Here is a 144,179-nt window from a genome sequence, read left to right as displayed (position 1 = left end):
TCCCTTGCTCAAGACCATTTGATCATCTTACCTAAGTAAAACTAGTCATTACTCTGCTCATAGTACACTGTGGGGCTTATTTTACTTTTTAGTAAAGAAAGTCATCATCTAATGCAAATTTGCAAGCTGTATGTCTTTCAATTCTAAAACAAGATGTAATTTTCTTTGCAGCATTTTTGTTTTGAAAATATGTAGTATTATTCAAAGTAGTAGACTTTGCTTTTTCATGGAATTTAAAGGATTAGTTCACTCCAGACTTAAAAATTTCCTGATAATTTACTCACCTCCATGTCATCCAAGATGCTCATGTCTTTCTTTCTTCAGTTGAAAAGAAATGAAGGTTTTTGATGAAAACATTCCAGGATTTTTCTCCATTTAGTGGACTTAAACGGCTACCAACGGGTTGAAGGTCAAAATTACAGTTTCAGTGCAGCTTCAAAGGGTTCTACATGATCCCAGATGAGGAATAAGGGTCTTATCTAGAGAATTGATTGGCCATTTTCTAAAAAAAATAAATAAATAAAAATGTATATACTTGCACTAACTCTGCGACGTGCCACGCATTATGTAATCACGTTGGAAAAGTCACATGTGACGTAGGTGGAAGCACTAATCCAGTGTTTACAAAGCAAACGTGCAAAGAAAAAAATCAAACTCCCTTTACAAAAAAAAGGTAAAAATCATAACAAAAAAAACAATATTGGACAAATTTGAAGTTTGAGGAGAAAATGAGATGAAGTTTTTCTGGTACTTCTGCTTATGTCATTGTGTAGAGCCTTTTGAAGCTCCATTGAAACTGCAATTTGGACCTTCAACCTGTTGTACCCCACTGTGGAGAAAAATCCTGGAATGTTTTCCTCAAAAATCTTAATTTCTTTTCAACTGAAGAAAGAAAGACAAACATCTTGGATGACATGGGGGTGAGTAAATAATTAACTAATCCTTTAAGTAACCAGTTACAAATAGAATTATTAATTTCACTAAGAAATATAATTAGAAAAATATTTTGAACGGATAAGCACAGTTTGTTTTTAGGTCTCAGCAGAATTACGTATTCAGGTTTTACAACATTAAAGCATGAAATGAACATTCACTGTCTATTTTCCAAATGCATGTTATTGATCTTTTTGTGAATGACTCAATACATTTATTTTTGTTTTTCTAATAATTCTTGTACAGCTCACATTCAGATATTGAAATGTGAAAGAAGCAAGTCCTCACGCTGTGCTTGCTTGCTTTCTTTTTCAATAATCCATTTCACTAGGATACATGTCATAGTACGGAAGAATAAATCCCCATGACTTTTTAATTGTGACTTTAATAAACTGGATGTTGGTATTTAAATGTAAAAAAATGGCTATATCAGTACAAAGTGAAACTCAAAACATTGACATGTGCATGAATTAGGCTGTCTTCATTTATGGCCATTGGAGAGCTTGACAATGAAATTTGTATGTGACTTATTCATGCTCTTATTGGTTATATACTGCTAAAAGCATTAATGTAAGGCTGAAATTAATCATTACATTGTACAGATTATAGACTAGCCTACAAGATTCACTGGTCGATAAAAAGGTGGCATGTTTCTGTTATTCCTGCAGATTACAGTAAATTTTTGAATGCACCTACTTGGACAGAGTACAGCGTACTGACAGGAGTCGGTCCTGCTTTAAAAACCCAGTACGAGTCCTTTGGAAGTTAATGATTCAGACCACATCAGGGGATAATTAGAGAATCCATAGGCAATTACTTAAGCAAACATGAACAATTTGAATAATGCTGTTTTTGGGGGGGGGGGCAGAGAGGATGTGTGCAGATAGTTAAGTATAATTGGGATGATGGTGATGATTACAGTGATGGATCTGCTGTAGATGGCATAGATGTAAATTAAAGAGCTAATTACTGTGATTTGCTTCCTTCAGAGAGCCCAGCGAGGAGTGCAATGGAATTAGCGGTGCTCTCCCTGTGGAGCCCGCGCCTGGCTCGAGACTGAACGAGTGGTGTCCTGCTCCACCCCCTCCCGTCCCTCTGCCCGCGCTCCACCCCGCCATTATGGGAGACGGCCTGGACGCAGTGCAGATGTCGGGGAGCAGCAGCAGTCAGGGGCAGCCCTCGTCCCAGGCCCCTTCCCTCTTCAACCCCGCCCCCCCAGAAATCGTCAACCCTACCCGGCCCAAGCGCCAGACCAACCAGCTGCAGTACCTGCTGAAGGTGGTGGTGAAGTCTCTTTGGAAGCATCAGTTCGCTTGGCCTTTCCACTCTCCTGTTGATGCCGTTAAGCTAAATCTGCCTGTGAGTGATCTACGTCCATTTACTGTTCTGTCAGACAGCATAGTTGCACTGTTTATTGCAATTCTTTTGCCACTGAAATCAGACCCTCCAGGATTTTCGCAATACTACGATCACTGAAATTATCGCAAAATCAAGCAAACTCAGCAATATTTGGAGGAGCTTGCATTTTTTCTTAATTGCTGGAGATTTTGGGCTTAGACACATCCCGTGACGTCATCGCAACAAGCATTTAGTCAACTCGCAGCTCGGACCAATAATGGACAACGCGACAGGAGTTCAGAGCAGCGGTCCAATCTCGATCACATGAGACCATTATTATACAGTGCTAGATCGCACAACCCTGTTTAACCACAGAAATCAGATAAAACAGTGCCGTCGTGGAAACTGTTTGATCTGATATCTGTGGTTTAACAGAGAATTCTGTTACAAATTTTATGCTTCTCACAAGATTTCACAGCGATGCTATTAATTCTGCTGTGAATTCAAGCATTTTCTTCTGTGTAATCTGGAAACCATGAGAAACATTGTGCAATAAACACAAAGTGTAGACTAAGTGTAACATGGCATACAACCCTAAGTGCTTCACAAACTTTTCCAAGCACTTTAAAGCTTTAAATATTGCCCAATTTGAATGTTATTTTTAATGTCATGTCCAAAACATTATTTGTTCATCCTTCATAGTTTGTCCCAATTTGTAAAACTAAAAGTTTCACGATGTAGGAAAGCAAGCACTTATTTAGAAATGAAAAAAGACACTAAATTACCACTGTAGTAGATGCTGCACAGGAGCACTTATTAGCCATTTCCATACCCTAGTATATATTTTTAATATTTATTTATTTTATTATTATTTTTTTTAAAGTTCTATTTATGGGCTTTTTGTGCCTTTTTATTTGGAGAAGATTGTAGAGAGCAGACAGGAAAGCATTGGGCAGAGAGAGAGGGGCAGGATCGGAAAAGGACCTCGAGACTGGAATCAAACTTGGGTTGCCGTGAACGCATTCTTGCCATATGTCAGTGCACTAACCACTAGGCTATCGGCGCCGACATATTTTTAATATTTATTAAATATAATAATAATAAAATAAAAGTTAATAATATCTGCATCTCACCTCAAGCTCAGTGCCTTTATGTCAGCCCTCACAGCGCTGACAAATCAGGGGCTGGTGCCACATTAGAACTTAATGGCACCGGTGCTACTGCCCTCAAATGTTAGTCTGGAGCCCTGCAATGGTTCTCGAGGTCAGAAAAGTAATAACAATGTTAAAAGAATATTGTCTGTGGTATATTTTCACTGCAAAACAACAAGAAATGCCACAAATATTGCTGCAAATTGAGAAAAGCTGCCGCAAAAATCAGAAAAATGTTTGCATTAGTCCATTTGAAATCAAATTTTTAAATGATGTGTAAATGTACTTGCGGTCGAAAATGTTCTCCATTGAAGGTCTCAAAGCTGCTTGCTGTTATTAAAACATAAGGTCATTATGATGATGAAAGTTATGGATTGTGATGTGTCATGCTGACTTTTTGTAACCTCCTCTCCCTAGGACTATTACAAGATAATCAAAAATCCTATGGACATGGGAACAATCAAGAAACGCCTAGAGAACAGTTACTACGTCAATGCCCAAGAATGTATTCAAGACTTCAACACCATGTTTACTAACTGCTACATTTACAATAAGGTACTTCACATTTCTGCTGCCATCAATCACAATGGATTGAAGTGATGTGATTGGGCATGTGGTTAATGGTATGTGTCGCCCCCTGCAGCCTGGGGATGACATAGTCTTAATGGCAGAAGCGCTGGAGAAGGTGTTCCTCACCAAGATTTCAGAGATGCCCCCGCAGGAGATCGAGATGTCGACCTCATCCGGCAAGGGTCGTGGCCGGGGCAGGAGGGATCCAGGTATAAATCTCATATTCGCTCTTACTCTTACCACTCACACTGCTGCTCTTTTACATGTCCTACTCGACTGCTATATCCAGCTGTATTGGCCAGAAGATCATATGGGCTTCACTGTCTTAAACTATGTTCAGACTGTCAGTCCAAATCCGTTTTTCGTGCATATCCAATTGAATTCTGATCAGATTTAGCAAATGTGAACGGCAAAAATAATTTCTACAAACCCATTTCCAGCTACATTCATATGTGCTTTGAAATCAAAGTGCAAACTGCTCTGATAAGATTTAGCATTTTTGTGACTTCATCAAGCCACGTAAAACATAAACGTCATAAGTTATAGGAAACATGCTGAAAGTCACTGCAGAAACAAGATTGTGTTGTTGCAAAGTGTCGGATGAGCAGAATGACAATATAACGGAGCCATGTTTTGAAACTGGCAGAGACGACAGCGTGGTTTAAACCCAAGCATACCAACCTTCTACTTTTCTGCTGCTGCCTCATAAGACGCAGTTGTCCAGCGTAGCGGCTACACGTTGTGTTTTAAATAAGACAACATCTGTATTGCAAACACTTCCATGCTACGGTTTCTGTGATGGTTGTTGTTTTGGCACATGCCTACCAGCGCAATGTCATTGCCATAGAAACCAATGCAGATATTCCGGGAAAAAGAAAGAGCGGCATGGACACACAAATCGTATCTGAACAGTTGAGATACATAGTGTGGACGTAAATAATTTTAGATCACATTCCAATTGGACTTTCACTTTCAGAATGTTTTTTCCCCCAGCTGATCAAAAATAAAAACATTGACAGACAATCAGAAACCATTCTGCTTTAAGAGTGCGAGTATTTAAAGGGGCAGATGACAAAACTGCAGCGTGCACTTAGAATAAAGAATGTTGCTGTCTGCTGGTGTGGACACTAATATAGTTACCATTTTTTTGTGTGAATGGGCCTTAATTCTTTTGTATTCTCTCTCTCTCTCTCTGTATTATTAGACATGAACATGAAGATTGGGCCTGGCCTTGAGTCTTCACCCACAATCCCTCAAACACGTGGCCTTTCCAGTCTTGCCCCTGGGCCACAAACAAGAGGACCACCACAGGGTCCGCCTACTTTACCTCCCCAATCTGCCATGCAAGCCTTGCCCCCTAGAGTGCCCCCTTCACTCCCTTCGCTCCCTTCACTTCCTCCCCTCGCGCCTCAATTAGGGCCACCTTTTTCTTTGGGCCCCACTGACTGCAACCCACCGGCCCCCATCATGACGGCTGTGCCTCCCCCCACCCAAACTGCCCTGCCACCCGTGCACATGCAGCAGAGCACTGCTTCTATTCTACAAAGCCCCATCCAAATACCTCCCAAAGTAAGTCGGCTCATAACATTCAACCAATCTTTGTTTTTGAAGTTGCGTCTTTCTCTCCTCACTCGCTTGTTAAATTTTTCATCATCAGCAGAGAAAAAGTCAGAAAAGGAAAGCAGACACCACAACACCTACGGCAAATGACCAGCTGAGCGAGTCCTCGCCCGCCGAGTCAAAGTCAGGGAAGACTCTGCCACGCCGCAGTGATAGTACACGACCAAGCAAGCTACCCAAAAAGGAGGCACCAGACTCTCAGCACCATGGGACAGTTGCCCCTGGGACCCACAGCCCTAAGCAACAAGAGCAGTTACGCTACTGCTTAGGCATCGTAAAGGACATGTACGCTAAGAAGCATGCAGCATACGCTTGGCCCTTCTACAAGCCAGTGGATGTGGCTGCTTTAGGGCTGCACGATTACCATGACATCATCAAACATCCCATGGACCTCAGCACTATTAAGGTGAAAATACAGTTGCTGGATCTCAATCGAAGGATGAGCCTTGTTTGCTCTCCATGCTTACTCGTTCAGTGTTCTCTTTGGTTGTGCAGGACAAGTTGGAAACCAGACAGTACAGAGATGCTCAGGAGTTCGCAGCAGATGTGCGGTTAATGTTCTCCAACTGCTACAAGTACAACCCTCCTGACCATGAAGTGGTGGCTATGGCACGCAAACTGCAGGTATGTGGACACCTGCAAAAGATTGTGTTCTTTAGGACTTGCATGACAGGTTTTTATATATATGTCAGACGTCTAGTCGGCTAGACAATGTTTGCTTTATGTAAGTGACTCGCAATAGACCATGCCGCATCAACAAACAATCATCAGTAAACCTCAACAAAAGTCTTTTTCACTTATATAAACTTTATTTATATAACCTGTTTAATGCTGCTCAAAGGTAGCATAATGTAAATAATCTACATATATAATTATAAAACTAATAAACAAGAACACATTAAAGGGCTACAATATTAAGACAAATATCAGTGTCAGTTATTGCTCTTGATATTTTAATAATCAATTTAATAGAATTTAATACTTTTTTTTTGTTTGTTTGTTTGAAAGGCGCGTCATATACTGGCTACACATAAAAGAACAATCTAAGAACCTTTTTATAAATTATTTTTTTTACACATTAGAAAATCAAGACTTCACATTGGTTATTTTAGCAGCATGACAAACAAAATGATTATTCAAACTCAAAATAAACTATATTACAGAAAGCGAGTCAGTGTTCACCATCACTGAAGCAGTCCAGTCTACCGCGGGTAATGCTTAACGCTGTAAAAAATGCATAAAAACAAATGCAACGTGAGCAGATCTTAATGTAATGATGCAATCAACACTTTTCACTCACTATCACATTTCACTTTAATCGGAACAGTCATAATACATTTTGTTTAATCGTGTAGATGTAAGGCAATTTGGAGGGCATTTTTTGTTTATTTTAGTGGCATTTTTGCCACAAGCCCCTCTTAATTTCCAACTTAAGTCTGGAAGTGTTTGAGAAATGTTCCACCTTCTTAATTCAGGTGTTCAGTATAGAAACCATATGTTGTTAGTATGTAACCTCAAGAGAACATTTCTGAATTATGAAAAGAGTCTTATACTAGATCCTCAAAAGGTTCTCTGTTGTTGTAGGATGTGTTTGAGATGCGTTTTGCTAAAATGCCTGACGAGCCAGAGGAAATGCTGGCACCCGCTCCTGCGCCAGTGCTCCACCCGGCTCCTGTAAAGACACAGCCGCCCATGGGCCCAGCCTCGTCCTCAGACAGCTCCAGTGATTCCTCATCTGAATCCGACTCCTCCACGGATGACTCTGAAGAGGAGAGAGCCCAGAGGCTAGCAGAGCTTCAGGAGCAGGTGAGTGAGGAAGAGCTGGCCAAGAGATCGGTCACTATAGATGCTGTAAGTGTAAAAAAAATATATATATACGCTTTACGAAGATGTGATTACTGTCTACTGAGAGACTATAATCTCCCTATTTTGTTTCTTCTCCTTTGTTGCTCAGCTGAAAGCGGTTCATGAGCAGCTGGCTGCCTTGTCCCAGCCTCCGGCCAGCAAACCAAAGAAGAAAGAGAAGGAAAAGAAGGAGAAGAAGAAAGACAAGCACAAAAGGAAAGCAGCAGTCATGCCTGCACTGGAGGAGATCCTGGAGCCGCCTCCTGCCCTCAAGGTTCAAGGAAAGCCTAAGAACAAGGATCCTCTTCCTAAGAAGCCCAAGAAGCTGAGGTGGGCTATGACATTTGATTATGCAAACCCATTCTAGACAAAGGATCCAAAATTACATGGTTTAATTGCTTTTATCAATTTGATGAGCTTTAGAATTTTGCTGTCTACCCTTTAACTGTGTAGTGTCATGGAAAATGAGATGTCCATGTCGTCTTATGCTCTATAGCAAGAAGGAGGGAGGTGGTAAGGGCAATCGCTCCATGGCTCCTCCAGGCGCCGCCCCACCAACCCTGCAGCCTGTGCCTGGCCTGGACTCTGAGGAGGATCTGGGTCTGACTGGAGGAGCCGCTATGCCAAGCATGGCTGCTGGAGAGAAGTGTAAGCCCATGTCCTATGAAGAAAAGAGACAACTGAGTCTAGACATTAACAAGCTCCCTGGAGACAAGCTGGGTCGTGTGGTCCACATCATCCAGTCCCGTGAGCCCTCGCTTAAGAACTCCAACCCGGACGAGATTGAGATCGACTTTGAGACGTTGAAGCCTTCTACGCTGCGGGAGTTGGAGAGATACGTGTCATCTTGTCTTCGCAAGAAGAAGAAGCCTGCCGGTGAGTGATCAAGAGCATCACTTTACAAAACTTCTTGAACACTGAGGCCTTTTTTACACTTATTAACTTCGGTCTCTCATGGTCCAACTACAAGTACTCAGTTGGATCAGATTATTTGCTGTACCTACCTAGAAAAAAAAACTTTGTTTCGACAAATTATTACATTTTGCATTAGTAGATGGTCCTAGAATAGGGATTTTCAATCCTGCTCTTGAGTTGAGCTCCAACAGATGTGCTATGTAGGGATGTAGGGATGATCAATGATCACTGGGAACTATTCGATTATTATTCAAAAATCGCACACCTCCCCTGCATGCCCGCACGTGTATAGGCTATACACACATAGAGAGAGGGAGATGGACCATTCACGCTTTCAATCTGTATGATGATAAATTGTTTAACTCAAGCCTTATACTGACTGTAACATGCTGAAATATATGAATATAATAAGCATAACAAAATGAGGGGGGAGGGCGTTTGAAAGCGAAAGTAAAATGCCGGTGCCGCGGTGGCCAAGTGACGATAGCGGTGTTGCGGCTGAACACCGGCAACACCAACTATCAAGCCATAATGATATTAGGTTGCCTAAACAAGTTATAACATATTGTGAACAGCCTGAATGACGACACTTATGTGAACTTTAATTTGAACTTCTCTGTTGTATGCCACGCATATGTCTACAGCATGCGTGTGGGACAGTGTGTTCTTCTGTTGTCTGAGAGTTGATTAACAGCTTTTAGGTGCGTTATTGGCAGCACGCGCCACCCTCTGGCTACATGAACATGTCAACACTGCTTCAGCACCGAGTACCACTTGAAAACATGAGGAATTTTTTTGATATACTATAATTAAATCAACTAATCAAATATTTGAAAATCGTGACACATCCCTACTTGGAAGTTTCTAGTGATATTGATGAGCTGCTTCAGGTGTGTTTTTAATTAGGGCTGGAGGTAAATTCTGCTGGAAGATGGCCCTCCAGGAGCAGGATTAGACACCCCTGTCCCAGAATGTAGTCTGGGACACATTAGCACTGACCTTTCAAATGTGTCATATTAGTTCCTGACCACCACAGAAGATAATTTGAAGCAGTTGCAACACACAAGCTTGATCTGAATGAAATTTCAGTTGGATTGGAAGGGCTGGTGTAGACCCGAAATAATCTGAACATTGGATAGAAATTAAGCATGTAAATGCTCGAATCTGAATCAGATTCACAAATAGCCTGTGCAGTGCCATAATGCGGATGTTTGCAGATGTTTTACGTCTTACGAACGTGATTGTTTATTTACATCTCATCTGTTTGTATGAACCCTGATTTACATATTCGTTTACATGTGCATTATATGCATGCACAGTTCAGAAGCCGAGGAAGCTACTGTGATAATTGTTTTTGTCTTGACAGCATAAGAAAGCTTACATATTTGTCAATAGAGCTTTTTAAACAAATATTTAGTCTCCTCCACTGACCAGCTTATAAGATATGTGATGTAAATGTACATATGCATGTTCGTAAGATGTAAAACACGTGCACCTGTGCAGTGCCATAATGCGGATGTTTGCATAAGTTATTTTTGAAACCGATTCGGATTCAGGCGTTTACACGGTTAATTTCTTCCCACTGTTCAGATTATTTCAGGTCTACACCAGCCCTTCCAATTGGATCTGAATCTGAAATCTAATATGAAAATTAGTGCACGTAAACATAGTGTGTTTCACACTCTTAACAACACATTTGATTTGTATTTAATGCTGTCCATGTTGCATCAGCTGAGATGGACATTAATACTTTTAAGAGTCTACACATTCATATGGGTTGTTGTTCATTGTTTAACATCCTTCAGTTCCAGAGAAGTCTATGGAGGCAATGACTGCTGTGAAGACAAAAGGCTCATCATCCGAGTCGGGCAGCAGCAGTGAGTCCAGTTCCTCAGAAAGTGAAGACTCTGAGACAGGTGAGTCCTGCAGCTTGATAAAGTCCGACCAGCTGAATTTCTAATGCATTTGCTATGTTAACTGATCCAAGAAGCTGCATTTAATAACGAATCTCCTCTTCACCAACGCAGGCATGGCTTCTAAGCCGAAGAAGAGAGGAAGGGGTGAAGGAAAGAAGGCTCATCACCAGGCGGTGGCTCCAGGCATGCCTCAGCCGCAGGTTCCGCATCAACCCCAGAACCCTGCGCTGCAGTCCAGCGCTCAGCTGAAACCGCAGCAGCATCCCTCTCCCGCCACTTACATGCCTCCTCCCGTCACGGCTCTGGAGCCCTCGCAGCTCCTGGAAAACCCCTTTGACCCTCTGGCCCACTTTGGCCAGCCCCTCATGCACCTTCCCCACCACGCAAATGACTCATCCTCCCCTGCGCCGCCTCACCTCAACGCTCACCCTCCAGGAGGCCCAGTGTCGCCTGAGACGCACCCGTTCCTGAACCAGCACCCCATACTCCCATCCCCAGGTGAGTGGAAACTTCCTGTTTATTACACCAAGGTACTGTCCTAACCTGGTTTGATGTAGTGTGTTTTTCCAAATATACTGGGTCAAAGTTGCGTTGTTTTGAGAAAAGAAAGCGGATAAGTAACATTGGTGAGTCGCATTTTAAATCATGTAAAATACCGTTAAATAAAACAAAACTTTTACAAACATTATAAACACTATAAACATGCATTTTAGTTCCCCTTCACAAAAAAAATCATTTAAATTAAGGGGAAGAAAAATAAGTATAAAACGAACATGTTATAGTGCCATCTATTATAAACAGCAAGCCTAAACAAATTTTAAAACGAAACTGAAACTACTGGCATGTGGTAAATGTGTTTTATACAAATAAACTCATGTTCCGCTCTCAGCACAAATCCAAATGTGTGTGCTTTGTGCATATTTTGCATGCTTGACGTTAATTGTTTAACATGCAGGCTGCATGTTAAACACTTTTGAATACCTTTTGAAAACACTTTTGAAGCCGCAGCATATCTCAGGGGCCCGTTGCATCAAATGCAACAAAAATGTAGATTGATCCAATTTGTGGCAAAAAGGCTGTGTGGCAGCATTGGTTTTCAGCGTGAATGCCTTGAAAAACACACAAAACAAATGGGAAAGAGCTTTGTGATTGACTGTACAAATAGATTTAAAAATAGAGGTATATTTTTACAGACTCCCAAAAGCTCAAGAAAAAAGAAAAACTAATGGATTGCTGCAATTCAAATAAACAAGACATTTAATAACTACAAATGTGGATTTTACAATTTTGGGGTAAAATCATACCCTATATATTGTATTGTTATATATTGTATTAACAACTCATCAATTAAATATTTATCTTATATTCTGCATAATTGGGTGTTTTAAAATAAACACTGACAAAAACTACAAGTTTTAGGGTGACGAGAAATATATATAAACATTTACGTAAGTGATCTCCCAAATTTAGACCTATCTATATTGTTTATATTAAAGCATTCACAGGCAAATTTACTTTATGTATTTCCTCTGTGTCAAAATCAGGCACATATAATGTCAGGAAACATGATTCCTGGCTGCATGTCAATATCCATGGATGACTGGATCTTTAGTAAGTTGTAACAGGAATACTTTCAAGTCCAACATTTAGTTTAATCGTTTCTTTGACTCATGTTTTACTCGCATTTTCGCAGCTCCCCTTTTTAATCCAGTTATGCAGCAGGCTCTTTTGCCACTCAGTCCAGCTCAGAGGGTGTGTTCCTACCGTTTCGACGGGGGAGACATGTCAATGCATACCCTCTATACCCCTTGACTAAATGCTAGTTGGTCAGACAGGTTTTAGTCTTAACATAGCGACTGTTCATGCAACTGGCCCCAGATGATAAAAAAGCAACCTGTATTCTAGAAAATACAGTAAAAAAAAAAAACTCCATCTTCTCTATGGCAATCGGTTTAAGCAATTGTACTACTGGTTAGACTACTATAGCCAAACTGCCATGTCACATTGTCAAACTCTAAACATCTCCTTGGTTCCAAATGGTGCTCTGCGGACTGCATGTAAAATGTTAGATATGTTCTGATTGGTTATACTCTTCACTTTTGGCAGCATTTTGCTTTTGTTTAAAAATTATTTGTAAATATTGTTAAAAACCTTGCAGGTGATCTATATTGACGCCTCCCTCACTCATGTTTTTGTGGTCTTCCTCTTTCTATATGTCATTGGTTTACAGCCCTGCACAACGCAATGCCCCAGCAGCCTTCAAGGCCCAGTAATAGGGCAGCCCCACTACCTCCAAAACCTCCGCAGCAAAGCACGCCCCAGCAACAGCAGCAACCCCAGCAGACCCTGCCGCAGCAGCTCCAACCCCAGCAACCCCCTCCGCCCCAGCACCACCTCCCTCCTCACCTCCTGCATCCTCCACAGCAAATCCGCCAGCGGCCGCTCTCCCCTCCCACACTCACTCCCCAGGGCCTGCTCTCCTCCCAGCCCCCACAGATGCTGCTAGAGGACGACGAGGAGCCCGTTCCCTCCATGCCCCTGCCCATGTACCTGCAGCACCTGCAGACAGCCCGTCTGCAGCAGCCGCCGCCGACGTCACTAATGCAGTCTCTGCAGAGCAGGCCTCAGCAGCCGGGCCAAACGTCTCTGCTGCAGTCAGTGCAGGTTCAGTCTCAACTGGGCCCGCAGACCTCCCTGCCCCCACCGCAGCTCCCCGTTCAGACTCAAGCCCAGCCGCCAGCATCGCATCAGCCCTCCCCGCAGCTCTCACAGCATCAGGCCAGGCACATGCAGCACTCGCAGCAGCTGAGTTTCTCTCAGGGCCCGGTGCAGACCACGCAAACGCAGCCTAGTCAACACAAAGTCTCCATGCCCTCCACAAAAGCACAGCAGATCATTCAGCAACAGGCACCGCAGCATCACTCTCCACGTCAACATAAGTCTGACCCCTATAACTCAGGTAACACAACAGCCTTACAAAAAATAGCTATTTATAAAAAAAATCGCTAAAACACAATCTCAATCTTTATTTATTTCTGTAGTGAAACAAATAATTTAACTGATGTTTATCAGTTTGTGATGGGCTTTTTAAAGTTGAATTTGCTGATAATTTAATAAATAAATAAAAAGCTGCACAGTATAAACATTATTTAACATAAAAAAAAAAGCTTCCCCAACACTTATGCACATTCACAGCACAAGTTCAAACAGGTCTTTTTTTGTATTATACAGGTTTGCAAGTACTTCTGTTTTAATTGTGTCTATATTTTGACAGCACACATGCGAGATAACCCCTCTCCGCTCATGATGCATTCCCCTCAAATCTCTCAGTATGCTTTAGTCCACCAGTCCCCTCCTCAGGCCAAAAAGGTCAGTACCATTTCCATTTTCCTGCTTTTTACACAGATTCTTCCCAGTGTCCATGTGGATTTATATGACGTGATGCATAGCTTGTGGTTGTCTAGATGTGTGTTTGGTGTGGTGTAACTGAAGCTTTGGTTTGCTACAGGAACCACAGCGAGGTCCTTCAGCTTTGGGTGGCATTAAAGAAGAGAAACTGCCCCCGTCACCTGTGATGCGCGGTGAGCCCTTCAGTCCAGCCATGAGACAAGAGTCTCATAAACACCCTGAGAGCAAACCCACAATGCAAGGTCACAGCCAACAGAGTGAGTGAAACCATTGAGTTTCAAAGCATGCAATTGTATGAATTCATTTTAAGCACACTTTGTGCTGTTATGCGGATATTCAAAATTGCATCACTCTTGCTTGAGTTATATCACTTTTATTTTATAAACAATAAATGAATATCGAGTAACTTGCCTTTCAGACCACATTTTATCAGTGTAGGGTTTTTTTACATTAGTAAAGTTGTTTAGAAATATTGCAGGCCGAAAGCTGGTCTAGAACAGAGTATGTAAATGAGTTCCCTGCTCTACAGCCCATGCAAAATCACACATATTTGCTTCCACTACACACCGCTCACATACTCTGGCCACAAACAAATTGAAACAAACAGTGAATGGTCCCAGTGTGGTTATACTAAATATTGACAATCTTGGTTCTGCTCTGCCAAACAAATAAAGAGGACTGGAACTAACTGTTTATCAACTGGTTTTAGGAGCAGATATGAAACCACTTGAAAGTTCCCGTCCTGTCATTCGCTCCTCTGAGCAGAGCGGTCCACCTCCTTCCATGCAGGACAAAGAGAAATTCAAACAGGAGCCCAAGACACCTGTGGCACCTAAAAAGGTACAGGTGGGTGGAAGGGACAACTTTGTTTTATTTTTCAATTAATACAACTGTTACATTTCTAGAATGTTATGCTGTTTTCACGCCTTGTAACGTGTCGTTTTGTGCCCAGGATGTGAAATTAAAGAACATGGGTTCCTGGGCGAGCTTGGCGCAGAAATCCACCTCCACTCCCTCGTCTGCTCTGAAGTCCTCCAGCGACAGCTTTGAACAGTTTCGACGTGCGGCCCGAGAGAAGGAAGAACGAGAGAAAGCCCTGAAAGCCCAAGCCGAGCAAGCTGAGAAAGACCGTCTGCGCAGAGAACAAGAGAAGCTTCGGTAAGAGAGCTGACCATCTTATTGTAACCTGTCGATTTGAATCAAATGTCAATTTTAGCATTTTCAAGACATTTTCTTTGTCTTGCTCTCTAAAGGGGACGAGATGAGGAGGACTCCATTGAGACATCTCGAAGGCCCCAAGAGGAGCCCCGCAGGAGGCCGGAGCAACAGCAGGTTCAGCCGCCGCCGCCGCAGCACCAAACTCAGCCCCAAGCCCAGAACCCGGCCCAGGCGCCCTCGGCCACGCAACCTTCCCAAGCCCCGCCCCACTCCCCCGCCGCCTCTCAGAGTGCACTTGACCAGCAGAGGGAGCTTTTACGTCGCCGGGAACAGGAGAGGAGGAGGAGAGAGGCGGTAAGTTACAACTGCAGCCACCTCACTTGTAACCTTTCAAAAGTTTAGGGTCTGTAAGATGTTTTAAAAGAAGTCTCTTATAGTCTCTCACCAAGGCTGAAAACTAATATTGTGGCACATTATTGTAATTTTAAATAACTTTTTTATTTGAATATATTTTGAAATGTCATTTATTCCTGTAATGGCTCCAGACTAACCTTTTTTACTAGGAGCACTGTAGCCCCTTACTGAATTTTAGGAGCAATAGCAGAAAATTTAGGTGCACACCTTAAATCGATCTGCAACGAAACACATTTAGAGCTTTGAAGTGCTGGTAAAAAGTTGCACGAAGCACTTAAAAAGCCCTTGAATTCCACTCTCAAACCCTGAAATTAATCAAATAAACACATTTGACTCTTTCTGCCACAATACCATGGTTACAGTTAGCATTACTACAATAAATCCATGGTGAATGTTGGTGATTTGTGGACTGAAAAGCATTCTATAACTTGTTCTTTCATGGCACAATGTTTGGCATTGCTGTTTGATCAGATACGGTTTATGTTATAAACGGCTTTCGCACTGGATCTCCCAGCACTGTGCAGTAACGGTGTCTCGAGATTGGCCCGCGAGTAAACCTGTTCTGAACTCGCATTGTCTATTATTAGTCCTAGTAAAGGTTGTGACGATGAGGAAATGTTCCCATTGGGTAATCGACATGTGACCACACTGGTAATATCGGTATCCAGGGTAGGGGTTCCCTCTTTTGCACCTTGCTTTTAAATTGCCAATTCGAAAGCGAAAGTAAAATGTGCACGCCAACAGGACATTCACAACAGCGCAGAGCAGAGCGAGCGTTTCCAATTAATGAACTGAAAACGCTCCGCGCCAGTGGACACGCACCATTATGAATGCCCATGCGGGTATGTGCATTTTACTTTCAAATTAGCACCAATTTGGGGGCGGTAAGTTGAATGGTGGGTTCGTTATTAAAAAAAAAAAAAGTTTAAATCCAAAGTATTGCCAAATTGGCACTTTACAGTAGCTCTTTTCCATTAAAATACAGATATAATCTTGAGATTTCATTGCCGACCCAAAAGGTTGAGAGTACTGTGAATTTGTAACGCGTGCTAATGTTTAATTTTGGTTTTCTCCACCTCTACAGATGGAAGCTACTATTGACATGAATTTCCAAAGCGATTTGATGGCTATCTTTGAGGAGAACTTGTTCTGAAGTGCGAGAGGAAGAGATAAACTGCGAAACAAAAGCTCATGGATTCCTTTACACGGACAGAATGAACTCAAACAAGCAGTAAGGGAAAAAGACCCCATCTGACCACAAGAAACACTGAAGAGGCTGAACTAGCGATGGATAAGCTGAGGCCCTGAGAGAGAGGGAGGCTGTAGCTCTCCTTTTGCCTTTGCAGAAAGAGGGACCCTCACACTGGGACGGCACCGCCTCTACGGCATTCTTCCTGGATTTGCCATTGTGACCATGGCGGGGAAAGAGAGGACTTGTGTGTGACTCTTAATTAAGAATATGGGAGCAATGGACAATGTGATCGCCGGAGGAATATCTGAACGACGACAATAAAATGTACTGATTCTCTAGTTACGGCATCCATCGACTGCCAGATGTCTGTGGGGGAATAGAAAAAGTCTTTGTTTCCCGTTTGATTTGATTTCCCTCCCATCGTTTCGTTTTCGCTATATCCCCCCCCCCCTTTTTTTGCGAAAACACGCAGGCAAATGGCAGGATGGGATCGGGGGCACTTAGATGATCTTCCTCAGGAGAGGAAGTACAGCTCGCCTTACACCTCTGACTCGTAAACATGACAACACAAACAATATTCACCAGGGGCTGTGACAAATGACTAAACATGGTGTGTTACACACTGTTATCATGTGCAGATTTTTCATTATGTAGGATCTACTGTAAAAAGGTATTTTCTTAATTACTGTTTTGGTTGATTGGTTGGTTGTATTTTTGTTTCTCTTCTTTTTTTTCTTTTTTTTTTCTTTTTTGTTGTTGTTGTTTTTCTTTTTTAAAATATTTTTAACTCTCTTACCAACACCTTACCCTCTGATGTCTATGCCAAACACCCATATCCTTTTATGCTGATAGCCGAGACCCGAAACGCTTCACTTAACATGTCTTTCTAAATATATAAATATATTTTCTTGTTCTCCCCACTCGTCATTAAAAGTTTAGGTAGCCTTGTAGAAGATAAACCCTAATATATGCATTATTCTGACAAGTGTTAATCGAGGACAGAATCATGGAAGATATACTTTCATTGCTCATGGTTTTCATGTTCGCCACGGGCCGGAGCGGTGACCCATGTGAGTATCGTTTAGTTTGAATATAATTTAAAGAATACGATAACTATTTTAAGTGTATTATACATACGGAAGGAAAACATGCAACTCTGTGCAACTGGTAGACGTTCATGCTGTCGCGTCGGAGAGCGTCACGTGAACACCAGGCCACAACGCGACGGAGCTCTCAGCTGGTTACTGCATGACTCCTCTTTTCTTTTCACAGATCATTTTATTACAACTGCACAGAGAGAACTCTGTATGCTGTGCTAGATATAATTGCAAAAATTTTGAAAGAAAAAAGCTACAAAAAAAATTTCAAACCGTTCTGATTTATCATTGTTCTTGTTCGATTATAGTGGATATGTGTTCTAATTCTGTTATTTGACTCAGCAAGGGGGGCGGGGGGCACAATTCGAGACCTTGGCAGGTCCTCTGAGTTTTCTCTTATAGTGTTTTCTCCAGTGCCTGTATTGTATTGCGATTCTAGTTGGCATATATTACGTTCTGGGAGGGCGAGGGAGGGGGCACGGTTGGACGGGGGGAGGGGAAAATTGGGGATTTAGGTGCGAAAGCTTGTGTTTAAAAGACAAAAAAGGAACGTAAACATTTTATATTTTACCCATTTACAATATTCAGGTTTAAATCTAGTTTTAGCTGGACTTCTTAAGTATACACCGAACAACTAGTTTTTCATTTTCTCGAAACTGCTAAGAGGACATGTCCGATCATCATCTTCATCGTGTGCGTGCGTGCGCGTGTGTGTGTGTGTGTGTGTGTCTGGATGTTTGGATGTGTACGTCATGTGGCTGGGGAGGGGGCTCTTACCCGGAGGTTTAAATCGCAAGAACACTTCATTTAAACGATATTGCTTTGCAAACTTGTTTTTTTTCCTTCTCCTTATGAAGTCCACTTATATAAATATCTATTTTTTCTTTGGTTAATTTGGTCTGTATAAGTTAAAAGAAGAGCAACACTTCATTCCTTCAAGCCTTTACATGTATTTTCTTTTCCATGGTAACAGTTGGACATTATGTGCCATAGATTCGGATTCTCCGGAGAATGTGCTGACCTGCAGCTCAGCAGAGAGTTTGCTTTATTCAGGTATTTTGTTATTTTCTTTTTTTTTTTTTTTTTTTTCTTTTGGGTTTGTTCAACATTTTCCTCGATTACTGTTTGGTATGTGCGTGGGCTATCGAGGTCAATGGTTCAATCTGTTATGATCATGAAATAAACTCATCTCTTTTATAGAAAATTAAAATGAAACAAAAATGAGCCTGTCTCTTTTTTTTTTTTATAATTCATCACAGTTCAGCTCTACACATTACATCTGTAATGTTTTCCTTTGTGTTGCTATCAATTCTTACTCTTCACTTTGAGCGGCTGATTCAATGAAAATGGTGCAAAGAAACTTGTGACTTCACACGCAACATTTGTTGTATTGTTCAACATCTTATTAAAGCTCAAAAACATTTGGGTCATATTTCACCCCAAAATTAAGATAAATTTTGTGTGGAGAAAACAAAGGCTTCAGATTCAATGTATTTTCACTCTTTTGATTTGGTGAAAAATGACCAATGGCAGTTGCTGTGAGATTTACCATTAACACGAAAATGACAATTCTGTAATTTACTCACCTGTCCCTAGTTAAAATAAAATATATACACTGATCAGGCATAACATTATGACCACCTTCCTAATATTGTGTTGGTCCCTCTTTTGCTGCCAAAACAGCCCTGACCCATCAAGGCATGGCCTCTACTAGACCCCTGAAGGTGTGCTGTGGTATCTGCACCAAGATGTTAGCAGCAGATCCTTTAAGTCCTGTAAGTTGAGGTGGGGCCTCCATGGATCGGACATGTTTCTTCAGCACATCCCACAGATGCTTGATTGGATGGAGATCTGGGGAATTAAAATTAAAAGCCAAATCAACTATATATATAAATTATATAATTATATTTAAAAATATATATAATTATATTTAAAAATATATATATATATAATATTAGTGCTCAGCGTAAATGAGTACACCCCCTTTGAAAAGTAACATTTTAAACAATATCTCAATGAACACAAAAACATTTTCCAAAATGTTGACAAGACTAAGTTTAATATAACATCTGTTTAACTTATAACATGAAAGTAAGGTTAATAAAATAACTTAGAGAACAAAATTTTCAGTTTTACTTAAATTAGGGTGATGCAAAAATGAGTACACCCCACTGGAAGTCTCTGGAGCAAATTACATTTTAAATTTTAGACTACAAATGTCTAATTTAACAAGATTTAAACCTCAGGTGAGTCTAATTATTCATGACACAGGTGTCCAGCAGACAGTTGACTATAAAAGGGTGTTAAAACCCCTTCCCATTTCATGCTGTCAGCAATGGCACCACATGGAAGAGAAATATCATAAGACCTGAGAAAGAAATTAATTTATTTACACCAGAAAGGTGACACTTTCCCATGATACAATACGACATATGTTGCAGAAGAATGGCATGCATGGGTGCCGTCCATGAAAGAAGCCTCTCCTAAAAACCAGGCACAAAAAAGCCCGTCTAGAGTTTGCCAGGGAAACAAAGATGAAGACTACTGGGACTCAAAACTCTGGAGTGCTGAGACCAAGATAAATGGTTTTTGGAACTGATGGCTTCAAAACTGTATGGCGTCTCAAAGGTGAGGAATACAAAGAAAATGCATGGTGCCTACAGTGAAACATGGTGGTGTCAGTGTCCTTATGTGGGGCTGCATGACTGCTGCTGGTGTCGGGGAGCTGCATTTCATTGAGGGCATCATGAATTCACAAATGTACTGCTCTATACTGAAAGAGAAGATGCACCATCACTCCGTGCCCTTGGTCGTCGTGCACTTTTCCAACATGACAATGATCCTAAACTCACATCTAAGGCCACTGTTGGATTTCTGAACCTGATCTGAACCCAATCAAACACTCTCCATCCAGCATCCAGTCTCTAAAAGAGCTCATTCTTGAAGAATGGAAAAAGACAGATGTTGCAAAATGTCACCAACTTGTTCATTTCATGCCTAGAAGACTCTAGGTCATTAAAAATCATGGAGGCCATACAAAGTACTCGATGTAGTAGTTATTGTTGTGGGGTGTACTCATTTTTGCATCTCCCTAATTTGAGTAAAACTGAAAATGTTGTTCTTTAAGTTATATTATTAACCTTACTTTCATGTTACAAGTTAAACAGATGTTATAATAAACTTAGTCTTGTCAACATTTTGGAAATTGTTTTTGTGTTCATTGAGATATTGTTTAAAATGTTACTTTTCAAAGGGGGTGGACTCATTTACGCTGAGCACTTATATATATATAACCATATATAATATATATGGTTTTTATGTTATAAAAATTGTATACTCATTATGTTATACTCATTTACGCTGAGCACTATATATATATATAAAATATAGTGCTCAGCGTAAATGAGTATAACATATAAAAACCATACCAAAATCTATTTAAAATACATATTTCATTCATACTGGGTATAGTTCAAATCCATTAACATATTTATTGACATCTGGTGGATCCAAAATGGTCAATATTCATGTATTTTATTCGTATTTTATGTGAATCATTTATGGCTTATGTTGTAGTAAATATTACATTTGATTTCATATTTTCATGTACTCCATATATTTATTCTCATCATATTTTCATACAAGTATTTACTCTTTATTGTTCCCTTTATGGTTATTCTTATTTTATATTTAAGAGTATGTATGCTTGATGTATTCAGCTGTTCTTCAAAGTGTTCCAGTGTGATCGGTCATGTTGACATGTCTGAGGTTAGACATTGGGCGCCTGCCAAGTACCGCAGAAGCGATGTTTTCAGAATTAGTTGCTCATTTGAACTCAATGTACTTTTGTATCAAAATATGTTCATTTCTATTTCTGCTGACATGTGATAATGTAAGATCTGAAAAATTCCCTTAAGGGTGTCAAAACAACCCCTATTTTTATTTTCATCTATTTTTTGACATTTGACCAGTCTATGACATAATGGATAAATCCATTTGACCTTTTCTTATTAGACCAAAACATAAGTTTGAGTGGGATGTACGTTTCCCTATGCTTATGGTATAAAATGGACTGAGTCTTTGATAGTTTAGCTTTCCTTTGCTTTTTCTTTGCTCTTTCTGCTTCTCGCATCTCTTATGTATTTTCTGCTTCTTCTCTTCTACCTCTCATTTCATTCTCCAAATGTCTTAATGTTGTTCCTTCTTTCTGTATATTCTTCATCTATTAGATACAATACTCTGGATTTTATTACTTAGTTTGTTTGTCTCTATAATTTTTAATTATTAAATTTGTTATTCCTTATTCAAATTTGATCTCTGACATAATCATTGCTGGACTGCCTAGATCTCATTTTCTCAACTTTTTGCATCAGACTTGCTGATATGAAATTATATTTAAACTTTGTTTAGAGTATTTCTTTATTTCGCAATACACAATTCTTAATATTATGCCTAAAAAGTGTTTTAATGTCACTATTAATAAGGATTGTATGATCTCTGAATAATATCAGTCGTTAGATGCAAGATATTTAAAGTGTACCTAAACTACACTTGGAATAGTACAATTGCAGAGTATTTTTATTCAGCACATAAATATGTAAATGTATCTGTAGTATACTTAGCACAAAATAAATGTATTTCAAATGCATTTAGTGTTTTTTTTTTTCCACAAGAAGTGTCATTTATAAAAATGAGAATACTGCGGAATATTAGAGACTCGGTCATCATTCACTTTCATTGCACTTAGATGACGACTAATAATAATAAATATTATTATTAAAATAATTTGTATAGTCAAACAGCTCTGGAAAAAAATTGTGGTTGAATAAATGATTACATCATTTCCATTTTTTTTTTTTTTTTTATGAACTAACCAATACATTTCCTTCAAATATCATTAGATGTGGTTAAGCAAAGACGAATGTTGTTTTTACAGTTTGATAGATGAACTATCGTACAGTGATTCTAAAGTTACAGCATGCTTACATCATTTTGTTGATGTACCTGCATCCGGTCAACGATTGCACGCGCTTTCATAAGCCTGCAGCTGGATTACGTGAGAGGAACGTAAGAGAGTCTGCTGGAAGAACATTTGAAGCCAAAAAAAAGTTTGATTTAAACATTTCGATGTTTATAATAAATTCACATACATGAACCATTAAAAATTCACGCCTCTCCAGATAATTATTTTCATTGTGCATAATAACGTAGATGTGAATGCGCGTGTTTAGCGCGGACCTTTATTTTGACATCTTGAAAACAGGAAGTGCCTGGATGCGTGACTGTCAAGCTGTAGGACATGGGGGTTAAAATAGAGGTTTTTAGGGTGAGTTTGATTACGTTTAGACTTGTAAGCAGCTCGGGCTGTCTAAATAAACTATATATAAACAAACTGAAGCAACGTTTGAGAGAGAAATCATTTTATAAAACGCGCAAAAGCTTTAAATGTCCCACTTTGCTAAACACTATTGCTCTTCACTCTGCATATGTAGGTTAAATAACTGATAAAACAAGTGAATATCAGTAGATTTGTAATGTTTCTTTTTTTACACAGATGATGGTGTATCTGTCGTTTCCGGTGGCGATGTTTTGGATATCAAACCAAGCAGAGTATTTTGAGGAATACATCGTGAAGCGAAAGGTTTATTATTGCCCTAATAATCTAAATAAATTATTATACAATTATTCATATCATAAGTAAATATCAACATTAATATTTGTTTAGAGTTATGACAATCATATTCTAGCTTCACTAGGAGGTTTCTCTTGTATGTATTATTTAGCAGTTGCTGTTGTGTGATCACATTATATCATCACATTTTTCAGAGGGAGATTTTCCCACCTGATGAGAAAATGCATGTAAGTATTTCCGCTTTAATTTGATTTAATTTTCACACTTCAACTGTAATCAAACTGCTTTCACTTTGGTGGTTCCAAGGGTCCCATTAGAATTTTGAAGCCATATTTATATCCATCTATGTGTGTGTGTGTATGTATATATATATATATATATATATATATATATATATATATATATATATATATGATAAGTCATGTGCCATTTCTCATTCTGGAACAGAGGCAAGAACTGGAGGATTTCAAAGAGCGCATGAGAAACCGGAAAGAGCAGAAGATGCTGAAACAGATGGCCATGGAGTCTGAGGAATGACTATAAAACAACAAAACTATTGCTCATAATATAAGTTTGGGAACAAGCCTTCATGTGTGACACGGGAACACTGTAATGCTTCTCCCAAAAACTTTAATGTGAATATTGTTTCTGGACATAGTTTAATAAATGGGTGGGGAAAATGTATATTTTTTGTAAATATATAAGTCTTTAAACAGTTACAATTGGTTGGTTTGACTTTATTGTGTGTTCTTAATGAATTAATAAGAACACTGCTTTTTGTTTTTGCTGTTGATTTATTTTTTTCCAATTTGAAAATAAATAAAAAGGAATTTCTTTTTTAATCTTGTTGTCATATTTTTGTTCAATTTTAATATGTATGTATTATACATTTGGTCATAATTGGTATTTACATGTTGTAAAAGGCAGTTATTTGAAGTATACTATTGGATATTTAAAAACAAAAATGAAACAAGAATTAATGCAAATAAATTGATAAATATATTAATGTTAAAACATGTATTTGTGCTGTAAAACTGTTTAAAGCACAATTGTTTTGTGTGTTTTTGGCATGAATGCATTGTAAAATTGGATATTGCACAGGAAATATTAGCAAGAGATTATTGTTTGCACTAAAATCATAAGTCTACTTTATATCTTGTAGGTTTATTAGTATTGAAAAATTAAAATTGGGTATCGCTCTAAAAAATGCTGGGTTGCTTCTACCCAAATTTGAGTCAAATATGAAAAACCCAACAGCTTGGTTTGTTCATATTTGACCCAAATTTGGGTTGAAACAACCCAGAATTTTTTTAGTGTATTATCTATTGAGTATTTTAATGTTTTGGGCCCATTCACTTCCATTGTAAGCGTCTCAATGTAGTTTGCATTATGCCAGAAACATAATGTACCTGGAATACATGTTTAAGTAATCAGCCCATTAATGAAATCAAGATTCAAGAGTAAATATATGAGGGGAAACAGTCTGTTACACCTTACAATGAATTTCTTAATGTGCAAATCAGTACTTGGGGAACAGACCCCAACTTCATTTGTTTTAAATCTTGAATACTTTTGAGCACAGACTTGAAGGATTAGTTCACTTTCAAATGAAAATTAGCCCAAGCTTTACTCACCCTCAAGCCATCCTTGGTGTATATGACTTTCTTCTTTCTGATGAACACAATCAGAGAAATATTAATAAATATCCTGACGCATCCAAGCTTTATAATAGCAGTGGGATCAACGAGTATGAACTGAAGAAAGTGCTTCCATCCATCATAAACATACTCCACACGGCTCCTGGGGGTTAATAAAGGCCTTCTGAAGCGAAGTGATGCGTTTGTGTAAAAAAGATCCATTTTTAACAAGTTATGAAGTAAAATATCTAGCTTCCAACAGACCGCCTTCCGTATTCAACTTACGCTTACACTTACTTAACTAAGTGTAAAATGGCTTCACGTAAATTAAGCCTTTTCCGTAAGTTGAATAGGGAAGGTGTAGGATGTAGCGTAAGCTCTTTGAACTGCAAGAGTTTTACACTTTCTTCGTATGTTGAATATGGAAGGCGGTCTGGCGGAAACTAGATATGCATCAAGATATTTATTAATATATCTCTGATTGTGCTCATCAGAAAGAAGAAAGTCATATGGGATGGCTTGAGGGTGAGTAAAGCTTGGGCTAATTTTCATTTGAAAGTGAACTAATCCTTTAAGTTTGGTCTCCGTATGAAGGGGACACTTGGAAGATTATTTTAGAAGTAAAAGAAAAAAATAGTTATTGAAGTTTTAGTTTAGGAAAATATAAAATGTAAAAATATGATTTCTTCTAATTTATATATATATATATATATATATATATATATATATATAAATATATATATATATATATATTTTTTTTTTTTTTATTTATTTTATTTTTTTTTTACAAAACTCTTTTACTCTAAAACCACAAAAAAAAAAAAATCTTTCAGTAAGATATACATATACATATGAAAGCAGCACAGCTGACTCTATTCAGCAGATTCTACATCAGTAGAACGCATTAACTATGACGAGTGCTGTGCAGCAGGTACATACGAACGTTCTATCTAGAATTCTGTTGGGTGTTTTGGCGTTTGTTGCGGTTGGTGTGTTTGGAGCAGTTAGCGATCTACGGATAATTTCTTCGGTTATTGATTTTCGGTTTTGACTCTCTTTCGGACTTGGATTCACGGCTTTGGAACTTCCTCACATTTTGACTCTCGGTTTTTGACTACCTTCTGTTTTTGGCGCGCGATTTTGACTCGGTTTTGGACTCCCGGCTTTGACCCTTTTCTGGTTTTGACTCTCGGCTTCGAGACTGCGTCGACTGAAAAAACGCCGGTCCTTTCATGGAAATGGCTGCTATCGGTGTTTTGTCAGTCTGTGTAAGTATGCAGAAATACTGAATATCTAAAATAAAAAGTGAAATCTTCATAAATCAGCATGGTCAATTATTGTAATTAACGAACAACAGCCTGTAGTAAATATGTTAGTCAGAGTTCATTGAGAACACTTTAGGCCTCGGTAAACTCACTCTCTCATGCTGTACTGTACAATTCCCAGTAAGCCTTCCTGAAATATAGTTGTTTTTCCTGAACTTTCGTCTTGTGTAGGTGGAAACACAGAGAGCCGTGTTCGGCGTGCCCCTGATCAGCCTGAGGAAGAGCGGACAGATGAGGCAGGGTCTTCCTCTAGTGCTCACGCACATAGTGGAGTTTGTGGAGAAGCATGGTGAGTGTGTTTGACAGTGTTTGTCACTTGTTTGCTGAGATTGTGTGTTTGTAAAATGTGTGTGTGTGTAGGTCTGTTCAGTTCTGGCTTGTTCAGGGTCAGCGGGTCAGTGAAACGCTGCCAGGAACTGAGGAAAAGTTTCGATCAAGGAGACTTTCTGGAGTTTGACAGTGGGGATATTCCTACTCTGGCCTCCTTGTTAAAACTTTTCCTCAGAAAATTGCCTGGTGGACTGATTCCAGAGCCACACATGACAAACCTGTTGAAGGTGTTCAGGGGTAAGTGAAGTTGGGGTGGAGATGAGATAAGAGAACAATTTGGGTACTTGCTGCACAACAAAACAGAAACTTTTATTTTTATCTTGCAGAGTCTAAACAGGAAGAACTGAATCAGGCTGTGAGGATGATCCTCAACAGTCTTCCTGAGGAACATTCTAACGTCCTCTGTTACTTGATGTTCTTCCTGTCTCGAGTGGCTGCTGCTGCTAAAAACTTGGCAACAGTGTTTGGACCCACCATCTTCCAGTGAGTGTTTGTATGTGTGTATTTTATAGTCTGTTCTTCACAGTACATTACACCGTAACAGACTGAGGTTTATAGAATTTCTTGCACAAGATTTTAGGGATTATAAGACACAGAGACCAGTCTAATGGAGCTGTCAGTCATAAAAGGAAGATAGATGTTTGGTGTATTTAGAAAGGTGACATATCTGTGTGTGCAGCGTTCCTCTCGGCCCCACCATGTTTGAGGAACAGGGTCTGTGTAACACCTTGACAGAGCACCTGCTGAACAACCTGAAACATCTGCTGCCAAACATGTACCCTCATCCATCCACCAGCAACACAGCAGTGAGTTTATACTGTGTTATAAGTTTGTGTTTCTAATGGTGGCATCTGTGTATGCCTGGTTTTGTGAATTGAATGTTGTTAACCTATTACTATTAGTAATTGCTAATATGTAAGAGCGAAAACGATAATAGATCATTGTTTAGTTTTATGCTTAGAAATGCTTAGAAATGTGTGTGTGTGTGTGTGTGTGTGTGTGTGTGTTTGGAGGAAGGGGACTGGACTAATGAAGAGTGTGTCCAACAGCTTCTACTTCCAGAAATCAGGTACATATGTACACCCATGTGCGCGCACACACACACTCATACTTGTATATGTGGACTCTCCATAGACGTAATGGTTTTTATACTGTACAAACTGTATCTATCTTCCTACACTACCCTTACCCCTAAACCTACCCATCAAATTTCAAAATTTCAAAATGTAAAAAAAACACAGTTTAGCATGTTTTTTAAGCCATTTGGTTTACGAGGACACGGGAAGTGTCCTCATAAACCATGTTTACGTTGTAATACCTATGTCATTATACACATTTGTGTCCTCATAAACCATGTATACAAAAACACACGGGCAGACCTGTTGTTAAGCATGCACAGATCATTTATTAGTTCATTTATTATAGAGTGCTTGTCAGTTCTTCTTCATACTTTTACGGTGTATGTATTTTCCATATCAAAGCTGCCTAAAATTGGACTACTTGGGTGGCTGAGAAAAAGATCAAGAGATTTTTGGAGAAAGTTTTGCTCATGCACTGGCAGGTACACAGTGCGATCTTCTTAAAACACATTTATGTTTGTTGGAGAAAAAGAGACTGATTTGGTCATTGTCCTGTGCATCTGCTAAAATAAAGTTTAGAAAGGAAGGTTTGCTATGAATAAGATCAGTCAAGTGAGTTCAGAGTAAGGTAAGAGGGTTAAAGTTATACAGATCATGAATGTCTTTCTTTTTTATATCCTTCTCACATAGCAATGACACAGAGAGTTGAGAGGCCTCTGCAGGAATAGAGATCCAGACCTAAGAGTGTAGAAGAATAGAAGGTGCGGGTCACAGTGAGGCTCACTGGAAAACAGTGGAGCCAGTAAGGGTCACCAGAAGATGTCAGGGTTGGTGAGGGTCACAGGAAAACATTGGGGCCAGTGAGGGTCACAGGAAGATACTGGAGCCGGTAAGGGTCACCTGAGGACACTTGGGTTGGTGAGGATCGCCTGAGAACACTGGGATTGGTGAGGGTCACCAAAAGAGATTGGGGTTGGTGAAGGTGATCAGAAGAAACTGGGGCCAGTGAAGGTCAATGGAACACGCTGGGGCCAGTGAGGATCACCGAAAGAGATTGGGGTTGGTGAAGTTCATCAGAAGAAACTGGGGCCAGTGAAGGTCAATGGAACACGCTGGGGCCAGTGAGGATCACCGAAAGAGATTGGGGTTGGTGAAGGTGATCAGAAGAAACTGGGGCCAGTGAAGGTCAATGGAACACGCTGGGGCCAGTGAGGATCACCGAAAGAGATTGGGGTTGGTGAAGTTCATCAGAAGAAACTGGGGCCAGTGAAGGTCAATGGAACACGCTGGGGCCAGTGAGGATCACCGAAAGAGATTGGGGTTGGTGAAGGTGATCAGAAGAAACTGGGGCCAGTGAAGGTCAATGGAACACGCTGGGGCCAGTGAGGATCACCGAAAGAGATTGAGGTTGGTGAAGTTCATCAGAAGAAACTGGGGCCAGTGAAGGTCAATGGAACACGCTGGGGCCAGTGAGGATCACCGAAAGAGATTGGGGTTGGTGAAGTTCATCAGAAGAAACTGGGGCCAGTGAAGGTCAATGGAACACGCTGGGGCCAGTGAGGATCACCGAAAGAGATTGGGGTTGGTGAAGGTGATCAGAAGAAACTGGGGCCAGTGAAGGTCAATGGAAAACACTGGGGCCAGTGAGGATCACCGAAAGCACTTGGGCCGGTGAGGCAAGTGAAGGTTATTTGAAAACAGTAGAGTCAGTGAGGACCACCAGAAGATGTTAGGATTGGTGAGGGTCCAGGAAGACATTTGGGCCAGTGAGAGTCACTGAAAGACACTGGGGCCATTGAGGGTCAATGGAAGACATTGGGGTCAATGAGGGTCAAAGGAAAACACTGGAGTTGGTGAGGGTCACCAGAAGACACTGGAGCCGGTGAAGGATGGCCTGTTCAGTTTTTGAAGACAGATAATAGTCAAGGGGCTTTGATTCAGTTGACTCAATTAAAACTTGCTGTCTTCAATTAGTGACTCCTTTCTTTCTTAAATAAGTCTATACCTTTTCTCTATTTTTTTCTTTGTCCTTCCATTTCATGGTCTGATCTTCTGTAACAAATCGTTTGACATGACAATGGTTTAGTACCAATGAACAGCCTTTAATGAAAAACCTCAAATCAAAAAGAGAAAACATTTTCTCCTGCAAAAATAATGTTTTCACATCATGTTAAGTGAAAAGGTTCCATTGCAGTTTAACCATTACATTATCATTGTATAATTTCTGCTACAGTAACTATGAGCCCTGACAAATCTGTTTTCATTTAACTGTAGTTAGTGCTCTGCTCAGGTGTCGCTGTTCTCTTATGAAGATGGAGATCTGGACCTCAGCTCTATGTATGAACTGATGTATCAGAGAAACCACACAAGCTCTTTCTTATTTACCGCAAATCCACAGTGTTAAATTAATTCTGCTCTGTGTTTATATGGGAACCACCAGCAAAGTTTTAAAATAAACACTGAAGCAGTGTTAGATTTAATTAGATACTTAAGTGATTAACTGAGTGATGATTGAGCATTATTGAAACCACCTGATGATAACAAGCAGAATAACAGAGAAAAACAACTACAACTGACTTACAGCCACAGCTGTAGATCTCAGTGAAGGATGATTAAACAACTCCACAAGCATCATTACCTGCTTTACTTATTACTAAACATTTAAGAATTAGTGAGAATTAGTGAAGTTCCTAAACGTAATTTAGGGAGGAGCGAGCCCATCTAATCTTCCAATCAACAGCCAGAGTATATAAGCAGCTGCTTACCTCTCTTCAGTCTCAGCTGTTTCAGCATCCCTCCACCTCCCCAAACTCCACCTTCATTTCAGGTACCTTGTCCTATGTAATCACATCCTATATTTATTCACTGGGGGGTGTATCAGAGCTCGAGTTGAAGATGCTTCATCGAGCCCCTCCTCAGTGGACAGCAAGCCAAATTAGCTAACCTAATACCCTAAAGATTATATGGGCAAACGAACTCGTTAAACAGAGGTTTAGATGCTGATGTTTTATTGAAAATTAAATTTTGGTTTAAAGTTGCCATTATTGTGACCGGTGTTTGCTTTAGCTGGGCACTTGACTTAACATTAGTTTTTCTTTGGCTGCTGTACTTGTGTTTGTTATGGCAAGAATAGACATAGTGATAAGATGATGATGGCTACTTATTAGTGAAGTTCCTAAACGTAATTTAGGGAGGAGCGAGCCCATCTAATCTTCCAATCAACAGCCAGAGTATATAAGCAGCTGCTTATCTCTCTTCAGTCTCAGCTGTCCCAGTCTCCCTCCCAAAAATATACCAAAACTCCACCTTCATCTGAGGTACCTTGCCCTATGTAATCATATCCTATATTTATTCACTGGGGGGGCGGTATATCAGAGCTTGAGTTGAAGCTGCTTCATCGAGCCCCTCCTCAGTGGACAGCAAGCCAAACTGGGCAAACAAACCCATTAAATGCTAATTATGGAATCATCAGTCTAATCTGGTTTTATAGGTGATCTTATGAATATGACTTCATTGAGTATCCCTGCGACATCTGTTTACATAGTAAACAGTGTTGTGTGTCACGTAACAGAAGGAGGCAAGACAGGTAAGAAGTGAAACTGGTATTTTAATTGTATTGCAGATGACACTGGTGAATGAAGGAGGAGTGGAACCTGGACCACTGAAGAGAGAGACGATTGGAGAAGGACGACAGAAGACAGGATGGTAAATGCAGGTCTGTAGATCAGGTATGTAGAGCAAGTAGGTAGTCAGGCTTGTGTTGTGTAGCAATGACGAGACCAGACAACTGTGGTGTGGATGGTGACTGCAGATATAGAGAGTGCTGATGAGTGGATGCAGGTGCAGTGAATCAGTACTTGGGTGATTGAGACCGAATGGGTGGAGCTGGGTGATATGGTACTGATTGTGTGGCAGATCCTGTGACAGTTGTGATAATCTGAATAATATTAAATTAAACTGAATGAAAAAAGTTAAAAAAAATTTTTTAAGATTTAGACACACACAGCCAGCAATAATCTGCATTTGAATCTCAACAATGGTGACATGCTTCATGCTGCAATGCAAGCTGGGGGCCATGAGTTTTAAACTATGTCACCATTTAAAGATTCATTTGGTGATTACTGATGTCTCTGTGTGTCCAAATTAATCAGAGAAAAAAAAAAGAAGTGAACTTTTTAATATTCTTCAGGTTATCACAACACTGTTTAATATCAAGATGTTCAGTCACAAGGCTACTATCAGCAGTGAGATGATATTCATGTGGCCTTATGGTTAGAGAGTCAGAAGGTTGTGGGTTTGACTCTCAGTACCGAAATGTAGGTGTATAGGTGCTCTACTCACATTACCCACAACTTAGGTGCCCTTGAGCAAGGCACCCATTCACTTCCCAAGTGCCACAGCAAAAATGGCTGCCCACTGCTCACGGTGTGTGTGTGTGTGTGTGTGTGTGTGTGTGTGATTGAATACTTACTGATGTGTGTGTGCACTTGGATGGGTGAAATTGCAGAGCACAAATTCTGTGTATGGGACACCATACTTGGCCACATGTCACTTTCACTTTCAACATCACCTATAAAATCAGAAATTAGACTCTAAATGAAATCAGTAAGAGACTATTACATGATGAGTCAACATTGTCTTATCATATTTTCCCTGGCAAACACAATTACAAGAGCCAGAGAAAACTAATGTTAAAATATAAAGAGTCAAACTGCCCAACAAAAGCAGACACTGATCACCCTAATGGTGACTTCAAACCAAACTATTATTTTCAATAAAACATCAACATTATAAACCTCTGTAAATTCTCAATAATTCTTATCTGGTTAGTAATAATAAGTGAAGCTGGTAATTGTATTTGGGGAGTTGTTTATTCATCCTCTGCTGAGATCTGGAGAGATTTAATGTCTTCTTTTATCTTCAGTTGATTTCATTCAAGGGTACGTTTACAGGACAACGATGTACTAAAAACGGAAATCAACATTGTCAAAAAGACCCCCGTTCACACAGATCCACAAAAACAACTAAAAAAGCTGTATTATGCATCTCAGGCCAGTAGTTAGCAATATCAGAAGGTCTACTCGCCTGCGCACATATGCAGGTACAAAAGTGAAAAGGTACATCTTTTACATCTGGTGCATATTAATACTTTAAAGGCACATTTTAGTACTTTAAAAGTACATATTAGTTCCTAGGATATCTAAGTCCACTAGTGGAGGGAGAGCGTTCACTCCAGTTATATCAGATCAAAGCACATGATTATCTATTTCTTGAAATGTTATAAACGGCTACGCAAAATATTTTCTATTTGCTTTTCTGTTTCTATCTCAGGATGCCATCCTGAGTATGCCAGCTCTGGTTTGGATCCAGCCTCTTACGAATATTTCAGATGACCCTGAAGGGTAGAACTGCACATTCTGACATTACTTTGACACAGTATGTTATATTAACATTTTCTGTAAAGTTGCTTTGAAACAATATTGTGAAAGGCGCTATTCAAATAAATGTACATTTTAACAAATTAAAATTGACAAAGCTGCAGTCTAAAGGTGAATACACTACATGACCAGATATTTGCCTTAATTTCCAGTCTGGAGAAGATCATCATCTAGAGATTGTCATTCATAAATGTGCTCTTCGCTCAGCAGGAGAGTGACTCTCCGGGACCAGGAATGAGGAAGCTGCTTTACAGACACGCCTGTTTCCCACACGTCACTCAAACACAGAAGCAGGAAACTATTTCAGCTGCTCAGTTCAGAGAAACAGAAACTGAAGTATTGTTGAGCTGTTGTGTGTTCGTGTCTCTCTGTATTCATGCAGTAAAATGGCAGAAGCCAGGATTTCAGTGGATCAGAATGCGTTCACGTGTCCAGTGTGTCTGGATCTCCTGAAGGATCCAGTGGCCATTCCCTGCGGACACAGTTACTGTAAGAGCTGTATTACAGGCTGTTGGGATCAGGAGGATGAGAAGAGAGTCTACAGCTGTCCTCAGTGCAGACAGACCTTCAGTCCAAGACCTGCTTTAGGTAAAAACACCATTCTGGCTGAAGTGGTGGAGAAACTGAAGAAGACTAAACTTCCTGCTGACTGTTACGCTGGAGCTGGAGACGTGCAGTGTGACGTCTGTACTGGAAGAAAATACAAAGCCGTCAAGTCCTGTCTGGTGTGTCAGGAGTCTTTCTGTCTAACTCATTTTGACCGTCATGAGGAATATCACTCTCGTAAACCACACAAAGTGATCGATGCCACTGGACGACTGCAGGACATGATCTGCCGTAAACATGATAAAGAGCTAGAAATGTACTGTTTCACTGATCAACAATGCATCTGTGTGTGGTGTAAGGAGTATGAACATAAAAACCACAACACTGTATCAACTGCAGCACAGAGGACAGAGAAACAGGTATGAACTGAGAGAGATTGTACAAGAAACTATTAATCTGTGGTTTGAACTTGCCATGCTTGATCCCTTTAACCCTTGACCAGTTCAGGATTCATGTAACTTTAATGTGTGTTTGATAATAGTTTTCTGTGTCATTTATTGGTTCATCCTCCAGAAACAGCTGAAGGAGACGCAGATGAAGATCCGTCAGAGAATCCAGCAGAGACAGAAAGATGTTCAGCAGCTGAGAGAGGCTGTGGAGTCTCATAAGGTGATTCTGGAGAAGAAGAGAAGTTTGAGACGTCTCAGTTTGGACTCTGTCAGTCCCGCTGAAGCCACTGTGTGATTGTGATGTGTGTCCTAACAGCGCTCTGCACAGACAGCAGTGGAGGACAGTGAGAAGATCTTTACTGAGCTCATCCGCTCCATTGAGAGAAGCCGCTCTGAGGTCACACAGCTGATCAGAGATCAGGAAGAGGCTGCAGTGAGTCGAGCTGAAGTACGACTGGAACGACTGGAGCAGGAGATCAATGATCTGAGGAGGAGAGACGCTGAGCTGGAGCAGCTTTCACACACACATGATCACATCCATTTCCTGCAGGTAACAGAGATCTAGAAGAACAGAATCATAGTGGACTTGAGCAAGAGAAACATTTAATGAGAGCAGAATGAGCCGCTGACTGAGATGTTGTCAGGAGTTTAGTCAGATTCAGTCAGTGTTTGTTATCATATAATCATCAGTCAGACTCTCATATGATCATCTTCTGCTGAAAGAGACACACTTACAAAGACCTGGAAAAACATTTTTCTGAGCTCTTTTTTTCTGTAATAAATTGTTAGGTGATAAACCTGACCTTGAAATCGAGCCTTAAGAGTCCTTGTGAAGTTTCAGTGCTGCTAAACAGTCAAAAGTTACAAATAATGGTCAATCTACTCTTGAACTGCTTTTCCTCAGCAAATCTTCTCAATTCTACAATGTGACTCCACTGATGCGCTCGACCTGTTACATGAACATTTATGATCTTAGCAGATGTTTTATCATCCAAACCATTGCTTAGTTGTACTGAATGTGCACTTGTAGTGAACTTCAAATCTTAAAAGTATATTTAAAAACAACTGGACTTGCAGATAATACAATATTCATGAAATAAAAGGCCACTTAAGTACTCTTTAAGAGAAACACTTTCATGACTGTTTCTTATCACACTTAAGTACACTTTTAAAAAAATGTAAAATTAAAAGTTTTACTTTAAATTATTTTGTTGTGTTGACAAATATACTAAAGCACATGTAAAGTACTTTATTGTCGTTTTGACTCTTGTTTGTTATATACATATAAATTATAATTATATAATTATATATTTTAATCAGTGCTGATATCCTTCGGACGATCCGAGTGCGAGTCCGGCTCGCAGACTTTTCCCTCTCTCCCACTTCACTTCCTTTATATAATAAAAGGCAAAAATAAATCATAAAAAAAAGTTAACATATTTTAAATGTACCAAATTGCAACTTATATTTTACTAACATTACTAATATATTTAATAATAATATTAGTAATATACAAACCCGATTCCAAAAAAGTTGGGAAACTGTACAAATTGTGAATAAAAAAGGAATGCAATAATTTACAAATGTCATAAACTTATATTTTATTCACAATAGAATATAGATAACATATCAAACGTTGAAAGTGAGACGATTTTGAAATGTCATGCCAAATATTGGCTCATTTTGGATTTCATGAGAGCTACACATTCCAAAAAAGTTAAATGTACATATAAGGAACAGCTGTAGGACCAATTTGTAACTTATTAGGTCAATTGGCAACATGATTGGGTATAAAAAGAGCCTCTCAGAGTGGCAGTGTCTCTCAGAAGTCAAGATGGGCAGAATAGGGCCAATTCCCCCAATGCTGAGGTGAAAAATAGTGGAGCAATATCAGAAAGGAGTTTCTCAGAGAAAAATTGCAAAGAGTTTGAAGTTATCATCATCTACAGTACATAATATCATCCAAAGATTCAGAGAATCTGGAACAATCTGTGTGCCTAAGGTTCAAGGCCGGAAAACCATACTGGATGCCTGTGATCTTCGGGCCCTTAGACGGCACCGCATCACATACAGGAATGCTACTGTAATGGAAATCACAACATGGGCTCAGGAATACTTCCAGAAAACATTGTCGGTGAACACAATCCACTGTGCCATTCGCCGTTGCCGGCTAAAACGAAGCCAAAAAAAGAAGCCATCTCTAAACATGATCCAGAAGCGCAGGCATTTTCTCTGGGCCAAGGCTCATTTAAAATGGACTATGGCAAAGTGGAAAACTGTTCAGTGATCAGACGAATCAAAATTTGAAGTTCTTTTTGGAAAACTGGGACTCCATGTCATCCGCACTAAAGAGGACAAGGACAACCCAAGTTGTTATCAGCGCTCAGTTCAGAAGCCTGCTTCTCTGATGGTATGGGGTTGCATGAGTGCGTGTGGCATGGGCAGCTTACACACCTGGAAAGGCACCATCAATGCTGAAAGGTATATCCAAGTTCTAGAACAACATGTGCTCCCATCCAGACGTCGTCTCTTTCAGGGAGGACCTTGCATTTTCCAACATGGCAATGCCAGACCACATACTGCATCAATTACAACATCATGGCTGCGTAGAAGGAGGATCCGGGTACTGAAATGGCCAGCCTGCAGTCCAGATCTTTCACCCATAGAAAACATTTGGTGCATCATGAAGAGGAAGATGCGACAAAGAAGACCTAAGACAGTTGAGCAACCAGAAGCCTGTATTAGACAAGAATGGGACAACATTCCTATTCCTAAACTTGTCACCTCAGTCCCCAGACTGTTATAAAAAAAAGAGGGGATGCCACACAGTGGTAAACATGGCCTTGTCCCAACTTTTTTGAGATGTGTTGATGCCATGAAATTTAAAATCAACTTATTTTTCCCTTAAAATTATACATTTTCTCAGTTTAAACATTTGATATGTCATCTATGTTGTATTCTGAATAAAATATTGAAATTTGAAACTTCCACATCATTGCATTCTGTTTTTATTCACAATTTGTACAGTGTCCCAACTTTTTTGGAATCGGGTTTGTATTTAAATACATCACAAACAAGTTTCAGTAGAAATGACATTAAAGTATTTTTTTAGATTTCCATAAATTTTTGTCAGTTCATTCAGCAGTAGCTTTAATCATATTTCAAAGACAATAGAGGATAAGTACTCTTGAAGTGCACTTCTTTTTCACCAGGAGTGTAAGTGTCAAATACTGGAGTTTGTAGCGTTAAAGCATGAACGTCTGATTGTGTGAAAGTGCTAGATTGATGCGAGTTACTGAAGATCAAGAACAAGAACAAGAGCCGCACAGATCTGATATAGAGCAGTTTATTGGCTGAAGTTTTGATTTGTGTTTTCTGTAGAGTTTCCAGTCTCTCTCAGCACCTCCTGAATCTACAGATGAACCCGACGATCCCTTCAGTTCTCTCTCCTCTTTTGATGGCATGAGAGAATCTGTCCGTCAGCTGAGAGACAAACTGGAGGATTTCTGCAAAGAGGAGATCAGGAAGATCTCTGACAGAGGTAAAGTCCTGCGCCTCCATTATACAGACGTGTGTAGAAAGATCTGAAATGTGTACATACAACAGTTTCTGAAATGTTTCTGTGATTTATAAAACAAAAAAGTTCTTAAATGCATCCCACTTTATAAATCACAGTTCATCTTAAATTCAAGTGAAATGTGAACAAGAGCATCAAATCCACCTACAGAACGAACACAAATATCCCTTTATGGTTCAGAAGTTCGGCACTCATCATCATGAGCAAGTGTTTATATATACATTATACATATATACATGGAATTTAGGATCAAATCCGATATGTGTGTTTAATAAACGAGGCTCCTGGAGATTCGTCTGCTCTCAGAAAAGAGTCCATCATCATTGAATATCATACTGTACAACATCATATTAGAAAAGTCTTAGAAAACAATGTATTGTATCTTGTCATTTCTCTTCACACTGTTCATGTCTGTTTGTTTCCACAGTCACATTCACCGACATGAATCCCAAGACCAGGAACGACTTTCTACAGTGTAAGTAAGAAATCAAGCAGAAAAACTCGATGAATGTGTTCATGTGTCTCAGTTTGGTCAGGCAAAAACAAGAAGTGGATCTAATTGCAGCACTTTTAATTTTTTAAATTGGTCAATTAACAATGACAAGGAACACAGAAACAGAACAAAACCAAAACACAATGAAACTAAACCTAAACATCATGTTGAAGGTGAAAGAAATCATGATAGAAGAGTTTAATAACTGATCATGTAAATGATGATTCAGGATATCTGGTCAGCTGTACTGAGACACTGATGATACACTGAACATTGAGTCATGAAGAGTTCAGATACATTAAAAGATCAGATTCATAATTCCTGATTCTGATGTGTTTCTCTCCATCAGATTCCCAACAGCTCACTCTGGATCTGAACACAGTGAATAAATTCCTCTGTCTCTCTGAGAGGAACAGAGTGATTACTTACACTGACACAGTCCAGCCGTATCCTGATCATCCAGACAGATTTAATGAGAGGTGTCAGGTGTTGTGTAGAGAGAGTGTGTGTGGACGCTGTTACTGGGAGATTGAGAGGTGTGGGCGTGAAGTGTGTATATCAGTGTCATATAAGAGCATCAGCAGGAAAGGATGGGGTCGTGAGTGTTTGTTTGTATATAATGATCAGTCCTGGATGTTGAGCTGCTCTTCCTCCAGATACTCATTCTGGCACAATAACATAGGCACTGCTCTCCCTGTAAAGTCCATCAGCTCTAGAATAGGAGTGTTTGTGGATCACAGTGCAGGAACTCTGTCCTTCTACAGCGTCTCTGACACAATGAGCCTCATCCACACAGTCCAGACCACATTCACTCAGCCGCTCTATCCTGGGTTTACTGTTTGGTCCTCTGGATCATCAGTGAAACTGTGTTGATGTTTCAGAACAGATTGTAGAGAGATTTTACCCATAATACTTTGAGCTGCATGATAAATCAGTAACAGTGAGATGATACAGAGTCTCTTATTTTCTCTTCATGACATTAATATAGATGAACTTCTGTCACTGAAATAACAGAATAAATGTGTATTAAATCCTCATAGAGACAGCAAAATCTCTCTCTCTCTCTCTCTGTGTGTGTGTGTTATGGTGAGTGGTGATGTGTACCTGCTTTTCTGAAACTCTAAGGCCCGGTTTCACAGACAGGGCTTAGCCTAAGCCAGAATTAGGCTTTAGTTCAATTAGGGCATTTAAGTATATTTTATAAACCTACCCTAGAAAAAAAACATCATCTTGAGACACAACAATGGCACTGACATATTTTAAGATATGCTTTCAGTTCAAACAGCTCAAACATGCATTTTAGTCTAGACTAGCTTAAGCCTGGTCTGTGAAACCAGGGGTAATAGTTTTGATGGAAATCACGTTCATTGGTGTTTTTATTGGAGTGACACATAAATGCATAAATCGTTTTTATTCAAAAGTAAATTTCTTAAATCGTTCAAAAGTAAATTTCAGTTGAAATGACCAAACAAAGGGTTCATTACAAAATGAACAGATTGAGGATAGTGTAGTTTTGAGAAATTAAATAACAGAAACAGTAATGTAAGAAGTAAAGATGTGGAAAATGACAGTAGTGGAGAAAATAGAGAAATGAAAGTTCAAAATGACGAGGGAAAATTGTGATGCAGAAGATGAGGGATGAAGAAGATGATGAGATTTCAGATATTGGCTCACAAGTGATGGAAAACATGAACTCTTTAGAAGAAGACACTGGTGGACATTCAGCTTCTCTGCGTCTTTTTTAAATGAGACAGTTAATGTGTCACACTTCACAGGATAGGTCTTTTTTTCTGATTGTTTGAGTGTAGCTTTAATTTTCCATTTAAAACATAACATAATTCAGACTGCTGCACAATAGCGTGTTTTTCCTTTCCATAGTGAGAAATCATACACAAAGGTGAAATGGTCATTTTCATCACCAGTATCCTTATAACCTTACAATGAATGAATAAACCTGTTTCAGGAAGTCTTCGTTCATTCACAGGTTCTGGAAACACTGTGCAACACTGCCTCCTGGAGGAATATACTTACAATGACAACTTATTAGACAACTAATTTCTCAAGCTCACTTACTGTTCATTCAACTACTTCTGTTAAACCAGGTCTTGATGTGGTTTAACCAGGCTATAGATTTTATAGATTATGATTTAAACTTGCTGACCATATCAGAGAAGTTACAAACACTTATAGTCACTAAATGACCAGAGGTGTTTCCTCCGAGGAGGCAAGGGTGCATCTTCAAAAAATTGGTTGATAAAATAATCCATATTACAAAAATAAAAAAATATATATATTACAAAATGTGACATTAAAAATCACTTGTATAAATCACTTGTTTTTCTAAAGTAACACTTTCCAACAGCAACACCCACGGCGGGTAAACATTGGGAGGCTCGAATGAGCCTACTGAGTTTTAACCAAAGACTTTGGACATAACAGGCCCTCTAAAGCATGGAGAAGGTCCTGACTGCAGCCTTCAGAACGGGGCATCAACTGATAAATAGTTTGAATAGTTTATAACATATTTGAAATTGCTTCCAAATTAATTTTCACAAAGGCACAGATGTCACACTTGTACAATTACGGTCCCCTGTTAAGCAGTAGTTACATGTACTGATGAAACCAACTGCTTCTGGCTGATGTTTTCTTGAATTTAAATAATGTTTTTAGATTATCTTTAACCATTAGACCATTCCACACAGATCAGCAGATCAACAAAATCTGAAGCATTTATCATGGAGACATGCAAATTATCCTCAAATAGTTATCTGGAAAACAAAATTTGATTAATAAAGCAATAACTTCCTCACTGGCAATGCGCTTTGGCTCTAAACTCGGAGTTGCTTCAATTCTGAAGAAACTATCAAGATTGAATATTTAGGGATTAAAGGGTTAGTTCACCCAAAAATGAAACTTCTGTAATTTATTACTCATCCTCATGTCGTTCTACACCTGTAAGACCTTTGCTCATCTTCAAAACACAAATGAAGATATTTTTGATGAAATCCGATGGCTAAGTGAGGCCTCCATTATAAGATAATCCATACTTTCAAATGCCCAGAAAGCTACTAAAGACATATTTAAAACAGTTCATGTGACTACAGTGGTTCAACTTTAATATTATAAAGTGATGAGAATAGTTTTTGTGCACCAAAAAAACTAAATAACGACTTTATTCAACAATATCTAGCAATGCACGATTTCAAAACACTGCTTCATGAAGCTTCAAAGCTTTACGAATCTTTTGTTTCGAATCAGTGGTTCAGAACGTGTATCAAACGGCCAAAGTCACATGAACTATTGAAATTTCAAAACACTTATGACATAACAAAGCCTTGTTTGCTGAAATCACATGACTTTGGCGCTGCAAACCACTGATTCGAAACAAAAGATTCGTAAAGTGGCGAAGCTTCATGAAGCAGTGTTTTGAAATCGGCCGTTATATTGTTGAATAAAGTTATTATTTAGTTTTTTTTGTCGCACAAAAAGTATTCTCGTAACTTCATAACATCAAAGTTGAACCACTGTAGTGACATGAACTGTTTTAAATATATAATCTGCTAAATGATCATCTACTGTCTGTATGCCATTTTAAGCCATATAAGGAACGCCAGGCAGACAGAAAGGCCAGATCTAAACTCTGTCAAAAGAAAGTCTTTATTTTCAGACATGCCATGCAACTATTCTCAGCATTTGGACGGGCCACCACTCACCAGCGCAACGGTGATCATTAAGAATAGACATCATTTGTTTTACTCCTCGCTTGATGGTGCTGAGCTATTTCTGTAATGAATAGCAAAATTGTTGGAAACCCAAATGCAAAGTGGCAAATGCCACTTCCTTTTACAGAAGAACATGATACAGACGAACAAGAGCAGACTGACCACAATAAGAGCACAATGAAAAAAACCTACCAATAATGCTGGAAAAACAGTAAAGAAAGATGTATATAACTTACTTTAATACAGTACGTAAAACATTGCATATTGTGCAAACAATCTTTTCATGTGTGCAACAACTTTTCTTTCTAATTTTATTAATTAGCATAAGTCTTATAAATGTTTTAAAAAATCCAATTGCTCAGCATTTTTTAAATGAAGTTTATGACACAAGTTCGGGGGGAGCTTGTTCATCTAATCCAGTCAATCTTGTTCCAAGGGGTATATAAGCAGAGTATATAACTCTTCTCTACCTTAGGCCCGTAACCTAATAAATGTATACATTATGTGTTTCTCAAGGGGAAAATTTTTACCCAATGATTATGTGAAGTTTTACAGGCTAAACAGCTCAGATTTGGGACTGTTCTTAAATGTAAAGACATTCAGCAGGTTCAGAGCGAGAGGAACCAGCATAGTTTAGTGCAGGTAAGTTCACACTGAGATGCTCTGAAACACCCTGTAATCTACCGTACTCTACTGCACGGAATAAGAGAGGGAGACAGAATAACAGTGGGTTTGGTTATTCAGATGTGGGAAAAAGCTTCCTTTAAAGTCATTATTAAGTTTCACTATAGGTGCAGACTGGGTCACTCAAGACGTACTCATGGGTTTTTATTAATAGGTGAAGTTCCTCCTTTATGTCTCTCGTGTCAAGTTCCTTTGACTGTTAAACATATTCTGTTGAATTGTAATTTTTATGATGCTGCTAGAAAACGCTTTTATTCAGGAACATGCTTGCATGAAATATTTCAAAATGTATCACCTGAATGTATTTTAGATTTTCTATCTTATGTTAAATTGAAAGGTTTTTTATAATAATAATAATGTAAATTGTATGGATTATGTTATTGTCCTTTGTGTTTGCCATGTAAATAGCCATGATGCTAACATATAAAAATTAAAAAAAAACAAACAAACACTTTAAAACTCTTAGATACAAGTCCACAAGCAGTCATTCTGTGATTTAGTTTCATAATGATGTACAGCTGAACATTGCACAAAAGTCCTTTAAGTGCAGCAATTAATTTGATATCAATATTCAAATAAAACACATGGTACCAAAAATGCAATTTTATTAACACTTTTTTTTTTTTAATATAGATATATGAACATAGAAACATATAAAATTCAGTTGTTTTACCTAATAGTCCACAATAAAGCAGTAAGCAGCAAAACCTGTGTATTACAGTGATTTATCAAAAGTAAGTGGTGATCTTGACGCAAAACAGATATCTCTGTTTTGGTTTCTGTGGTGAAATAACTGTAATGCAGGACAGCATGCATTTTGCTTTTACATCACTACAAAAAAGACATCAATTTTCAATAATCAGTTCACATAAACAACAAACAGAAACAACATGGTTGTTGTTAACAGATAAACAAGCCCAGCCTCGGTATGAAAAAGTAACGCAAAAGTAACGTAACACATTACTTTTCATAAAAAGTAACTAAATAACTCAATTCATTACTTTTTATGGAGACTTTTTAGACACTTTTAAAATTAGGCTACCTTAACGTTGCAGTTAGTTGTTCCACGGCCTTGGTTTGATTAAAAAAACGTGGTTTCAATAAAAGATTGTTCAAGATATCGTAACAAAAAGCCATCCACCGTCTCGGTTGCTGTGTAATTTATTGCATCGAGGACTTTTATTTTGAATGGTATCTTCCGGGTGTCTTGTCCATCAGGGTGTGGAAGAGTTCCCGTCGTTTCTGCCTTCACAGTCCTGCTGGAACCTGTCAACAGGGAAGTGTCAAGATGGCCCCGGGTGGACTAAAAGCGCTCGCAAACGAGAGTAAGTTTGATTTAATCGCACAATACGGCCTTTAAAACGTCTACTGACATATACGCAATAATTCAGAGCTTAAATATTGATATATTGGCCTGTCATAATATGTAATCATAGCAACAGGTGTACAGTGAGTGCTCAATACGTCATGATAAAGGACCAAACTTCCGTATGAAGTTGCTCAAGTTTATCAGAAACTTCAGTACATCTTCAACAAAGTTTAACGACTTTACCCAACACGTTTACTCCTCAGAAATGTAATTTCTGTAAATGGAGGAGATAACAGACTTGTTTGTACTGCACGATTTAAAATGTGTCAGTTGTGGTCTTGTGATCAACATCACGCCGCACATCATAAAAACACACAGGAAATGTCACCTTTTTCATTAAACCCTTGCGAAAATGCACACGACCCTACACCGTTTATTGCTATTACATTTCACCAGAGTCATATTTTATTCACATTTATCATACGCGTCTAGATGTCATGCACTTCTGCTTCCTTCTAAATAAATTTGACAAAAATAAACACATTTTCGAATTTATTTCTATATTTACTTACACAAAATTAAAGTATTAACCAGACAGGTAATTTAAGAACCAAATCTTAAGGACAATAAGATATTTGTTTCTTATTTTTGGTAGTCCTTGTTATGAGGCAAACTAAAGCTTATCATCTTAAGGCTCATTATCATATTAAATTACACAAATGTCCTGATTTTCCATATCTGTCCTGTATTAAACACTAAACATGATGATCTCTAACCGAACTACATTGTATTTGTCTGTAGAAATCCTCAGTGGTGTCATCAAGAGTGTGAAGAAAGATGGGGAATGGAAGGTAATATTAGTACAGTGGACTGAAGTTGTGTAGTTAATCGATTTACAAATGACTCTCTCTCTCTCTCTGTATCTTGGTTGTGTTTATTTAGGTTCTCATCGTCGATCACATCAGTATGCGGATTCTGTCCTCTTGCTGTAAAATGTCTGACATCATGGCGGAGGGTGTTACGAGTGAGTATATATCAGTTTTTGTTCAAATCAGTTCACCGTTTCACTATGAAACACTTTCCATTTTAAAGTTGCCAATGTCAGATACTGACTGGTGTTGCAAATACATTGCACAGGGTTCATACAAGGTCCTTGAATTTGACTTTTTGACCTTTAAGTCCTGGAAAACCCTTAAAAACAGCAATATTTATGAAAAGGTACTTGAAAAGTATTTTGAAAGACAGTATGTGTAAAATTAGAGTTTTTGTGTAATCTTGTCACACAAAATCAATGCTGCAGCTCATCTGATACAGAAATAGAGACATTTTGCATGGTGATATTGCAGTGTGATATTGCTCATATAAATATCCAAGTATATGATACAGCTTTCATTCTTCAAATCAATCATATATTTTCATGGGAGAAAAAATCAGTTTGAATAAGGAAAGCGATATCTTTGTCATAGTATCCTTTCAATGGTTTTCATTACCACAGTCATTGCATGTGCTGCACTTTATTTGTACCATCTTGTTCTAGTAGTTTATTTTTATTTATCTATTTACCTTTTTAAATTTTGAAAGAAAATGGTAATTTGATAAGTGAGATCTCTGATTATAGTCCTTGAAAACCAAAAAAGTAGTGCTTGAAAAGTCCTTGAATTTCATTTTACAGTATCTGTCCGAACCCTGATTGCAAAATGTGTCTGTTACACTTCACCGGTTATCCTGTGAACCACTAGGAACAATCTTGACTTAAAGGATTAGTTCACTTTCAAATGAAATTTTCCTGATAATTTTCTCACCCCCATGTCATCCAAGATGTTCATGTCTTTCTTTCTTCAGTCGAAAAGAAATGAAGGTTTTTGATGAAAACATTCCAGGATTATTCTCCTTATAGTGGACTTCAATGGAGCCCAAACGTTTGAAGGTCAAAATGACAGTTTCATTGCAGCTTCAAAGGGCTTTAAACGATACCAGTCGAGGAATAAGGGTCTTATCTAGAGAAACAATCAGTCATTTTCAAAAAAAAATATATATGTATATGCTTTATATAAACAAATGATTGCCATCTAAGTGCTTCCGCCAAAACTGCACTTCTGTATTCTTCAAAAGGTTTACGCTGTATGTCCTTCACCTACCCTATTCTACTTACGGAACGAACACAGCAGCAGTTACATTTTTTCCCTAAGTTGAATAGAGAAGGTGTAGGACATACAGCGTAAGCTTTTTGAAGAATATGAAAGTGCGGTTTTGGTGGAACCACTGTAATTTTGACCTTCAACCGTTTGGGGTCCATTAAAGTCCACTATAAGGAGAAAAATCCTGGAATGTTTTCATCAAAAACCTTAATTTCTTTTCGACTGAAGAAAGAAAGACATGAACATCTTGGATGACATGGGGGTGAGTAAATTATCAGGAAAAGTGTATTTGAAAGTGGACTAATCCTTTAAGAACACAAGATGTGAGCTGTCCTGTTTTTCTTCACAGTTGTAGAGGACATTAACAAGCGAAGGGAGCCGATCCCTAGTTTGGAGGCCATTTACCTCATCTCCCCTGTGCCAAAGGTGAGCGATCTTTATTAATCACAAAGTGGAAATATGTTAATATGTTGCCTAGTGTAGTGTTTTTAAATTCTTATTGATCATTTTTGTTAACACTCACGGTCTTCAGTATGTTGACATGATCTCATATTTGTTCTTCCAGTCAGTTCATTCTCTAATCGGTGATTTTCAAAGAGACAGCCTTACATACAAAGCAGCACACATCTTCTTTACAGACAGTAAGACAGTTCATTTCACTATTAGCTTTGATGAATTATTTTTGCTTCAGCTTGAATACTGTGTATTAATTAAATTGTCATTATTTGTGGTTCACCATGCTTTCAGCTTGTTCCGATGGGCTTTTTGCTGAGATCGGGAGGTCGAGGGTTGCCAAGGTCATCAAAACCCTGAAGGAAATCAATGTGGCTTTCATACCATACGAGTCTCAGGTGCGTGGCAGCGTAGCAAGCACATACACTACCATTCAAATAATATTCAAATAATATTTCTAATATTATATATTTATAATATTTTAAATAATAATTCTAATACGATAATTTGTATTTTAACTACATTAGCTAACATGAACTAATAATGAACTGCACTTATACATGATACAGCATTTATTAATCTTTGTAAATGTTAGCGAACCGAAACAATGTTCTTCTGCAAAATGCGTGCAGTTTTGTTTTTTAACTGCTAGAGGGCTAAAATTTACATAGTGTGCCTTTTATGCATCCTTGCTAAATAAAAGTATGAATTTCTTTTAAAAATATATATTTAAAAAGGAAATAAAATTCTCACTGATCCCAAACTTTTGAATGTTTATGTTGCAGGTGTTTTCTCTGGACAATCCTAGTTCCTTCCACACTTTCTACAGCCCAGCTGTACAGACTAATCTAGATGACAGGACCAGGATGATGGAGGCCATGGCCGAGCAGATCGCCACACTCTGTGACACACTGAAGGAATACCCAGCCATCCGCTACCGCCAGTACTTGTCAATACTTTGTTTTTTTTTCCTGGTGTAACATGATTTGTTTGAAGTGTAAATGTAAACCAACTGTGTTTCTCTAAGGGGCCCAAAGGAGAATTTCACCCTGGCTGAGATGGTGATGGACCGTCTGAATGCACACAAAGCAGACAATCCCAGTATGGGAGAGGTGAGATATTGGCATATTTATGATGCACTAATAGGTTTTTTTTTTTTTTTTTTTTTCCTTCTCTAAAATCTTGTAGTTGCACATATACTTCACACTTTCTTCAGTTTCTTCAATACAAAGTGACACTTCTTGAATTTTGTATAATTTCATATTCTGTTTTCTGGACTATTTTCTCTTCTCTCTGTTTTTTTCCTGTTCTCATCTGTCAGCTGATATTTTCCTGAGGGTCAGGTGGGTGGCAATGCAAATCTTGCTTTTCTTATTTCCTTGTGCTTTGTTACATCTGTGTTCCTGTCACAATTTTCTTTTTTACTTCAAACCCCTTATCTGATTTCTCCCTGATCCTACATTTCATTTGATGAAATTTCAAATAATGTTAAATGTTACCGAACAGACTTTTTTTTTTTTTTTTTTAGGTATTTGCAACATAATATGGTTTAAATAGAGACTTCTTTCAAAAATGTAAAAAATTTAAATTTAGAAATATTGTCTTTATATATTAAGTGACAGACAAGCAAGGATTAAATCTGACATAATATAATATTCTGATACATAACCCTGGCTTGCTTGTTCTTAAAAAATGCTTACTGTAAAGAACTGTAATTGCAGTTTAACAGCCTTTGTGATGTTTGACTGACAGGGCACAGATAAAGCTCGCTCCCAGCTTCTCATAGTGGACCGTGGATATGATCCCATCTCTCCAATCCTGCATGAGCTGACCTTTCAGGCTATGGCTTACGATCTGCTGGACATTGAGCAAGACATCTACAAGTGTGTGACAGTTCCCATTATAATCAAACAGAAGGGTCCATGTTTATGACACTTCAATCTGACCAGTGATGTATGAAATCATAACCATTAGTCTACCAACTGTGGTATATCGCTGGCAGGTATCAGACGGCAGGGATCGGCGAGGCTCGAGAGAAGGAAGTGCTGCTGGACGAGGACGACGAGTTGTGGGTGCAGCTGCGGCACATGCACATAGCAGACGTCACCAAGTAAGAGCAGATCAACAATTATGTTTCCTGCCTGTCTTCTGGGCTTTTGTGCTCACACCTTCTGTTCTGTTTCAGGAAGGTGACGGAGTTGCTGCGCACCTTCTGTGAGAGCAAGAGGATGACCACAGACAAGGTACACACACAATCTTTGTCCACTAGTGATGACGTCACACTGCACTTGATTAAACGTCTAGAAGTTCAGATGTTGTGTTGAAAATTAAAACTAAGCTTCTTATGATGGTTTAAAAAATGGCAACACTTCACACAGCAAGGTTCCAACCCATTATCAGCTGTTTGATAAAGAGTCAAGCCAAAGGCTAATTGTATCAATTACTGTTATGTGTCTGACGTTGTAGAGAGCAATACATAAAATTCTGATACATTGACTTGTAGACGAGCCTGTATAATTCACTCTTCTTCTGAATCAGTTTCTGGTTCAAACGGAGATGGCTGAATTAAACCGGTATTTCCACTTGTGCAGCGTTTACTACAGTAAAGTTGACCAAGTGGATCCGGTAGTCTGAGCTGGTGCGATTGGGTGGAGACTGGGCTAATTTGCATATTTATGGTTCTGCGCAAACAAAATTAAGCAAGGGTGTAGAGTTACATTCATTCTATTTTAACAGGAAAAAACATTTAAATATGCCATTTCAATTATCAAAGATGAGTTTTAATGGATAAAATTACTGACTGCAGGGGACTTTAAGCAGGGGCGTGTTTAGGTTATTGGTTATAAGCAAATCTCCGGGAGGGGGCCCTGCGATCGTGTAGTGAGGTATACTGTGATTTTTCCCTCCCAAGCTCATACTCACCCATCCCAGAGCAACACCCCTTAAGTACCACCATACTCATTAATGCATTTAGTATGCATCTGATTTAGGCTACATGTTATTGAGAGCATTCTGAAACAATGCTTATATGTGTGTTCTACATATAGCCTTAGATGTTATATGAATATGGTCCCTGGAGCATAGGTTTATGAGCTGGCACAATTAAGAGTGCAAGTTGCAACTATTATTAACAATGGAAAGATGAGGCTTATCAGTATGTCACAATGTCACCATGTTTGGACTGTTTTCTGTTTTGCAAAATTTCCTGCCAGTCTGTCATCATAGTTATCCATTTCAATTCATAAGCTTGCAACTTGATTCGATATTGGTTATTTTGGATATACTGTATATCAGGTGCAGTACATGGCAAATTTTCTCAAGGAAAAAAAATCTCAACTAATGCTATGAGATATACATGAGAATCAGTTGGTACTACATTAATATTGAACTTAAATACAAACTTATAATAATAAAGTTATAATAGGCCTACCAACTTGAAAATTATTTCTTCTTCAATAATTTTTTTTTAAATATAAACATTTAAATGATGGCTGTCAACTTGACGGATTTATTCTAACATGCATTGTAGGCTATTAAAAACATTACAATTTTAATTAATTTGTAATATGGTGCATATATTTAGCTAAATGCTCCTCTCTAGAGTTAATTTTTCTAGTTGACTATTGAGTTTATGGTCACTGAATATGTTTGTTCTGAGGTAAATGTGACGTTACGTTTGTTTGTTTACAAGCTGTTATTAATGTCTTTCCGTGGTTCAAACACTGATTACATGAGAAATTATACGGATTTTGGTAAGTTGTACTGTATCTTTTAACATACCTTCAGATGTTCATTCATGTTTATTTCGCGCTGTAACATTAACTGATCCTCTTCTCCACTTCAGTACCAGTGCGCTTCATGCTGCTGCTTTTCTTGAACTGAGGTTACAGCGCCACATTAAAGAGCGGCAAATCCGTATCCTCACGCTTTTTTAAGTGGGTATACGGAAATCCTTGGTCTTTCCTAGTGGGTATACGGCACATACCTGCGTATCACGTAGACCTCACCACTGGGGGGTCCGCGGGGCCCCACACAATTGCGTGGTGGTTAAACACGCTTTTGACTTTAAGATTTGAAGTACACTACAAGTGCTTATTCAATACAGTTAATCACTTTTTTTTCACAAGGGTGGTTAACAATCAACATTTTCTAAATGGCGAAATTTTTTTGAAACCTTGATGAAAAGAACAATGAAATTGACTTTTTACAAACACGCTCTTTTGTACCCAGTCCATACTAAAGTGTCATTGACATATCTCCCCTCAGGCCAACATCAAAGATCTGTCTCAGATGCTGAAGAAGATGCCACAGTACCAGAAAGAACTAAGCCTGGTACGACTTCTCTCATAACACAGCTTCCTTGTTTCATTGACGCTTGCATATCACGACGACTTTAACTTCTTCTTGTTGTTTGTGATGTCGACAGTACTCCACTCATCTGAACCTCGCTGATGCCTGCATGAAGAAGTTCAAGAACACGTTAGACAAGCTCTGTGCGGTTGAGCAGGTCAGTGCTGTCTGCTTTTGATCTCAGACCAGATTCCATCACTGTATTAAGCAGAATTATTTCAGTTTAATATCGAATGTTAGTGATATGTTTTGTATAATATCATTCAGCCATATGTTCCAATGATGGACATCTTAAAAGCTCAATTTACAATGTTTATGTTTTCAGAGGGTCTCTTACTATCTCATTCCTTAATATTTCTAAGCTTCTTATTGTCAATTTATGCAACAGCTTGTGCGCTGAACTTTGACCTTTTGCAGTAAAATAATGTACAGGAAGCTATTACGTAATCTTTGAAAGTACAGGCAACATCGCTGGACATTGTACAGCCATATCCCTATTTTTATGTAAAGCAGATGGACGATTTATACTAAGTGCATGATTCTGTGTGTGGAGGTATTATAACCAGCTGGTTAATGACTGGACATGACTGCAGCTGATGCGGTTCTTTATGTGCCGTGTTTATAACACTTGGTGGTCTGCTGATGGATAATCTCAACTACTTCCTATTTTGATGCACTCACATGTTTACAACTTACATTATTTTATGTAATTGTTATGTAAATGTATAACTCAACATCTGGCTGTGAAGTTCCGGATATATGAACTAAATTTTGTTAAAGGTGCCATAGAATGCTTTTTCACAAGATGTAATATAAGTCTAAGGTGTCCCCTGAATGAGTTTCAGCTCAAAATACCCCATAGATTTTTTTTTATAAATTTTTTTAACTGCCTATTTTGGGGCATCATTATAAATGCGCCGGGTCTCATCTTCCTGTTTTTGGTTCGTTTACATGTCTTTGGTCCTTTTTGTGTTCACATATTATTCGAAGTTCGTTTAGAAGCGGACCGAGACCCCTTTTTTTCAGTGGTCTCGGTCCGCTTGTTTGGTGTGCACCAGGGTTCGGATGGCAGCGTTCACATATGTTCAAATGAACCGCACTAACAGAGCAGTCGCACCAGGGTTAATTTTAATCAAACCAAACATGTCAAGTGTAAACCCACCCTAACACTTTAAGATACCCAGAAAGCTACTAAAGACATATTTAACCCTTAAATGCATGACTGTTTCGCCAATCATTCTTACATATTCGGGTCTTTATCGACCCGTATATCTAACACGGAAGGATCGCTACCTGTCGTGATAATATAAAACTCCTCTGATATTAGAGGAACGATTACAGAAGAATAAAATAAATAGTATTTTGTTACCTTTTGGAGCTTGAAAGGGCTCATTCTGAGCAGATGTTTTATGCCATCATCACTGTCCTCATCAGAGCTCATTTCCCAGTAAATTCAGCGAATAATGGGCTAGTTTTATGTTTCTGGTCACGAATATGAGCCCATTCGCGATCTCAAACATATTCTCAAAACTATATAATTTTCAACATCTTCAAAATCAATATTTCGATCGCTAACAGCTTCATCAGATTCATCCAGTAACAGTTACAGTCATATTTGATTGCGTTCAGCACTTGCTCTGCAGTAAATCGCTGAGCCATTTCATGTTTTTCTTATTTCGTTTTTCTGTCTGAGTGAGTCGTCACTTCAGCATTGTGTTTCAGACATTGCCACCTTGTGGAATAAAGGTGAATCGCACTTATTCCGTCATTCAATTATTGTTGTGCAGAAAAATACGTACACTCATTCACACCTCGGGTCGTTTGCGACCCTATACAATTTTTACAAAAAATTAATACAAAAATAGGCATTCTTTTATAATTTTATGATTTTTTTTTTGTTATATTCTTTATAATGAATTGATTGAGGAATACCAAGAAGGTTGATGTCTAACTTTAAAAAATGAACGAGGAGGAGGGTAGTGAATGACGTCCTGGGTCACTAAAGACCCGAGGTATGCATTTAAGGGTTAAAAGAGTTTATGTGACTACAGTGGTTTAACCTTAATGTTATGAAGTGACTAGAATACTTTTTGTGCACCAAAGAAAACTAAAAAACGAATTTATTCAACATCATCTAATCAATCTAAACAAAAGTGACAGCAAAGACATTTATTATAAAATATTTAAAAAAAATGCTGTTCTTTTGAACTTTCTATTCATCCACAATAATATTAAGCAGCACAACTGTTTTCAACACTGATAATAATCAGAAATGTTCCTTGTGCAATTGTTTAAACAGTCATTAAATGAAATGCCGCACTGTTCTCAGAAGTGGTTTTGTAATTTCCTCCACAGGACTTGGCCATGGGTTCAGATGCTGAGGGCGAACCGCTCAAAGATGCCATGAAGAATATCGTCCCTGTTCTGCTCAACACCGAGATCGAACCCTATGACAAAATCCGCATCATACTGCTTTACATTTTCCATAAGAAGAAGGGTATGAAACACTCGCGTTTGCGTATAACTTTATTGAAGGCTGACAGCTCTGAATGAATTAAGCAGAAGTAACTCTTCCTTTCCCACAGGCATTGGTGAAGAGAACCTCACAAAACTCATCCAGCATGCAAACGTGCAAAAGGACAGTAACATCATCACCAATCTGCAGCACCTGGGCTGCCCCATCATCGCTGGGGTAAAACGAGATGCTCTAATGTCTGAAAACAAGCCTATGTGCAATATGCACTTTTTTCTCTTCTTTTTTTAATGGATTTTCCATAGTTAAATGGATTTTACTATGATGAAATTGTTTTAAACAGAGTCAGAGTCAGCATGTGCATTAACTGGACCAGCCTAAAAAAAGATTTAGGATACCATTGTTGTAATATTTGTATGCTGTTTTAACATTGCTTTTTTGAAAGATGTTATTGTAGCTTCATAGGAAACAGCTGTGTGGACTATGGACCTGAAGAACAGTATGATAACAAACTGTTCTCTGTCATGTCTTTTAGGGCGCTAATTCTGGTAAGGTTCTGCCTGACAGGAAAGAACGCACAGAATCCACATATCAGCTGTCCCGGTGGACGCCCATCCTGAAAGATGTGATGGAGGTCAGGAAACACTGTCTGTATGATTTTTATCAATCATATATAAGAATGTAATGATTCTTATTTAAATTCATCTTGCTCTGCAGAACATCATTGATGACAAGTGTGACAGGAAGCAGTGGCCGTTCCTGTCTGATCCGGCCCCCATCACCACCACCACATCAACTACAGTCAGGTACCAACTCTTCTCACAGACACAATCGAATAGATTAGTTACACTTAATAATTTATCTTTTGTATATTTCAAATATTGTGGTGTCAAAAAGGTTGAGATCCACTGTTCTAGACTGTACAATCATCTTACCAAATCAAAAACGGAATAACCAAATTAATCTAACCCTAATCCTATAATAAGTACATGTAGTAGTTAATTAATATTACTCAGTACTTAAAAAAGAAACTGAAAATTTTTATATATATATATATATATATATATATATATATATATATATATATATATATATATATATATATATATAATATAATTTTTTTTTGTATCATTTCTATTAGAATTTTTAGAGCTGAACTTAAAAAAACAGCAATATTTAAGCATATTTTCAAAATTAATTAATAAAAAATATAGATAAAATAATACATGTAATTAAACCATCATTTGTCTTTCTTGAGAAAGTTAAACACAATTTTTAAAGCAGGTTTTGCTGAATGCTATGAGGTTAAAGGTAGGTGACCAAAAAAATTATATTAGGTATAATTAGAATTTTGGGGATATGCAAATTCACTGATATCATTATTAATGTTTTATTTTAGAATTTATTTTGCATTACTCATTGAACAGAATCCATTCTATCAAGTAATGTGACTAATTTCTTTATCCTTTTAATTCTATTAGTGTTAAGTCATGGATGCACACAGAACACAAATTAAGAATGAACCATATACAGAATCTTTTGTTGCCAAGTCATGGTTTGCACAGAACTGCTGAGGTTTGGAAGCTACAAATGACTATGGGTGTGACGATACACTTCGCTCACGAGATGAGACGATACGCAATATTGACAAAATATGTAAAATGTAACATAATATAATATGGGCCAACATGGCTTGGCAAACGATACGGATTACGTCGTCCTCTGGCATTCAAAAGAAATTTGTACGAGTGGAAAATATTTTCTCCCTTCTACCACGCGCTCTCTGTTCTCTGTGGTGTCTCCTCCTAGCAGCAACAATTGCAGAAATGGGTTAAGACTTGCTTTTTTGGGCTTTAAAATAATGGCGCAAATGCAAATTTTGCACCGCGTGTCTAAGTAAATCCCCACAGTACTTTTTTAACACCAAAAGTGGGTTTGCGCTGGCGCAAGCTGTTAGTAAATCTGGCCCTTAATGTAACATACTATAAACAATAATCAACTTCTGTACATTATGTATTATAACAAATGCCTGCAGAGGGCACCAACAGCCGGTTGATTGTTGTTGTTACACTTTACAGCAGATCAAATCCTTGTTTAACACTGGCCGAACAATATTTAATTCAAATGTCTGCTTAATCTTTAATATTTGGTTACTTCTTTACGGTAGAAATGCTACTGTAATTTCTTGAACAAGAACAGGAGGACATCAAAACATGCAAACTCAGAGTGAGGGTTTAAACTTTTATTTTGAAATTGCAATAAACAATAAATCGCTCCGAAACCTGCAACGCATATATTGAATTGCAGCCTTGGGGATTTCACAATAACACTATAAAATGGTTTTTAATATATCGTGCAGCTGGTGTTTTGCCAGTTAAACGACATGTTGTCTTGTTTTAATATTGCGAGATCTCATCATGAATGACACACACTAGTTGACCTTTGGTCTGACATTACTCTTGAATCCTATTCCAGCAGTGCACGGTTTGGACACTGGCACAAGAACAAGTCTGCCACAGAGTACCGCAGTGGCCCTCGCCTCATCATCTTTGTGATTGGCGGCGTGACCCATTCTGAGATGCGCAGTGCTTATGAAGTGACCCGGGCCACCGAGGGCAAGTGGGAGGTTCTGATCGGTGAGAGGAGATGTCTTATGCTATGATTAGGGTCGTCAACCCTCCTCCTGGAGACCCACTGGCCTGCAAAGTTTATATCCAACCTGAATTTCACACCAATGTGAATGTCACGTGATCCGGAAGAGTCTGATTAGCTGGTTCAGGTGTGTTTGGTTAGGGTTGGAGCTGAACTCTCCAGGACAGTGGGGAGGAGCAGGGCTGAAGACAGCATTTATTGTCTTCAGTGTTGTTAAAAATGTCAAATATGGTTTTCTTCTGCAGGATCGTCTCACATTCTCACTCCAACCAGCTTTCTGAATGACCTGAAGGATTTGGACAAGCCTGTACCCGTTTAGCAGTACATCTCTGAGGAGATTCATCCCACTGAACTCATGTGAAATCTGATATCTCTGAAGTTATGATTCTCTCAAATGACCGGTGAAAAGACCTTGAGATCTAGCTTACTGATTATTTGCTTTTATAGTCATTTTAATTACCCAAGTTAAACTGGTGGTATATGTATGTATATATATTCATGCTGTTGATGACTGATGCTTAATTTAAAAGAAAAATGATATATATATATGAGAGTATGTGGATTAAATCTTGCCTTACACCATTTGAATATCAGTCCTATCAAGTTCTGATGTGATTTGAAGACTTCTTTGGACTGGATTCTGAGACATGCTGTACCAACTATGGAGGTTTTGTCTTTCTGCTACTGTAAAGCTGCACAATGTGGAAACAAATGGAATTTGCAAGACAAATCAGCTTATAGTACAGTTGTCTATTTCAAGTTTTGTTATATTTTCTGCCCCCATGTTGGTGAAGGCATGAAATGTTTCATCTCAGTATAGATGTCTTTTTGTTTTTCATGCTCTGAACTTGTGCACTTTTTCTTTTACTGTTACGTTATCACATATAGGTGGATTTGGTTCACTGGCTCTTTTTGTCTGTTGTCTATTTGTTAACAATTCTAAATAAATTTTCCTTATACCTCATTCCAGAGAGAGATGCTTGAGAAGTGTTGGTGGTTATGCATTACAAGTAATGTAAGTTACACAATTAGATTACTTTTTAAAAGTAACAAGTGACACATTTTAAGTTACTTTTTCAAATAAGTAATGCAAGTTACTTTGTTTTCCCATTTATTGATAACACCTCTCCAGACCCCATGATGAGAGTAATTGGGAGTAAGCACAGAGGTGTTGTGTGTAAACATGATGATTATTCACTCTTAGCCCGGATTTTATATTTACTTAAAAATATAATTACAATATACTTGAAATATTTAAGTTTGGTTGCATTACTTATAAAATATAAGTATATTCTACTAATTTGTGGGTGTATTTGAATGTGTTAATAAATGTAAGTTAAATGTACTTAAATTATGAAGTTTTTCTCCTGACCACGCCTCCTACACACTGGTTTGTGGCAGGTAATGACTCCATTTTGTCGTGGTGTGTATGAATTCAAGGAGCTGTTGATGAGCAGTTGGAACATTTGTTTTGGCTGTTCTACAGACATTTTTCCAAACATTTACCTTTTATAGTTTTTCACCAAAGGAGAAAATCACAATTTTTAAGTTACCATCATCGAGGTCAGGGTTTGTTTTAGTTGAGCTTTTTAATATTAGATTTTGTTTGGGCAGTTTTAACTGCATTAAAACCAACCAGACAAGCAAAGTTAAAAGATGATCAGGTGGTGTTGATTATGTTTTCACATAATCATTATTTGATCTGAATCACTGAACCCATTTAAAGCCCAATCTCTGAGTTAGATTTACATTATTGATTACAGCAGAACTGTGACTCTACAGCAGAAGATCAACTTTTACAATACAAATTTTTTTTTTAAAAAGTTGTCCTTATCACAGAAAAATATATGTATTTTAGGCACACACAGACATCAAGAATCAGTGTATGAATCTCAACAACGGTGACAAGCAACATATTCTGATAAACAGATCAACTCTGAACATTAGAAAACAAGCAACTAAAAAGTCAGAAAAACATCAAAATTTAAATAGTGAGAATAAAGAAAATTACTAAGACAATTCAGCTCATAATTTATTCATGCAGCAATGCATGATGGGAGGCATGGATGAATTTTGATTGGTGGCAAGTTAACTTGCGTAGTACACTGAACTTAAATATACTATGTGTAATAACTACAAAGTAATGAATATTACAAAACATTTTAAGTTAAATGAACTCGAATTATTAAGTTCACATTACTTAATCATTACTTAATTTTTTTAGGGCAACCAGTTTCCTCAAATTTTTTAAGTAAATTCAACTTATCCGGGCTAACAGTGTTGAAGTTCTAGATTAAATGTGAGCATGATTTACTCATTTCATTTGCACAAAAACAGTCTCAGTAGTCCTCAAAATGAGTAAAAAATGAAATTCAAACTCCGAGTATTCTGCAAACCAGTAATAGTTAAATATGTGAAATAACAAATATACTTTATGCATTTAATGTCATTTTATTAACCAATGTCTTTGTTGCTGACATTTGCATGTTCTTCAGCCTGAGGCTTTTTCATTTCAAGGGCCTTTACATTTGCCAAAAATAGATATTTACATTTGCCTTTTTTAATTAAAAAACAAACAAGCAAAGTATACGCAAAAGTACGCAATTAGTTACATTTTAGGTAGTAATGCAATATTGCGACACATTACTTTTAAAAGTAACTTTCTCCAACAGTGCTTGAGTATAACAAGTTTTATTTTGCTGTCTGTTTAAAGATAGTTTTTTTTTTTTTTTCATGGATTTTTATGAAGAAATTCATACTTTTATTCAGCAAGGATGCATTAAATAAAGTTCAAAAGTCATAGTGCAAACATAAATTCTGTTTTTTAAACTTTCTATTCACCAAAGAATGCTGAAAAAGTGTATCATAGTTTCCACAAAAACGTTGATAGTAAAAAAATGTTTCTTCATATTAGAATGATTTCTGAAGGAGCATGTGACACTGAAGACTGGAGTAATGCTTTACCATCACAGGAATAAATTACATTTTAAAATACATTTCAATAGACAAACAGCTATTTTAAATTGTAATAACATTTCACAATAGTTCCATTTTACTTTATTTTACACAGCAATTAAATGCAGTCATGGTTGGCATAAGAGACTTCTTTCAAAAACAAAATCTTACCAACCACATTTGAATTGTTTGACCATGTTGCTTGCAACTTTACCCATTCTAGCTTTTTTATTAGTTTTATGTTTTTTTAAAAGTCAATTTGTTTATTTAATCTTTACTATAACGTAAAATCACACAAATAAGAGTTTTAAACTGAATTTAGACATGTCCCAATGTTAACATGGTTGAAAAAAAAAATACAAACAGCTAATACTGTAGTTCGACTTGAGGCTGACCATTAGTATTTTCACTGAACGTTAAGTACTTCATTTCATTTGTTAAATAATAATTAATTTCACATCCTATTTTGTACAGCTGCACTTTGAATTTCCTCTATAGAGATCCACTCTCCCTGTATGTCCATTCATGTGTTTGTCTTTGACCCTGAACAGAATCATTCTATGTTTGTTTAAGCCTATTGTCTGCAGGTTTTCAGAAATCCATTAATCGGTTCCATAGTTATCAACCTAAACTCTGTCAGGAGGTCTCTGTTGAGAGATACTGATGTCATCGCTCAAATAATTGTCGTCTCTCATGATGAAAGATCATCGCTGCATGATAGAGAGGATTAACTGTTTTTATCTGGGATTAAAGACTGCCCCCGTCTAGGTTTCCTAATGGGTGTGGGTTTATATTCAAAGCTTAAGACCTTCTAAAAGCACTCCATCCATCTATCCATCCTCGGAGAGCTTCACTTCAGTCTGGAGAGAGAAGCTGGCTCGCAAGTTTGCACACAAGTACTACTTTGCACTATGACTGAAATTTTAATACTTGTTTTAAGGAAGCATGCATTGATATTTCTATCTTAATAAGAAGAATATCCAGATGAAGATTTTAGGAGATGACATCTGCGGTGGACAATATGGAGGTATTTCATATTTTACATTTCTAAACTTTTCACACCTCTGCTAGTTTATTATTACTTCACTGATATGAATCATTATAACGTATGAGTAACACTTTACAAAGGTCTCATTTGTTAACATTCGTTAATGTATTAACTAACATGAACTAACAATGAGCAATACATTTGTTACAGTATTAGTCTTTGTTAGTTAATAAAATGCAGCAGTTCATGTTCGTTCATTGACTAAGGTTAACAAATACAATATTTGATTTTAATGTATTGTTGAAATTAACATTAACTAAGATTAATAAATGCTGTAGAAGAGCAGTTCATTATTAGTTCATGTCAATTAAAACTAATGGTATCTAATGAAACCTTACTGTAAAGTGTTACCAATGTATGTTTAGTACAACCTGTTACGAATGTTAAAATTGATTCAAATGTTTTGTCTTCACAGCAAATTTCAGCCGAACAAGATCAGCTGTTTTCTCTCATTAGTAGCGCTCAGCGTGGAAGAATAGAGGAACAGCGCTGCACATTGGGTCCAACAACACCTAAACAAGCTCATGCCAACAGCCCAGGTCAGATGTCTTTGTAAATTTGGTAATGGTAATTAAAAAACAAAAAGTCATTTAAAAAAATGAATAAACATCACAATATTTACACAGTTGATTAATCATTAACAAATGCTTTTCAAGTTTTCTGAAATGTTGACATTTTAGAATAAATATGAACTACTTCACATATATTTCCAGATCATATATATAAACGTTGGATAAAGCCAGATACAAATTTCTTGTTTCGTTTTGTTGACAGATTAGATTCAATGGTTTTTACAGAGGGGATTTTGATCTCTCTTATTTTTATGGAGCTTCTTACAGAGCCCTTAAATGTGGAGCTAGAAATATGACAAAATTATCTGAATTTGAATTGTGTAAATTTAAATTATTGACAAGTGTCATTTAACAGAAGTGAATTTTAAGTGCCTTTTTATATACACTCTAAAAAATGCTGGTTTAAAAACAACCCAAGTTGGGTTGAAAATGGACAAACCCAGCAATTGGGTTGTTTTAACCCAGCGGTAGGGTTAAATGTTTGCCCAACCTGCTGGGTAGTTTTATTTAACTCAACTATTGTTTAAAAATTACTGTATTGCTTAATTAAAATTAACCCAAAGTATGTTGGAAATTAACATTTATTAATGTTCAATGAATAATTATTAAACAATAAACATTTATTAAATTGCTTATTAATAAATTTATATTAATAAACTATTAAACTTATATTAATAAAATATTAAAGCTTATTAATAAACATTCACCTTTAGTCTATTATTGTTGCCTCTAATTGCATCTTGTTTTTAATTTCCCAAATATTTTGGGTTGATTTTAAGCTAGCCATATAGCAATTTTTAAACAATAGTTGGTTTAAATAAAACTACCCAGCAGGTTGGGCAAACATTTAACCCAACCGCTCGGTTTGTCCATTTTCAACCCAACTTGGGTTGTTTTTAACCCAGCATTTTTTAGTGTAGATTTGAATTTGAATTTTTTAAACTTGAATCCTGGACATTTGAAATTGAAAACTGACGTTCTTGAGCTGAAAACGCCAATGATTGAAATAGCCTAACTTCGATAACAGAATATATCAGAAATATAGTAATTATAGAGTTATGTGTGACTGTTACGCATACTAATCACTTCCATGCTAAATATACTTTTTACTAAAACAAAGAGGCGTAGCAGAGACCCCCAGAGATAAATATCTGGCATGCTGAGAATTATTGCTGCTCTGTAATTGGCTTTGTAAAATGCAACGTTCGACTTTTCCGAGATCCTCTACTCTTCGTTGTGGAACCCGGAATTGGATCTCTGACCTACTTTCAGTACGAATCTTGAATTTGGTGTTTTGAATTTGTTATTGATGTTGAAAACTTGAAGCTGTATTTTTAAGAAGTGCATATTTGCGGTCTAAGAATTCAGAACAAAACAATACGCTGTTTGAAAATACATATGTAGAAAGTTATGCCATTAAAAAAATCAGTTTTGTTAAATATCAAATGTCCAGGATTCAAGTTTAAAAAATTCTAATTCAAATCTATATATGGCACTCAATATTCAATTCTGTTAATAATTCAAATTTACACAATTCAAATTCAGATCATTTTGTCATATTTCTAGCTCCATACTTAAACGGACATGGTGGAGGAAAAATTATGGGATGATAAGGAAAAAAAATGCTTTTACTTTCTCTTGCAAAAGTTTTGAGTTCCACCAAGAAACTTTGCATTTGTTCGCAAAAGTTTTTCGTTCCGCGCGGAACTTCGCGTTCTCATGCAAAAGTTTTGTGTTCCCCCTAGAAACTTTGTGTTCTTTGCAAGCAAACGCAAAGTTTTCCAGGGGAAATGCAAACATTTTATGAGCGTATACAATGATATGAGATAAAACAATATGAGATAGTAGGAAAAATGTATATCTCAATGCGTTTGCGTTCACTCAAGAAACGTTCTATTCGCTCGCAAAAATTTTGTGTTCTTTGCAATTGAATGCAAAGCTTCTCAGGGGAACAAATATTTTGCGAGTGAACACAAATATCTTTGAATGCAATAGTTTGCGAGTGAATGCAAATATCTTTGCGAACGAACACAAATATCGAGAGAATGCAAAAGTTTGTCGAACGAACAGAAAGTTTCTCGGGGGAAGGCAATTTTTTCCCAGCGAATGCAAAATTACTCAGGGAAATGCAAAAGCAAAACAAAGTCTCAAATTTTTTTCCTTCACCATGTCCCTTTAGTAGCTCTGTATAGTGAACCACTGCCAGCGGGAAATTAATTCCGAAAGTGTATGTTCAAACTCACAAACGGTTTGGCGCAAAAGTTTGCGAATGAACGCAAATATCTTTGCAAAGGGTATGTAAATGTTTTGCGAGCATAAGCAAAAGCTTTGAAAAATATTCAAAGTTTGATGTAGGCTTAGGTAATGTTTGATATATAAGTGCTGCTGAAGTGCAGATTTCTGATTTCAGGAGAAAAAAACTCATTTTGAGAAAATACGGTAATTTGTACGGTAATTGAAATGTATTGATGCAAATAGATTTTCAACATCTATTTTTGGGCTAAATATGGACCAAATCAGATGGACCTAACAAAGCCCAATTTTCAACATCTATTTTTGGGCTAAATGAAGGCCATGATGGGCCGACTTGATTTAGCCCATAAAAACAACATCAAAGTGACGTCTGGTGCTGGATGGGTAAAGTGTAACAATGAACACTTAAAGATATATTTTGGATGTTTTCTTTTCACTAGTCTGAATGAAATCATGTTATGGAAGCAAAAATAGCCAAAAATGTAATAATTGACCAGTGCATGTCTTTAGTATCATTTACATGTTTGTGTCTCTTTGGACGGCACTGCGCCAGATGCCGATGATTTTTTCCAGTTCCTGGTCAACAGCCAGAGCCAACGATTAGATGACCAACGAGTGTCGCTTAATGCGTTGCCAGGGATGGAGGCATTCACCATCAGAGATCCGAAAGACGGAAATGTACTGAAGACAAACTTTGATCAGTTTTGCAACATGGTCAGCAGAGCTCATGTGAGTTTTCCAATGAACTTTGGAGGACATCTGATTACTAAAACAAGGTTTATTGGAACTTTTTGTACAAGAAAATACTGTTTTAGTCTTTCTATTTCAAAATTTCACATTTACTTCACTGTTACTTGCTATTTCTTTGTAATTATTGGTGAAATTTATTAGCAATTTCTGAATGAAAATTGAGTGGCATTTTATTTTAAAAATACATTTTTAGTCCTGTTCTGCATATACATACTTGGCCTATGTACTTATTATAGTAAATATAATAACTGGGTAACAACTAAGCACTGACCCTGAATCTAGTCCTAAAACGTAACCTTAAAGGGTTAGTTCACCCAAAAATGAAAATTCAGTCATTTATTACTCACCCTCATGTCGTTTCACACCCGTAAGACCTTCATTCATCTTCAGAACACAAATTAAGATATTTTTGTTGAAATCCGATGGCTCAGTGTGGCCTCCATAGCCAGCAATGACATTTCCTCTCTCAAGATCCATTGATGTACTAAAAACATATTTAAATCAGTTCATGTGAGTACAGTGGTTCAATATTAATATTATAAAGCGACGAGAATATTTTTGGAGCGCCAAAAAAACCAAAATAACAACTTATTTAGAGATGGATGATTTCAAAACACTGCTTCAGGAAGCTTCAGAGCACAAATGAATCAGTGTGTCAAGTCAGTGGTTTATTTCAGCCGTTGGCGGTTTGACACGTGAACTGAATCATGATTCAATACGCTGATTAATTTGTCCTCCGAAGCTTCCTGAAGCAGTGTTTTGAAATCGGCCATCACTAAATAAGTCATTATTTAGTTTTTTTGGTGCTCCAAAAATATTCTTGTCGTTTTATAATATTAATATTGAACCACTGTACTCACATGAACTGATTTAAACATGTTTTTAGTACCTTTATAGATCTCGAGAGAGGAAATGTCATTGCTCCCTATAGGCCTCACAGAGTCATCGGATTTCAACTAAAATATCTTAATATGTGTTCTGAAGATGAACGGAGGTCTTACAGGTGTAGAACGGCATGAGGGTGAGTAATAAATGACAGAATCTTCATTTTTGGGTGAACTAACCCTTTAACCTATGTAGATACCTTATATTACCAGTACTTTCCTAAGTACACTGTAAGTGCACATACTGTAAAATGAAATGCAACCGAATAGCCTATTGTTTCCTAGCATTTTTCAAGTAAATCCAAATATTTCCTTTTCTTCAATGTAGAGTTTCAGGAAACGCAACGCTCCAAAAAACACCCTGACCCCTGGGGCCCAAGACACTGTGAGAAGAGCAAGCTTCAGTCCTCAACCTTCCGCTGATTCAGACACTTATAACACGCTCAAAACCAGATCAGCCTCATTCAACCCTATATCAGACAAGGACAGAATGGAAAGTTTTCAAGTGAGTATGAATGCTATATTTACAGTGGCCTCATACTTTTTTTCTCAAAACTTCCTACTAATAAAGTACAAAAGCCTGTTATTCTTGTTCTTAATACATCAGCATGAGCAGGACCAGCTGTTTTCTCTAGTTAGTCAAGCACAATGTGGACGCATGGATGAACAGCGCTGCTCGATTAACCCCTTATCGCCTTCACCCAAAAATATGGATAACAGCCAGGCAGGTTAGTCTGTAATAATAAAGTTGCTATTATTCAACAAATGCCTTAAAAAGCAATCCAATCAGTGAAGTTTCTTTACTTGTGCATGTTTTTATACACCTTCTAAACAGATCAAGATATCGAGAATTTCTTTAAACTCATTTCTAACACCCAAAACCGGCGATTTGATGATCAGCGGGCGACGTTAAACCTGTTGCCAGGAAAACAAGCACCTTCTGGTATGACTGATCAGGACTCGGATCAGCTCTTCAACATGGTCTCCAGAATGCAGGTGTGTAATGCTTTGAGATGTGGCCTTCATCATATCAAAAGGTTATACACTACTGTTCCACAGTCTGAAAGAAATGATTGCTTTTATTAAGCAAGGATGCATTCAATTGATAAAAAGTGTTCGTAAAGACATTTATAATTTTACAAAAGATTTCTGTTTCAAATAAATGCTATTCTCCTGAACTTTCTATTCATCAAAGAATCCTGAAAAAAGCAGCACAATTGATTTTAACATTGATAATGATAATAAATGTTTCTTGAGAATCAAATCATCATATTGCAATGATTTCTGAAGGATCATGTGACACTGAAAACTGGAGTTATGATGCTGAAAATTCAGCTTTGATCACAGGAATAAATTACATTTTAATACACATTCAAATAGAAAGCAGTTAATTGTAATAACATTTCACAATATTAATATTTTTACTGCATTTTTGATCAAATAAATGCAGCCTTGGTCAGCATAAGAGACTTTTTTCCAAAAACATTAAAGGGTTAGTTCACCCAAAAATTAAAATTCTGTCATTTATTACTCACCCTCACACAAATTAAGATATTTTTGATGAGAGCATTTTTGGGTGAACTAACTAACCCTTTAAAAAATGTTATTGTCCCAAAACTTTTGAAAGGTAGAGTGTTAATGTATTAATCTGTCCTTATTTATGCAGCTTAATACCAATAAATATATACATGCATATATATATTTATTTATTTACGGGGAGAACTTTTAAAAAAGATACAGAATGTTTTCTTAGTGCATTGAAAATCATGGAAAGTGTGATAAAACGACCCCTTTGAGATAAATTTGTGAGACTATGTGCAGCTCTAACAAGAGCCCAAATATAGGCCATCAAAAAAAAGGGCTTATTTTAAGATCTTAATCAACATTTACTAGCGCTCTCCTGTTTCCATAATTGGTACATGCACAGAAACCTGGACAGAATATCATTAATTTAAAAGCACTCTGTGATAACAATGTATTATTTATATTATTTTGTCTTTGTCAGAGCTCTCGGATAGATGATCAGCGCTGTTCTGCTCCCAAAATCCAGCTGGGGACTCCCGCACCGCCAAGGAAGTCTCATTCTCAACCTGTAATGCCAACTAACCTTCCATCTCCCAGGAGATCAGGATCATTCAGTCCTTCCTCTGAGGTGAGCCAATATATATATATATTTAATAGTACCACTGAAAGTGACAAAGATGCTACAGAGACTTTATATATTTCAAATTTTATATATTTCAAATTGTATATATTTTGTTAAAATTAGTAGTATATATATATATATATATATATATATATATATATATATATATATATAAAAAAGTTGATTTGCCTCTAAAAATATTGTCTATGTAATGACCTGTAGCTCTCAGATAAGTTCACACAATATTTACACAACATTGATGTACTGAAAACAGATACGTTTTTCTTTTTGGTTTTTTAATAGTTTTGTGTACAGACGACAACATTCCTTGTTCACATGGATCCACGAAAACAACAAAAAAATGCTGTATTATTCATGACAGACCAGTAGTTGGTGTTGTCACTTTGTGAAGAAACACTACGGAACTATAGACTGAACACGTAACACGCATTTGCATGACGTTACCATTTTCACAAATTCATGTTTTTGTTGTTTACATGGAGATGATAACGGTATTATTTTAAAAAACTTGCACTTTGAAATCTGTTTCTGAAAGTTTGCATTTTCAGGCCCCCAAAATGTTGTTTAAATGAATGGCAAAAATGCATAAAAAGTTTTCAGTTTTTAGTTGAAAACGGTGTCATGTAAATGGCCCCTTAGTGTGAACTCCAAAAGTGTAGCTATCACAAACTGCTTATTTGAGGTAAATCCACAATCATAATCCGATCTATAAAACAGGCTAGGGTTGAAAACACAGGGAAGAAAATCCAGAAATCAACAGAGTCCAAAACACAGCAAACAGGTAAATCCAGGGAAACAGGAGATCAAAATCATGAAAAACCAGAAGATTGCTCAGAATTGCTGAAGTAACACATACAAGACTTTGTAATGAATAACAAAATGAACTAAGCTTAAGGCAGGAACACACCAAGTCGACGGTCGGCCGTCGAGCAGTTTTTCTTTTTCAGCTGACTAAGTTTTTTCAGTATGTTACGCACCGTTGGCTGAAGTTGGTCCTTGTCAGGTTTTTTTCGGCGTCAAAGCTCGTTGGTCTGTCGGGCCATCTGATCATTCTGATTGGCTGTTCAGCTATTGCCACCTGCTGGTTCAGAAAGGCATTTAATCTCACGCAGACGCAGAACTGACGTGCTACTTGGCTGTTGGCTGTCAAGCGTTGGTTTGGTGTGTCAGTCCAACTTTGGATCCAGACGCTGCCGACGTGAGGCAATACCGCAGTCTGCTTTCGTCGCCACTAGTTCATCGGCGTCGGCTTGATGTGTTCCTGCCTTTATATAGGCAGAGGTAATGAGCTACTGAGACACATCTGAATGCAATCACACATGAGTCCTGGCAGTGCATTTTGTGAGGGAATGACAATAGTCTGGAGCACCTTCTCGTGGCTATCAAGGCAGCTGGTGATCATTAGAGTAGCAAACCTTGATATTATATTATGTTTACACAACACTGTTTTCAAATAATACCAGATTTTTTTTACGGAGTGTCTATTTACACTAAGAAAATAGCATCCCTTGTTGGCAAACACTATTTACACTAGCTCCGCCTACCAATGTCTAGTTGGGCCACTGAAGTTTTAAAAAAATGCATGTAATTCAATGTCTTCAGTGGTGCAGCAGTAAAGAGTACAGCTCACAGACCTGGCTTTTAATGCGATTGAAGCGGGTTCGAATCCACCTTTTGCCAAGCACGCATTTTTTTCAATAAAAATTAAAATAATGTTCTAAAAGTGTAAATAAACTGCGAACGAGTGTTTAATTGGCATTCTTGGGAAAGTCTTTCTAAATGTTTCGTTAGCATGTTGCTAATGTACTGTTAAATGTGGTTAAAGTTACCATCGTTTCTTACTGTATTCACGGAGACAAGACTGTTGTTATTTTTATTTTTAAACACTTGCAGTCTGTATAATTCATAAACACAACTTCATTCTTTATAAATCTCTCCAACAGTTTAGCATTAGCTGTTAGACACGGAGCATTATCAAACTCATTCAGAATCAAATGTAAACATCCAAATAAATACTATACTCACATAATCCGACGCATACATGCAGTATGCATGACGAACACTTTGTAAAGATCCATTTTGAGGGTTATATTAGCTGTGTAAACTTTGTTTGTGCACTGTTTAAGGCAAGCGCGAGATCCGTGGGCGAGAGCATGAGCATTTAAAGGGGCCGCAACCTGAATTGGCGCATTTCTAATTATGCCCCAAAATAGGCAATTTAAAAAAATGAATTTAAAAAATCTATGGGGTATTTTGAGCTGAAACTTCACAGACACATTCAAGGGACACCTTAGACTTATATTACATCTTGTAAAAAAACGTTTGATGGCACCTTTAATTCACGAATGATAGGTATCGCTGGTTCAGTCGACAGAAATACGGGACACACATAATTACTGCTGAAATATTCGCATGGAAAACGTTTCTCAGGTCAGTCGGAGGAGCGTGCATGGTACAAACAGTACGTATATAGACATACAGCTGCAGGCACCACTGCGGCCATGTATCTAACCAAATTTAACCAAATTTAACCGCACCGCCAGAAAAAGGAGGAGGGAGATTGGGGTGCCGCGGGCCGGATTTGCCCCGCAGGCCGCCAGTTGACAAGCCCTGATTTACATTCTATGATATTATTGCATCATGTTAATGTAAAAGAGATGCAAATAGTATCTGCCAAAATAAAATATAGATAGCATCGATCACTAAGAAAATAAGGTATTTTCACTTAATGTAAATAGCATCTATCGTTATTTGCACTTAGTGTAAATAGCCGCTGCCATTTTTTAAATGCATTTTGGCCTTCATTTACATGACAACAGGGGGCCTGAAAATGCAAACTTTTCAAAAAAAAGGTTTCAAAATGCAAGTTCTCCCATGTAAACTACAAAAACATGTAAACTGTGATGTCATGCGTATTACAAAGTGACACTGGCAACTACTGGCCATAATACAGCTTTGTTATTTTCGCAGATCGGAAAGAAAAACTTTTTTCTATTTTTAGTACATCGTTGTATAATATTATATATATTTAACATAAACATATAAAGAATGCATAAAGAAGTCTGTGATATGCTGTGAGTTACCGCAGACTGTTTTCATATGGTAGCTAAATATTTCTGAGTAGAATGCACCTGAAAATCATAAATTCGCATTGATTCAAATAGTGCTGTCTTTCTCTGAATCAGGTACAAAATAGTATTGATGAGGACCAGTTTTTTTCCCTGGTGCATCATGCACAGCAAGGGCGAATGGATGACCAGCGGTGCTCATTTGAACCCTTTAAAAAGACTTCCCCCTCTCCGAAGAACCCAAACGCTAATCCCACAGGTAACTGAAGTCTCCTCTGATAATTATGATTATTAATGACCGAATCACTGTAATTCAGACTTTTCACACTGTACTGGCTTGTTGCATGCAGCAGAAGATCCTGAGCAGTTTTTCAAACTAGTGACTGACTTTCAAAGAGGACACCTGGATGATCAACGCGCGACACTTAACACATTGCCAGGCCTCCAGCCGAGAGAGAAAAATAAAGTAGCCCCTCAAATCATGCTGACCCCGGCATCACCTGCTCCACCGAAGAAAGTTTGTTCCAGTCCTTCCTCTCCCACTCTGACTGTGTATGAATCAGACATACCCGGCAGGCCTCCCTCCAGATCGGCCTCATTTTGCCCAGTGTCAGATAATGAGAGATTACAGTACGATGACAGGTCTGCGCAGGTGAGGGATTTTTTTTTATTTATTATTATTATCTATTTTTGCTTTTGATTCCAGAAAATTAAGCTAAAGTGATATTAATAGCACGTTTTCGTTTTACAGATAACATTTCAGATTTCCATGTGCTTCCCTCCACATCAGGTAAGTACAGTAAATGACCACAAGACTTGTTTATCAGAATGAAAGAATATTTAGTGAAAAGTACAAATTAAAAGTGTGAAACAATTTAGTGCCTGCAAATTACACAAAGTCAGCATGAAATTAAAATTTATCCTATCTACAGTAGTCAACATTTGAAGTGGATCAAAAAAAGTTCATCCTAAGAACTAAGAAGTCCTAAGAAGAAGGTTTTAGGACAACTTTGATGAAAGGTTTTGATCTACTTCAAATGTTGACTACTATATTTTCCAAATGCATTTATTGATCTTATTGTGAACGATTAATTTATGTATGTTTGATATGTAAGTTTGTTTACATCATAATGTTTAATCAAAATGCCATAACTCGATTTTCTGGTAAAAACAACAGACGTCTCTTTGGCAGGGTTGCCAGGTCTGTGCAACCAAAGTAGACCAATGGCCAGTCAAAAGTAGCCCAAAAAATTGCCCAATACGATTTTCTACATCAGGCAGCCGAATTCTACACTGAATTTGTACGTCTAGGGGGTGTTTTGGGGATGTTAGAGCACCAAAATTGTACGTACGGGGGTGGAAATCAACCTGCGGAAAACATTTTTACCCACGGCGTCAACTTAAAAGTCCCAGTTCTGGGGGGAAATGGTGGACTTGGCAACACAGCTCTCTGGTGACGTATGCAGGACTTATCAAATTATTTAATTCGCTTAAATCCCACCTCTGCAACACCCACATCTCAAAATCCAATCAACAAGTGATGTATAGAACCAAAGACTATAGAATAACACAACTCGTATTGTTTTGAATGGGAGAAAGTGAAACGCGCAATATGGCGGAATAAGTCCCGCCTTCTAAATAAGAGCCAATCGCCGACTTGTAAAGTCATCGTGTCACTTCAGCGGCCGTTAGAATCAACGGTTTCTATAGAAACAGTCAGACGCGCGCCTCCGAAGAGACCTCTATGGAAGAGACGCATTTTGGTCTGCGCATGCGCATTAGCTTGATCCAGCCTGAAAAATAGTTTTTTTTTTGTCATGATTTGAGCGTTTAGAAACTAAATTTATGAGCAGGTTGTTATTAGATTTCATTGGTGATTTCAAATATGAAATTTAATCGTAAGGTTGGCAAACAGTTTTGGAGAATTTGATGTTTCCCCATTCGAAGAGATTGCATGATGCCCAGGATGCCCGAGAGGCGTTTCAAAGATGGCTGCCGAGTGAAATGACTTGTCTTAAAGGCAGTGCCGCGTTAAGCCTTCGCGGGGCCCTGGGCTAACGAACGCAAATGGGGCCCCCCTCCCCCTCGACATCCATAATCGAGCGTCTTATGCGAATGAAGATTTTAATATGAATAAGATATCAATTTAAAACATGCGGACAAAAATGGTAAATACATTTCTAGGATGGATTGACAAAAACAACAGGCTCATATGCGCTCCTCCATCATTATGACTTTGCATTGCTGATCTAAAAATGTAAAAAATAAAATTTAAATTTAAAAACGGCTTTTTACCAAGTCCAAGTTTAAATTCGACCGATTCGACTCTGGCTTTGGAATTTCAGAATGGTCATAGCATCATTTCAGATGCGATGTGTCCGAAGATTATTCTAGTTAATTATTCTGTCACAGACTTTTTTAATGCACGTTTTATACCTAATAAATGTACTATTAGTTTCTTCTCTAAATATGTTTTCATCACGTTTTATGTGCATTTTATTTCGTTGAATAAAAAGTATCCACCCCAACGAGTGTACGAGTTACATTTATTCACTTGTGCAATATCTTAAAATGTGCAGATGTGGCCGTTTTTTTGTTTTTGTTTTTTTCAGAAAACCAATACGACTCGTTTAAAATTCTGTACCAACATTACTGCATGCATAAGTTTCAGAAACCCACCTTAAAAATGACGGTCAAATGCAATAGATCATCGTTAAGACATTGTATGGACCCTTTTTTTGTCCATTTACTAATGATTTTAGTAGTAACAACATAGATAAGCTTTAGCAAGTTATTGACAACATTATTTCTATTATGCTTCATTTTTATGAACATGCACACGGCTTCTGTCTCGCGCACAGACGCGCGTGCTAAAAGTATTTGGCTGCGGAAAGATGCGTTCGGCGTGTGCACTGCGCACTATCTAGTGGACTTTTGTTTTCAAGCACTCAATTCACTTTCGCATGGGCTGTTGTACAGTACACACACGGTCCGTGCCATCACAAAAATTGGGCTGCACGCGGACGGGGAGCGCGGACGTCTGCGAACCCTCCTGCTGACGAAAATTACGCGATGCGAACGCCCGAAGTATACCTTGGTGTTAAGCATGTAATAGCGGGCCACCAATCCACCCATATGCACGTGCATACCCAGACGCTATGCACACTGTCCTGGTTGTATTCCTGCGTGCGTGTCCGCTGCGCGCCTGTGACTCTTGATTCGGGTGTGACAACGATGCGTTTTAAAACGCAAAAGAGGATTGTCTCGCGGGCCCCCCAAGTGTTCGGGGCCCTGGGCTGCAGCCCATGTTGCCCATTAGGATAACGCGGCCCTGCTTAAAGGGACTTTGATAGAACTAAGTCCTGCCTTACATCTTTTTCACTCGGATGTATGTCACAATATGGAAGAAAAATCTGTCGTTACTTATGTTTCACCACAATTTAGGGCTGACAATGGCAAAATCCTGGATTTGTTTATACAAATCAGCTGGTCAGCTGGTGTGTTTATACTCAAAAGGTCAGAAAGATAAGAATGTGCCAGTCCATTTAACACCTTTAAGACAAAAAGTAAAATTTAAAACTCTAGACTGGCAGCCAGTGCAAAGACAATAAGGTGGGGTGATATTTTCATATTTGTGAGTGCCAGTCAGAAGTCTAGCAGCTGCATTTTGAATAGTTTGTAAGTGATTTATATTGGATTGGCTAATGCCTATATTGAGTTGCAGTAGTCTGGACGAGATGAGATAAAGGCATGCATTCTCTTAAACTCAGCAAAAGTTGGCAAGGAGTCTTATAGCTGAAAGAAACTGGATTTATACTGGATTTTCCTGCTTATCAAATGTCAAAGCAGAATCAAAAACAACACCCAAATTTTTAACAGAGGGCTTAACGTATGAGACCAAGTTACTCAACACTTGATTTGTGCTGGCAGAAAAAGCTAAAGGTCTGAACACAATTGTCTCATTCTTACTACACTATTAATTGCTGTTGTATGGAAAATACTTTTTATATAAAATAAAATAGCTATAAGCCACTGTCTTCATCATGGTTACATTATTTGCCAAAAGTGTTGTTCATTTCATTCACTAAGCAAAGCTTAGTGCACCTTCAAGGAAGTGCTAGACATGAGCGGATCTTGCAGCTCAAAGTAAAATTTAGACTTAATTATTGTTTTCCCCGTTCCAGATGGTTACTTATTCATGTCTAATGCACGGGTTCTCAACTCAAAACAGATTACTCTAAATTGTAATGTTGACATGCATTTTCTGCAAAGCTGCTTTGAAACAACATGTATTTTTGTATGTATGTTTGATTAGGGTTGTAAGTTCAGAGTTCAGAACCCCTGGTCTAATGTCAAAAGTTTGTGTCTCCTTCAGACGCTTGGAGCAAATAATCAGCCATATACATTCCCTGAAGTCTTCCTCACAATCGGACAACCAGGGGAGACTATAGTCATTCCTCTCAGCCCCAAGCCTGGCAGACCGCTCTCTCTCAATGTGAACCCACCCAAAAACCATCGCTCCAGGTCTAAGTCCCCTCACAAGTCTCCCGCCAGACAGGGACGCTCCAGACCCTCGTCTCCACACCCAGGAGATGCGCCTAATCCACTCAGCCCGTACGAGGACTACTTCTCTCTCATCCAAAGAGTCCACACCGCTCAGCTGCAACAGAATAATAGACAGGACAGTGCAGAGCCCAGCAAGGAGGCTAGGAAGGGAAAGGAAAAGAGCAGTGGAAAGAAAGAGAAAAAAGAGGGAAACAAAGAAAAGAAAAAATAAGATGTATGTATGTATGTATGTATGTATTTTCATATAGGTTTCACATCACCTGGATGAATGGCAGTGTTACAAATAAGCTAAACATGTTGGTTGAGTAACATGATTGACTGGAATTTATTTTATTTGTGTGTCTGTATTAAAGGATTAGTTCACTTTTAAATAAAATTTTCCTGATAATTTACTCACCCCCATGTCATCCAAGATGTTCATGTCTTTCTTTCTTCAGTCGAAAATAAATTAAAGTTTTTGATGAAAACATTCCAGGATTTTTATCCATATAGTGGACTTCAATGGACACCAAACGGTTGAAGGTCAAAATTACAGTTTACAGCGATCCCAGACAATAAATAAGGGTCTTATCCATTGCTCATTTTCTAAATTTTTATTTATTTTTTTTTTTTACGCTTTAACCATAAATGCTCATCTTGAACTAGCTCTTAGAAATCCAGCAGTGTAGACACTGCTAAGTGTATTACTGCCCTCTTCAGGTTAAAGTTTGAACTAAATGTTATACTATATGCTTGTGCAAGTATATAACAATTAGTTCAAACTTTGACCTGTGGAGGGCAGTAATACACCTAGCAGTGTCTACACTGCTGGATTTCTAATAAAGAAGAGAGCTAGTTCAAGATGAGCATTTATTGTTAAAACTTTTATTTATTTATTTATTTATTTTTAAGAAAACGAGTTATGGTTTCTCTAGATAAGACCCTTATTCCTCGTCTGGTATCATTTAAAGCCCTTTGAAGCTGCACTGAAACTGTAATTTTGATCTTCAACTGTTTGGTGCCCATTGAAGTCCACTATAAGGAGAAAAATCATGGAATGTTTTCATCAAAAACCTTAATTTCTTTTCGACTGAAGAAAGAAAGACATGAACATCTTGGATGACATGGGGGTTAAATTATCAGGAAATTTTAATTTGATAGTGAACTAATCCTTTGAGTGAAGGTGCAAATGTATAGTATTTAGAAAAAAATATGCTGTGATGGATGATCAAATATGTCTGTGCTGCTTCTGTTGTGTTTGACAATCTTTTGTGAACTATAAATAAATATATATTTGTGTGAGGCTTTATACCTGTTTTTAAAATACTTACTGTTACTACTAGAATTTGTGAAAAAGAAGTACACTCTAGCATACTTAAAGTATACATACTTACAAATGTACTGACAAGCTAAAATATATTTTAATGTCATTGCTATTGAAAACTGTCACATATATTTTGTCATGATGAAGTTGAAATTTAGTACATTTAAATATATTAACTTTAAATGTAATATCGAATGTCATTACAGTTCAAATTATAATCAAGTACTTTGCATGTGCTTAAGTATGTTAGTCAACACATCAAAATAAGTGTACTTCTTTAAAGTGACAAAAATGATTAAAACAATGATTTAAAATGTCATGCACTTAAGTGGTCTTTTATTTCCCTAATATTATATTTAAAAGTACAATTTTTATATACTTTTATGATTTGAATTGCACTACAAGTGCACAGCACACTCTTTTTCAATTTTTAGGGTTACTAACGTTACACTGATATCGACCAGTGGTATATACTACAGCTGCTTCTCTACTGTAATAAAACTTTTTTTTTTTCGTTGTAAAGTCCAAATATAGCGCAGTGCAGAATAATGACAAAGATGCTGAAGATCATTAACGGATTATTTACCGAACTGAAGCCTCTCTTGCACCGACATCCATAAAAAAACGCCTAGAAGAGAAGCTCTGACTGACACAACCTGCTAAGCCACCGTACTGCTCTCGTCAGCCAATAGGAATCGACTTGACTCAGAAAAAGGGCGGGGCGTTTGTATTCAACGATCTTAGCACGTTGGGAAAGTGTTTGATTTGTCAAGATTTACACTGAGTTTTTAGCATTATTAGACGGATTTTGTCAAGCAAAGGAAAATGCCATCGCTTAGCGGGAAGGCAGACGTTTTATTCGTAAGTATTTGAGTTTATTAAGTCGATTTCGTGACATTTTACTGAACCTGTTCTCAGCTAGCTGTGATTAGCTTGCTAACTGCGATAACTAAACAAAAATAATGTTTTAAGTTTTTAATTAGAAACATCTGTGATTTGTTGCCTGTCAAAAATGAACTGGAGTGGTGTTGTTTACATTGATTAACGTCATATTTTAATAACAGGCTGAATTGGTAACAGTAGTTAAGTTACTAGTTAGCATATGCGTTTAATATATATGTGAAATTAAATAACCAATTTAAGCGAGCAAATATGATTATAACTCAAACTTGACTATCTTTTTGAGCTTGCATTCACCTGTGTTTCATAAACTCATGCTGAGAGTCATGTGTATTTTGCAGGAAGATGATGATTTGCCTTATGAGGAAGAAATCATCAGGAATCCATATTCAGTGAAGTGCTGGATGCGTTACATTGAGCACAAGCAAAATGCTCAGAAATCGGTGCTCAATATGATCTATGAAAGGGCTTTAAAAGAGCTGCCTGGCAGGTATGTACATGTCATCTTGTTCTCTCTTATATTGAACCCCTGTGCTTGACACACATAAAGGATGTTTGTTTCTTTTCTGTCAGTTACAAGTTGTGGTACAACTACCTGAGAGAGAGGAGGAAACAGGTGAAAGGCAAGTGTATCACAGATCCAGCATATGAGGAGGTGAACAACTGTCATGAGAGAGCACTTGTGTTTATGCATAAGGTAAAGTTGACCTTTAATGCATTTTCAAGTTTATTTTGTGTGACAGTTACTTGTGTGATTTGATGGTTGAATATTTTCTTCTGTCTCCTCAGATGCCGAGGATATGGATCGACTACTGTCAGTTCATGGTGTCTCAATGCAAAATTACACGGAGCCGACGGACGTTCGATAGGGCGTTACGAGCTCTGCCCGTTACCCAGCATCCTCGCATCTGGCCCTTGTATCTTCGCTTTGGCCGCAACTTGCCTCTCCCAGAAACAGCTATTCGTGTTTTTCGTCGTTATCTAAAGGTAAGGGTCGGATGTTATGCTGAATACTAAATACACACTTGATTATTATACACACATTGCTTGCTGGGTTGCCTCATTCATAGAGCTCTGTGTACACACTTCCTTTTCCTCTGTCCTGTCTGTAGTTGTCTCCTGAGAATGCAGAGGAATACATTGATTACCTGCGTTCAGTTGGACGTCTGGATGAAGCTGCACTCAGACTGGCAGCTGTGGTCAATGATGAAAACTTTGTTTCTAAAGAGGGAAAGTCTAATTATCAGGTCAGCAAATTACATGTTTTACATTTTGAGTTTGTTCACCAAAACAATATGCTGCTGTTCAAAGGTTTGGGGTTGGTAAGATTTTGGTTTTTATGTTTAAAAAAAAAAAAAAAAAAAGGTCTCTTGTGCTTTTCAAGGTTGCATTTATTTGGTCACAAACTGAAGTTTTTTTTAAATATTATTAGAAATATGAAATAACTGTTTTCTATTGTAATATGTTTTAAAGGTGCCCTAGATTCAAAAATTGAATTTATCTTTGCATAGTTGAATAACAAGAGTTAAAACAAGTGAGTTTCAGACTCCATTGTTTCCTCCTCCTTATATAAATCTCATTTGTTTAAAAGACCTCCGAAGAACAGGCGAATCTCAACATAACACAGACTGTTACGTAACAGTCGGGATCATTAATATGTACGCCCCCAATATTTGCATATGCCAGCTCATGTTCAAGGCATTAGACAAGGGCAGCCAGTATTAACGTCTGGATCTGTCCACAGCTGAATCAACAGACTAGGTAAGCCAGCAAGAACAATAGCGAAAAATGGCAGATGGAGCAATAATGACTGACATGATCCAGGATATCATGATATTTTTAGTGATATTTGTAAACTGTCTTTCTAAATGTTTCGTTAGCATGTTGCTAATGTACTGTTAAATGTGGTTAAAGTTACAATCGTTTATTACTGTAATCACGGATACAAGACTGTCATTATTTTCATTTTTAAACACTTGCAGTCTGTATAATTCATAAACACAACTTCATTCTTTATAAATCTCTCCAACAGTGTGTAATGTTAGCTTTAGCTACGGAGCACTATCAAACTCATTCAGAATCAATGTAAACATCCAAATAAACACTATACTTACACGATTAGACATGTTGCATGAACACCCTCATGAACACATTGTAAAGATCCATTTTGAGGGTTATATTAGCTGTGTGAACTTTGTTTATGCTGTTTAAGGCAAGTACGAGCTCTTGGGGCATGGAGTAGAGGGGATTTAAAGGGGCCGCAGCCTGAATCGTCGCATTTATAATGATAGGCAGTTAAAAAAAATCATTACAAAAAAAACAAAACTATGGGGTATTTTGAGCTGAAACTTCACAGACACATTCAGGGGACACCTTAGATTTATATTACATCTTTTGAAAACTTGTTCTTCGGCACCTTTAAAATCTAATTTATTCCTGTGATCAAAGCTGAATTTTCAGCATCATTACTCCAGTCTTCAGTGTCACATGATTCTTCAGAAATTATTCTAATATGATGATTTAATGCCCAAAAACATTTCTTCGTTTTGCTGCTTTGTATTTTTGTAATTGTGATACTTTTTCTAGGAGTTTTAGTTGAATAGAAAGTTAAAAAAATGTTTATTTGAAATGGAAATCTTTTGCAACATTATAAATGTCTTTATTGTCACTTTTGATCAATTTAATGCATCCTTGCTGAATAAAAGTATTGATAAAAAAAATCTTACTAACCCCAAACTTTTGAATGATAGTGACAAAGATTTTTTTTAATAATACTAAAAGATGTATAATGAAATCTGAAATTGGTCAACATTTGATTAGAGTTTAATTCATACTGGAAGACAAAAAAGCTGAAGATTTGGTGGTTTAAAATATGTCAGGAATTATATTTTAAATTAGAAATGAACATTTAATACACTGGTCATTATGAATTATAATTATTAAAGTTCCTTAATCGATTCATTCAATCTTCATTCTAAGATCAATGCATTGTGATGCTTCAAACCATCTTCATGTCCATATATAATTTGTGAATTATACATCATGCAAATTCTGAAAATTCAACCTGAAAATTCAATTACAGCTTTGGCACGAGCTCTGTGACCTCATCTCACAAAACCCGGACAAGGTGACCTCACTGAACGTGGGAGCGATTATCCGAGGAGGTCTCACCCGCTTTACTGACCAGCTTGGCAAACTCTGGTGTTCTCTGGCTGATTACTACATCCGCAGTGGCCACTTTGAGAAGGTAAAACTGTGAAATTTAAAGCCTGGGACACACCAAGCCGACTTCAAAGTACTATTCAGCATGCTGAATCGGGCAAACTTCCGCCGAATAGTGGAACACACTGAAAAAAACTAGCCCGACAGACGCTCACTGATGGCCGACCGTTGGCTTGGTGTGTCCCGGCCTTAAGGGGCCATTTACACGACACCGTTTTAAAGTAAAAACAGAAAACTTTTTATGCTTTTTGGCCGTTCATTTACACGACAGTGGCGTTTTGGGGGCCTGAAAATGCAAACTTTTAAAAATGTATTTCAAAGGCAAGTTTTTGAAAACAATACCTTAATTGTCTCCGTATGAACTACAGAAACATGAATTTGTGAATATGCGCTTGCGTGTTACGTGTTCAGTTTATAGGGGCGTAGTTTTTCTTTACAAAGTGACCTCGCCAACTACTGGCCTGGCTTATAAATAATACCTTGTTGTCTCAATGGGAATAACGCAAACTTTTCCTGTTTTTAGTTCATTGTTGTTGTGTAAACTTACCCTTAAACTCTTCTGAATATACTAACCCTGTTCACGCACAGGACAGGTTGACACCATTATCTGTCTTGTTTGTTCTTTTTCAAGGCTCGAGATGTGTATGAGGAAGCCATCCTAACCGTAGTCACTGTGCGAGACTTCACCCAGGTTTTTGACAGCTATGCACAGTTTGAAGAGAGTATGATCGCTGCCAAGATGGAGACCACATCTGAACTGGGACAAGACGAAGATGGTGAGAGATTTTTCTTAAGGACCTTAAAGCAAATAAACCTTGATGTTAGTCTTACAGAAATGCTGATTTCCCCACTGCAGAAGACATTGACTTGGAGTTGCGATTGGCCCGTTTTGAGTTGCTGATAACACGACGGCCGCTCTTATTAAACAGTGTGCTGCTCCGTCAGAACCCTCACAACGTTCACGAGTGGCACAAGAGAGTCAAACTCTACGAGGGCCAACCTCGACAGGTTGGAACAACATTTACATCTTTAAATCAGTCGGTATTTGTCTCGATGTAACTGTTGTGTGTGATTTATTTTACACAGCCTTTTTTTTTTTTTCTGTAGATCATCAACACATACACAGAGGCGGTGCAAACAGTAGATCCTGTGAAAGCCACAGGAAAGCCTCACAGTCTCTGGGTGTCCTTCGCCAGATTCTATGAGGATAACGAACAGCTAGATGATGTACGAAACTTCCTATGTACTTTTGTCGGTAATTTGTAGCCACGTTGCTCTAAACTGATGGTTAGCTATTTCCCTTGAACACTTAAGGCTCGGACTATCTTTGAGAAGGCCACGAAGGTGAACTACAAACAGGTGGATGATCTTGCTGCAGTGTGGTGTGAGTATGGAGAGATGGAGCTGAGACATGAGAACTATGACCAGGCTTTGCGTATACTAAGGGTAAGAGACAGAGAACTGCCACTGTGTCACACATTACCAGTAGTGCTTTAGTGCAGCGGTTCCCAACCTTTTTGATTCAGAGATATTTCCTCTCGTACTTCTGCTGTAATGATGACAAAGCTGTATTTTTTTTATTATTTTTTATAACTGTTATTAGCATAAACTTGGAGTGGCAATAGATTCAAATAATTAACTGCAATCAATTTCATGATCGCAGAATTTTAAAAAATGGTATGTTTGTCAAAGGCAAGAGCTGTAGTGGGGACAAATAAAAGTTGAAAATATTTCAGCTTGGAAAATTAACATCTTCACCCATTATTGAAATGTTATTACACATTTGTTAAAGATTTTGTAAGCATATTAAGGAGATGTGATTGGAGTCATTTGTTTTACATGTGAGCGCAATGAAACATATTAAAATTTGCCAACATAATTTTTGGCCAGGCTGTGGCTGTCAAACAAAGAAATTAGAAACACATGCAACAACGAGTGAACCAACTGTAGATGTACTTTGCTTTTTTTCAGATTTTGTCAGATAAATTTTATGCTAATTTTGTCAGATAAATACCTTAACCAAGTTTAGTGTTTTGTTCTTCCCTCATTTTTAAAATATTTAAAAAATCTAAAATATTTTCCTCGCATTTTGATGGTTTAATCGAACTTGTGGGGTCATTAAAAACATCACTTTTGGTCACTACTGTACATACTGATTTTTAAAGGCTTTTAGCATTTTAATGAAATTAAATATATTTTAATAATATTTTATTAATATACAATTACTATTATTAATTATTCTGTATAATAATATTTGAAGTTGTTTTGCAGCCCAGATTTGTTGCTATAATTGATTTGATTTGGAGATCAGTGAGAATTTATGTCATCAAAGTTTTCCAGATGTTGACAAATTTTTTTCTCCTCAGAAAGCAACAGCGATTCCATCAAGAAAAGCGGAGTACTTTGATGCATCAGAACCGGTGCAGAATCGAGTATATAAATCTTTGAAAGTTTGGTCCATGCTTGCCGACTTGGAGGAGAGTCTTGGCACGTTCCAGGTTTGCCGCTGTTTTTCTTTTCACTATATTTAGCAAGCTAGACTTATCAGTAGGATTGTCAAAAGTAATGAAATTTAAAAAAAATGTGACAATAACAGCATTTCCCCCTAGCAATTTGAGTGCTGTAGAGTGGATTCTGACCTCTGATTGGCCGTCCACACGCTCAACAGATATGTCTGTGATTGGCTACATCAATGATGCTCTTCACAAAGTGCTTACGCGGATACACACGGGAGCAGGCGTCAGCAGATCCAACACAATGGCCAATCAGAGGTGTTTAAGAATCTGCTCAACAGCGCTCAAAATGCTGGGGAGAAATGCTGGAATTGTCACATTTTTAAAAAAAGTTGGTACTTTTGATATCCCTATTTAGCAGTAAGATTCTTGCCGTGTTGTTTGTTAATGGAACTGTTGCTTTTGTCAGTCCACAAAGGCAGTGTACGATCGCATCATTGATCTCCGGATCGCCACGCCTCAGATCATCATTAACTATGCCATGTTTCTTGAAGAACACAACTACTTTGAAGATAGCTTCAAGGTAAGCGAATTTAACTCAATCTGTCACATTGACATAACCTTCTGTTTTATTCATTATTGTTTCTTTCTTTTGGGAATTTATTCATTTATGCTTTAACAAACCTGTTTATTTATTTCTCATTATATTTGTTTATCTGGATTTATTTTGATTGTAGGCATATGAGCGTGGCATTGCCCTCTTTAAGTGGCCTAATGTCCATGACATCTGGAACACGTACCTCACTAAGTTCATCGACCGTTATGGAGGCAAGAAGCTGGAGAGAGCACGAGATTTGTTTGAGCAAGCGCTGGATAGGTGTCCTCCTAAATATGCCAAAAGTAATAATATAGAAAACACAAATTAATATGATTAACTGCATTCATTTAAGATTAAGAGTAAATGTTTATCATAAAATCTAGAATCCATTTGATCAGCTCTAATCTATTAAGCCTTTTGGAAATAAACAGCCAACTCTATTAGATCTAAAAACCCCAGACCTGATTTAATGTGTGTTGTTTAACAGCAATCTACCTGCTGTACGCTAAGCTGGAAGAGGAGTACGGTCTGGCGCGACATGCCATGGCTGTGTATGAGAGAGCCACCGCGGCTGTAGAGCCAGAGGAGCGCCATCAAATGTTCAACATCTACATCAAACGGGCAGCAGAGATTTATGGTGTCACTCACACAAGAGCCATCTATCAGAAAGCCATTGAGGTAAACCACTCCGCAGTTATCACTTTGAAAATACATCGGGAATAATAGCATGTTTTGTGCTGTAATGAGTACATTCGGTTTGGTGCAGGTCCTGCCAGATGAACACGCCAGAGACATGTGCCTGCGCTTCGCTGACATGGAGAGCAAACTTGGAGAGATTGACAGAGCGAGAGCCATCTACTCTTACTGCTCTCAGATCTGTGATCCCAGGGTAAATCTTACCGTACCGTTCCACATTACTGTGGTCATTTTGTGTGTGATACTTGATTTTGAATGACCTCTCATACCATTTCTTGATCAGTTGACTGCTCATTTCTGGCAAACCTGGAAGGAGTTTGAGATTCGACACGGTAACGAGGACACTATCCGTGAGATGCTGAGGATTAAACGTAGCGTGCAGGCCACATACAACACCCAAGTCAACTTCATGTCCTCTCAGATGCTCAAGGCAACCACTAATGCTACTGGAACAAGTAAGTTTCATTCATTAAAGGGGTCATGACATGAGAAATCAAATTTTCCTTGAGATTTTGACATGTAAGAGATCTTTGTTGCATTAAAACATCCTGCAAGTTTCATAGCTTAACGTCCTTTAACAAAAAACGTTTATATAATCAATCAAGCTTTAAAAAATGGTTAGTTCGGGTATTGTGGGATCTGTGATGTCACATAGGAAAATAGATTTATGACTGCCTCTTGAGCAAGACCTCAACAGTTCATTTTACACCATCACACCATGAGCCCTGCCCACTGGTGTTCAGTTTGACACTAGTCAAAAGCAAATAAATCCCATTGTAATCACTGTCTACAATGGATACAGTATCCACATTTTTTTTTAACGAAAGAGCCAGCGTGACCATTTATAACTTCATCTGTAAATATTTTACATGGATGTTTTCACAACACTTACTCAAGTGCTATAGCGTGTAGGCCTTGATACTGTTTCCTATGACATTAGCCAGTCATAACAGTGGCCGTTTACTGACATTCCTGCTTTCCGTGTTTTCACTGTTATATGGTAGGAGGCGCTATTACACACCTTTTGAAAGAGTACTGAATCTCCTGATCAAAGCAGAAACAAGCAATATCACATATGTAATCATATGCATATGTAAAATAATGCGGTCATCATCATTAAACAGCAAATAAATCAAACTGCTTAATGTTACTGAATGAAATGTCAACCCAGGATGAGATGCAGGAATGTGCAAGCTTTAGGGGTGTTGATGAACTCGATTTACTCCATCTATGTTTTGATCATCCTTCCGAATCTGATTTAGTCTTTGACAAAAATGCCATTTTCTCAGCTTTTTGCTAAAAATGTTGCTTTTTAAATGAAACTTGCCCATATTTGAGTGTTGATAAAAAAAAAAAAGAATGCATGAAGCTTTGTTTAAAAGCAGAAGGTTTGTTCTTTCTTTTGATATATTGCATGTTCAGATATTCATACAACAAAATATTCTGGGGGCCATGAAACTTGTGAAAATGATCAAAAACTGGTAGAGAAAGAGTTAAAAACTGATCATTTCAGACATAATGATCTAAAATTATTGATTATGTTGAACGAGGGTTGAAAATGAATTTTTCTGCATATATTTGTTTTTTTGTATGTGTGCAAAAAAACTTTATTAATGTTGTTAGGGAAAAAAAACTCATTTTTAGGACCCTTGAGACCAGATATGTTGAATAAAGACCCGGAGTCAGAGTTTAAAAAAAAAAAAAATAAATTGAAGAAAATTTTACTGAAGAATAGTTTGCAGTTTCATCAGCAGAAGCCAGCTTCAAGTCTCACAAGGAGTTCGTAGGCCGCTCTGCGTACATTCACATTTCCACAACAATTATACTCTAACAGAGTCAACTAACTATTTCAGGTTAAATAATTCTGATTGGCTAAGAAAAATAGATAAATATGGTAATCATCCACACATGGACAGATAGTCAGAAGCATATCTCCATTCGTTGCGATGCTGACGAGGGGACCCTGGATTAAGGTACTGGATGTCTTTTTGGGGTCATGACATGACGTCTGCTGGTCTCAAGCAGAGTGCCAGTTGTCCAGTACAAAGGTCCTGCACAGAACACTTAGTGCACATAAACGTTTCACAGCTTCTTCAAGGTTGAAGTTGATCTGAGCTCTGCTCTGAGCAGGAAACTTTCCCAAAACATACTGATAACATGTTCTTTTCTCTCAGTGAGAGGTACAGACAATATTCAAAATTATTTTCTAGTGTTTGAAAAGGAAAAGAAATTCTTTAACATACGTCGAAGAAGTCATTCAAATAATTTAACAGAAAGATAAATGTTGATTTAATAACTTAAAAGATATATATTGTTCGGATATATATTGAAGCGGAAGTGGATTCCAGAATCCACCCCTTCAATGTATATGAACCTCATCAACATTTTTATATCCTTTTGTTTTGTCTGATGATATGCAGGCAGGGAACATAATATTAGTCAAGAACTGAATAGCTATTTAGCCATTGATTTGGGCTACCGTTGTGGCTGTTGTTTCATGTTCACTTTGCAGGAAAAATGTGTCTTTATAAAAAAAAAAAAAAAAAAAACGTTCCACACACTAATAACTGGAGTAGTTTTAATTAACTAAATTTGAAAACAATTAAAAATCGATTTCATTCATTGAAATGAGGTTGAAATAAATGGAAATATAAAGACAACTTTTAGAAAACCAACCACATTAAAGATGAAGTACTATAGTTTATAACTATATGTTTAGGTTGAAATTCTAAAATGACTCAAACTGAAAAGTAAATTAATGCTACAATATATAGAAAATAAATTAAAAAATGAACGACAACGCAACAAAATGACTAAAACCTTGAAATGAAATCTGAAAATATATAAAAATTAAAGTTAGTAATAAATATGTACAGTCAAACCAAAATTCAGACACCTTGAACATTTAATTAATTAATAGTTTATTCACTATAGTGTAATAAAATATGACAATATCTTGAGTTAAACTGTCTGAATTTTTGGTTCCAAATTTTTATCAGTTTTACTGGTAGTCCACTGTATGAAGAATTTTTGGGTATAATATGTCACAGTTTGCTTTATTTTGCTATCCTAACTTACATAAATGAACTATAGTGTCCTGCACTCACTAATAAAATTATATAAAAAATGTCTGAATAATTTTTGGTTTGAATGTACACTATATAAGTATATAAATAATACTAAAATAACACTGGACCGAAGAATGGTGCAGAATTTATTTTCTAGAATGACAATCTATATTTGCTAGTGCACATAATATGTGTATGTACCATGTATAATTATGTATATATAAATACACACATCCATGTATACATTTAAGAAAAATTAGTTTGAAAAATATTTATATGTAATATAAATTATATAAATGTGTGAATATATATATATATATATATATATATATATATATATATATATATATATATATATATATATATATATATATATATATAATATATATACACAAATATTTCTTAAATATATATACATATATGTATGCGTGTATTTATATATACATAATTATGCACAGTACATACACATATTATGTAAACACTATTAATCGCCATTAATCATTTGACATGATTTGCATGTGAAATGTATTCTCTTACCACAGGTGAAAGTGGTAAGCAAATAGGTGTTGGAGTAATCCACAAATTGAGGTTATATAACAGTACACAAGTTTCTGTGTGTGTGTGTGTGTAAACGCTTGTGTTGCCTGTGTGTGTTCAGTATCAGATCTTGCTCCGGGGCAGAGCGGAGTGGATGACATGAGGCTGCTGGAGCAGAAGGCTCAGCAACTGGCGGCAGAGGCTGAACAGGACAGACCCAAACCTAAAGACAAGATCCTTTTCGTCAGGTGTGTACTGCGCCCTGGTCTGAGGCGGGCCACATAAATCAATCAGAGCATAAAGGCTTATTGAAACAATTCTGCCCTGTTTGGAAATGAAGTTTCTGTTGTACTATTTACATCACTTGACATTTGTTTGATTTGTATAGAAGTGACACCTCTCGCAGTGAACTCGCCGAACTGGCCAAGCAAGCTAATCCAGATGAGATTGACATAGATGATGATGAAGATGAGGATGCAGAGGATGGAGAACCAGATGGTTAGTTCAGATGGGACATGATTGGTGTTTTTTTTTTTTTTTCATAAGCTCTTTGATTTTGAGTTGCAGTTGCTGATCATTTACAATTGTGTCATTTCAGAAGTCCAGTTGGAGCAGAAATCTGTCCCTACTGCTGTCTTCGGAGGACTAAAGGACGACTGAATTTGCTCCAGATTCAGTTACCAAGAAACAATGAAAATTATTAGCAACGTGCTGATGTAAATGGTTTTCTACACTTTAACAATACCAATTCAGACCACATGGTGTCACTCTTTCTAGCATTTGTATGCTTTAATTTTTTTTCCATGAAGACATTGGGTAGATAAAATGTTAAAGCGCAAGAATTGCATTGTTTTCCCCCTGTCTGCTGTATATTAAAAAAGAAAAATCTCCATGCATGGCATCTGCAAATCATTTGTTATCAGATCGCAATACTGCAAAGTCTCTGAAGGCGCTGCCCATAATTGCACATGGGTGGAGCTGTTGAATCTGAATGCTGTGGTTTCAGGAATACCTCATTTAAAACAAACAAACATTTAGCACATCTGGTCATTGATCACCGGGGGGCCTGCTTCATAAAATAAGTTTACCAAATAAGCTAGGCTTATTTCAGTTAGTCTGATTATTTTGAACCAATTCAATTGACAATAAATCATCGCCTTACTGAAATAAACCTGGATCATTTGGTAAACTTGTTTTATGACACTCTCTTTAAACTTTCTTTTTGTACACATTTCTTATTCTCTATGTAATGGGATGTACATTTATTCTTTTAAATGTGTTCAAGGCTTTTTTTGTTGTTGTTGTTTATATCAGTAAGCATAATTGGATTTGTAAATAAGCAGTACATTTTGACTGCTGGTTCCACTACTAAGGAACATGGAAAACCAAAGAATGAGGAAAAACAAATGCCGTGGTCCTCCCTAATTAGATTAAAATAGTTCTGTGAGTTAATCTTCTTACAAAGTTACAGCAGTGGTCTCTTTAACATCATGTGACCTTCACTGAATTCTGTCCTCTGTTAGGTTTGTTCACAGATGTACTTCTCTAAGTGCTTAGTTACATTGTTTTAGTGATTAAGAGGGTTTGATAAAGTAGTTTATGACATGCTGAGGCCTACATATTTACATTTGTCGCATTGTTATTTTATTAAATATCCACAACATCAAGCTCACTAGTGTGTGTGTGTGAGGCAAAATAGGTCTTTCACAGGCATGTATTTGCTATAGAAATGAAATATCCTCCCAAAATGCAAGGAAACTTTTACTCAATTTAGTAATGCCATGACAATTATATGTATTACGCTGACTAATATTTCCTTCTCGGCAAGTTTTACCTGTCCTGCACCTGTTTCCATGAGTTAAAGCGCCTTCCTACCTGCTGCTCATGTTCACATGCTTAGCCCCGCCCCTTCAACGCTGTCTGGCACCTGATTGGACGCCCGGCGAGATGATTGACAGGAGTATGGAGTACCTGGAAATCAGTCCGGAGCGTATCAGCTAGAGCGATGTGGACTCTGAAGCGGGGTCGAAAATAGTGAAACATCCCCTGGAATATCGCTGAATCTTCCGCTCCGATAGACTAAAACATCTATACACACCCGCTAGCTATACTGGATATATGAAAAGAAGACTTAGAGAGGAATAATTTCTAAATTACTTTATTTTTTTCGCCGGAACGCTACTAGAAATATCGGCCTTTCGCAGTCCCGATGCTGTGGTGGTCGCGTGAAAGAAAAGGATGACTGTTTGATTTTTGTTTCATCCCTCACCGCATCGCCTTCCTCTGTTTTTCCTGTTTTGGACCTGCTATGGTGGACTCGAATGCGATGAGGAAGACTTTTGTGGTCCCGGACATAAAGCCATTGGATCAGTACGACTCGAGCAGAGCCAGAATCTGCGCCAGTGTCGGGTGGCTGCTGGCGAAATCCTACGGCAATGCAGGTATACAGAGAGTGGCCGTGTGTCAAACCCTAGCGTGCTGCCTTCCTAGAAGGCAATTTCTCCTCCTGAGTCAGCTGAACATGTGTAGGCAGCATGAGAACACCAAAACTGCGCAAAAATGCTGCCAAAATACCGTCTAGCTAGGCAGCTGGCTAGGTTTTGAGACGCAGCCCATTGAGTCTGACACATTTTTATTTCCTTAAATCTGCTGCTCTCTCACCTGCTCACTTGCTCATTGTTCAGTGACTGCGGAGGAAAGCATGTGTGAAGGTGAAGAGTGTGTAAACTCAGCGTTTTTCACAACACAAAGAGCATGGAAAGCTGCTGGTTGTGGCCCAGCTGTGTCTTATTATGATATGCATGCAGCCTGGCTCTCTTAATTCATTTAATATAAAATTAATAGTCTGGTCTAAAAGTGCCCATTTGGCTACATGAATAATCAGATGGGATGTGTTTTATAATAGCCTATTGTAACAGTCAATACAATAAAAATGAGTAAAATACACATTAAAAACTAACTATGCCTTAATATGAGACAAGATAAAACACGTCCTTGTTTGCCCGTGAGGAGGGTTTTAATCGCACGTGCTTAATCCCTTCAGTAGACATGGTGTTGTCTGGGAATTATGATGTTATGATGTGCAGAAATGTAGTAGTTTTGACCTAAATATATGAATATGTATCTGTCAGGACGCGTGCATGTGCACCCACTGTCACGAACCCCTTTGTTAATAATACACCCACAAGAGCACTTACACAGATGATGGAGGTCTTGGTTTCTGAACAGAGCAGACGGGTGATAATTACACTGAAGTGCTCGGTATGTTTAATTTCTTACTTTAGAAATGATAACAAGGAAACTGTGTTTTATACTGATGCTTGGAGAGCACGTCAAGCAGTGTCCTGCAGTGTGACATCATTTATGAAATGTTAAGATGCAATTATCTGTGTGTGCATCAATTCCCTGTACAGAAGTACAGAACATTAGATCAAGCCGGGTTCAAATGTCTTGTTTCATTTTGGTGGCATGTTAAAGGATTTTATTACTGAGGGGATTTGCATATCTTCTTTTATACAATCAGGAAGTGCTGTCACTAGGCAATTTTCACCAGGCTTTAAGGAATAAAATGTGCTGTAATGATATGGTATAGAATAATATATGAACAAACCCTTTTGTTAAAACCTTTAAATGAGAAGTCTAGTTTATGTAAGTGTAACTGAAGAGCAGATTTCTGGTTTAGTGCAGGAGGGAAAAAAATCATTTTGAGACCATTTTAAGTGTAATAAAATAAACACTTAAAGGTGCCCTAGAATTAAAAATTGAATTTACCTCGGCATAGTTGAATAACAAGAGTTCAGTACATGGAAATGATATACAGTGAGTCTCAAACACCATTGTTTCCTCCTTATATAAATCTCATTTGTTTAAAAGACCTCCGTAGAACAGGCGAATCTCAACATAACTACTGTTACGTAACAGTCGGGATCATTAATATGTACGCCCCCAATATTTGCATATGCCAGCTCATGTTCAAGGCATTACACAAGGGCAGCCAGTATTAACGTCTGGATGTGCACAGCTGAATCATCAGACTAGGTAAGCAAGCAAGAACAACAGCGAAAAATGGCAGATGGAGCAATAATAACTGACATGATCCATGATATTTTTAGTGATATTTGTGAATTGTCTTTCTAATTGTTTCGTTAACATGTTGCTAATGTACTGTTAAATGTGGTTAAAGTTACCATTGTTTATTACTGTATTCACAGAGACAAGAGCCATGGCTATTTTCATTATTAGACACTTGCAGTCTGTATAATTCATAAACACAACTTCATTCTTTATAAATCTCTCCAACAGTTTAGCATTAGCTGTTAGCCATGGAGCACAGCCTCAAACTCATTCAGAATCAAATGTAAACATCCAAATAAATACAATACTCACATAATCCGACGCATGACGAACACCTTGTAAAGATCCATTTTGAGGGTTACATTAGCTGTGTAAACTTTGTTTGAGCACTGTTTAAGGCAAGCGCGAGCTCCGTGGGCGGAGAGCGCGGGCATTTAAAGGGGCCGCAACCCTGAATCCGCGCATAGTTAATGATGCCCCAAAATAGGCAGTTAAAAAAAAAAATAAAAAAAAATCTATGGGGTATTTTGAGCTGAAACTTCAGACACATTCAGGGGACACCTTAGACTTATATTACATCTTGTAAAAAACATTCGATGGCACCTTTAAATGTGTATTTTGGATGTTTTCTTTCCACCTAATCTGAATGAAGATATAATGGAAGTAAAATGGCACAAAATCTCAAAATTGACAATAGTACAATTAATACAATAGTTTTACCTGTAGTGTCTTGCCTTAAAGGGTTAGTTCACCCAAAAATGAACATTTTGTCATCGCTTACTCATCCTAAAGTTGTTCCAAACCCAAACCTGTACAGTATTTCAGTATTTCACAGTATTTCTTTCTGTAGTTAGTTCTACCGTCAACTGTTTAACAACATTCTTTAAAATATATATTTTTGGCAGTGGCTATTATACACTAAGTGACAATAGCATATTTTCTTAGCGATAGATGCTATTTACACTAGGTGAAAATAACGATAGATTCTATTTACACCATGTAAAAGTAGCAGTTCTTTGCAATAAGAGTAAATAGTAATTAGATGCTATCTATACTTTATATTGGCAGATACCAGGGCTGTCAAACGATTAATCGCATACAAAATAAAAGTTTGAGTTTGCATAATATATGTGGGTGTACTGTGTTTAATTAATATGTATATATAAATACACACAAATTAATGTATATTTAAGAGAAATATGTTATTTATATACAAAATATTTTTATTTATATATAATATATATTTTATAAAAATATAAATAAATACATATACTTGTAAATATTTCTTAAATATGTACATGGATATGTTTGTATACATAATTACACACAGTACACTCACATATATTAGGCAAACTCAAACTTTTGTTTTGTATGTGATTAATCGCAATTAATCGTTTGACAGCCCTAGCAGATACTATTTGCACCTCAGTGTTTTTGTACATTAACAGGATGCAATAATATCATAGAGTGCAAATGATTATATTTATCAAAATTATTGAATAGATTCTGCCTTATTGGGAGAATAAAAACCCTCATTACGCATTCCCCTAACCCTACCCAATAAACACTTTTAGTATTATTAAACACTCATTCGCAGTTTATTTCCACTGTTGGTACATTATTTTCATTTTTATTGAAAATACATGCAAGTTCGGCAAAAGGCGGATTTGAACCGGTGTCGACGGCATTAAAAGCCAGGTTTGCAAGCCTTATTCACTACTTCCTGTGCCACTGAAGACGTTAAACTCTGTGCGTCTTTTTTAAAACTCGAGTGACCCAACCAGACATTGGTGGGCGGAGCTAGTGTGAATAGCATTTGCCAACAAGGGATGCTATTTGCACTTAAATAGACACTCTGTATCTTTTTTTTTTTGTGTGTTCAAGAGAAGAAAGAAATTTGGAACAACTTGAGGGTGAGTAAATGATGACAAAATGTTCATTTTTGGGTCAGTTATCCCTTTAAAACAAATGATGACCTGTCCTAGTGTCTAAAATATGCTGTTTCATTTTATACACTCTCATATAAAGGACGATGCATGTCCATGTAATTAGTCAACTTGATTTATTTCCCATTGTAACCATGCAACCTTACATAATCTGTTACTGCTTTCCTCTGTTGCGCTTGTACAGTGACATCAATATTGGTTATCGGGTCTAAAAAACGCCTAGATGATGCATCACTTTTTTTTTGTTTCTAATCTGTGTGTTTCTCATAGTCAGAAGAGGATGGTCTCTGGCCTGTGAATTGAAACACACAAGTAGATTTGTTTTTCTTTTTGGGTGCAGCAGACGGGGTAGCGAGTGTGTTTGTGTGTTCTTGGATTGTTTTTAAAAGCCTCATAGTGTTCACCTAATGAGCCACTGTTAATTCAGATTGTAAGTCTGCATTCCTATTCTTGGTTTAGTCCTTGTTTTAAACCCGTTTGGAGTCGTTTTTAGCAAGTGAACAAGCTGCAGACCTAGATTTAACGGTTCGCGTTACTCATAACGTTTAACTCTGAAACGGGTGGATAATTAGAATATAATTAAAGATGTTTTGTGTTGGCATGAGTAATGCAATCTTCAATCAGCAGTCTGTAATTTTCAACTGCAAACAAGAGTTTTGATGAAGAGTTTCTATTGAGTGACCTCCTATATTTAGGTTCTTCTAGATTAAAAAATTAAGTTTATAGCATCAGGGAAGTAAAAAGTAACATAATATATCATACATAACTGTACATAAGCTATAGAGCTATGCTGTTGTGTTTCTGCTCCAGAATGCTTCTTTAAAGCTGCAGTCTGTAACTTTTTTTTTTTTTTTTGGTTAAAAATGATCCAAAATCTATTTTTTTGAGCAAGTCCATAACCAGCCACTGTTCAAAACTGTCTCCTTACCTTAGCCCGGTTCACGGTCATTACGTCATGTCTGTTAACAGAAAGAAAGAGTCCCAGCTAGTAGGCTATATCATGTGAGGATGGTGCAGGTGACGGATCATTTATAGCCTTTTCTCACAGCAGCTGCAATAATTAAACTTATCATTTTGATAGCGGATTGTATGGTATGACGAATGGACAATTAGAGATCACAGGTAACGCTAATACACACTAAATACACCTAGTCATGCAATGCTGATAACATTAACAATTTGAGAACAAAGTATAACAATAATAATAATTTGCATGGTTTGACTGATCTGAGCCAAGCAATTGTTAGATTTAATCACCATTGGCAGTGCGATTTATTGTAATTTTTTTCTCAGTTGGTCAGAACAAAAGTGGCAGATTTGTTACTTACTTGTTTAGATGGCATTTTCTGGTGAAAATTAGTATTTTGGTCATACTTACAAGACTACAATCTGTGATTTGGTAGTACCTGTACAGTATCCACCGGTGTGGTGACTGACAGCCACACATTCTCCTCAAAACATTAGATTCATCCGCGCTGAGGAGCTGTAAAGATGATAATTCCGCAAATAACTGAAATTGCAGGTTTCGAACAGAGATGGCGACAAAAAGGCAAAACCTACAGACTGCAGCTTTAATGAAAATAAACGCATTTTACTATTGAAAAATATTGCTAGAAATAGTTCAGTGTAATTAAAAATGGTTTGTGCTGTGTATTTTTGTGCTTATTAAAGTATCTCGCCGTTAGTTTAGCAACATGATAACATCAAGCTCAGTGGAGTGCAGCAGTCGGGTTCCAGGAGGAAAAATCCAATTCATTTTCTCTGTAGGGAAACTTATTTTTAACGATAATAGACAGACCTACTGTAAGCTAATGGGCTGTTAATCAATAATGTATGCTTTTGTTGAAGATATCAGCCTGCATTAATTAATTAATTAATTATTTTTTTTTTAAATATTTGTTTAACAGTGCAATGAAAAACTACATTACCCATGATTCTGCAAAGAAATTTAAATCAATCATAGAATTAAAACAAACCAATCATGCCAAAATATCTCTTTAGAGCCTGCCCACTCCCATGAGGCACTGCAAACAACATTATAGTTAGTGCAAAAACTAATAAAATATAGTGTTTATAAATATAAAATATACATCTTTATTTGTCATTCGCAGTGCTTCATGGGATGGTAGTTCTTTGCCTTATTAAAGCTGTTAAGAGCTTGTACATTTGTCTTTTTGTTCAATTTTCAAATGCTTTTTTGCTTCAAATCAAATTTTTGTATTGTTGTAATTCACCTTGAAGCTTTGTTGATTTGGTTAATGGCTTATAACGCTTTAGCAAAGACTTTTTTAAAATCCTTGTGGGAAAAATGAATGGGGAAAAATATTTCCAGTGGCAATGTTGTTCTCTTGGAATCAATTGTTATTCAGGTCTGTCACTTATGAGACTCCATGATGGTCGGGACACTGTCTTATTAGGATTGATTAGGAAAGAAGTAAGCAGTGAGGCATCTCTTTTGGTTTTGAGCATGCCCGTTTCAGTCATAATATTATTTAAATGAATATATAGAGACACCTTTAACTCTACAGACATTAAAACTTCTAGGTTTTCTGACAAGATGTCCCTTTTGTTCCAGATTAACCACCATGCATAGCTAGGATCTGCCCTGAGTGTGAGAAACTGAAATCTCCTTAATTCACCTGGTTGATGTATAATTAGTCTGTGAGCTGCAGTATGTGGCACTTCAATGTTTGTATTCACTCCCTGCATCAATAGCAGACCTGCTCGACCACACCCTCCGGTCAAAGTCACACACAGCCGAGCCAGAGAGAAATCAGGCCAGATTAAAGAGGCTTGGCTGCAGTGCAGTGATGGCTGTATTTCAGCGTTGAGACATGACTGTGTGTGTGTGTGTGTGTGTGTGTGTGTGTGTGTGTGTGTGTGCGCGACCTCAGACCTCTGATCCAGCGCTGCACTTGTTTTCCTGCTTGAACCCGATGACATCATCACTCTCGCTGCGAGTCTGAGATGTAGCCCTCATCTTCATATCAGAGCCCTGGTCCTGCGCTGAGCTGCATCTCTGCAGTGTACCTACGCTTTTAAGGCACGCTGTGCTGCTAATTGCTACCTGTGTTATCAGCATGGGTTTTTTTCGAGTGGGTTTTTGGCCAAAGCTTCACTCTGGATGAACTCGGCTCAATAAATATCTATCTTTGGAGTGCTGTCCTAGATGCAAGAGCTTTGAGTTTAGGTACAGCCTGAATGCAGATGACGAGATTGAGCCAAGGCAAGCATGACTACTATTGTTTTGTTGCATGTGTTTGTGCTAAGGATGTGAATGAATCTTCAAATCATGCAGCTTGTTGAGGGAGAGGTGTGCTGTTACTTTTCTAAAGGCTGGAATACACTACACAACTCTTAAAATCTGAGCCCATTTTGAGGGGGCTTTCACAATGGACACGTTTGCTGTGGTCCGAGCGCGATTGTTTTTCCCCCGCAGCGTTGGTCTTGTTTCACATTCACTTGATTCCATCAAACCCTATGCATTTGCATTTGTCTTACATCATCACAAACATGCATGGCGCATGATAGAAAACAGAAGGCAGGTGAATACATTGTTTTTTGTAATTAATTTGGCGCTATTATGTCTAGCAAAGTGGACGACACTTTCGTTTACTGTGTGTGCATTGGATGAAGGCTTGCAAACAGACTCTTTTGAGGAGAAAGCTGTTTTCCACTAGCTGATAGATGCTTGCTTTTAAATGCTCCCGTGTGTATCTGTGTAAGCTCTTCGTGAAGAGCGTCATTGATGTGTATTTACAACATTTTTGCAACATATCTGTTGAGTGCTTGAACACAATGGCCAATCAGAGGTGTTTACAAATCCACTCAACAGTGCTCAAAATGCTAGAGGGAAATGCTGGTCTCGTCACTTTTTTAAATTTTATTACAGACTTTCATTACTTTTGACAACCCTACTCCTTCTGTATGATGATACTGCATGCTCACACTCATCAAACTGTCATCCTACATCAAACCTATGTGTTTTACTAATGAAGTAGTCAGTTACTTTACTTCTTGAGGTAAGTCTGAATCGAATCAAGACAGTTTTTCATGGTGCCCTGTTTCGAGCTACACTACCAGTGTGAAAGCACCCTAAAACACTTGACATCAAACATATGTAAATAGTTATAGCAGAAAACATTCTGAACACAACAACTCAAGCAGAAACATGTGCCTTGTTGCTTGGAGATGCATGACAAACTAAAACTGTGTTCCAAAATCAACTCAAAATATCAAACATGCATGAAATCTGTCAACTCTAACTGCACAAAAATCTGCAGACTGGCTATTACTTTCGACAACTAGTGTTTTCTCATCCAGTGTAATGTCGTGTAATGTATTCCAGCCTTTATTATTCAGACTTATGATTTTTCCCAGAAAGATGGTATTAGAGGTAAAAAATTGGCCATACTTTCAAAAAGAAGAGAATCTTGCGCAATTTCAAACCACACATAACATGATTCCAAGATATATTTAAAGGGATAATGCACCCAAAAAATATTTTTTTCCCCCAATGATTTACTAACCCTCAAGCCATCATAGGTGTTTATAACTATCTTCTTTCAGACAAACACAATCAGAGATATATTTAAAAATATCCTTAGTTCTCAAAGGTTTATAATGGTTGTGAATAGAGGTTAATAAAGGCCTTCTAAAGTGAAGTGATGCGTTTTTTTAAAGAAAAATATACATATTTATAAATTCAAATAACTGAATGTGACGCGATCTATGACACATGATGTAGGAGTATCGTAAGCTTAAACGTCTCTCGCGGTTCAAACAAATAGGGCTGTGCAACAAATTTAAGCTCCTCTTCTCTTATATCGAAATCCTCCAAAATTTCTCTTTACAAATGATCGTTTTAGACTTATAATCCGTGACCGGTGATTTGTGTTGCTCTATCCTTTGGATCTCTGCGTTCGTCATTACGTTGTGTGTCAGGTCAATGGATACTCTTCCGACTCGCACATTCTGCATACGGTCGTAGCTAATTATTTGAATTTATAACGTTTTAAATATGGATATTTTACTTGCACAAATGCATCGCTTCACTTCAGAAGTCCTTTATTACCCAGGGTTGGAACTGAAATCTGCAGGACGGTAGCCCTCCAGAAGCAGGGTTGGACACCCCTGATATACATTTTCATTGCCCTGGCAACCATCCTGGTGGTCAGTTTTACGCAGATAGGCGCTACTCATTGTCTACTAGGGCTGCACGATTAATCGAAATTAAACCACACGTGATTTGGCAATTGGCTGCGTTTTTAAAAATGTATTTATTTTTATGCGCAGCTTGTCAGTGAAGTACGGCTAAATGCTGCTCCATCTGAAAGCCAGAGGGCGCTCTCACGCAGAAACTCCAGATATGCACGTCAATCCAGGAAATCATACTATGAGCATCACACACACTGTAGCTGAATAAACAAACGACTGAAATGCTTTGATTGATTAAACTGGACTAATAAAAATGACTACGACAATATGGTTTATCTGAGTTCTTCAAACCTTCTCAGGTATTTTCATGATAATAAAGTATATTTATTAATCGCTAATCGACACATAGCCTTCATCACAGTATAGAATACTGTGAAATAATATGTTGTGTCTTATTCTGTGTTAGAAGCCACATCATCTCACAGAAGGATGTTTTCAAACACTCAACTGATGTTATGAAGAGAGTTTAGAGTTAAAACAGATAATTAAATGTTGTCTTTTGTTGGACAAGTGATGCATAAATGCTTCTCATGTTTGGAAAGATGTTTGCATGTTGCTTTTTCAAATGCATGTTACTGATCACAGAGCTGTGCTTCGCTGACAAGCTGCGCATAAAAAAATAATCGCAGCCTTTGTGATTTCATAATCGCACTAAGCCAAATAGTTTAAGCGCGATTTCGGGTTAATTCAGATTAATCGTGCAGCCCTACTGTCTACAGAAAATGTAAAAATTTAATTTGACTTTCATAATGTTCTGGATTCTGGATGAATTTGGCTGCGGTCCTTGGAGCTCTGTCCTAGTTATGAGAGCTTTCAGTTCAAGTACAGCTTGAGCACAAATGATAAAATAATCTGGTACTGATTTCAGGCAAGGTTGTTAGTAGGGTAAGCGTAGATTGATGCTGGTACATCTAGCTCCTTAAAAAGGTTTTACGCACATCAGCAAGAAAGAATGGTACGTTTTCTCTGATAACGTGTTCTTCATCCACGAATGTTTAAGGATGGCCAGTGTTGCAATGACCCGGTAGGCTCGTTCCTCTCTAATGGTCCTGTGAGCGTTTTGCCTGTATTAGTCATGCTGGAATCATCAGTGTGTCACTGCGGTGATTCATCAGGTGATGTGGCTCTGAACACCTGTGGCCTTTGCTTGTTTTTTATCATGTTGTTTAGGGAATTACTTGATGAACACGCCCTTAAAATCTGAAGTCATGAAAGCTAAGATTACAATGAGATTCCAGTGTCATTTTACCAGTGAAGGCTGAACACAAAGAGGCCACTTGCATTTTCTTTTTGGTTTGCTGACTCAGCTTGCTGCGTTGGTGTTTGTTAGAGATATGAAGAATGCTTTGTTTGTGGGCATACCTGACGCTGGTCAAAACACTATCACCAACCTTCAAAGTAAGAAGTTAATTTGAGAGGATTTGGAAAAGAAAGCCTTTTGTTCAGAAACATTAACTTAAAAGAAAGAGCTTGTCTGGTAAAAGATTATCCACAGAAAAATCTGGCCTGTTTAACCTCAGTCAGGACTTCTTTACTGAGGTTTGCCATGTTTGTGAGACTAAAGGCATTACTAAAATGTTTAGAAGAAACGTTTATATTTTTTACATTGCTAAAAAAATGTATTTGATCAAAAATACAGTAAAAACATTAATATTGTGAATCATTTTACAACTTAAAATAACTGTATTCTATGTCAATATATCTTAAAATGTAATTTATTCCTGTAATGTCAAAGCTAAATTTTCAGCATCATTACTCCAGTCTTCAGTGTCACATGATCCTTCAGAAATCATTCTGATATGCTGATTTTTGTGGAAACTGATACATTTTTTTCAGCATTTTTTAATGAATAGACAGTTAAACAGCATTTATTTGAAAAACAAATATTGTGTATCATAATAAATGTCTTAATGCGTTCTTCTGGCAGAGTAAAAGTATTAATTTCTTTTCTTTTTTTCCCTTTAAAAGTCCTAACTTCTTAACAGCAATGCAGTGTACATACATAAGTAAGTAGATATTTCAATCCAGCTTATCCTGCTGTGAAATGTAAAGGATGTAGATTCCACAGTAATATGTTAATCTGAAAAAGACTTATGTGTATTTTAGTTAAAGTATTGTTTGTGTGTGAACAGGTTTGGCTCTACTTTGATGGCCAAATGTCCTATCTTTAATAGTGAAATATTATGACAACCGACTAGTGAGGACATTTTACCCGTCCTCACTAGATAAAAAGCCTTATAAATCGGTCAAAACATGTTTTTATTTAAATCTAGTGCTTTGCACATGTTTCTGGTTTGGGCAATAGAAAATATCTTTAACCTGATATAAAAGGTCAAAATATTATATAATAGTATATGCAATGTCCTCACTAATATAGTGAAGCAAACCTGTGTGTGTGTGTGTGTGTGTGTGTGTGTAGCTTTTTTTCCCATCACCCTGTTTTTATGCACATTTTGAAGTGTTGCATCAGAAACGTGATGGAAACGCCAAATTTCAATAAATCGCAAAAAGGTTTTTTATGCTCACTTGAAGTGGTTTTTGACTTTTGAGAATAGTGGGAGATGGAAATGCATTTGTCGAATAAATTCTGACATAGAGAACATTAAACCCATGTGACTAATCTGATTTTGATTTGATAAACTTTATTATTTCCTGAAGGAAAATACAATTTACTAATCGGCTGTTTCCGCTGATGGTGTTTTATTCACTGGTTACTAGGTTACCTATACAACCGTCATCCGCTCGAACAACTTGATTAGATTCCCTTCATGTTTATATGGAAACCTAGCTTGTGTTTGTGTGTGTCCAAAAATCTAAAATAGTGAAAAAATTTGTATTTTCAACTAAAATAGATATGTTCATGTTCTTACTTGTCATGTACCTAGCTATTGCATAATATCAGAGTATCTACTTCTCACCCGAGTTGTTTGATGACATTTTGTTGATGAAGCGGCCTGTCATATCAAATTGATTATTCCTAACCCGAGAGTCCAGTAGACCAGAGCGTGATGGTCATAAAAGCTCTGTGTGGTCCTCTGATTGTACCCGCTGCCCTTTAATTAAAACAAAAATGGACTTTAATGCTCAATGTTCCCATGACAACCCTCTTCAAATCTGAGGTTGACCCTTCTCTGTAGTGTAAAGAAGCTATTCAGCTTTATATTGGAAACTTGAAACAGTGGTCTTATGATACAGATCCTAAAGGTGTAATGCTCTTCTGTTGGCTTAAGCTGTCAGTGTTTGCAGGCGTATTGAGATGTGACAGGCGTGTAAAGCTCAGCTGACCCGTCAGTCACGTCACCGCATGAACTGTGGGTGTGGAGACGCTACATCCTATTTGTCTCTGGCTCTGCAGACTTCTATGTAAAATGTCTGTTTGCTTTTGGAGTCCTGCTCAGCTGACTTAAGCCAAACCATTCTAATGAGAGATCGTCTCCTTTCGTTTATTGATTTCACGCTTCTGTCCACTGCCGCCGTTGAGCCAGACCTCCTGAATCTCTTAACCTTTCACCTTTTTTATTGACTGAAATTGGTGCAAGTGTGTGTGTGTGCGTGAGAGAGAGAGCAAAAGCACATCAGATAGTCTACGCCAATGAAAAACAGAGTGATATGGGTAATGTTTACACATTCAGAGTTGGTGTTTGCTGTCATAATAGTGTCTAGGACACTGGTAGTGGTTGTCATCTGACATGCTTCTTATTGAGTGTTCACCTCTCTTTCCTTGTTTACATTTAAATTTAATCATTTAGCAGACGCTTTCATCCAAAGCAACTTACAAATGAGGAGAAGAGTAGAAGCAATCTAACCAACAATAGGGCACAGTACATGTAGCAAATTTTTTTTAAAAATTTATTTCTTTTATAGATATATAGAATAGGAAGTGTTAGCATGAATGGATCAAGTGTTGATGAAAAAATGCCTTCAGCCATTGAAAAAGCTTGGGTTGAGTAACGCTCATTCCACCAGCAGGGAACAGTCCAGGTAAAGGTCAGTGAAAAGTAATTTTGTGCCTCTTTGGGATGGCACCACAAGGTGCCGTTCGTTTGCTGAACGTTTCTGGCTGGCACATGGGTCTAAAGTAGTGAGTTTAGGTATAAGGTACAGAGCCAGTGGTTATTCTGTAGGCCAACATCAGAGCCTTGAATTTGATGCTATCTGCAATTGGCAACCAGTGCAAGTTTATGAAGAGAGTTGTGACGTGCGCCCTCTATGGATGGTTAAAAACCAGTCTTGCTGCAGCGTTCTACTGTAGATCAGTTGCAGAAGTTTGGCAGCGCATGCTGGAAGGCCTGCCAAGAGAGCGTTACATTACAATAGTCCAGTCTGGATAGAAGAAGAGCTTGGACAAGGAGTTGTGTAGCATGCTCCAGTAGGAAGGGCCTGATCTTCCTTATGTTGTACAAGGCAAATCTACAGAGCCAGGCAGTTCTAGCAGTACATAGCTATCCAAAAGTTGCGTATTTAACTAATGCGCAAATTTGGAATAACGCATAAAACATTTGCGAATAAAGCACTGTTTCCATCCAGTTAGTCGAAGAGAACAAAATTGTCAATTCCTGATAAACTGGCGCCAAAGTCCCTTTAAGATCAGTCATTTCACTCGGCGACCATCTTTGAAACGCCTCTCAGGCATTCAAGTGCAGCTCCTATCTCTTTGAATGGGGAAACATCAAATTCTCCAAAGCTTTTTGCCAAGCTTTCGATTAAATTTCATATTTGAAATCACCAATGAAATCTGACAAGAACTTTCTCATAATTTTTTTTTTCCAAACGCTCAAATCATGACAAAAAAACCCTGCATTTTTTAGGCTGGATTAAGCTAATGTACATGCGCAGATGTAAATGTGCCTCATTTTGGAGCCGCGCGTCTGACTGTTTCTATAGGAACCGTAGCTTCTAACGGCCGCTGCAGTGACGCGATGACTTTACCATTCGGCGATTGGCTCTTATTTAGAAGGCGGGACTTATTCCGCCATGTTGCGTGTTGCACTTTCTCCCATTCAAAACAATATGAGTGACACAACTTTTGTTATTCTATAGTCTTTGCTGGCGCTAAATATCACTAATATGGAAAATAGAAGTTTCTGCAGTAGAAGCCACTGTATATAATAATGTTTGCATATAATAGTATTTGCGCATTAGAGCGCGCAGATAAAACGCAATAAACACTGTCATGTTATTTTGCATTCAGATGGTGTTTGTGAACGGAATTAAACAAAACCTACTTCAACGACAGACTTTTCTCAGGCATTACAGAATGACCAAAACAGCTGTGCAACGAGATCGGTCCGCTGGTTAGTCCAGTTATGCCGTCCCATTGCCAAAGGCACGTCTTTTTTGATGCGCATCAAGGGATTTATTTGGTAAAAGTGTTTCCATCGCAGTTTATGCAAATGTTTTTGTATTGCATAAAAAAATGTATCCGACTCATTTGAGAGCATTTTTTCTTTATGCACATTTTTAGAATTTATGTGCATCTTGGCATTTTCATCCAGCATGTGTTTTTTTGTATTTTTTTTTTATGCAAAATCCCAAAATGTGCATAAAAATAGGTGGATGGAAACGTAACTAATATGGTCTGTGAAGTTTAACTGATCATCGATCACAACTCCAAGGTTCCTGGCTGTCCTGGATTGAGTTATGGTTGATGAACCTAGATGAATGACGTTTTGATGAAGTGTTGGGTTGGCTGAGACCATGAGCAGTTCTGTCTTTGCAAGCTTGTTTGATTCCCTATCTTCCACTTGCATTGTTCCTTATCTAAACAGTGGTCACATTTACATGGACACCTTCTGAATCCAAACACAGTATTTACATGAATGCTACGTAAAATGATCGGGTTGATGTGCGTCTATGTCACAAGCTTCAAACTGCATTTAATATAATGAGTTTCCCACTGTTTGTGCATACAAACCATTCTCCCTGTCTTGTTTTAAAGGGGTCCTTGATTAGAATTTCACTTTTTTAACTTTAGTTAGTGTTTAATGTTGCTGTTTGAGCATAAACAACATCTGCAAAGTTACAATGCTCAAAGTTCAATGCAAAGGGAGATATTTTCTTTTAAAGAATTTGCTGTTTAAGGAGTACAACAAACAGCTGGTAGGGACTACAAGAAGCTTCTTCGTGGTTAGTGACATCACAAACCCCAAAATTTACATAAACCCCACCCCCGAGAAAACACAACAAAGGGGGTGAGGCCATGTTGGGCTGCTTTAGAGAAGATGAAGAGTTGTTGTTGTAGAGTGTTACCATGCTGTCATTTTACGTTGGACGCTTCACAAACGAGGGTAAATTCAGCATTGAATTTGCACAAAAGATTAACACGACGGCACATGCTAGTCCATGAGTTGAATCAACTCCACAGCAACTTCATGAATTTACACAGTAACCATTCAGAAACATTCAGATGCATTCTATAAGTTGTAACTTCTTCCTGAGTCTCTCCATTAGTGTCTAACTCTGGTTTGAACAATGTAAGGCTGAACACCGTTACTGACAATCATCATTTTGTCTGCGTGAGATTCTCCAGCTTTGTTGTTGTTGAGCAACCGAAGCACAAGCTGTTAAAGCTCCGCCCTCTTCTGTAAAAAGGGGCTGGGGGCAGCAGCTCATTTGCATTTAAAGGGACACACACACAAATGGCGTGTTTTTGCTCAAACCCAAACAGGAGCATATTTGACAAGCTATAATAAATGATCTGTGGGGTATTTTGAGCTGAGTGGGATCTGGGGGGATGCTGTCCTGCTGTCCTGCTCCACTTCACAGACTTTAATTAGAAGGAGAATTTTAGAACAACACAACAGTCATTTGACACTTCAACACACTTGGCTTCTGTGCATACTTTTATGTCCAATTCAATTCTGCACATGAGTTCATTTGGGTTGATTTTGTTTTAACCAGTTCAGAAAATTACTATTCAGCTAACTACTTTTTAGGACTACTTTAAATTGTGAGTAGCTTGTAATTTGATGAGCTACAGTTCCAGACTAGCTTCTCCAGCACTGCTCTGTGTGTGTGTGTGTGTGGATCCAGCGCTTGTCCCATTAAATTTCGTCCTAGTTTAGCTTCGCCCTCTCTGTTTTCAGGTATTACTCTCCCATCCTTTCTCTGAAGGTGCAGTACAGACTAGTCATTCATTGACTGCCAGTCCTACAGGGAAATGAAGCCTCTATCAGCCACCCTCATCTCACATCGCTGTGGCTTTTGCATCCTGCTTTGCATTCTGGGTTTGAGCTTTATGTGTCACCCAGTTGGTGGGCAATGTATTGCTGCCCCCTTTATTAGAAATTCTCATTATCGATTAATTATTATTATTATTATTATTATTATTATTTTTGGCTTGTTGTTTGTTTAAACTGTATTTAATTCTTCCCTAAAATCTTTTATCAAAATGTCATAATTTACTCTGCCTCCGAAACAATTTTCCTTGTCTGCTGATGTCACATAGGCCACATTGGCAATTGCATTATGTTAACCGTTAGCTATTTAGACGCTGTTTCATCAGTCTCATGTTCAGGTCTGGCTCCATTATGGAATGCCCACTTTTCATGATCCGATCAATTCTTACTGGATAAAATGATTTTTTTATTTTTTCTCATCCCAACTTAAACATACTCTACCGAGCACAAGTTTGAGTTTGGTGTGGGTTTTTTTTTCATGTTCACCAGTGTTTCCCACAGAATTTTGTGAGACCATGGGGGGTGGACTTTTACTCAGCCCCTCGAGGGGTTCTGGGGGCATTCCCTCACAAATATTTCATAGTTATATTAATAATTATTGTACTTTTACAGTAGTAAAGTTCCAATACTGCCTTCACTTCCAAGAGTTAAACCCTCAAACTTTTATTTTGGCAGAAAGCTTTTAGGTTTCTGAGAACATTACAGCATTTAACTAGATTTTTAATCATCTAACCACAGAAATGTTGGAAATTATGCAAATGTGAAAATAAAGCATAACTGCCACACCTTGCATTCTCAAATGCATGCTGAACTGGCAGTATGTGCAGAGATTGTTCAATTCACTGTGAATCGAGCTGTTCTCAAAAACTTGAAAAAATACTGGTTCATGAGCTGTTCTGAATCAACAGCAGCAGACTATAATCTTAATTAAGTTGCAGTTTGATTTTATACACACAGTTTGATGTGCACAAAACCATATCGCGATTTTGTTTTTTAGTTCGATTGATGCTTTGCCAAAGCAATGGCACAAAACACAACAATTTTCATTATCATGAGCGGTGTAAATATATTTTCGGTTCAATATGAAACCGTTCCAAGACACATTATAGTTTTTGGGATTATAGTTTAGATTATAGAACAGTTAATAGTTTTTATTCCTGTGATTGTAACTCCAGTCTTCAGTGTCACATGATCCTTCAGAAAGCATTCTAACATACTGATTTGATCATTTATCAATGTTAAAAACAATTGTGCTTAATGTGTGTGGAAACCATGATACATTTTTGTTTCAGGATTCTTTAATGAATTGAAAGTAGGGCTGGGCGATTATATCGAATGCTTTTGTCATATATCGATATGAATCGCCGTCGATATTGAATGCGATATTGCGTGGCTTGTCAGTTAACTACGGCTCTGTCTATTAAATGGCGCTCCATTTGAAAGCAGGTGATGGCGATTTAGTGGTAATCAGGGAACCGGCTTTACTGACGAAATGCGCGTGACAAAAGCATTCGATATATCGCCCAGCCCTAATTGAAAGTTCAAAAGAACAACACTTATTTGAAATAAGAGTCTTTTGGAACTTTTTTCACCCATGTTTTTCATTTAAAAAAAATTCTGGAATCTATTTTAATGGTTTAATTCAATTTTAGTTTAATTAAACCATTAAACATTATGGAAGTAATCGTTTCACGTTGACTTCAAGGACACAAAGAATTGGTGTTCCTGGTGGCATGAAGCTCTGTGTACAGGTGTACAATTACATGATTGAAAGCGTAAATTTGAATTTCGAGTGATCGACATCGTCAGACGGGGAGGGATTTACTGATCGTATGCATCGATTGAAATACAAGATCAAATACAAAAACTGCATTATATAAACATGTATTCTGGTACCGCATATTTAGCTGCTCCTATCAAAATATTTATGTCCTCTGATGTGTCCTAGAACTGGTCCCACGACTTCTGGCTATTTGTTAAACATGGATGTGGTGGAGAGGTGCCTGTCTTATTGTGGATTTGTGATTGGCCCTGAATGTGGCAGAACCAGTTCACAGTGGGCGTGTGAGGTGTACGTTTCAAGTCTGCTTTCTCAAGGTTTTGTGTGTGTTTGGTGCCTGTTTACAGAAACTGTCTCACACCAGCCCAGGAGCTGTCTCCCTTTGTCTATCTTTTCACAGGTGTAGACACTCAAATCCAAACTCTCGTCTTGACAAAGCATGACTGTGTAAAAGAATATGTGTCGCATAAATGTGGATCGCTGTTCTCCATTCGATGTGGTTCAGATTACACATTTAGTCAGTGTTTGTCACCTCACGTGGTCTGTGTAGGTTATTTTTCCCCAAAATCATTTTTTTTTTTTTTTTTTCAAATGTCTGCATTCTGTTTTAATGGTTTAATTAAATTTTATGTAATTTGTTACTTGATTACTATTTAGGGCCCTATAAAATCAATTTGTGTTTATTTTTTAAACCAAATTCTGTGTTTTCTGTTTAATTTTTTCTGGATTCTGTTTTTAATGGTTTAATAACATTAATAATCAAAAGCATTTTTAATCATTTGATTAAAACTGATTAAGAGGGGGGTTAGTGCATGCCTCAAACACACCACTACAAGTCAATTAACCATTGTAAGTACTTAAACTATTTATGAAGGTAAAAAAAGTTACTTGGTTCTGCTTTAAAATTAAAGAGAATTTGTGATTTATTGCTTAAAAAAAATAAAGTTATTACTTTAAGTACATTCTACTGTACAATCCTAATATATTTCTGTCACATCACTGAAATCATAGGTCTCTACGGTATGTCTGTGTGTTTGTGTGAGGAAAAAGAGACTGATAGGTTGGATATCTCCTATTGTCCGGCACATCAAACGCTCTGCAGACATTGAACACCTGCCTCTTATTGGCTCCGCAGACCTCAGCCCTGAACTGCTTAGCTTTTGAAGTGATCCTGGTGTGTGTGGCTTTCTGAGGCTGGGCTCTGGGTGCTTGCGCGTGTCTGATTGTGTGTGCGCACTCAGCTGTGGTGCACCCTGGGGAAAGTGATGTCACTGTTGCCCAGAGAGCCGATTATTGGAGAGGCAGCGAGTGGAAGCAAACGACCAATTAGCAGAAATTGAACCAGGAGTGTCTTTACCATCACATCTAATACTTCAACTCCCTGAGTGTCTTTAGATTTATGGCGACGTGCATGTTCGTGTGTGTGCGGTTTGTTGAACCCTTGCTTTGCTCACTCGATCAGATGATTTGGGCTGTAGGGCATTTCCTCATTGCTAGTCTTAACGTGCTTTCTTCTGTTAAATTCGTCTTCCCATGTTGTTCAAGTCCCCCTGTAGTCAATAATTTTATCCCTTAAAACTCATCTTTGATCACTAAAATTACATATTTAAATTGGCCTTATTTAATATACAATAAATGAATATGCAAATTAGCCCCGCCTCCATTCGCTTGCGCCAACTCTGAGATCCACTCGGTCAACTTACTGTGGTAAACGCTGCACAATGGTATCGCTCTTTACAACATCAGACACATAACGGTAATTAGTCTTTTGCTTGACTGTTATCAAACAGCTAATAATGTGTTACAGCTAATGTTACACAAACAATGTTCCCTGCCCTGTCAGACAGCTGCCTTTTAACAATCAGTGGAGAAAGGCATATAGTATATATATATTATTATATATATTATTCATATCGTTTTATTTTATTAAGCAAATTTAATTGTCATTCTTCCACTTGAGGATATAGTCTTCGACATGTAAAATAGAGATGCAAACAAGTAGTCCTTTGTGAAATAACTGTTACTACATTAGTAACACATGTATTTTAGCACATGGGAGTGCTATACTGACCAATCAGCATTTCTATGATCATGTTTAATGTTGCATATTGTACCACATACTGTTTTAAAAAATTGTATACAGTATATACTGGGTAGTATGCAGTATGCGAGTATTCCACTCTGAACACGTCCTTTTTCTCTCTCTTTCCTGCAGAGAATGTTCCAGTGGAGCTGCGAGAGCCGTTCTACTGTGATCAGTACGAGCAAGAACACCTAAAGCCTCCGGTCACGCGCCTGCTGCTGTCCCCTGAACTCTACTGTCGCACTTACGGCCTGCTGCTTGGCGGAAGCCCGGGGGCCGAGGGGCCCCCCAAAGACATTCCAGCACTCCTACAGGTCCTGGGCAGGAAGGGCTTTGCACCCAAAGACCAGAATGCCCCTGTGACAGAGGCCGAGCTCCGACAGAAGCCCATCAAAATGGTAAGACGTATGAGCGGAGTCAGCACATTCCTGTCTGAATTATGTACAGTGCTGAGTTTCATTAAACAGCAATTTGGAGTTGATACAGTAGCTTTTGTCTCAAAACTCAGGGCTGAGTCGCTGTCTATTGTCGAATCGAAATTCAACCTCAAGTTCTCTCATGTGCGCCACATTAATAGCCTGAGAGACTCAACTATCAATCACGATTGATTCTGATGTTGGCTAAGATAAAGAGTTGATGGTCAAGTCACAATTATTTATATAACGCTTTATAGATTTTCAGAGCAGCTTCACATTAATAAACAGGAAAATTAACTGTCAGTGTTATAAAATGATGAAACACAAATAATATTTTAGCTGTAAAGTAGCTATACTGAAGGTAAGTGGCATTATTCAGCTCAAATTAGTTCAATGTTGATTCAGTTCAACTGTCAATGTGGCAATGAGTTCAGTTCATTCATAAGCAACTCTACCTACATAAGGCAAAAGTATCATTAGTTCAATGTTGATTCAGTTCAATAAGTCAGCCCTCTACAATGCAAGTAAATCACTTGCCACCATATTTCACAAGAGGCGACTAAAAATGTATTTAATTAGCCAATGGCTAGTGTACGATTACAGTTGCTTGCAAGTGAGTGAGAAGCACACTTTCTCTCACACACTCAACATGAGAGACAGAGACAGCACATGCAGGGCTCGCTGAGAGTGCTGTCACTGTCTCAATTGGACCAGTGCTGCATCATCATGAAAGTTTATCGTTTGCACACATTTTTAAGCCTTGCCAATTTCAGCATTCAAGTGAAAGATAACTTGCGCACTGTGTGAAAAGTTTTGTGTGCACAAACTGCCATCGTCTTCTGTAAGCTAGGTTATTTTAGTTTTAAATATGGATTTTTTTCTTACAAAACTGCATTGCTTCGCTTCAGGCCTTTATTAACCTGGAGCCATTTGAATTTTTTTTATGATGGATGGATACATTTTTTTTTTTTTTGAGCTTCAAAATCTCACCCCCTATTTAGTACCATTATAAAGCTTGGAAGAGCCAGGATATTTTTTAACTATATCTTCTATTGTGTTCGTCTGAAAGAAGAAGGTCATATACACCTAGGATGGCTTGAGGGTAAGTAAATCATGGGATTATTTTCATTTTTGGGTGAACTATCACTTTAAGTGTATAGTATCAGTATATTAAATCAGTGCATTAACTCTTAAAGTGACAGCAGCCTAATATTCCTGCTGCTGCATGTGTTTTTAATGTTAAAGGGTTAGTTCACCCCAAAATTAATATTCTGTCATTAATTACTCACCATCATGTCGTTCCACACCCGTAAGACCTTCGTTCATCTTCAGAATACAAATTAAGATATTTTTGATAAAATCCGATGGCTCAGTGAGGCCTCTATTGCCAGCAAGATGATGAACACTTTCAATGCCCAGAAAGCTACTAAAGACACATTTAAAACAGTTCATGTGACTACAGTGGTTCAACCTTAATGTTATGAAGCGACGAGAATATTTTTTGTGCTCCAAAAAAAAACAAATAACGACTTTATTCAACAATATCTAGTGATGGGCGATTTCAAAACACTGCTTCATGAAGCTTCTGAGCTTTATGAATCTTTTGTTTCAAATCAGTGGTTCAGAGTGTGAATCAAACTGCCAAAGTCACATGATTTCAGTAAATGTGGCTTCGTTACCTCATTAGTATATAAAAATTTCAATGGTTCACCACTGGGGGGCGTGGAGAAAGAGCGACATTAGCATTGGAAAGATCCATTTAGTCTCACTACTTTTAATGAAGATGATTGTGTGTTGAACTTTAAGATGTGGTGCAGAACTTTTGTTTTGGATGGCATTTACACCTGGATAGCTATCCAATCAGAGAAAATGCATGAAGTGACCAGGTTTAAACAGTCCCTTATGTGGTATATAAAAATATGAAAATATACTTCTTTATCGATGTTTTCTAAAGCTGTTTGCCAACTTGGATGGAAATTTACTGAGTTTGTTGCAGTCAATGAACACACGTGATTCTGCCACAGGTTTTGGCCCAAATGAGGTATCCAGAAGGCCATACCTAGAATTTGAGATAGCCTTTGTTTGGAGCTGCCTATGATGGCAAAAAATGTTATCTAGCTGGGAACCTCAGTAGGTTTTGAGATGCAACTGATGGATCTGTGATGTATTGAGCATGGGTGACTCATTACAGTTCACCAGTTCAGATCAATGGGAAATCAAAGCTGATTTGGCCTGCCAAAAGTCACAATCAATTCACCTTCTTAGACCAGCATGGGGATGGTTTTGTTGCAGCACTGGGGGATGTTTTCTGGAGGTGAAGGGGCTTCTGGGGAGGGGCGACTCCTGTTTATGCTTGATTTCCAGGGATTATAGCACATAAAGCATCTCCCCCTCTCCTGCAATTCCCCTGAGTGGATCCAGCTGTAAGGGACAGGACAGTTATTGAAAGACCGGCATACTAACCCCGGGCTCACTGGGGTGGGCGGAGAGACACAGTGGAGGGGCTAACAAATAGTGGCAGGGTTAAGGGATCAGGCTTTAAAACAATAACCAGATAAAAGACTGCAGACCTTGTACTGATGTAGCACTTTCCTCCCTGTCAGAAGGTCCTTTTCACAGCTGGAAGTGCTTTAATAGTGTGTTTGATTCTCCTTGGGCTCAGAGATTTTTACATTAAAAGCAAATGTTAATTTTGTCAAATATAAATGTCACGGCTAGTGATGGGTCAGTTTATCAGACAGGTGATATTTTCACCCAAAAAGAAACTTTTTTTTTTTTTCTTTTTTCTTTCACTCACCCTCATGTTTTCCAAATCTGTATGAGTTTCTTTCTTCTGCCGAACACAAAAGAAGATATTTTTAAGAATGTTGGTAATCAAACAGTTGATGGCATGTATTAACTTCCATATTATTTTTTTCCTACTATGGAAGACTGTCAACTGTCAACTGTTTGATTACCAACATTCTTCAAAATATCTTTTGTGTTCAGCAGAAGAAAGAAACTAATACAGAGAGTGAGTAAGAAATAAAGAAAAACAAATTTTTTGCGTGAGCTATCCCTTTAGGTTGTCTGATTACTGTGCCCAATTGGCTGTATTAACAGAAATGTAATTTCTCTGTGTCAGGTCCTAAATCTGCCGACATATAGATGGGTACTACAAATTTAGTTTTTTAAATATTTACAATAAGTTGTGAGACAATTTTGGATGTTGTCAATAAAAACAAGACATGCAAAATGAAGTTCTGTGTAAATAATTTGTAAATTGCATTCAGTGCAACAATTTATTTAATTTGTAAACATAGTCGATTGGCGTATTGTACATAAAATTGCAACAACTGTAAGTATATCATAATTGCAATTATGAATTATAAAAACATTGTTTCCAAAACAAAACTGAAACAAAACTAAACCCCCCCCCCCCCCCAAAAAAAAAAAGTATCCCACAAATTGCTCATAGATGCATTGATTTTAATGACAGTGGTCATACTGAAGACTTTGCAAGAGCTTAGAAAGGCTGCAATTTTAGCAAAGAGAGGACCCTGATAACAGCCCTACAAGTCATACCACTTCTTTTTTTGGTACCATTCTCCGCAGTGACCCAATTCTTGCTTTGTCTCGCCCCCGTTATACCCAATTTAAATTCTGTGTATTTGTTCCAGCCTCCGTTCTCCAACAGAGCCATCTCTGAGTGCTGACTCTTCTGAGGATGCCAAATATTGTGTGGTGCTGGAGGCAGTTGAACATTCAGTGCTCTGGGACTCCCAGCTGCAGGTCCCCTGCTGGTGTCATGATGCGCTCAGTGAGCGGTACCGATGCTCTGGGCTCATCTGGTGCTGTCTGGCTGCTTGTGGTGCGCTTCCCGGGCCTGGCTGTGGGGGCAGCTGGCTGACTGACTGGCTGCTGTAGCAGCGTGATGAAAATGGGTCATGATGTAGTATTAGGATGGAGGCGCAGCAGGATGTTAGCCAAGGCCAGTAAACAGACTTTAGCTGTTCCAAAGCCGTTTTAGCAATGAGCATGTATCAAAACTCAACATATCAGAATACTTCCTGCACATAAAGTAGTGATAAATAAAACTTGATGGTCATATGCAAATGTTGCATTCTGTAGGACTAAGACAAAGCCACACTTGTAATGCACTTACATTAAATTAATTTGTTTGGACATGCACGCTGATAATACCATAGTTTACTCCATGTACCTCCTTGTACATACAATGGTATTTGTATATGGCAGTTGTTCAGTACTCTTGTATAAATTAAAGTCCCATGGTGTTGGCATCTTTGCATAATTGATGAAATTTGCAGCATTGACACGTGTTGAACTGAATTTAAACTAAATTGAGCTGAATAATGACACTTGTGTTCTATAGAGCTGGTTTAATGCTGAAATTAATGTCATTTCATAATTGGTTAATTTTGCAACACTTTCCTGTTTATTTATTTGAAGTCCTTTTGATCTATATTGGATGAAGCACTGACTTGTGACTAAATGTGACTTGACGATGCAAAAGCACTGTTTTGTAGGGTCCACTCTATGTGGAACAGGGGAAACATAATCTCTTCCGAATGAAGGAACATCTGGAGACACATTGCTCTGACCTCCAGGTTAGCTGTTCACCTCTCTGCAGGTTTGATATTTTCCACAGAGCCCAGCCCCCATAGAGGATAAAGATCTGTGAAGATTAGTGATAATCTGTGATCCAGACTCCGCGTCATCATCCAGCTGAATATTAACAACCAGACATGTCACCCACCTCTCAGTTATGTTGAACTGATCTGAGAGGTTTATTTTATTTTATTTTATTTTATTTTGCCTCACAAATTGGTCCCAAATGCATTGGTTATAATCTGTATGTCTACAAACCCGATTGCAAAAAAGTTGGGACACTGTACAAATTGTGAATAAAAACAGAATGCAATGATGTGGAAGTTTCAAATTTCAATATTTTATTCAGAATACAACATAGATGACATATCAAATGTTTAAACTGAGAAAATTTATCATTTTAAGGGAAAAAATAAGTTGATTTTAAATTTCATGGCATCAACACATCTCAAAAAAGTTGGGACAAGGCCATGTTTACCACTGTGTGGCATCCCTTCTTCTTTTTATAACAGTCTGCAAACGTCTGGGGTAATACAGGCTTCTAGTTGCTCAACTGTCTTAGGTCTTCTTTGTCGCATCTTCCTCTTCATGATGCACCAAATGTTTTCTATGGGTGAAAGATCTGGACTGCAGGCTGGCCATTTCAGTACCCAGATCCTTCTTTCACGCAGCCATGATGTTGTAATTGATGCAGTATGTGGTCTGGCATTGTCATGTTGGAAAATGCAAGGTCTTCCCTGAAACATATGCTCTGGATGGGAGCATATGTTGTTCTAGAACTTGGATATACCTTTCAGCATTGATGGTGCCTTTCCAGATGTGTAAGCTGCCCATGCCACACGCACTCATGCAACCCCATACCATCAGAGATGCAGGCTTCTGAACTGAGCGCTGATAACAACTTGGGTTGTCCTTGTCCTCTTTAGTGCGGATGCCACAGTCCATTTTAAATGAGCCTTGGCCCAGAGAAAACGCCTGCGCTTCTGGATCATGTTTAGATATGGCTTCTTTTTTGACCTATAGAGTTTTGCCGGCAACAGCGAATGGCACGGTGGATTGTGTTCACCGACACATGTTGTGATTTCCATTACAGTAGCATTCCTGTATGTGATGCAGTGCCTTCTAAGGGCCCAAAGATCACGGGAATTCAGTATGCTTTTCCAGCCTTGACCCTTACGCACAGAGATCGTTCCAGATTCTTTGGATGATATTATGCATTGTAGATGATGATAACTTCAAGCTCTTTGCAATTTTTCTCTGAGAAACTCCTTTCTGATATTGCTCCACTATTTTTCGCCACAGCATTGGGGGAATTGGTGATCCTCTGCCCATCTTGACTTCTGAGAGACACTGCCACTCTGAGAGGCTCTTTTTATACCCAATCATGTTGAGAATTGACCTAATAAGTTACAAATTGGTCCTCCAGCCGTTCCTTATATGTACATTTAACTTTTCCGGCCTCTTATTGCTACCTGTCCCAACTTTTTTGGAATGTGTAGCTCTCATGAAATCCAAAATGAGCCAATATTTGGCATGACATTTCAAAATCATCTCACTTTCAACATTTGATATATTTTATTCACAATAGAATATAGATAACATAAGTTTTTGACATTTGTAAATTATTGCATTCCTTTTTTATTCACAATTTGTACAGTGTCCCAACTTTTTTGGAATCGGGTTTGTATTTATTTATTGCCATACATATGCTGCATATGTGCAGTTCCATTAGAGCCTCATATTTCTGCTGTTTTTGAGGGGAAATCATGTATTAAATATTTTGAGTTTGTGTAACCTGAACAGGGGAGTTTGGAAGTCAGATTATTGCCATCTACATCCTGAAGTTCCTGTACAACTGTGAGACTCAAGGAACTGCAGTGTTCAGTGTTTTAGCATGGCTTTGTTTTCTACTCTTTGGTTTTATTAATAACACATTTGCTTTCCACATTAGAAATTACCAGTATCTGTATCGGGCCCGATACCAAGCTCATGTAACCGTACTCGTAGACACCGGCAGCAGCAAAAACAATGTCAGACTCAGGGGTGTGGAAATACTTCCAAATTAATGACGACAGCACACACATTGCGAACTGCATGCTTTCAATCACAATTCGTTATCGAATAGTGAAGGTAGGATAGGCAGAATCGCGCTGAATGACACAAAACAGGATATGTGTCAGCATCCATGGATTCGGTCTTAAAGGGTCCGTAGCCTATATTTGTCATTAATGTTAATAAAACATCAAAATATGTTAAATAAATGTATACATGGTAAATAAACCTACTGTATCCGAAAAAAAAAATATATTTTTATATAACAACAATTTAGTTATTGGACACTCTGAAATTTTTGTTCTTTAAGGTTGTAACAAGCACATAAAAATGATTACTTTTTTCATTAGAGTAATAATAAAGAAGCTATCCTACATTCATTAGTCTCACTGTTTTGTGCTCGGAAAACTGCAACATCACCAAAAAAAAAAAAAGAGAGAGAGAAAAATTAATAAATGTATAGGCATCGATATCGGTATCGGCAAGTACTAGAAAAAAAGTATCGGTACTCCTACTCGGTCCTTAAAAAATGGTATCGGTGCATCCCTATTAGAAATGTTTTCAGTATACAGAGCATGTTTACATGTCCGTGCTTAGAGAACGAGTTTATACCACCCAGGGCTGCAGGGCTTCCTGTAAATCACCCCTGCTGTGCCCCCGGCTCTCTTATCCTACTGTTTGTGGGACACCGAGGGCCGGGGGTTAAAATAAGAGTCAGTTTTCTCCCACAGTGAACTTTTGCCCTGTCCTTCCAGTGGAGTATTTTGGCAGTTGTCACAGGACTACCCGGGTTTGTGGTGACAGCAGAATGTCATTAAGAGTAGCTGCCGTGTTACCTCAGGATTTCTAGCCTCAGCGCTCGAAGCTGTGGTGAGGTGCATTATGGGTCACGCTGGTTGTTATGGTGATTTGGCAGGCTGGATGAGCTCTGTGTTCCACTGTTGGTCCCGCTCCCTTCTCATTAGGGAAACTTGTGATTCGGCTTAGCGAGTCCTGGAGAGTCGGGACGGGAAATCCAAGCCCCCCCTCCCGTGTCCTCTCGCTTTCATTCCTCTCTTTTGTCATGAACTGCTCTCCACTCCCTCCTCAGTATAATTGCTATACCACATAACAGAGCAGAGCTTGTGACCTCTGCAGTACGGTTTGTAGTTTCTTACTGATCAAACAGAAACTGCAGAATCTTTCACTTATTTTGGACTGAATTCTTTGGAATGTTTTTTAACATAAATATGTGAACTGGGACTGTAGTGCACTCTTATTTTCTGCTATAAGCATTGTCAAATTAGCCAAAATATACAATAAATATATGAGATACTGTTCAAAAGTCTGGGTCGGGTCAGGTTTTTTAAATGTTTTTTTAATTATATGTGTTTTATATAATCCCCCAGTCTTCAGTGTCACATGATTGTTCAGAAATCATTCTAAAATGCTGATTTGGTGCTCAAGAAAAAAAAAAATCTTATGATCAATGTTTAAACAAATAAAAACGATTGTTTTTTATTTTAAGAAATAGATTCTTTGATGAATAGAAAGTTCAAAAGAACAGCATTTGTTTGAAATATTTTGTAATGTTACACTCTAAAAAATGCTGGGTTAAAAACAACCCAAGTTGGGTTGAAAATGGACAAACCCAGCGATTGGGTTGGGTTAAATGTTTGCCCAAACATGATTTTTATCTATTTTTGGGTTCATTTCAGCCATATTTTAATTTTTAAAGAATAGTTGGCAAACATTTAACTCAACCGCTAGATTAAATGTTCGGAAATGCTGGGTTTGTCCATTTTCAACTCAGCGTATAAATGTTTTTAGAGTGTATAAATGTCTTACCGTTATTTTTGATTCAGCATCCTTTTTGAATAATAAAAAAAATTAAATTCTTACTTTTCCCAAACTTTTGAAACTGTAGTGTAAATATTACTTTTTCCCCTTTTTGCCTGAGTTTCTTTCCCTGTTTCTTCCATCTTACCAAACAGCATGTAACAGCTGCCCAAGAGCTTTTGTTGAGTCCTCAGCTACACTGTTGCTAATTTATGCATTTCAGAATGATCTCTGGCATTTTTATCGTCACTAAATCCGACACTTCCGTTGTCTTCCCGTTTCACTTTGCACCAGAACATCTGTTCTTAAACCAGCACAGCAATCGGCTGCAACCCTCCCACTGTGGCTTATCCTCACAAACATGGGCCCCCTGGCTGAGCCAGTCACTGGAAGCTGAGGTATAAATGCTCTCCGACAGGGCTGCTTCTCCCTCGGTGCTCTGCAGAGGTCAGCACTTCAGTTCACGCTCGGAAACACACCACTGTGTGTCACTGTACCGGACAGGATAAACGCATTAATGGGTGGCTGCAAAGGATGAAAGCTGCCTGTGTTGTGTGTAAGGGGAAGACACTAGATAGGACAGATTAGCATTAGCCATGTATGGTAGAGAGGCGGGCCACATAAGGGAATGTGTTCTTCTGACCTGTTTGACTGTTTGAGAGTTAATGATTATAGCAGACTAAGCGTGGCCAATACAGAAAAAAGGCAGTGAAGAAGACATTCAGGTGAAGAAATTCATTTTCGCGAAACAGTAATGGATAACAGAACTGTCGAAAGCAACGTGCGTTCTATTGATTATCTTTTGTTTTCATCTTTAAAAGCATGAACAGATGTCAGAAAACGTCTGGCATTGCTCCAGTGAATGATTGGCTTTTGCCTTCTTTGTCTCAGTCATAAACCAAGAGGAAGTCTGTTGGTTTTGTCCTTGGAAAAACGTCCTGTCTTTACTGTAAAAACTCACCCTCTGGCTGATTTTGACTGTGGAAAGAGCATTCTCTCATATTGATTCAAATGTCCCCTAGTCTTAACAGAATCTGCCCGGTGACATTGTGTGCCCATTGTGACACTATATGCATGAATGTCACAAAGTCTGGGTCGTATTTTTATCCAAAATGAAAAGAAAATATATATAGTCAGTGTGATTATATGTGTATTAAATTCTGTCTTTCTTTCTGTCTGTCGAAAAATCATATTTTATCTCATTTAATGAATCATTTATCAAAACGAAGCTTTAGGACTTAAAGGCCCACTGAAGTGGGGACATATCAAACAGCTCCTCCCCTTTTGTAAAATAGGCAATAGTGTTTTGTTTACATCATAACTCGGCCAGAGCCGTTGAACGTGGAAAACCTCAGTTTCCTTATCTCTAATGTTTCTCCTCCTTTTCCCCTTCATTTTACTTTAAAATATAGCATTCTGTGCAGAATTTAAATGGGTCTGATTCATTTTGTGGTCTGTGCCAACTCGCGGATATGATCCGCCCTGTGCTCTCGGGTCCAGGGCATCCAAGATGTAGGTGACTTTGTTTCTTCAGTAGAACACAAATGATGATTTTTAGCTCCAACTGTTGCCGTCTGTCATTCAAATAATGGGAGTGAATGGGAACTCGAACAGTAAGAGTCGAAAAAACATACATAGACAAATCCAAATTAAACCCTGCGGCTCGTGATGACACATTGATGTCCTAAGACACGAACCGATCGGTTTGTGTGAGAAACCGAACAGTATTTATATAATTTTTACCTCTAAGACACCATTATGTCCAACTGTGTTCAGCACTCGCTTAGTGAGGTCTGATCGCGGAAGTGACAGCGGAAGTGATCTCTCGCGCATATACTTCAATGAGTGCTAGACATCACTTCCACTGTCAGAGCGCGATCAGACCTCACTAAGCGAGTGTGCATGTTTTTTCGACTCTTATTGTTCGAGTTCCCATTCACTCGCATTATTTGACTGACAGACGGCAACGTTAAAAATCATCATTTGTGTTCTACTGAAGAAACAAAGTCATCTACATCTTGGATGCGCTGGCGGTAAGCAGATAAACATCAAATTTTCATTTTTGGGTGAACTATCACTTTAATTTATTTTCGACTGAAGAAAGAAAGACATGAACATCTTGGATAACATGGGGGTGAGTAAATTATCAGGAAAATTTTATTTGAAAGTGGACTAATCCTTTAAGGCTAACATATTCATGCTAAAAGCTAAAAAAACTTCAATTTTGATTTAATTTGATTACATTACTGATGTGTATATTGAGACAAAACAATGCCACTGACATTTTAAGATATGTCAGTGCAATTTGCTTTCAGTTAAGACGGCGCAATAATGCATTTTAGTTTATAGTCAGGGACTAGGCTTAAGCCTTTTCTATGAAACCGGTGGTACGTTTTTAGTGCAAAGAAATTACTGTATTTTTTGTTTATTAAATTCAGCATCAATGTAATTATTTATACTTTGTATTATTATTATTATACAAAATATGACTTATATTGACCTAAATTGAAAATTGAAAATATTGAAAATATTTCCTATATTGACCAGACTGACACTCTCAGTGGTTTTGGGTAGTAAACATCCCTTGGTTGAAGTGCAGAGAGTAGTTAATGGCTTAACCCTCTTATCACAGCTAAGGTGCTCTCCGTGACTGAGCTGATAATGTAGTTGGGTTGTTTTTAATGGGCTTGGTCACAAGCGGCCTCACTTTAATGGGCTGGGAGGATGAAGAACAGCACTCATCATCTCTGTCCGCTGTAGATTATTGTTTCTATTACATCCTCTAGGATGTTGTTGTTATCAGACCCTGTCAGTGTAAGGAAGATGAGTTTGCAATAAGGGAACTAAATGATGATAACAAAATATTAGTAGTTGATACCAATAATAGTGTCATGATTCTTTATTGAAATTTCAATACCACCGGAAATTATATGATATGATGTGATATTATTATTATTATTATTATTATTAGTCCAAACTGATTTAATTTTAACTGAATACGTCACCAAAATGGCCAGTTTGACCAAGATGCAGACACGCAGACGGTCTTCATTCAGCATCATTTTGACTTTTAGTAGAAATTTGGTACCAAGGTTCCAATATTGTTGACAAGTACCCTCGTTGTGAGTATTCTTCGCACACACACACATAAACACATGCACTGAGTTTGGATTTGCAGTCCCTATTGAGCTGTTCTGCAGCACTGCCCTGTATCCTGTCACACATGAGTCATACTGCAATATATCAACGAGAGAGGGAGAGAAGAGGAGGGAGGGGAACAATATTGCTGCAACACTTAAAAGGAGAAAAGAAACAACAGGAAGTCAGTGCTGAATATTGATCCATTTCTTGGTGCTTAATTGCACAGTGCTTCAACATTGCATTATGCAGCAAAACACAATGCTCATGCATGTAAATCATGGCACAATTTTCTTTTAGTCATTCACTTTGTGTACTGTATCTCTTTCTTGAGTGTCACCCACACTTGTGCAGAAAACAAAAACATTTCTTATATCTTTAATAGAGACTCTTATGTCCTGTACCATTAGGTCTTGCTTTCTTGAACTGTTCTGAATGTTACTAGACAGCGTTATTACATTAAGCGCATTAGACCAGTATTCGTAATGACAGCTGGGTTTTCTCAGTGCTCTGACAGTCCTGTTTGTTTCCTCTGATTCGTTCAGAGTGCCCACTTGGAGTTGATAGATGCCTTAATGGCAGTGGGTGCCATGGAGACGGTGAGCACAGTCTTGGCGAGTGGCGGATCGGAGCTGCTGGGTACAGATGCAACCTGGGACAGAGCCTTGCTTTACTGGGTGAACACAGTGAGTCTTGTAAAGAACCACAGCTACCTCTAGTAAAAAAGTAATGTGTTTAAAATACAGGTAACAGTTTACAATAAGGTTCATTAGTTAACATTAGTTAATGTATTATCTAACATGAATTAACCATCAGCAATACATTTGTTACTGTATTTTCTAATCTTCATTAACGTTAATTAATGAAAATACAGCTGTTCATTGTTTGTTCATGTTAGTTCACAGTGCATTAACTGTTAACAAGATTGTAAATATATTAGTAAATGTTAATTTACATTAACAAAGATGAATAAATGCTGTATAAGTGCAGTTCATTATTAGTTCATGTTAACTAATGAAGTTAACTAATGAACCTTATTGTAAAGTGTTACCAAAATACATATACTTCAAATCTATTAACACATTTTCTGACATATCACTTGAGAATTAGGCCTACTGATTTATAAACTTTATTTTGAGTACTACTTGTTCACAATGCACATTTCTTAATATTAAGGCTAAAATGTGTTTTAATGTCACTACTGATGAGGATTGTATGACATTTAAATAATAACTGTTTTTAAATGCAAGACATAAAAGTGTACCCTAAAGTATACTTGCAATAGTTCCACTTTAGCCCAAACAAGCATACTAAGTATATTTTTATTTGGACTTCAGCACTACTTCCAGACAATTAAAGTGCATTAAGTACAAATGAGTTGTTTTAATTTAGCAGACTTTAAGTATACCAGTTTACTATACTAAAAGTACAATTGCAGGATATTTTTATTAAGTATTATTAAGTACATATGTCAGTGTATTTGTAGTATACTTAGTGCAAAATAAATGGATTTCAAATACATTTTAGTATATTTATTTTTCACTAGGAACATCATTTCTTGAAGATTAAACAACTCTCATAAACTCAAATTAGCCCATAGACCAATCTAAAACGGTCATTCACAATGTTTAAAAGAATATATTTTTTAAAAAAAGTGTACCCTCATCAATTACTTAATAATTTACTCAGTCACACTCATGTTGTTCCAAACCTCCATGACTGACTTCTGTGGAGCACAAAAGAAGATGTTTACCATGATATGCAACAATCCAATTTTTAAGCAGGGGAACATTGTTATGTCTCTAAGTCTCTTTCAAACTAAGCGATCACATTGCTTCAGAAACTTTTATACTACTTTTATAGTGCATTTTTGTCCTTTTGGATATTAAGAGCTCTTTCCCCTTTCACTTTCATTGTATGGAAAAACACCTTGAATATTCTATTGAACTCGTGTTCCATAGAGGAAAGATAGTCAAACAGGTTTGGAGCAAAATGAATGAGTAAATAGCAGAATTTTCATTTTGGAGTGAATTATACCTGTAGCATATATATTTCCCTGTTTACATGTACTTGCTAACCCATAATACAGTACACAATATTACTGGTCCTAAAATAGAACCCTGTTGAACGCCTTCACAAAAGACTCTGTGGGTGTGGTCTTCAGCAAATAAAGTCATATGGACTACTTTGATTTTTACTTTTGATGTCATTTCATTGTCATAACATGTTTTTGTTTTGCTCTTGTGCAGCTGAATCAAAAATTGAAGGAACAAACAGAAGGTACACAAAATGATGCATCTCAGCCTAGTACTGAACCACAGCCTGTTCAGCCTTCGGTAAGAAACACTCATAAACAAACATTCAGACTAGCTCACAAAAAGCTCAAAGGGCACTTGTGTACGATAACTTGACCCCTACGCCTCTACAAAAACAGTCACTCATTTCCTTAGCAGCACTATCTTTTTCCTCAAGGTCTGCTTTGCTGTCTAAATACCTATCCTATCCTCCTGGTTCTTCTCACTTCTTCTCCTGCCTCTTTCTCTTCTCATGTTCCTTCACTTCTTTCTGACAGTGTCCCACCCGCTGGTACTGGAAACTTGTTCCTGTAAGTCTCTCTCTCTCGTCTACCATTCCACCCTACTTTCCTCCATTTTCCTGTCCTAAATCCATATAATGCTGTCCTATTTCGCCCCCTGCTGACTGCTAAGGTTACATAGATGGAATTTGATTCCTTTCACCTGCTTGGGCAATTGCTTTAAATCAGGTCTCTATTTTAGGATCCCCGATCTTATAACATGGACAAAAATTACGTATGCTGATATTGTCAAATATTGAATGAACCACAAAGTCAAAGGCAGTATCAGATTATTACCAGATTAAAAGAGTTGTATTCGTTGTCTCAACATCCTGCATCATCATTTGCATTACAAAAAATAAACCAGATATAAACATGGCATGACATGTAAATTGTAGGTTAGGGTACCATAGTATTTGGTGGTTAAGTGAATATAGTGTGTCTTTGTAATATTAGTGCACTTATCTGCTAGTGTATGTTGTGTGTATAAAGTAGAAAAGGTCTCTATTGATGTATCAGGTGTTGGCTGTTCACACAGCTGCCTCTGTTCTTTGCTTTGACCTGTTGAAGACTAAGTCTCTTGAGTGTTTGCTGTCCCACTTCCCATTAACAACGTCCTTGCTGTTCACTTTTACTACATTTTGTCTTCATGCGCTGTTTGCATGGATTCTTTCAGGGTTTTTTTGGGCTGTGTTTTTTTTCTTTTAAACATTTATTGCCGTCTCTTATTGTCATTTGTATGCATTTTTCATTTAGTGTTTGTATCTTGGGTATCGACATGATTCCATCTTTTTGCAGTTGCATAAAATGGATAACAGATTTGTAATAGTGTTCTGTTACTGTTTAACAAATGCATTGTCGGAGAAGAATGAACTATTTCACAATAACACTGTTTAACAACAAGCAACCTAGCACTTTCTCCATTATTGCAATTCAACCAAATATTTTTCTTGTTCAGATCCGGTACAGGAAGGACAGGATGCAGTCTAAGCTCAAACCTTGTTTTCCTGTGGTGAATGAAGTGAAGGATCTCTCAAACGGATGTGCCATTGCTGCTGTTATTCACTATTACTGTCCTGGTCTACTGAGATTAGAGGGTACGGTCACATCTCAGATCTGCATCTGTCACTGAATAGAGGAGTAAGACATTTATTTCAGTTCCTTGTCTTTTCAGATGTATGTATGAAGGACTCCATGTCTGTGGCTGACAGCCTGTACAACCTACAGCTGATTCGAGAGTTCTGTGACAGCTGTTTGAAGAGCTGCTGCCCTCTAGTGTTGGAGGATTTACTCTACAGCCCAGCAAACCTAAAGGTATAAAGAAATCTAAATTAAAACATGATGAGGAGAGGGAATCTGGATAGTGTAGTACAGTTAGTAAAATAAGGACAGAAAATGTACTGTGCTGATTATGTTATAGAATGCGCTTTTTTAGTATACAGTAGGTTAGTGCACCAAAAATCGTGTAGTGCTGCACAATTAAAGGAACACTCCACTTTTTTTGAAAATAGGCTCATTTTCCAACTCCCCTAGAGTTAAACAGTTGAGTTTTACCGTTTTCTAATCCATTCAGCCGATCTCCGGTTCTGGTGGTACCACTTTTAGCATAGCTTAGCATAGTTCATTGAATCTGATTAGACCGTTAGCATCGCGCTTAAAAATGACCAAAGAGTTTTGATATTTTTCCTATTTAAAACTTGACTCTTCTGTAGTTAAATCGTGTACTAAGACCGACGGAAAATAAAAAGTTGCGATTTTCTAGGCTGATATGGCTAGGAACTATACTCTCATTCTGGTGTAATAATCAAGGAACTTTGCTGCCGTTCCATGGCTGCAGCAGTGCAATGATATTACGCAGCGCCCGTGAGCCCCTGCTTGCACAGGGAACGTGCCTTGCAACCATGGAGACGTTTGTGAGAGACGCTGCGTAATATCATTGTGCCTGCTGCAGCCATGATACGGCAGCAAAGTTCCTTGATTATTATTAAAGATAGTATGCAAATTGGGATTTACTCAGAAAATTTGGTTCATCACCCCCATTAATGTTCAAAGACAATGCGGATAGACTAGATGAGACTCTTCATGCTAATTTAAAAGTCTGCATTCCTGAGGTATTTTTATATGCAATTTTTTTCTCTCTCTCTCGCTCTCTCTAGACAAACATACTAAGCTTTCTGGCAGAGCTCTTGTATTGGTTTGAGGTCTCAAAGCCAGAGTTTGTTCAGCCCCTGCAAGACACAGAGCCGACTGGTAAGTGTACATCTCGAATCTCAATGAATGTTTTTTTCACTATAACTTTTAGATTTAGATTATTCTGTGACAGTCTGTTATAAAAGGATGTGTAAGATAAAGTATTGTTCTATTCTTTTAGAAACCATTAATGGCAATAGTGGGTCCAGCAACAGGTAAAACAGGTTTTTTTTCTTCTTCTTTTCATTTTTTTTTGTATAAAAGCTATATTTATAATTTGACATCCTAAACTGTAGGAGTTGCCTCTAAGAATACACAAAATTATACCCTATCATATTTTATAATGATTTTATAATTTTCAGTGTTTTTAAAAATGTCCACTAAAATGAACCTTCATAAAATCAAAGCCGAAACTTAACATGGTTCATTGTCTTTTATGTGTCAGTGGTTCTCCCTCAATCTTCAAAAAGCCTTTCCTGCCCATCTCTTCCCCTGTGACTGCAGCAACAGGTGAGGAAAACACAGTCTCTGTGTCCCAAGTCATCAGCTGCCATTATGTGTCTGTTCCGTTCTTTGTATTGTATACATGTACACGCTGTGTTTATTCTCGTTCATCAATCACATGGTCTGTGTTTGCATGTTGTATTTGTTACCTAGTCATGTGTATGTTGTCTCTATGATCAGGATCTCTGACTCAGTCTACCTCAATGTCTCATGTAGAGGCAGCAGGACGAACATGGACTAAGAAACCCCTTAGGTAAGGTACCTCAATGTCGTTTTATGCATTTCACTTTTCTTAATCATTTTCTTTTCTTAATCATTTCTGGATTTCTGCATTAATCCTCTTCATGACTTCTCTTCAGCCGTCCACTGTCCTCTGCTGTGTCCTTCAGTATCCCTTTTGGTCTGGACAGTGATGTTGACATTGTGATGGGAAACCCTGTTATAACTCGATCTGTCAGCTCGGACAATCTCAACCCTACTGGTCAATCCATGACACGTGTCCCCTACACACCTCCAGAGGACCTCAGCCACTTCCTGAGTAAGCCCACTGGGCCCAATGGCCCTCAAAGAGCTTCCTGGGCCACTCGGACTCGTCCAATGCTAGCTGAGGAGAACGGCATTGATGAGAGTGAGACAGGAGAGCTACCAACAATTGAAGAGGCACTGCAGATCATTCACAATGAAGAGAAGATGGAACCTCGTCTTCACCCTGATGGGGCACCTGATGGTTTCTTTCTGCATTCACCAGATGATCCAGCAAACGCTAGACACAATGGCAGCCCAGCGACTCTCAGCTCTTCAGCCCCATCTCGCTCAGGAATGCTCTACCACCGATCTTCAGGAGTCCCACCAGAGCCCAGCCGCACCAGACACCCCTCAGAAGGATCCAGAGATGACGACTCCGTGTTAAGAGATGGAAGCGTAGATTCTGATGCCTCGGAAGATCTTCCAAAAACCCACTCCACCCCTGCCACACCCGCTTCGGGCCCTCACATATCTCGATCACGTGGTGAAGAGACACCTGATAGCGGTGTGAAGATGACCAATTTCGCTGAACGGAAGAAGAAACTGGTTCCAGAGCAGGTACGAACCAATGAGCCACAGGTCCCACAACTGACTACATGGGCAAAGAAATCAGAGGAGAGTCCTAGTAAGAGTCCTGCTCTCAGCACTGAAATGTCAGAACTGGGGGCGAGGCTGGAGGAGAAACGGAAGGCCATTGAGGCTCAAAAGAAGCGTATTGAAGCCATCTTTGCCAAACACCGGCAACGGCTGGGAAAAAGTGCCTTCCTACAGTTAAAGAAGGAGCAGGAGGATGGGGATGGTGAGGAAGGACGTCAGGGGGAGGCTGGCACCTCGTCCATAGAAGATGACCTCAGCCGTTTGGCGCTGGAGGAGAAACTGGCACGCTTGGAGAGAGAGGAGCAGCAGGAGGAGCAACAGGAGGCACAGTTGAAAAAGAGGCCTTCAATAGAAGAAGAGGGAAATATCAAGCCCATTGTCCAGCAGGACATTCCAATAGAGAAAGACCGATCTGGAGTAGGAATTCCTGGAGGGAAAGGCACGGCCCCACTGGGTGATTACAACAATGCTGTATCTAAACTAAGCGCTGCTCTCAATTCTCTACAAAGTGATATGCAGCGCCTCTCGGAGCAGCAGAACCAGCTGATGAAGAAGAAGGCAGCTCCTAACAACCAAACTTGGGTCATCCCACCCACCTCCAAACCCTCAACAACTGCACCTTCTCGTTTGTCAAGAGAGTCCAATCGTGACCTGCCCTCTACCTCCTCCTCTCCTTCCCCATCTCGCAAGATGTCAAGTCAAACTGCTCCCCCAAAATCGCCTGCATCCCACCGTAGGGCACAGTCTGCACCTCCGAAGAGCCCCAAACTGCCTCACCACCCTCGCCCTGCAGAGCTCAAGACGCCCATTTCCACACGAGTCATAACTGCCCCTCAAAATGTGGACAGCATTCCTCACTTACGAAGAGTGTCTCCATGGCAATACAGGGACCAGAACTCGTCCACTTTCAACATAGGTACACCCACTCAGAGTGAGTCCCGCTCAGCTTCATCCCTGTCCAGACCAGAGGACAACTTCTCAGACACCGGTTCCAGTGAGGACCATACAATCTTCAGTATGGAACTGGAGGGTGGATCGTCACAAGTTTTGCCCCATAAGGAGCGTCAGGGTGGTGGCAGCAGCTCGGGCGCTCCTTCCGAGTGCTCTTTTGAGAGTGACATTCCTGCAGCGGGTTTCAACGGCAAGCGCAGTAGTCTTATCGAGATTTCACTGTCCTCTCTCAAAGCATTAGAGGGTGAAGATGCAGATCAGAGCCAGGATATCTTCTCAGACTCGATGAGCGACCAAACAGAGCCAGAAATGAGGGGTGGAGTTGGATTCTTCTTCAAGGTTAGGGGAGAAGCAAATGTAAAATTGGAGATGGTTAGCCTAAAAGGTGTTGCATTCATTTAACTGTCTGAAACTGTCTCTGTAGCAGGATGAAGCCCGACCCGAGGATGAGATGGAGAAGAGAAGAGCTGCATTACTTGAGAAACAACAAAAGAGAGCAGAAGAGATAAAGAGACGAAGACAGGAGCAAGAAAGAGAGAGGGGAGCAAGGTGAGGCTTAAAACAGAAGCTTTGGAAAGTGACAGTGATGTGTGGTATGAATGATACCACAAATCAGGAAACTTATTGAGGAGATGTGTGATTTTACTTTCTAAGAGATTAGCCTTGTTGGATGATAAAACCATACTTTTAAAGGAGGGGGTCTAAGCCATACGTGGAAATAATGCCAAGCTGAAACAAACACCTTAGGAAAAACCCTTAGTTATAACAGTGTTATAACCTTATAATAGCATTATAATAGCATGAAGAATATTACCAATAAGTGTTTTCTAGGGGTGTAACGGTTCTCTGTAAAAAATCGAAACATACTGTTCTCCATCCACGGTTCGGCATGCACTTGCACCGCGGTTCATCACAAATCTGGCGATAAATAAACATCTATATTGTATGTTAAAAATAAATAAAACACAGATATAGTTAGGATAACTTCGATGGATACGCATTCTGGCTTCCCCTAAACTGTGAGGGCCGTATGCTCTTTGACCTGTCATTTATGCCATCATTACCCAGGTGTTGATAGTGCGCGAGCACAGTTGAGACATGAACAGCACACGCTGCTATCTGTGTATAAACTAAACTCATTTAAGCCATGGCAATTTAAACATTCAAGCACAAGACAAAGAGAACTTGCGTATTCGCCGTGGGAAGATTTGTGTGTGCACTAAACCGAAGCGCTCACGCGGAAAGCAGAGTCTCAGACAGCTAGCAAATACTGAGTTCTCTTTCAAGTCTTGTGAAATCATTCACTGCTCTTGACTGAATAGCTTTTGTAACTTTAATAATGATTCATCTTTGTTTAATTTATACATTAGATTATTTGCAATGGGGTTTTACATTTGATTACTTTACTCAGTTTCTGTACCTGAAAACTACTGTTTTATACCTAAATAAATAACATGAAAACTGTTTATTTTGTTTATTTTATCTTTAGCTCTGTTGTATTTATTTGTGCTGTTGCTTATACTTTGATTATTTGTTCTTATTTTTATTTGACTGTAGTCCATTTTTCCTGAATATAGCACATACCAAACCATACTGAAACCATATCCCTAAAACGGTGATACAAACCGAAATGTGAGTAATCTGAACCGTTACACCCCGAGTGTTTACATCAATACTGGAAGCAGCAAATCACTTGACTTGGGGTGGTCTCATTTAACTTTGGTTAGTAACTTCCCTAGCAACAACCCAGAATAACCTACTGCATAGTAGCGCATGGAAAGCCACTCAGAACACCTTAGCAACTGCATAGAAATTTCCTGGCCACCACCCACTAGCAATGTGGTGGTAAGTTTTGTTTAGGCAACAAAAGAACAATTTTGCATTCCTTCTCAAACAAGCACACTTAATATATGCTAATCCCTTTTCAACATTGTACCTTTATTAATGTAGCAGCAGGTCGTCTTCAGTGGATAGGTCCCATAAAGGAGAGGAGAGACCCAAAACTCCTTCTACTCCTCCGCCTCCCCGCACCCCTCCACCAGATGGCACTCCTCAGCGGCGTGGAGACTTCACCCGCCAGGAATATGAACGGCGACATCAGCTGAAAATAATGGAGGATCTTGATAAAGTCCTCCGTCAGAAACCCACTACTGTCAGAGGCGTCAAAAAGCAGAGGCCCAAAACGGTGTTCAGAGACGACTCCGACCTCTCCCGCAGCCCTGCCAAAGGGTTTATTGGCAAGTCATTGGTCATCTGGAAGCTTATTTCCTTTCCATAGATATTGTAGGGAAACCATATATCGATACTCTTTTCTCTTTCAGGTTCTAGACTAAATAAAGTTTACTCCCATTCAACAATGAATCTGTCCTCTATGGCCAATGATAATGGGACGCTAACTGTCAGAAAATCTCCAAGGTAAATCAGATTTTTTTTTTTTATATATATATATATATATATATATATATATATATATATATATATATATATATATATATATATATATATATATATATATATATATTCTGATTGAGAAAACATCTGCTCCTCATTTCTGACCTCATCTCTGAACATTTATTCCTTTCCACAGTCGTTCTCATTCACCATCCAGACTGCTATCTCCAGGCCGTCTTGCCGCACAGAATGGGGAATGGGAAAATGCGTCTACTATTTCGTCTCCAGCCTCCATCCCAGAATACACTGGTAAACTATAAAAATTATATGATTTGCAGTATTAAGGTGCCCTAAGGTAAGGTATTTGACCAACCTCTAGTATTAAATTTAGTGAGCTACCCGTGGTTGAAAAACTCTTACATAAACTTGAATATACTTGGAGAGGAGCTCTCTTAATGTGGGCCAATGAACAACCTAGTAACCACCTATCGATGTCTTAGCATTGTGGTTTGCGAGTTTTAATGGGCAAGCACCATGCACAGAAAACCAAGCTATTTTGAGTTTTAAGGTAATTTAGATTAGGTCATGTGATCATAAACTTGCTTTCTCTTGTTGAAGCATCTGTTTGTCATGACCACAAATCAAGCATTTCTAATACAATGACACTTCTGTTTCAGGACCTAAACTCTACAAGGAGCCAAGCTTCAAGTCCAATAAGTTCATTATCCATAATGCCATCTCACGCTGTTGTTTGGCAGGAAAGGTCAACGAACCGCAGAAAAACAAGATTGTAGAGGTGAGTAACCTATCAGTCAACATCTTTAGTGTACTCTGGGCTCTCATGACTCACTGCCGACAGCCAACACTTATTTGCATGATGCATTTGAATGTCTGATGTAATGGTCTCACTTTCTGTTCATTTGGGTTTATTTCTTGTCTGCGAAAGGAATTAGAGAAAAGCTCTGCAAACCATTTTCTCATCCTGTTCCGGGACGCCAGCTGTCAGTTCCGAGCGGTTTATACCATGAACCCCGAGACGGAGGAGATGGTTCGGCTCACAGGTATTGGCCCGCGGATTATCAGTCCCGCTATGGTGGAGTCGATCTACAAGTACAGCTCTGACCGTAAGCAGTTCACGGTCCTCCCGTCCAAGACCATGTCCATGAGTGTGGATGCCTTCACCATTCCAGGCCACCTATGGGAGCGCAAGCGCCCAGGAACTCCAAAGAAGCTCGGGACACCAAAATAAACCCTGCTGGAAATGCAACTACGCCTGAGCTGGCCCGGGTTTCTTTCCTGTCTCCGTCAGTGCCACAGGGAACATTGGAGTCCATTCCAGGAGAAAGAGTTGGATAACAAAAAAATAGGCCCTAATACAGAAAATCCTAAAACAAAGTGCCCTCAGAGGTGTATAGCTGGTAACAGTGCAAAGCCTCTCTGTGTAACTACAGGTCAAGTTACAAAGATCTATTCAGAAATCTCCATTGCCATTTTCTTCAGGTAACTCAAGTGAACTCAAAAGTCATATTTCGAAGAAAAGAGCCTGATTGATTTTCTAAGATCGTAGGAAAATTATTCTTGGCATTTAAATGTTAAAACTTTAGATGAATCTTCCAGTCTCATCAATGAAGTAAAATGAATGTCCCCCACAATAGAAAGAAAAAGATCCTAAAAAATGCTACTGTCCTTCAGCCCCTTCCCTTCTTTACCCAATGAACTGGATCCTTTGATGTGTAAAAGGATTCCCCGGTGAAATTGGATCTTTGCTCTTTGATGAATGTAGGGCACAAACCAACACAAGCCTTCTTATCGTCTGTTTATCGTCATCAGCCTCTCAGTCTTATGGGACTGAATGTAGAACTGTATTACAAAGGGGCACAGCCACTCACCTTTATGTCACGTCATAAAAAGTCCCATGCTGCTGTCCATTTCGAGTCTGTCTTGCTCTCTAATAAAACCGCCTTGTCCTTTCGCCTTCCTAAAGTCAGTCTAGACAACTGGATGTTTGTTTTCTTACTGCTTCGAACCTTATCTAACTGGATCCCTCAAGCTTTAGGAACTCAGGAGAGCATGTTAAAGACTCAAATATTTTTCCTTCCCATTTGCTTTAATTAAGAATGAATGAAAAAGCAAAAAGATGCCAGAACGTGCTGTTGATTTCCATTTAATGATTCTCAACAAAAAAAAAAAAAATGAAGGAAGTCTTTTTACTCTGTTTAGCTGTAACTGGAAAAATAATCAAGGCTGATTTACTATACTGTATATTTAAATGCTGTTTATTGCTGATTCTTTCATTTTTGACAATGATTTGTATATTGTGGAGATTTGTAAGCAATGAATAAGCTACCCTGCTGCTTCCCTACTAGAGCTGGATGTGTTGGTGTGAATGAGTGTGTGAGCGGGACGGGGGACAGAAAGAGACCGATGGCGAGAAACAATAAACACAAATCAATATCAAATCTCACTTATGTACCCAGAGCTGAGTGAACAAGTGCTATTGTTTGACTGACATGCAGCAGCAAATAGTGATATACCCGTAGTGAACACCAACAGATAGTGATATAAAACAAACACTAACAGAAAGTGATAAAAGGCAGATGAGCAGCCCTGGTGTCTGCAGCCTTAAATGGTTATTATGTTGTTTCTATGAATATGAGCATCTCCAAACTGTCTGACTTGGCCTTATTTGTTTCATGAATGGCTTGAGCTGTCTTTTTGTATAAAAGGGGCATTTAGTCTGTTTCTCTTCATCAAAGCACTAAATAACTGATTCAGTCAGGCCACTCTCTCCTGTCTTTGGAGAATCAGATGAAGTACTTTACAGATTTGCCGTAAAGTTGTACATATTTTTGTAAAGAGCAAAAAAAAAAAAAAAAAAAAAAAAATCATTTTTGAAATGGTTGATTAATATGTTTTTGTGTCAAATGAATGGGAGATGTGTATTTGTGTGTAGGTTGCATGTGTTTGACTGTTGGGTGAAACATGATGGTTTAATGTAACTGGATTCTGTGCAATTCTGTAGAATCTTAGGTCATCTAAGGTGTATTTATTGGGTAAGGATGAGCTAGTTTTTTTTTCTGTTTAGTCTCAGATTTTATTATTTATGTTCTGGCAAATGTGGTGATTCACTTGGTCATTTCCGAAAGCACATTAATGTTTTGTATTTTCCTTTTAATGTTTCCATGTTCATGTTGGTAGGTTTTGTTTTCTCCCAAATTATTTGATTATGGATCAATCCCAAGTGACAGGATTAGAAAAATAAACTTATTTTTATGTACTCTCAATTATTTCTCATCATCATCACTGATTTTACTTAAGTTCTATGAATTTTATACATTGCATCATTTTTTTTTTTTTTTTGCCATTTTTATATCATTTTTATTTTTTAGAATGAAATGTGTATTTGCATGTCCATATCCATGGTTTCTTGCCCAGTTCACACTGTTCCCATTCAAAAAGTGCATATCTGAAAGGGGGAGAATGTTACAAACAGTCCTGGTCAAATTTCATCACCACATAAAAAGTAAAAAGTCATTTTAAATTAGTAATGGATAAAAAAAAAAAAATTACTCTATACTTGTTTATACTCTCATTAATTCTCATTAAAGTAATTCTGTATTCTTAATTGTCATGAAAATGTTAGTTTTCTTTAGGCAATTTTTTTTTTTTTTTTTTTTTGTGAAATATGACCCGGACGTGTTCTTGATGGGCTTCATGAGCTTCAACCTTCTATAACTACAAACAAGACACATGATATCAGACCATGTTAATGTATAGAGACACTTTAATTAGAAACTCAATCTTGTAAACAATTAGGAACATTTTACACAATATGTTATAAGCCTCTGTGTCTCTAGAGAAGTTAGACAGTCATGGTTTTATGTTTTTTAGGTCGCAGTGTTTTTTTGTTTTTTTTTGACCGGACGTGATCTATAACTTAAAAGAGTATGTTTGTACATCTGACATCTCATACACCCATAATACCTGAAACTAGTTATTGTTCCTTTTCTTAAGTACATAGTGATATGGACATGAAATAAACTAGCATCTGGACTTGTTCAAAGCTCAAAATGATTAGACACCGTAGGTCATATATACGAAATCTTTTCCAATAACAAGCTTTGGTTTGGTTGTGTCTCATGTGTGCTTGGCATGAAGCATTTCAGTCAGCAGTGAGTTGCAGGGCAGATCTCCCAGCAGGTGGCGCTGATACAGATATTCCTCGACCTGCAGGCTGATGCTGCGCACCTCTGGCAGACGGAGCAGCAGCTGTCCAAACTTGTCAGAGTGACCTGGGTGGGTTTGCATAGTGTGGTCCATCAAAGCCCTGTTTACACGCTCTTGAGTTTGTTCTACCTGCCTTCGGTCCTGTACTGATTTAACATCTGCAAAACACAAGACCCTTAAAACTCTGGTCCAACAGGAATTGTTTAGATTAATGATTTGGGAATGAAAAGAAACCCACCCGGATTGAAGAGAACCAGATATTTGAGACACACAAACTCCTCTCTGTCCAGTTGCAGTGACCTAAGCTTGGAGACAAGGTCCTGGGCTCTGGATACTAAACTACTGAGAGTTACTCCAGCCTGACTGAGGATGGTCGAAACCTCTATCTGGTACATTAAAAACAAGTCAAATAAGTTGAAAGACAGTCAATAAACTGGGTATCTATGGTTTAGTGCTTCCCAATCCTGTTCATGGAGGCACACTAACAGTACACATTTTCCAACTCTTCCTAATTCCTAACACCTGATTCAACTGATCAGCATGTTAGTAGAGGATCCAAGACCTGAAATAGATCACTCAGATAAAAGAGACATCCAAAATGTGAACTGTTTGTCTGCCTCCAGGTGTAAAATAGGTGTTTTTACCTGTTGTCCAGTAATCAGACATATGCTGCCATCCCTTCCATATGCCACCTGCCTGCATAAGTGATCCAGGATAAGAAGCTCACTCCAGCAGCTTTGCAATAGTGCCATTTGATCCTCCACCTGCAAGAGATCAGGTACTCTAGTTATGCAGCAGTATACAATTGGTCCTCTACAGGCATTGCCTTATAAAAGAGTTACAAAGGTTAACCCCATCCATGCTGAAAATACAAGCATGTACATTGTTCTGGACCCAAGTCCTAACCTTGGGATGCTAGTAGACAGTTTTCAAGTGGAAGCTTTGCTGCTGGACAGCATGGCCATGCTGCTCCAGTTAGACCAGCATTTGACCTGCACTAACCAACTTAGAGCCTGTTTCCACCTGGTATTAAGATGTGTTTTGGCCGATCGGATCACAAGAAGACAAGGGAGACACATACCAGTTTACACCTGGAGTTTTAATCTGTCTCTTTTGTCCATTTTCAACCACTTTATCTCTTCGAAGGGAGGGTCTATAGGTTGGGTAAATGCATTTTTTTTTTCAGATCTTTTGATCTAAAGCACAAAATAAACCGAGACATTTTACACATGAACATGACCAGAGATGATGGAAAAAAACAGAGCAGCAGCTTTCGTTTCTGATCTGATAACCACAAGACCACGGCAAACTCTGTGGGTGTGTGAGAAATAAGGAATGATGTGCTTGGTTTGTTTTTTGTCTTCAGACCAAACTTGGGTCTTCAGCTGACACAGTTTAAATCCCACCTGGCTAGTGCGCTTCCCATGATCTTTACGCATTAAGTCAGTAGGCAGAGAGTAGGTGGTCTTTTGTGGCTGTTTGAATGCATTCAACCCCATGAGCGTTTCCACTACGAAAGCAATCCGGATACCTCTGGAAGTGGTCGAAAGTGGACAAGATCAAAACATTTTAGACCCTGTTTACACCTGTATTTAGAGTCGTCCACATGTGATCTGATTGACCAAAATGCATTTTAATACCAGGTGTAAACAGGGCCTTAAACCAGGTTGGAACAGTGACTAAGATTTTTGCAATGTAGGACAAGTCCCTGGATCAACATATTTGTTGCCTCTGGAACAACATTCCTAACAACGAATCAAACTTTAGGGATGTGGAAAAGGGTTGAGTTAAGGTTAGACTGAAGCGTTTACACAGCAGGAACTTTCCCCATGAACTAGGGACTTTGGGGTGGCACTCTGTGTGTTTCGACCACAGGAACCAGGATCTAAATGAAGTTCCGGGTGAAAATTTCCCCCTCAGAATGTCCCTGCTAGTGAGGTAGTACTTTTTCAAAGTTCAGGAACTTTCGGGGGTGGGACTTGGGCGCTGAACATGCTGATTGGTTGAGTTCATGCAGAATTTTGATTGGTTGACTCCTCGCAACATTTTGTTTCAACCATCGTTTTTAAAAGTCTATTGTGTTGCGTTCAGTAAGAGTTGTTTGCTATGTGAATCATAAGCCACTTTTTTACCAAAATCATCCGGAACAATTTGTCCCAGGAACTTTTTTCCCCCAGACTTGTTGCTGTTTGCGTTTCCATCACGGTCTAAACCATGGTTAAGTCCAGTGACGTATAGGACTGTGCATGACTTTACAGTTCCAGCTGGATTTTGTCCTCTGCATATAAGCTTAATAAATCCTGAACCTCGTCTGTCCATTGGTCCATTGTTGATTCGAATAGCAAACAACTTACTGCACGCACCACAACAGACTTTTAAAAATGGTGGTTGAAATAAAATGCTGCGTGGAGTCAACCAATCAGCATGATCAGTGCCCAAGTCCCACCCCAAAAGTTCTGGAACTTTAAAAAAGTACTACCTAGTGAGCAGGGACTTTCTGAGGGGGAAAATTTTACCCAAAACTTCATTTAGACCCTGGTCACTGCAGTCAAATCTCACCATGTACCAAATCCCTAGTTCCTGCGGAAAGAGCCTGTGGTGGAAACGCAGCTATGGAGTTTAAAAAATATGGCCAAAGGACAGACAATGAGGTTCAGGCTTTATTAAGCTTCTGTTTTTAAAAGTTCCTGGGACAAATTGTTCCAAGTAATTTCTGTGGAAACGCGGAAACCTTTGAGTTGGGGTTAGAGATGTACACCATTCATATCATCCAAAATTTTTCCTTTGATTTTAGAGGGGTTATGGTATGATGAGTTTGGGGAATGGCTTGTTTCTTTGAGAAAAATATGCTTGAGGAAAAGTGTGTGTTCATGTGCAAACTATTCTACCTTAAGCTCCTTAAATAGTGTGCTGTTCCTTGCCCACTCCACCAGTCCAAACAAAGTCTGGTCAGCCATTTTGCACATGATGCTGAAGGTGTTGAGGCGGTCATGTTTTCCTCTGCAGGCTTGTTCTCTTTGGAGGCTTGCTAACACCCGCATGCAGAGCTGCTTCTCATCTGGCTCGGCTTGCAGGAGCTGATTTAGGAAGCAAGAACTAGGGGTTGGGGTTGAAGTGGGAGTCAAGCTCTGTGCTGGAGTTGGGGTCGAACTTGGAGTTGAGGTTGGTGTGAGTGTCGCAGTGGGTGTAGGTGCAGGTGTGGAAAGAACAGTTGGAGAGAGTGGAGCAGGGGGAGTCACAGAAGCAGGACTGTAGTTGAACGGGACCTCTCTTTTCTCTGGAGGGTATGTTTGGAAGCTTGGATAGCACAGTGTGTGAAAAGGTAAGGATGGATCAGACAGAGTCCGGTCTCTGGGCATGGTGCAGTCCAACAGCATGGGAAACTCGGACTGGTTCATACTGGGATGAAAGGGCTGAGGTGGGTGGTAATGATCAGAGCCGAGAGAAGCAGGGGAGGGGTTGAGGACATGAAAATCATGAGACACAGCAGGTACCAATGCTTGTGGTCCCTCAATTTTGATCCTGTAGGGGGCCATGTTTGCCTGGTGATAGGTCCCTCTTTGCTGTTTCAGCTGCCTGTCCCGTCGGTATAGAGGTCCAAACTTGTTTCTCCCACCTCTCATTCTGTCCGCACGTACAGCTGTGACAGGTGATTTTGCACATAAATAAATCACACATCATGATTTTCTAAAGGGTTCACAGCTATTCACATCATGAATTCTTAGACGGTTCTAAATCAGTAGCTGTATCTCATTTCGAAGGCTGTTCCCCTATGGAAGTTGCATTTGTCGACTTCGTATGGCATCGAGGATGTCTCTTTTCAGTAACTATTCTGAAATATTTATTCATTGTGAGGTGTAAATTAGCTACTGTAATTTCCGTCTTACTTTGGGATGTAATGGTTACTTTTCTAAAATGACGTTTAACAAATGCAACCTCCAAAATGTACACCCTTTGAAATGAGACACAATGAATTATTCCCATCCCTGTTCCTGGAGGTACAAAGTTTTTCCTTTGCATTTTTCGTGTACAGACAACAGCGTTATCAAAACGATCCCGGTTCCCACTGATCCCTGTAAATGACTAAAAATGCTGTCTTATTCATGCCAGGCCAGTAGTTGGCGATGTCATTTTGTAAAGAAACACTACACGCCTATACTTAACACATAACAAACATGTGCATAATGTCACCGTTTTCACAAATTTGTAGTTTACACAGAGATGCTAACCGTATCATTTTCAAAAACGTGCACTTTGAAACCTGTTTTCAAAGTTTTGCGTTTTCAGGCCGTTAACATGTCGGCCAAAATACATAAAACGTTTTCCGTTTTTAGTTGAAAATAGTGTCACACAACAGTAACAGTACACATTTTTCAACTCTTCCTAATCAAACACACCTGATTCAACTTTTCAGCTCATTAATAAAGACTCCAAGACCAGAAATGCATCAGATAAGAGAGACATCGAAAATGTGTACTGTTGTTGTGCCTCTGGGAATAGGGTTGGGATACACTTGCCCTAAATGATGAAACTGACACTTTTAAAAAATATAAAGAAATATTGACATTGCATAAAGATACTGACATATTAAAGTTGTGCAATTAAATTTTTTGCTTGTGTGCACATTACATTTTACCCTTACTGGGTCATTAAAGATTGCTATTGCAGTGGTTTATGGTTTCAAAGATAAGTGGAAACAGGATCAGAGCTATCTTTGAAAGCTAGCCATGAATATCTTTCCATATCTCACAGACAATAACTACATTTTTCCTTACACATCTAAGGATGTGAAAGCATAAGTCATCTACAAAACGTAATGATCATAGCGTGGTTTTGCAGCTATACTGTACCTTCTTTCTTCATGCCAACAGCTAGACATTTCTGAAAGCGACAGGAGGGACATCGTTTCCTCTGTGCCGGGTCCATGGGGCAGCACTGTGCATCTGCACACGTATACCGTTTGTTGTTCTGTACAGAGCGCTTAAAGAAGCCCTGGAGAGAATATTTGTCCTTACTGCTCAGGAATGATAAGGGTGTGGGGTTTATTTACTGAAAGCTACTGCTGCCTACTTGTCTCAGCCTTTCCGTTGCACTTACCTTACAGCTCTCGCAAGTGAGAAGACCATAGTGATATCCTGACACCCTGTCACCACACACAGGACAGCCCTCTTCTTGAGTTGCCTTACTGTCTGGGTCTGGCTTTAACTCATGAGCTATAGGATATCATATTAATTGTGAATGCCAATGGAAGTGTTAATGGTCCTTTTGTCCACTAAACACAAATGCAAGTCTTATATGTCACCTTCTAGAAATGGCAAATGAAAATCAAGAAGCCTACTGTAAGATGATTGTCTACAAGTGGGGTGTAAGGTTGAACAGTTTTATGACCATTCTATCAGATAAAACTGCTGGACAGTCTATTATATCTCAAATAGTCCTAGTCTCTTATCACTCGATTGATTAGACGCTGAGATATAATGCTTACATAAACCTTATACTTTAATATTTTTCAGTAGTCAAAAGAAATAAACTGACTTCTGAAAAGTACTTAGACTGAATGTAAATTTGATAAAGGAATTATCTGTTGAATGAAAGCATTACAAATCTTTACTTAAACGATTCAGGTCTTCAATATACATACTAAACATGACTAAACTAAACAAAATCAAAGCATATGTCATGAATATACTTGTGTACCTAAACAATCTGATTTATTCTTATGAAAAAGTGAATTAGTTGGTGATTTTAAATGATTCCCATATCTATTTAGCAATGGCTAAAGCCATTAAAGTGTCTCCGATCTGAATCTCTACTTACATGTTGACGGCCCCTCTTGTGACGCAAGGTCCTGTGTGTAATCGGCGGAGTGGAGGGCCATGGGCTGGGGGTGATCCAGGGGATAGTTTGAGATGTTCATGGTCCATAGGAGAGGGGCGGCATGGGTCACCGTAAGCAGTCATTCATAACTGTACGGGCCTCCTGGACTCAGAGCAGGACAGGGAGGAAAACAGGCACAGCCACAGGCTGTCAGAGATGGTGCCGTGTAAAGGCCCTCACTCGGACTTTGCTCCATGCTGAGGGTAATAAACCCGAGTCTGTCACACCTTACCAACATGCAAGACCTCATTCATGCTGGAAAGGTGCATGGGCATTGCATAGGGATACGCTATACTAAAATACTCATGGGCATCCATTCATGAAATTACCAAATAAGACTTTTATAATTTGTGTTTATCAGACCTGTGCAACTACAGAACCCACGTGGTTCCCAAGTGTTTTGTCAACTAGCATAGAAAGTTTGTTAAAGTCCATATATTTCTATTCAGTGGGGATAAATACATTTAAATTGGATTACTCTAATGCTTAAATGTGCGCATCAAAACAGAATATATTGTGTTTTGTTAACTAAAGTATCTCTTATCACTGAGTGACGTTCCATAACCTTTGGAATCAATTACAAAACAAGGAGCCGAATATGATGAAGAGAGCCGGTAAGTTCAGTGATGTGGATCTGATGTCAAAATCTATAAAATAGTTGAGGGTAGACAGACAGATTAACCTGAGTAATGAAAAAAAGACACATGCTGAGTCATAATCTTGATTGATTGTTGAACTGCAAATGCATTTCTTTTTAATGCACATAGTTGGTTGGTTCCACATATTTCACTATTATCTATCAAAATATTTGCAGCATACAGTGACATATTTACATTTGCCTTGAAATTTGAATCTTTTTGCTTACATTATTGAGAAAAAGTACACGTTTAAAACTGAAAATGTGGAAAAACGATCATTATGAAGGATCCGAGCAAGCTGCTTATTGGTTATCTTTTTTTTTTCTTTCTGTTTGGGAAATTGTGAAGTGTAGATACTAATCTAAAGATACCAAGCTTAGAAAGATGGTTACAAATCCCTCCCACAACCCAAGCAACTATGTTTACTTGTCACTAGGTGGCACTATAATACACAATTTAACTCTGTTGATTTTAATTTAAAAGCTTTATGTATAGGTAGTTAGACCGTTGCTTTTTTCTTTCTTTCTTATGAACCTTTTGAATCAGTTGAGCAATTTGATGTCTGAGAAAATAATCACAATTGAGCAATATGAGCTTTAATGGCTCATACAGCATGATATTGGACAATATGAAGCTCTTGCAGAGAAAAAAAAAAAAAAAAAATCACTTTTATTCAGAGGCCCAAACTGAGCAAAATTATGCAGTTTGGTGCAGATGTTGATCTTTATAGCTTATAACCATAAAGTAAGATGAAATTCTGATAGCTTTAAATCAATGAGATTTTTATTATAGTACAGCAGACTAAAATACATATAATCAGTTGTCACTTTATCTCCCAGTAATATGCCTCAATAAATGTGTAGTTTTCATTGTGTAGGGCATACAATATACTGCAATGCAAAACATATATGTACACATATGTGATGACTGAGAAATGTACAAATAAACATCTGTTGTATGTATCATATTTGATATGATTTTTCTAAAAAAAAAAAAAATGATGTCAAGTAAACCTAAATTGCTTCAGTCCAGTAAATGTCCATCTTCAAATACTAATAAAAATAGTTTTTCTTACATTCACTATAAAAATCATTTAAGATTTCACAGAAATAAATACACGTAAAACACGACTTGAATTATACTAAATTATACTAAAAGGGCTTTTACTTATATCAATCAGACGACAGAAGGCATGTGGTAGATTGTGTGTGACAGGTTTTTCATCAAAGTTTACATAATATTGATAATTTAGGACTAGCAATTCATATAACAAATATGATACAGTAAGCTTTATAGGTAGGGTGACCAGATTTCTCATGGTGGAATACGGGACGAGTGCGCAATATGACCATGATATAAGAAATTTTATTTCACTATATTATATATATATATATATATATATATATATATATATATATATATATATATATATATATATATATATATATATATATATATAATATATACACTGCCCTCCAAGAGTTTGAAAACACCCCTGGAAAAGTCTGGTTTTGGACGATATCAGCATAAATCCTTATAATTTTTTGGTGCAAATACATTACAGTAACTTGACATTATCCAGCAATAATAATTTTCATGTGTTCATTTCATTTCATTACATAATAATGGCAGTATATACATGTCAAAGTCAGACATGCCCCTTTGCCAGCTGTGATGCCTGGTTACTGGTTTAAACTTGGCCCAGGTTTGTAAAAGATTTTTGGGTCAGCACACCTTAATAGCTTCAACAATTGATTGCCAATTAAGTTTAGAATACAATGAAATAATTAGAACCCAGTTTAGGTCAGATAGCTGCTAATGCTGGTTTTTTTCTATGTATAAACTGTTTATGTAATAAAATGTGTTTTTATAATTTGTGTTGTCCCTTACCTGTGCAAAATTATCACAAATTAAAAAGGATTCATGCCAATATTGTCCAAAACCCCACTTTTCTAGGGTGTTTCTAAACTTTTGGAGGGCAGTGCAGATATAAATATTTGTTATATATTGTTACATAAAAAGAAATTTACAAACAAGTTACAAACAATACAACAAATACGACAGAGATTAAACTTGTTTTTTCACATTTGAATATACTGACAAATATTTAATTAGGCTACTGTCCCTTTAAGACCGAATCCATGGATGTAATATAGGCTACTGACACATTTCCTGTTTTTACCCACCTGTTTACGTCCACTTAACCGACTGTATTTACGTGAGATACTCCACACGATGGACATATTGAAAAACTATGTGTGCATTTGACCATTCAGGCGCGAGGAGAACTGATCGCGCGAAAGAGAGAGAGAGAGAGAGTGCGTGAGAGAGAGGCTTCTGGTCTGTGTTATTCAGCGTGATTCCGCCTATCCCGCCTTCACTAATCGATAACGAATTGTGATTGAATGGTAACTTTGTTCTATGACGAATTGATTAGGCTGTTCTTGTGTGACAGAACTCCATCACCCAGTTGAAAGATGAAATACGGGACAAAAATTTTTTTCTTAATA

General features: G+C 38.1%; 8 protein-coding genes across 19 annotated transcripts in view; 7 read left to right on the top strand and 1 right to left on the bottom strand.

Annotated features, from left to right (window-relative positions):
- The window catches only part of brd4 (bromodomain containing 4), a 60,177-nt gene extending 42,145 nt beyond the window's left edge, over window positions 1-18,032 (top strand). For 4 of the 10 annotated variants that reach the window (XM_067382599.1, XM_067382597.1, XM_067382589.1 and 1 more), the window contains 18 exons: window positions 1,923-2,292; window positions 3,840-3,977; window positions 4,066-4,201; window positions 5,197-5,561; window positions 5,650-6,018; window positions 6,108-6,236; window positions 7,197-7,463; window positions 7,567-7,787; window positions 7,954-8,333; window positions 10,178-10,288; window positions 10,400-10,786; window positions 12,519-13,247; window positions 13,563-13,657; window positions 13,797-13,953; window positions 14,406-14,542; window positions 14,649-14,854; window positions 14,950-15,208; window positions 16,353-18,031. In XM_067382599.1, coding sequence (XP_067238700.1) covers window positions 2,053-2,292; window positions 3,840-3,977; window positions 4,066-4,201; window positions 5,197-5,561; window positions 5,650-6,018; window positions 6,108-6,236; window positions 7,197-7,463; window positions 7,567-7,787; window positions 7,954-8,333; window positions 10,178-10,288; window positions 10,400-10,786; window positions 12,519-13,247; window positions 13,563-13,657; window positions 13,797-13,953; window positions 14,406-14,542; window positions 14,649-14,854; window positions 14,950-15,208; window positions 16,353-16,421 — 4,395 coding nt within the window. In that variant the 5' untranslated portion in view covers window positions 1,923-2,052 and the 3' untranslated portion in view covers window positions 16,422-18,031. Of the gene's footprint in view, window positions 1-773; window positions 921-1,922; window positions 2,293-3,839; window positions 3,978-4,065; window positions 4,202-5,196; window positions 5,562-5,649; window positions 6,019-6,107; window positions 6,237-7,196; window positions 7,464-7,566; window positions 7,788-7,953; window positions 8,334-10,177; window positions 10,289-10,399; window positions 10,787-12,518; window positions 13,248-13,562; window positions 13,658-13,796; window positions 13,954-14,405; window positions 14,543-14,648; window positions 14,855-14,949; window positions 15,209-16,352 lie in introns of all 10 variants that reach the window. The other 6 variants (XM_067382593.1, XM_067382590.1, XM_067382595.1 and 3 more) reach the window with 6 other exon arrangements.
- A 4,558-nt stretch (window positions 18,033-22,590) lies between these two features.
- On the top strand, window positions 22,591-24,031 carry pet100 (PET100 cytochrome c oxidase chaperone). The gene is made up of 4 exons (XM_067376559.1): window positions 22,591-22,883; window positions 23,112-23,198; window positions 23,384-23,416; window positions 23,637-24,031. Exons 1-4 carry the CDS (start codon window positions 22,857-22,859, stop codon window positions 23,724-23,726), a joined length of 237 nt encoding a protein of 78 aa, XP_067232660.1. The 5' UTR covers window positions 22,591-22,856; the 3' UTR covers window positions 23,727-24,031.
- A 9,298-nt stretch (window positions 24,032-33,329) lies between these two features.
- On the top strand, window positions 33,330-39,091 carry LOC137012992 (tripartite motif-containing protein 16-like). The gene is made up of 6 exons (XM_067376547.1): window positions 33,330-33,963; window positions 34,118-34,213; window positions 34,310-34,543; window positions 37,375-37,534; window positions 37,998-38,045; window positions 38,413-39,091. Exons 1-6 carry the CDS (start codon window positions 33,385-33,387, stop codon window positions 38,934-38,936), a joined length of 1,641 nt encoding a protein of 546 aa, XP_067232648.1. The 5' UTR covers window positions 33,330-33,384; the 3' UTR covers window positions 38,937-39,091.
- A 4,629-nt stretch (window positions 39,092-43,720) lies between these two features.
- On the top strand, window positions 43,721-57,074 carry stxbp2 (syntaxin binding protein 2). The gene is made up of 19 exons (XM_067382588.1): window positions 43,721-43,794; window positions 44,580-44,629; window positions 44,721-44,802; window positions 46,266-46,342; window positions 46,482-46,557; window positions 46,664-46,767; window positions 47,155-47,312; window positions 47,397-47,481; window positions 48,122-48,252; window positions 48,372-48,479; window positions 48,555-48,612; window positions 50,636-50,701; window positions 50,796-50,876; window positions 53,075-53,216; window positions 53,305-53,411; window positions 53,728-53,826; window positions 53,910-53,998; window positions 55,668-55,828; window positions 56,090-57,074. The coding sequence occupies exons 1-19, from the start codon at window positions 43,758-43,760 to the stop codon at window positions 56,161-56,163; spliced, it is 1,785 nt and encodes a 594-aa protein (XP_067238689.1). The 5' UTR covers window positions 43,721-43,757; the 3' UTR covers window positions 56,164-57,074.
- Window positions 57,075-64,682: 7,608 nt separating this feature from the next.
- Window positions 64,683-74,487, top strand: LOC137012986 (uncharacterized). The gene is made up of 8 exons (XM_067376533.1): window positions 64,683-64,811; window positions 64,914-65,034; window positions 65,142-65,302; window positions 66,312-66,458; window positions 69,659-69,800; window positions 69,892-70,193; window positions 70,293-70,331; window positions 73,917-74,487. Exons 1-8 carry the CDS (start codon window positions 64,797-64,799, stop codon window positions 74,316-74,318), a joined length of 1,329 nt encoding a protein of 442 aa, XP_067232634.1. The 5' UTR covers window positions 64,683-64,796; the 3' UTR covers window positions 74,319-74,487.
- A 1,649-nt stretch (window positions 74,488-76,136) lies between these two features.
- Window positions 76,137-87,772, top strand: xab2 (XPA binding protein 2). Its single transcript, XM_067376522.1, has 19 exons — window positions 76,137-76,271; window positions 76,652-76,800; window positions 76,884-77,007; window positions 77,100-77,297; window positions 77,423-77,557; window positions 79,393-79,557; window positions 80,164-80,308; window positions 80,389-80,540; window positions 80,640-80,759; window positions 80,847-80,978; window positions 81,899-82,030; window positions 82,455-82,568; window positions 82,723-82,885; window positions 83,071-83,261; window positions 83,350-83,472; window positions 83,563-83,734; window positions 87,006-87,132; window positions 87,273-87,382; window positions 87,483-87,772. The coding sequence occupies exons 1-19, from the start codon at window positions 76,236-76,238 to the stop codon at window positions 87,542-87,544; spliced, it is 2,550 nt and encodes an 849-aa protein (XP_067232623.1). The 5' UTR covers window positions 76,137-76,235; the 3' UTR covers window positions 87,545-87,772.
- A 1,110-nt stretch (window positions 87,773-88,882) lies between these two features.
- camsap3 (calmodulin regulated spectrin-associated protein family, member 3) lies at window positions 88,883-134,322 on the top strand. Of its 3 annotated transcripts, none has more exons than XM_067382586.1 (17): window positions 88,883-89,325; window positions 109,295-109,560; window positions 121,740-121,880; window positions 123,444-123,530; window positions 124,728-124,866; window positions 124,944-125,083; window positions 125,926-126,019; window positions 126,141-126,174; window positions 126,405-126,469; window positions 126,644-126,716; window positions 126,823-128,875; window positions 128,961-129,085; window positions 130,490-130,773; window positions 130,858-130,951; window positions 131,124-131,236; window positions 131,605-131,723; window positions 131,874-134,322. In XM_067382586.1, the coding sequence occupies exons 1-17, from the start codon at window positions 89,193-89,195 to the stop codon at window positions 132,174-132,176; spliced, it is 4,263 nt and encodes a 1,420-aa protein (XP_067238687.1). In that variant the 5' UTR covers window positions 88,883-89,192; the 3' UTR covers window positions 132,177-134,322. The 3 variants fall into 3 exon arrangements, with proteins under 3 accessions (XP_067238687.1, XP_067238688.1, XP_067238686.1); XM_067382587.1 differs by having other exon boundaries at window positions 126,680-126,716; window positions 130,487-130,773; window positions 131,874-134,321; XM_067382585.1 differs by having other exon boundaries at window positions 130,487-130,773; window positions 131,874-134,321.
- A 379-nt stretch (window positions 134,323-134,701) lies between these two features.
- Window positions 134,702-141,191, bottom strand: nr5a5 (nuclear receptor subfamily 5, group A, member 5). The gene is made up of 7 exons (XM_067382582.1): window positions 140,972-141,191; window positions 140,252-140,367; window positions 140,005-140,146; window positions 138,043-138,794; window positions 135,799-135,918; window positions 135,393-135,540; window positions 134,702-135,312 (listed from the first exon to the last, which is right to left on the bottom strand). The coding sequence occupies exons 1-7, from the start codon at window positions 141,069-141,071 to the stop codon at window positions 135,065-135,067; spliced, it is 1,626 nt and encodes a 541-aa protein (XP_067238683.1). The 5' UTR covers window positions 141,072-141,191; the 3' UTR covers window positions 134,702-135,064.
- Between the last annotated feature and the right edge of the window lie 2,988 nt (window positions 141,192-144,179).

Source organism: Chanodichthys erythropterus, chromosome 3 (assembly GCF_024489055.1).
Source record: "Chanodichthys erythropterus isolate Z2021 chromosome 3, ASM2448905v1, whole genome shotgun sequence".
NCBI lineage: Eukaryota > Metazoa > Chordata > Actinopteri > Cypriniformes > Xenocyprididae > Chanodichthys > Chanodichthys erythropterus.
Note: the sequence above shows the minus strand (reverse complement) of the source record. Positions and strands in the feature narration are given on the sequence as shown.

Excerpts from the sequence above, each read along its gene's own strand:
- xab2 (XM_067376522.1), top strand. The coding sequence starts at position 76,236 with ATGCCATCGCTTAGCGGGAAGGCAGACGTTTTATTC. Across the intron at positions 76,272-76,651 it reads GGAAGGCAGACGTTTTATTC|GAAGATGATGATTTGCCTTA; the intron begins GTAAGTATTTGA and ends TGTATTTTGCAG. Across the intron at positions 82,886-83,070 it reads TCCTCCTAAATATGCCAAAA|CAATCTACCTGCTGTACGCT; the intron begins GTAATAATATAG and ends GTTGTTTAACAG.
- nr5a5 (XM_067382582.1), bottom strand. The coding sequence starts at position 141,071 with ATGAACATCTCAAACTATCCCCTGGATCACCCCCAGCCCATGGCCCTC. Across the intron at positions 140,368-140,971 it reads ACAAGAGGGGCCGTCAACAT|CTCATGAGTTAAAGCCAGAC; the intron begins GTAAGTAGAGAT and ends GATATCCTATAG. Across the intron at positions 135,313-135,392 it reads TCTGGTTCTCTTCAATCCGG|ATGTTAAATCAGTACAGGAC; the intron begins GTGGGTTTCTTT and ends TGTGTTTTGCAG.
- LOC137012986 (XM_067376533.1), top strand. Across the intron at positions 65,035-65,141 it reads TATGGATAACAGCCAGGCAG|ATCAAGATATCGAGAATTTC; the intron begins GTTAGTCTGTAA and ends CCTTCTAAACAG. Across the intron at positions 70,194-70,292 it reads ACGATGACAGGTCTGCGCAG|ATAACATTTCAGATTTCCAT; the intron begins GTGAGGGATTTT and ends TTCGTTTTACAG.
- camsap3 (XM_067382585.1), top strand. The coding sequence starts at position 89,193 with ATGGTGGACTCGAATGCGATGAGGAAGACTTTTGTGGTCCCGGACATA. Across the intron at positions 129,086-130,486 it reads GAAAGAGAGAGGGGAGCAAG|CAGCAGGTCGTCTTCAGTGG; the intron begins GTGAGGCTTAAA and ends TTATTAATGTAG. Across the intron at positions 131,724-131,873 it reads AGAAAAACAAGATTGTAGAG|GAATTAGAGAAAAGCTCTGC; the intron begins GTGAGTAACCTA and ends TGTCTGCGAAAG.
- pet100 (XM_067376559.1), top strand. The coding sequence starts at position 22,857 with ATGGGGGTTAAAATAGAGGTTTTTAGG. Across the intron at positions 23,199-23,383 it reads AATACATCGTGAAGCGAAAG|AGGGAGATTTTCCCACCTGA; the intron begins GTTTATTATTGC and ends CACATTTTTCAG. Across the intron at positions 23,417-23,636 it reads CACCTGATGAGAAAATGCAT|AGGCAAGAACTGGAGGATTT; the intron begins GTAAGTATTTCC and ends ATTCTGGAACAG.
- stxbp2 (XM_067382588.1), top strand. The coding sequence starts at position 43,758 with ATGGCCCCGGGTGGACTAAAAGCGCTCGCAAACGAGA. Across the intron at positions 44,630-44,720 it reads AGAAAGATGGGGAATGGAAG|GTTCTCATCGTCGATCACAT; the intron begins GTAATATTAGTA and ends GTGTTTATTTAG. Across the intron at positions 47,482-48,121 it reads ACAATCCCAGTATGGGAGAG|GGCACAGATAAAGCTCGCTC; the intron begins GTGAGATATTGG and ends TTTGACTGACAG.
- LOC137012992 (XM_067376547.1), top strand. The coding sequence starts at position 33,385 with ATGGCAGAAGCCAGGATTTCAGTGGATCAGAATGCGTTCACGTGTCCA. Across the intron at positions 33,964-34,117 it reads CACAGAGGACAGAGAAACAG|AAACAGCTGAAGGAGACGCA; the intron begins GTATGAACTGAG and ends TTCATCCTCCAG. Across the intron at positions 37,535-37,997 it reads CAGGAAGATCTCTGACAGAG|TCACATTCACCGACATGAAT; the intron begins GTAAAGTCCTGC and ends TTGTTTCCACAG.